This window comes from Poromitra crassiceps, assembly GCF_964638095.1.
Source record: "Poromitra crassiceps genome assembly, chromosome: 4".
In the NCBI taxonomy this organism is placed as follows: Eukaryota; Metazoa; Chordata; class Actinopteri; order Beryciformes; family Melamphaidae; genus Poromitra; species Poromitra crassiceps.
Window position 1 is genome coordinate 45879586 of NC_139626.1, and position 128649 is coordinate 46008234.

General features: G+C 43.6%; 4 protein-coding genes across 4 annotated transcripts; 1 reads left to right on the forward strand and 3 right to left on the reverse strand.

Moving 5' to 3' along the window:
• Nucleotides 1–5095: 5095 nt before the first annotated feature.
• suclg1 (succinate-CoA ligase GDP/ADP-forming subunit alph) lies at nt 5096–41212 on the reverse strand. Its single transcript, XM_083634909.1, has 10 exons — nt 41158–41212; nt 40385–40455; nt 36068–36168; nt 32862–32978; nt 31950–32162; nt 23436–23493; nt 20442–20525; nt 19600–19751; nt 12319–12507; nt 5096–5440 (listed from the first exon to the last, which is right to left on the reverse strand). Exons 2-10 carry the CDS (start codon nt 40416–40418, stop codon nt 5414–5416), a joined length of 975 nt encoding a protein of 324 aa, XP_083491035.1. The 5' UTR covers nt 40419–40455; nt 41158–41212; the 3' UTR covers nt 5096–5413.
• A 496-nt stretch (nt 41213–41708) lies between these two features.
• On the forward strand, nt 41709–51750 carry cisd2 (CDGSH iron sulfur domain 2). Its single transcript, XM_083634710.1, has 3 exons — nt 41709–41823; nt 48141–48355; nt 50159–51750. Exons 1-3 carry the CDS (start codon nt 41721–41723, stop codon nt 50246–50248), a joined length of 408 nt encoding a protein of 135 aa, XP_083490836.1. The 5' UTR covers nt 41709–41720; the 3' UTR covers nt 50249–51750.
• An 878-nt stretch (nt 51751–52628) lies between these two features.
• LOC310775050 (sodium/hydrogen exchanger 9B2) lies at nt 52629–73146 on the reverse strand (the record flags this gene model as incomplete). Its single annotated transcript, XM_083635141.1, has 12 exons — nt 52629–54171; nt 54976–55159; nt 55566–55702; nt 58389–58497; nt 59644–59793; nt 63916–64022; nt 64878–65053; nt 65719–65846; nt 65940–66082; nt 69272–69442; nt 70355–70556; nt 73000–73146. 12 exons carry the CDS (start codon nt 73144–73146, stop codon nt 54110–54112), a joined length of 1716 nt encoding a protein of 571 aa, XP_083491267.1. The 3' UTR covers nt 52629–54109.
• Nucleotides 73147–75352: 2206 nt separating this feature from the next.
• bdh2 (3-hydroxybutyrate dehydrogenase, type 2) lies at nt 75353–87095 on the reverse strand. The gene is made up of 9 exons (XM_083634928.1): nt 87015–87095; nt 84574–84652; nt 84132–84228; nt 80101–80209; nt 79677–79737; nt 78752–78865; nt 77087–77145; nt 76778–76870; nt 75353–76572 (listed from the first exon to the last, which is right to left on the reverse strand). The coding sequence occupies exons 1-9, from the start codon at nt 87084–87086 to the stop codon at nt 76519–76521; spliced, it is 738 nt and encodes a 245-aa protein (XP_083491054.1). The 5' UTR covers nt 87087–87095; the 3' UTR covers nt 75353–76518.
• Between the last annotated feature and the right edge of the window lie 41554 nt (nt 87096–128649).

Consider the following 128649-nt stretch of genomic DNA (forward strand, 5'->3'; position numbering starts at 1 on the left):
ATCTTCCCCTTTCATTTTCCTCCACTTAGTCTCATTTCACATTGTGCACAATAATGAGGTGCTAACTGAACCTATAGGTAGGCCTATACTGTATGTGGAACTTGGGAGGTCCATCGTAATTAGCAGCCAACCAGAATTTGTTCCTTTAATATTGACTTGTGTACACAGGGTCATATCTATGGTGGGCGCTCGTCTGTAGGATATGACTGGTGGTTCGGGGCAGAGCCGTATAGATAGAAGAGTCCCGACATCTCCATTCACTCCAATGGACCAGTTTTCTACTCTCAAGAGTTCCAGGAAGTAAGGTCCTGGATTAAGCAGCACTGTCGAGTTGCAGCAAAATAGACAGTTTGTGTTGGACTCTGAAAGGGTTTCCCCCCCCCTTGAATCAAATTGTACATTATCAGCTTTATTTTAGCAGACAAAAGTAGCGCGAGACCCATTCCTGGCTGTTCATTGGCTAATGAGTCTCGCATTTTGGTCCTCCGCTGATGCCACTTTCTCTCTAGAGGACACTAGTTCGGGGGAAACTGTTGTCGAATTAGGGTCACTTTTTAATATAGTATATATATATATATATATATATATATACAGTATATATATATATATATATACAGTATATATATATATATATATATGCAGCACACCACTGCCTGTCACAGGTCAGGAATATCACTGCCTAAAGCGGAAGTGGGCGTGACTTTGGCTCTCTAGGATACTATATTCAAATTTACGTTGATATATCCTGGTTATTAGTGTGAAATGCCAACATTTTACTCTGCTGATTGGGTTGCTTTATAATGAGGAGATGTAGAGTACCCATCCCATGCAATGTTAACGTCACAGGGTTTTCATTGGGTCCGATGTCCAGAAATAATTTGTTTTACCAGATAAATGTGTTGCACGTTTCAATAAGTTACAAAGATACAAAGAACCGTTGGATCAGATTGTTGAAACACACATTTCAAAAGTCGCTATTTGCAGATATCGCTGCATCTCTCTGGGTCTCTCCATCCTCCAGACTGTCCTGCACTGGGTGTAACATGCTCTGCATTTCAGAGATGGGAAAAGTACACACATTCTTTACTTAAGTAGACGTACCTATAATTGTGTAAAAAAAGACTCTGGTAAAAGTAAAAGTACTGATTCAACTTGTTTACTCAATTCAAGTAAAAAAGTACAGGCTCTGAAATGTAATTAAAGTATAAAAGTAAAAAGTATTTCCACCGGCTGTTTCTGTGCAAAGCTAACTGAAACTCACATCATATTAATAGAACTAGAATTTTTGTGTGCTCAATTCTAGGGTGGGACTCTGGAGACGAACCGAGCGGACACACAGCTCTCCAATTATAGTAGGATTGGCTACATGTGGTGTATGCTGATGGTATTTAATCTCTGGTCCTGGATTTTTTGAAACAGTCACTGAAGAACTAAATCTATGAAATGAAAATAAATAGACAGACAGTCCTTCAAGTCAGTTTTGGTGGAGCATGAAGTCCTTCATCCCTTGTGTTAGTGGTAGGGAGTGGACTTGGTTCACTTCATATAAATGCAGTCCATAAATGCAGTCCATTTGTTTCAGGCGATGTGTGCCCAGTGCTTGGCGAATCTGGATCCGACACACATGGGCCAGATGGGGACATCTCTTGGCTTCCAGAAAGACCCTGAGAGCCTTGGGATCTGCCCACTCCTCCAGCTGTGCCTGTCCCCAGGACATCAGGGTCCAGGAGCAGCTGGACGAAGGCAGTGTCGCACCTGAAGCTTACAGGCAGGTGAAAAGCCACATCATGGGTCAGAACACCCAACGGCATGGAGCAGCAGGCGGAAGCAGTCCAGGTGGTATTTGGCAGCGCTGATGTAGAGAGGAGATAACTTAAGGGTGTACTGTGAACGCTGTCTATGTCAACAGGAACAGCAGCACGGAACCTGATGAGTTCCTGCAGTATCTCCAGCCCTCCATTCAGGGCAGCATAGTAGACCGGGGTGTATGAGCCATGTCCTCTTCCGTTGGGGTCGGCCCGGCATTCAGGAGGATCGAACTGTAGGTCATACCCTGCTCGAGCAGCCATTCCTTCAGGTCGGTCAGAGTACATCACCAACTATGCGTATGTAATGCTGCGTCTCAAATGGAAGGCTTTATGAAGGGACTGAAGACCATAACATTATGACATTGTGATATCATAACATTGACTGATGACATCACAATTGTTCGAGTGACATCACTGATGACAACACAATTGCTGAGTGACATGCCCGTTGACATCTACTGTGACATCAGTGATTTATGACATCACTATGGTAGTCGAAATTAAGTCTGTGAATTCTCTGAATGGTTTTAAAAACCTGAAAGAATTCTTGCTGAGTAAACTAGAGCAATGTGTGATCATGTGAGCCTTTTGTTGAAATGGTTGTGGAAACTTGTGGGGTTTATATCTTTTGTTCTTTTTTATTGTTGATTGTTCTATTTTGTTTATTTGACGTTATGTGTTACCGTATGTCCTGTTTTTATAAGACCAGGGACCATGTTGGAAAGAAGTGTTTGCACTTTTACATGGATTTTGTTCTGCTATATCCATAAATAAAATCAATCAATCGTGATCTGGCCACCAGGCTGAGCCATCTTAGAAGTGTCTAGAGACTATACCATCGAGACTATACTTTGATTACTAATTTATGTGACGAGAGAGACAATGTTACATCGTTTTTGTCTGTCATACATTAAAACTAAAGTAACTAGCCTGTTTTGAAAATTTAAGGAGTAGAAAGTACAGATGTGTTAAAATGTAGGAAGTAAAAGTTGTCCGAAAATACTCAGTAAAGTACAAATCCCTGAAAAGTACAGTAACGAGGTATTTGTACTTAGTTACTTCCATCCGTCGCATTTAGACAGCCTGGTCCGGCTGACAGTCGCACTGGGAGACTCCTGGATGTCCCCGATGCGAATAGCCATGCATTTTTTCTCCTGAAATGCTGTCAAACGAATTCCACACATCCACAACATCCCCAGTCCTTTGTATCTACGTTAAACTCAGATATTCACATTTGTTTGTAACTCGGTTTGGGCCAAAGTCACATTTTAGCTTTTAAACGCCCTGCTTGCGGCTTCTCTCTCCGTCTGATCTCTGTGGTGTGCGAATGAGCTCCCCAGGCCCGCCTCCCTTGCTCTGCTCTCTACAGAGCAACAGAACGGGGAACCCACACTCGCACACACGACCGAAAACGTGATCTCCTGGCGGAGATAATTAAAGCTCTGAATGTTTGCAGACCAATGTTCAGTAAAAACACCATCCAGGCATACTTGTCCTAAAACTACCGTACTCTCAAACCAGTTTGTACATTTTTGTAAATCCATACTAAATAGCCCTAGGTATAGAGTAATCTCTCAAGAAAGACTTTCGAGAAATAAAGACATTTCTTCATCCTAGTCGTCTTTTTGAATACCCATACCCATGTATGATCGATACATTAGGAATTAATCTACCATTGTCTAGGACACTTTACATTTGAGGACGTACACTAAATATTTACGATTTTCTTTAAAGCTGCATTCAGCGATGTTTTTGTGTTCAAATAAGTGTTAAATGGCTCTATATTCTGACAGCAATCACTGAAATAGTGTGTTTGGTCAGTGACTTGAAACCCCCAACCCCCCACTCGTAGAGACTCAGGGATGGCGGCATTGGATTTGGGGTGAAAAAATACATATAGTCCTTACAGGGATCATGATTGGACCTTCCATTTCTTAGAAAATGTCAACTTTTCTCTGATTGGATCAAAATTGGCGCTGACCTTAAACTATCCAATCAGAGAAAAGTTGACATTTTCTAAGAAACGATCCGCGAGTCTCTACGAGTTACGGTTGCGGAGATACGTCCGCCAGCCTGCAGGACTACAGGAGAGATAGAGGACAGTGGGGGGTTGGGGGTTTCAAGTCACTGACCAAACACTATTTCAGTGATTGCTGTCAGAATATAGAGCCATTTAACACTTATTTGAACACAAAAACATCGCTGAATGCAGCTTTAAGGAAGCAAAATCAGTAGTTATTTATCTGTCATGTACAGGTACCTGATGCTGCCAGATGGTTTGCAATATCATGATCTTGTGCGAATCCAGCTGCCTCGCAAAGTTACAGGTCGTAGTTACTATAGATAAAACATGTAACTTTCAGAGACATTGGTATAGAGCAGGGGTTCCCAAACCTTTTCATCTTGGGACCCAAAAGATCAATTTTGTGCCTGAGACCCAAAGAAAAACCTATGGTAATGAGTTGCCATGACGACCATTTGGCGACCCACCCCCCACGGGTCCACGACCCAAATTGGGTCCCGACCCATAGTTTGGGAAACACTGGGTGTCAAAGCCACGCCCTCTTCCGGGTTCGGCATGCGGCTCATGGGATTTCATCCACCATTAATTTTTCCATAGACATTTTGTAAAATGCGTATAAAAATTTGCTCTCATTGGTCAAACCAAGCGATTCAGCTATACTTAATAGACTCAGGAGAGACCATAACATTTCACACACACACAGTGAGTTTTGGTTTGAGTGAAATGTTCTATGGTCTCTCCTGATTTTAAACACAGCTGAGTCTCTTGGTTTAAACAAGGCATTTTACCAAACGTCTATGGAAAAATGAATGGCGGATGAAAACTCTTGAGGCACATGCTGAACCCGGAACCGGAAGAGGGCGTGTCTTTGGCACTCTATGCTCATGGTCCATATTAAATGAATGGGTTAGATTAAACATGGACCGTGCCCGGCCCGGCCCATCCGGCATGTGATACCACCTGTTGTTCCACTTATTACCATCAACGGATAAACTCCTTTCATCATATGCCTCAAAAGACGAAGACAAGGAATCCAGACTTGCCAGACGGGCTCATTAAAGAGACTACCGGTACATCCAGAATGTGTGCATCTCAAACACGCCATGTGAAAGCAGAAGCACAACACAGCAGAGAGAGAAAAATGATTTGAGAAACATTTCTTATTCAGGTGGTGAAAATGAGTGATGGAATAGGTCTTACAGTAGGACTGGAGTGTGATAGAAAGAAACAGATCACCAAGGTTACAGTACCATGGTATCTCTCCTCCGGCTGTTGACAAGAAATACATTGTACGGAGAGAAAACAACAACACAACTTCTACTATTTAAGCTTACATTGTGGAGGACACCATTAACAACATTGTAGGATACCATTAAGACAGTATTATTTATTCTCTGTGTGTAAGGTACACGGTCATAGCAGAAAGAGAAATCACAATATAAACATTGCGTGTGCGTATGGTAGTTGGACTTAATAGGGTTTATCGACACTGTCGGGCAAAGCCATCTCAACAATCAGCCTGTTCTTCTCAATTTGGGTCGGGGGGGGGAGCGGCGGAAGGTCGGATGGCATCTTGCACGATTTACAACATCTTCCTCTTCTCAAACTCCTACGGAGAAGGACAACAGAAAGAGAGGAAGACATGCGTGAAATGCAGTGAGAGAGACATGCACAGAGGAGGAGGATTTACTCGTGGAGAATTTGCACGGCTCGGTTTGATCTTGAGCTGTTGAGGAGAAACAGAGGTAGTAAGTGCTTTAGATTTCCTGATGGCTGTTTTTTTCTTCCTCTTCCTCCTCTTCCTGGAGGCAAATCCTGTCGCATGTGGTATGCGTGTCAGGAAGTTTACGACGTTCGTTCCCGGGCGCTAAATCGGCTTAATTTGCCGTGTGATTGATGAAGAGCGCGCGTCCACAAATCTCTTTTTAATCCACTTTTCAAATTCTGACAAGTACATACGAGCTCCGTGTGCCGCAGACACACCTCCTCCTGGTGGTCGGGAGGGATAATTTGATTTTAAGTTGGGTTATAGTTACTCTGTGTTATCGGTAAAGACCAAGTCCATCTTATGTGGCAACAAATGGCAGAGCATGATGTTGGCCATTAAGCAGGATGTAGCTATTTACATATTCAATTTGCTAAATATCAAACAAACCGCAGGGTGATAGAATATGTCGTTCCCCAAAGAATCCCCATTCTGCAGGGGAAAAAAAAATACTTTATGCAAATGTCATTTATCAGGTCTGCAGAAGGCACACGCATGCATACTTATGCACATGCTAAATGACTTGTGGGTACCTGGAGGCCTACTGCCACCTGGAGGGGAAAAGGCGCTCGTGTTTCTACTCTGCACCACCGCTGTTGAGATATCTGACAGACTTAGGAGGCAACAGCAGTCTCTCTACCCGTGACTTTATGAAGAAGACTGCATGAAAGAGGAGGCTTTTGGGTGGGTGGCTGGACGGGTGGGGATGCGGGTGCAACATGGCTGTCCCCTCGTCCACTGGCAGTCTCTTGACAGATGAGGAGCGGTGGGGTAAAAAGGGGTGGCGCAGGATCCAGTGTCTAGGGGGCAAAGCAGGCATATATCCATCAACTCAGCCCAGATGTGAAACAGAAAGGCAGGGAGAAGATGAGGAGAGGACGACAGAAGGGGGTGATGGGATGAGAGGAGTGACAAGAGAAAGGGGGGGAAGATGCAGGCATATGCTTTGCTGATCTAAGAGAGCAGACAGTAACTCAAGGGTACAAGAGACAAATGCAGGGGAGCTTGTGACAGAGGGGAATCAGACAGCCTAGGTAAATGCAGGGGCGCTTGTGACAGAGGGGAATCAGACAGCCTAGGTAAATGCAGGGGAGCTTGTGACAGAGGGGAATCAGACAGCCTAGGTAAATGCAGGGAGCTTGTGAGAGAGGGGAATCAGAGAGCCTAGGTAAATGCAGGGAGCTTGTGACAGAGGGGAATCAGAGATCCTAGGTAAATGCAGGGGAGTTTGTGACAGAGGGGAATCAGAGATCCTAGGTAAATGCAGGGGAGTTTGTGACAGAGGGGAATCAGACAGCCTAGGTAAATGCAGGGAGCTTGTGACAGAGGGGAATCAGACAGCCTAGGTAAATGCAGGGGAGCTTGTGACAGAGGGGAATCAGAGATCCTAGGTAAATGCAGAGGAGTTTGTGACAGAGGGGAATCAGAGATCCTAGGTAAATGCAGGGGAGTTTGTGACAGAGGGGAATCAGACAGCCTAGGTAAATGCAGGGAGCTTGTGACAGAGGGGAATCAGACAGCCTAGGTAAATGCAGGGGAGCTTGTGACAGAGGGGAATCAGACAGCCTAGGTAAATGCAGGGAGCTTGTGACAGAGGGGAATCAGACAGCCTAGGTAAATGCAGGGGAGCTTGTGACAGAGGGGAATCAGACAGCCTAGGTAAATGCAGGGAGCTTGTGACAGAGGGGAATCAGACAGCCTAGGTAAATGCAGGGGAGCTTGTGACAGAGGGGAATCAGACAGCCTAGGTAAATGCAGGAGAGCTTGTGACAGAGGAGAATCAGACAGCCTAGGTAAATGCAGGGGAGCTTGTGACAGAGGGGAATCAGACAGCCTAGTTAAATGCAGGGGCGCTTGTGACAGAGGGGAATCAGAGAGCCTAGGTAAATGCAGGGGCACTTGTGACAGAGGGGAATCAGACAGCCTAGTTAAATGCAGGAGCACTTGTGACAGAGGGGAAAAAAGAGATGTTTTGTGTGAGACAGAGTCAAGAGCCAAATATAGAAGAGGGCAGGAGAGAAGCTTCAGATGAAGAGGGCAGGAGAGAAGCTTCAGATGAAGAGGGCAGGAGAGAAGCTTCAGATGGAGAGGGCTCCACAACACAAGTCAAGTGGAAGAGAGGGGGAGGAAAATTAATAGACGGTGTGCCACTCAAAAGCGTGGTTGAAAATACTCGTGTGAATTGAAATTTGGGAAAGTAAAAAAAAAAAAAGGACACGGTGAAAGAAAATGAAACCATTTAAAAGCTAGCAATAATGATGAACCTCTACACAGCTGGGGCCAGATCAGAGGTTGCGTCAGATTCCGCATCGTCTTGTCATTTTTTTTTAAATAGAATGAGCCCATTTAATTTTCAAAAACACACACAATTACATGTCATATACAGAGCAGAAGAACCAACTTAGATGATGCATTCATAAGAGAGAAAAGATTACCAGAGGCATCGACTGCGTGGCCACTTTTCATGTCAGCACACGCTAAGCACACAGACTTTGCTTCTATAACGTGAAGCCTCTTGGTGTTTCCTCAATCTCACCTGCACATTTTGCTTCTTCTCTTTTGTTGTGTTCCTGCTGCTGTGTTGTATCGTGCAAATAAACACATCAAAAAGCAGTGCCAGCAGGGGGCACTAAAGCACCGTGTGCGTGGCCACTTTGACTAAGAGGCTAATATGAACGACGCAAATTTACAGAATGATACAATCACAAATATGAACAAACCATTTACGAGAAATTAAATTGAACTCAATTGACCTGCTGTAAGCTAGCCTGAACTCAAACCTCCCTCCTGGTCCGCATGGACTTTAAACCGGGTGCTCTCTGGTCGGTCGGGGGGCACCTGTTCGGGGCGGAAGGGAAGTGGTGGGAATAGCGTGATCCTCCCACGTGCTATACGGCCTGCCGGTGAAGCTCCCTGCTGTCAGGTGAGAAGAAGTGGCTGGCAACTGCGCGTGTGTCAGAGGAAGCATGGTGCTAGTCTTGGCTCTCCCCAGATCGGCAGAGGGTGGAGCAGTGACCGGGGCAGCAGGGGGGAAAAGTAGAATTGGGGAGAAAAATGGGGTAAGGGGTGATATTCGGGGGAAAACAAACAAACAAACAAAAAACGGGTGCTCGCTTGAGCGTAATCAAACGCATCGAGGGAGATTGCTGCAGAGGCGATTGTCAGAAGGTTTTGTGTCTTGGCCTCGGACAGACGGCTTCTCATGGCCGTTTTCATGTTGTTCAGAAGGTTGAACCTGCGCTCTGCTAAGTGATCACAAGTCCACACAACTCTGAAGGGGGGATCTGCTGATCCTGCGTTACTCTATACACAAGTCCATTAAAGTTATAGGACAGGTCATAATTTGTGTTTCTCGTGCTCAGTTTTGTTTCTTTGTTTTATATTGTTTTGAATACTGTATTGTATCATCTTACTTTGTGACTGATGGATTAGTCAGAGCTAGCTACTCTTTGATTGATTGATTGAATACTTTATTGAAACAATGGCACGAGAAATACAGCGTAAGACCAGATTCATTGAAACAAAAGGAATAAAACACAACAAAGCCCGAGGGCTTATTTCCATTGTGGTCTCATGCTCTACAAAGTTCACACAGACATGCTTTGTCATGAAGCTTTATATAAATAAATTAGTATGTGTTAAGTCATAGATAGATCAATATGTTGTCATTTGGTACGTTGTCCTTGCACTAGGAATGCCATTGGAAAGAAGTATTGCATGTTGTATTTGCGTTCAATGTATGGAATTCTTTCCTGTATTTGAATTCAAAAGAAAAAGTAGGAAAAGCTCAAGATTCAAAGATCCCCATCCAAAATTGTAATGTATAGGTCGTCAGAATCAAATATGCACATTTATTTTGTTAATTAGCCTGTATGTATATTATTTGTTACCATATTTTGTTTTCAACCAATTGTAAAATGGCAAAATCTGAAAAGGTAATGTTTACAGGGAGAATGGGGTCAATGTCAGTTAGCTGTACCCTGCATATAGGAGAATGGACAGTGTGTATCTGTACCCTGCATATAGCAGAATGGACAGTGTGTATCTGTAACAACATTACCATGAATGATGTTGCTGTGCACTGATGTGCTGATGTAACTGAGAAGACAACGACATCTCCAGCAGCGTGTTTATCTCCATGATGTACAACTCAGAACCTCCAGCAGTATTACTGCTTGTCATCAGAAATTTCATTTGACTCGCAAAGCCTCAAAATAATGCCCTCTTTTCCTCGATTCAAAATAAATACACAGTTGACGATGCATGAACTTGCTTTTTTTTTGGGGGGGGGGGGGGGGGGGGGGGTCTTATCAAGAATGAGAAATGCTTTGAGAGATAAATCTTGTGTAAAATGAGAAAATAATGGGACATCAACCACTGTTTATGGCCAGTTGGGGAAATTGATAGGCTCTACGCGCAAAGTTCATTTTTCCTGCACACAATTTCCTAATGATTGTAACAAATAACATAGATTGTATACTTGTCATTTATTAACAACTGATAAAATATGTGAATGCACGTTTGCACTACTTCATATTTATGGCATGTTGTGTTGCGCTCTATATGCAGGTTATCATGCTGGCCGCATTATGTTGACTCGCTTCGCTTATGTGTTAGTACTTCGATTAGCGCGGTCAATGAGATTAACAGAGATGTATGAACACAATGGGCTGCAAAATTAAACAAGCAGAGAACACGTTTTTCATCATTACGCACAATGATTATAAATTAAACTTGGGGGGGGGGGGGGGGGGGGATGCACGTGAATCTATATCTGTGTGCAGTTGTGCCAGCGCCGGTAATGAAAGTATAAGATGATGAATGGGCGTAATACATGCTTTCACTTTTTATACATCTTGTTAAAAGTGCTTCCCTAGTGATGAATGGAAAGGAAGAGGCACCAGCTCAGCCACTGTCAACAAACGTTTTATTAATTGCTGCCCTTCTCCGTTGCCATTCTTTATCGCATATTAAAAGTTCAATCTCAACCTTGCTGCTTTCCCGGCAAAAATGAATTCCGCTGCCCAGTAAACCTGCTGGCACTTTCAGCTGCTCCGTGAAGGAGCGCGGCGGCGCTGTGATTCAGTGTGTGGCGCAAAGACATTTTATTCCCACGACCAAAAAAAAAAAAAAGCAGTATGACCAAATGACAAAGCAATATTGCTAGTACAGTATTTTGCATTGTGACATTACCGGTTCACTAGACTTTTCTGTTGGATCTATATTTCTGTCAAAATAACAGGCCACTATAATAAGAAAACTACAATTAGTGAAGATCAAGTAAATCCCTTTTCTGTCATTTTCACCACTAAAGCTTTTTTTTTTTTTTGCAACATGTGGGTCCCAACATTTTTTTTCATTTGAAAGGCAGTTTTTGCTGTTTCGATATTTCATATTACCTGCTGTGTAGCCAGCCAGTGTTGTGTTGCATTTTAATTTGGCAGCGACCATAGAGAGACTGTTTGAGAGAAAATGAGTGAAGCTACAGGCAAGAAGAGGAATGCAGACAGGGACGACGACTGGAGGAGATTGATGGATGAGGGAGGGAGGGAAGAGAATTAACATTGGACAGAGGGGAGACGCCTGATAGATAGGAGGAAACATGAACTGTGCAAAGCCTCTGCTGTGGCTCCGGTTTGAAAAGAGAGGGGCACCTTTGAACAGCACGTTTTGAATTATATTTCACACAGACTGATTATTTAGAGCAGTGGTTTTCAATCATGGTCCTACTACTGCTGCTTTTCTCTCCTCCCAGGGAGTTAATTGCATTGGCCTGGTGACCCAGGTGTAAAATGATCCTGATTAGATGGCTAGAATAAAAAGCTGCAGGGCTCTGGATCCGGAGCAGCAGCACTGTCCCCAGCAGGGCTCTGGATCCGGAGCAGCAGCAGGGCTCAGGATCCGGAGCAGCAGCACTGTCCCCTGGCATTTTCAAAGCCTTGTCGGTATGTAATCGTGGGGTAGCATGGTAAACCATCCACATCACGTGAACTCGCATTGCGTTTCATTCGACGGATCGGTCTCGCCTCCAACCAGCTCCCAGGGATTTCCAGAAATGACAATGTGCATGGGCCAATCAGGGACATGCCTCGTAGTTGACATTGTAACTGGCGAATCAGGGTTGGCAGTATGGCGGCTCCCCGAAGCAACAAGCGGTAACGTTAATAGAGTGAACAGCCATAAGGGCAGTTATTCCAGACATAGACTCTATAACCACAATTAACCAAGAACAAGAGTCTGCACCAGCGGTGTTTCTCGGCGGAAAAGACGTTTTTGGCCTTTTTTCCGATTGGATTGGATTTGGTGACACCGATTGGCTGAAGGCGTCGTCTGTCAAGGCAAGTACTCGAGACTGATACGCAGAGTGAAACAATATGAGGTCACATTATCAGGATGAATTTGACCAGGCTAATAGCGGGGATGCCAAATGCAGATGTGTGACATTTGAATAATGCAGACATCTCTCAAAAATAACTATGATATTCATGATGAATGCAGACATCTCTCAAAAATACCCACGGATATTCTTGCTGAAACAGGATTATAAATACACCGTTAAACGATGCTATAACTCCCCGTAATTAATTTCAAGATCAATCTCGGCTAAATCTATAAACCGTGTGGCCCTGCACATGCTAATGTTTCTTTCATGCATGTTCTGCACCAGAATATTGGCTTTTTGCAGATCACATGATCTCCGTGTTGGGGAGAAAAGGCCTTACCTTGAATATCGTGCTGCCTAGCTGTGCAGGGGACATGCTGACCACGACCCCGGCCGACTGGAGGGCTGCGATCTTCTCTTTGGCTCCGCCCTTTCCGCCGGCGATGATGGCGCCGGCGTGGCCCATCCTACGGCCAGGAGGAGCGGTTAACCCGGCGATGAAGGACACCACAGGCTTGGCCTTAGCACCCTGAGCACAGCGGCGAGGTACAGAGGAAACAGAGTGAAATGAGGTGAGAGGGACAGAACGGGAGAATGAGATCAGAGGAATGTGTGAGAAGAAGAACTAGAGCTTTAATCGATTAGCTATCAACTATTAAATTAATCGCCAACTATTTTGATATTATGGGGATATTGAAATGGGAGATCTCCGTGAGGAAAACGGAGAGAGAAGGTAAACACTGCCCATGTGCTTATATATACAGAGATTATTAATGACACAAAGTGGGTTGATTACCGGTAAAGCCATCCTTTAAGAAAGAAAAAAAAGTAAAAATTCTGATTCCAGCTTCTTAAATGTGAATAGTTTCTGGTTTCTTCAATCCTCAATGACAGTAAACTGAATATCTTTGGGTATTTTATAGACCACACGACGAATCGATTCATCGACAATGAAAATAAGCGTTCGTTGCAGCCCGAGTTGAGAATGTGGGAGCAATGTTGGCAAAGAAACAAAAAGGTATGCAAGGAAGAACTATAGAAAAATAGACAAAACGCAACGTATTTTCTTCCTGCACCTGCCTTCAACACATTCATCAGAAAGAAAGTGTTCCATGTCCTCCCACTGCCAAACGTCCCAGAGAAGAACAGGCTCGTCCGTCAGAGATAACAGATCTGTGTCTATTAAAACAACAAGGGTCAATCAAGTCCTTTAATTGCACGGGTGGGTGTGTGAGCAGAGAGGGGGAGGGGCTCCGCTCGGCTCCTGCCATCTCATATCATCTCCTTTCTGAGCTGGTAATTAGTCATGGAGGCACTGATTAGCTCGGGCGCAGGCCTGTCTGTGCTGCTTGCTGGCTGATGGATAGTTACATTCAACAGTTGAGATCATTTCCAAGGTGAAGAGAGCTAATATTTCATCTTCAGCAATAACATCATCATCATCTGCAGTAAGCCAGCTAGCGTGCGCGCGCGTGTGTGTGCGCGCGCGCGTGGGTGTATGCAATAGCTAATATTTCATACTCAGCAATAACATCATAATTGTAGAGGACACACACACACACACACACACACACACACGGGTCCTCTGGGCCTTTAAGGGAGTCAGCGAGCGCCTCGTCTGGCAGACTGTTATCGGGAGGGTTAAGATGTGGCGTGTTCAACAACCCAAGGAACCGGTAGATTCCCTTCCTACACGAGGGTCGCAGGTTCAGGCCCCCGTGTTACCTCTGGCTAGGTCGGACATCCATGCGGGCACAATTGTTGGCCCCTTTCTGCGGGTGGGAAGCTGAATTAAATGTATGTGTCCTGGTCTCTGTACTAGTGCCTCCTGTGGTCGGTCGGGGCACCTGTTCGGGGGGGGACAGGAACTAGGAGGGGGGGGGGGGGGTAGCGTGATCCTCCCAAGGTTGATGATGTCCTGCCAGTGAAACCCCTTGCTGTCAGGTGAAGAGAAGCGGCTATGTGAGGAAACGTGCTAGTCTACAAATCTCCCCAAAACGGGGGGAGGGGGCGATGGGGGGGGGGGGGGGTTACATGGCGAGAACCTTTAAAAAGGGCCATCTTAGTTCCAAATTCAAACGTTGATGGCGGCAGGAATGAGATGGCACCCCGCTAATATCAATTGCCAATGACTTTGGATAGTTGAAGAAACTACAGCATCAAAATGCTCATGTGCCAGGGCAAACAAGAGCTAGCATCACTGCTAATGAGCCATATGAACACTTGAACAGCGGCACGGGGAAACGAAACGAGGAAAGAAGAAGAGGCATTTCGCTTCAAGGTGTTCTGTAGGAAATGCCACGGTTACATCCAGTGATAGCGCACGCACCAAACGAAGCAGCACCAAAAACCCAGCTCCACCTCATCTTTAGTATTCTTCTCAAGTCATCCACGTTTTGAGTAAATGAAGCACCACTAGTGTGAATCAAGTCTTAAATCTGAAACAGAAGAGGCTTTAATGACTCTATGAATCCCTGCCTCCCTGGATACTAAGTACCGACAGCGCATAAAGAGAGGGGAGTCATATTACCATTCCTTTTCCCTGTCTTTTGTCTTCCACTGTTAGCAGTTCAGATATATTGCTTTCATTATGAGAGCACAGGGTGCTTTCCCCCCCACTTCTCTGTGCGCCGACAGGACTGGAGGAGGCCTAAGCTCTAAAGCGAAACACAGCCTGCACCAGGGTGAGGCTTTATATTTGTACGATTAAGATGCCAAGCTGAGACAATTATAAGCCCCTCTCCACACGACAGGTACATATTAATAAGGCTGGCATGTGTGCATGCACATGGAGCACACACACCGACACGCGCTTCTCCTAACCCAGTTCTCCCCAGACTACGATCTGTGTTGGTTTCCACTGTTTGTTTTCACCGAATTACAAGGGCTTAGCTCAGCTCAATGGAGAGAGCCTGGGCTAAATGTCAAGAGGTGGAAATGGAAAAAAAATCGCAGTAAACCTTCACGGTAGCTTAGGTGCCAAATACTCCAAACCTACTTTAAATGCACGAAGCAAATTGTAATACAGTCTTTCCTTATCAAACTTATTTCTGACTTCAGAAAAGCCACAGAAGACTTCAGTCTCCAGAAAAGACTGAACCTTGAAACACTCCCTCTCCACCCATAAAATCGGACAGCGGAACCTGGTCGGAAAATATGAGGCGACTTATTGAATTTTGCAGAATTCTTAGCAGCATATTTCAATTGCCTGTATCATCTTCGTATCACAGAATGTTGATACTTGTAACCATTTGGCCTCGACAGACAAAATAAGTTGTTGACAAAGATGCGGATAGGAAAGCAGGCAGCTTTTCTAAATGTTTACTGCCTGATAGGAAAGCAGGCAGATTTTCTAAATGTTTACTGCCTGATAGGAAAGCAGGCAGCTTTTCTAAATGTTTACTGCCTGATCTTCCAAACTTCATTAACTGTTTGCAAAGGCCCCCGGAATGTGTCACCCCACATTTAATAATGTTGAATATTTCAAACATTGGGACAAATTGGGCATTTTTCAAATGGCAATATGTCAGGCACCATTTCAAGGTAGTTGCTGGAGTGCCACTGCAATGTTCTATCACTGAGATGTAGGTAGAACCTTTCACGCAATGTTCTATCACTGAGATGTAGGTAGAACCTTTCACGCAATGTTCTATCACTGAGATGTAGGTAGAACCTTTCATGCAATGTTCTATCACTGAGATGTAGGTAGAACCTTTCACGCAATGTTCTATCACTGAGATGTAGGTAGAACCTTTCATGCAATGTTCTATCACTGAGATGTAGGTAGAACCTTTCACGCAATGTTCTATCACTGAGATGTAGGTAGAACCTTTCATGCAATGTTCTATCACTGAGATGTAGGTAGAACCTTTCACGCAATGTTCTATCACTGAGATGTAGGTAGAACCTTTCATGCAATGTTCTATCACTGAGATGTAGGTAGAACCTTTCACGCAATGTTCTATCACTGAGATGTAGGTAGAACCTTTCATGCAATGTTCTATCACTGAGATGTAGGTAGAACCTTTCATGCAATGTTCTAACACTGAGATGTAGGTAGAACCTTTCATGCAATGTTCTATCACTGAGATGTAGGTAGAACCTTTCATGCAATGTTCTATCACTGAGTTGTAGGTAGAACCTTTCATGCGATGTTCTAACACTTAGATGTAGGTAGAACCTTTCATGCAATGTTCTAACACTGAGATGTAGGTAGAACCTTTCATGCAATGTTCTATCACTGAGTTGTAGGTAGAACCTTTCATGCAATGTTCTATCACTGAGTTGTAGGTAGAACCTTTCATGCAATGTTCTAACACTGAGATGTAGGTAGAACCTTTCATGCAATGTTTTATCACTGAGATGTAGGTAGAACCTTTCATGCAATGTTCTAACACTGAGATGTAGGTAGAACCTTTCATGCAATGTTTTATCACTGAGATGTAGGTAGAACCTTTCATGCAATGTTCTAACACTGAGATGTAGGTAGAATCTTTCATGCAATGTTCTATTGCTGATATGTAGGTAGAACCTTTCATGCAATGTTCTATCACTGAGATGTAGGTAGAACCTTTCATGCAATGTTCTATCACTGAGATGTAGGTAGAACCTTTCATGCAATGTTCTATCACTGAGATGTAGATAGAACCTTTCCAAAATGATCAATCAAGCTAATTTATCCCTGTCTGATCATTTGCCCCATTGCTTTGGACCTTGCTAATGGCCACCTGCGGCTGTATCTTTGCCAGCCGCGACAGCAGCTGCTATTGTTTTCACCGTGTGTGTGTGTGTGTGTGTGTGTGTATGTGTGTGATCATGGTAAAATGTGGTCCTGGAAACACCTATACACATATTTCACATTACACCCAAAGCAGCCATTTTGTGTCTAAAATGCAGGAACTATATACTATACTAGTATATACTATACCATATATATATATATATATATATATATATATATATATATATATTAAAGGTCCTGCTGTTGATAGAAATTGTATACAATTTATATCAGCAGCAGGAACTTTAATTTTTATATCGTGTTACTTCCTGCATTTTACATGCTTTGGCTGCATGTGAAATAAGCGTATTGTAACTACCACAGAAGAAGCTTTGAGTACTTTGCCAGGTGTTTATATCGGTCTGTCTGTCTGTGGACAGATTTTGCTAATGTGCTAGCGTCTCTAAACAGTGCAAGATGCAGTCACGAAACAACTTTACATGTGTGTAGTAGCTCCCAATGAAGTTTGAAGATGCGTGTGGTCTGAGCAAGGCGGCCGGAAGTACCCCCCACCGGCCCACATTCTTTTGAAGTCGCGGGCGTCGTGACCACTAGTGTGATCCTATTGCAAGACGGTCTCCAGGTTATTTGACCTTTATTTATTCAAGGAAAGCTGACTGAGCACTGAGCACACTTTGTCTTCGCCAGCAACAGCCTGCTTCACACAGTCACACACGGGACCTGCCCTCACTTACTGTATTGAATCCATTTAAAGAGGACTGCGGTTTTGCACCAAAGTAAAATGATGTGTCTTCACAACACAACACCTTGCTTTTCAGCTTACTTTGTGCTTATTATTGCTTTGTACACAATCAACTTTCAGTGGGAGATGTGCTGCTGGCTCCCACACACTCCGCTGGGCTTTGTCACGCATGTTAGTGTTTCATTTGAATGGTCCCTAGTTGTCAACACTCTGGGTGATTAGGTGGGGCTGTTTGTACTTTATATGTTGAGCGAGAGAAGTTGTTCTCCTGAGACGCCGGGGGAGAGATTTGCATGCATTAGGGCCGCCGAAAGCAAATCAAATCCATTTCTCGGCTCCACAGCTCCTTAAACACACACTCACGCACGCACATGCGCGCACACACACACACACACACACACGCGCGCGCGCACACACGTGCCTCAAAATTAACAGACAGTAGAAGTCATCTCCGAGCAGCAAAATCCCAACTGCAGGCCCACTGAAGTGAAGAACGTCACTTGAAAGTTCTTAGCCACTTCGCTACCCCGCCGCCACGTGTGTGCATCGCCAAAGTGACGGGGGCAAACCGCTCCGCGAAATCTCTGGAACATGCCCTGTGAATCACAATTTCATCCCATCTCTCCGTCTTTCTCAAACAACACACACGCACAACCGGAGCGAAAGCCTAGGGCTTATTATGACAACTAGAAATATCGACCGCTTTTGCGCACTCCTTTCTAGCGTAGCTCGCCCGCTAAGCGCCTCGCACGTTGCGCGTGCTTGCACACGCAGCTCAGCCGCTGCGCGACCTCGCCCGCTCAACTGTTGAGCAATTATGCGGCGCTCTAAGCCGCCTGATTATTCACCTTATGTAGCCACGCCCATTTGACCTGGTTGTGTGGTCGTTCCGACGACTTCCGGCAAAAAAAAAAGAAAAAAAAATGGCTGGCTGCTCCAATATCATCTAACACTGAATTAACTAATAATTTAGCCAATTGTGTGTAACATACCAAATAAAAGCAAACGGCAAAGTGTCTAAGAATGCAACGCCATGTAACTGGCTCGTTAATTCTCGCATTCCAGGGAATTACGTTAACGTCTGCGGGTCTTATAGACCTAAGTGGCTCGAGCTGCGCTCGGAGGACAGAAAACCTTCTGAAGCTTTCTTTGTTGGAGTCCAGGTATGTTTTACAAGAAAGTGCTCGTCATTGTCGACGATAACGTTATCTGACCTGGCTAACAGTGGATACTCCGCTTGCTTGCTGTGTACTGAGCTCAAAGTAGTAGGCTACGTTCTTTGTTTTACACCCTGCGCTGTCCGCTACAAAAACAACTCTCTTCTTCATGACGTTCTTTCATATTTGGCGCCGTGGCCGCCGGAAGTGTTAATAGGACCCGGAAGAATTTGGCCCACTGTAAGGTCTGAACATAAGGTGTCGGTGAATAGTAGTGAGATGAAAGGATACTCAGTTGTTCTACATCGTCGTTGCTGTATTACGATTTGCAGCGTTCACTACAGCTGATGGATTTGAAATGACAAGACTAATAGCTAATTCAGAGTGATACAGTTGTTTTTAATCTGAACAAATGTGTTGGACTCACTGACCTAAATAATATGGACAAAACCCATCTACTATTTTTTGGACGCACGTTTTGCAGCAAAGCGTTGTCTGTCACCATCTTGGGGTCCTTGAGCAGCTCACGTGAGATGGGGGTTTCCCAGAGCTGCAGCTCAGCCTGCTATTGGTCCATGATTGGCAAGCTGCGAGATCACTGGACAGGCGACCTGTCAATCACCCCCTTTTATATCGTCGATTTTACTCCAAAAGGGCGAGATATATAAGAGATTACCAAAGTTGTTATGAAAAGGAGAAATTAGAAATATAGACCAAAACCGTGTTTCGGTCCAGGCTGTAAAGATGCTTAATCACTGTTACAAAGTGGGGCATTTTAACATGGGGGTGAACGGGAACGACGGGACTTCTGAGTCCTGCCACAAGTGGCCATTCGAGGAATTACAGCTTTTAGGGTTACTTCCGCGTCCTCGTGGGAAAACCTCCGAGCTTGCCCACTGGTTGGGCTGCAGCTGTAGCATAGCCTATTATAAGGAGACTGCAGTGAGAATAACGGGGGGTCCTGTGTGTGTCTACCCTTACAGAGTTGTGCTGTCTGAGGTAATCTGCTGCATTCTCCTCCGCGTTGCCGCCGATTTCTCCGATAAGGATGATGCCGTCCGTCTTGGGATCCTGCAGGAACACCTCCAGACAATCGATAAAGTTTGTGCCGTTGAATGGATCACCGCCAATGCCTGGACAAGACAAAGCAAACACTTGCGATGCCTAATTCAAGACTCAAAGGAGAAGTCCTGTAGGTGTTTGATCTTCAGGTGACTCTTTAGCCTGTGAGTAGAATAAGAAGCTTGCACAATGGCTATTTTGGACTGATGATGGGCTTGCTGGATTTCTTTTTGCAATGTCTGCATTATTGCATCTGAGATTAAGATGCGATATTTTTGCGTATATAAAACATTGTTTTACATTACAATATTTCAGTTTGTTTTATTCCATTGCTGTTGAGTGCCAGCTCCTCCTGTGTCTAGTGGTCTGGTCGTCGTAACATCATCGGCAATAAATATTCATGAGAAAAATATAGAAATCCACAGTGTTAAAAGGAATTGAGGTCATGGCAACAAGACTTTTCATTTGGACTTTATCACCTTAAAATGAACAACACTTTCTTTAACAGTGTGTTTGGCCCTAGGCCAGATACATGCCAATCTTCCTTTAGTCTGTACGGGAAAGAATGTAATGTCAGACACCATTTTGAAATCTGCCAGTTTAATGTTGCCTTGCTCATCAGCAGCAACCATCAACCAAAACACCAAAGGACAACTTTTTACAAGTCGTTATGGTCCACACATAACTTTGGTTGATTCCAGCTCCACCAAACAGCACATATATTTTAATTCATATTCATTATGACACAGTATGTAGCTTACCAATGCAGAGTGATTGGCCCAGGCCGACTTGTGTAGTTTGGTGCACAGCTTCATATGTCAGGGTACCCGATCTAGATACAATGCCTAAAAATATAAGCAAGTATAATTTTATTATGTCATATTTGAAAAAACAACAACAAATAAACCAAAGGGACACTTCACCGAAAAACAACACTGATTTATTTTGCCCATAATATCACACATATCCAAAAACTGTCAACAGTTTTGCGGACATTCATTTAGTTTGACAGTTATTGAGAAATAATTGTATTATTATTTATTTCAACTTAACTTAAATCAACTCGCAATGAATGTCTGCAAAACAGTTTACAGCTTTTGGATATGTGTCAGATGATCATGTGCAAAATAAATCTGCATTGTTTTTCCAGTGAAGTTTTCCTTCAACTATTAACCTACTAAAATACTGCTCAAATCAAGTACCAGGGTCCGGTAGCACAAAGCACCTTAAGGTAAGATTTTCCTTCAGAGTCCGAGTTAAGGTGTCCATAAAATAGAATTGGCTGCACAAAACACCCTTAAATCTTGTGCTTATGTTTTCCTTAAAATGTTTAACCTTAAGGAGACGATTTAAGGGTGTTTTGTGCAACCGATTCTATTTTATGGACACCTTAACTCGGACTCTAAGGAAAATCTTAACTTAAGGTGCTTCGTGCAACCGGCCCCAGGCCTATAGGGCGACAGAAGGAAAAGAACTGCTGCTGCGTATCAAAATCATTTATATTCTGGTCTTTGCCTTGGGTTCAGCATGCTAAAGGAGAAGGGATTACTCCACCATACAGCAGCTCTATAGCAGAGGCTGTCTATACAGTGGAAGTGATGTCAGTTGATTTGATCTATAAAACAGACTGCAGAGGTCCATGGACCAAATAAACCAGACTGTCTGCAGAGGTCCATGGACCATATAAAACAGACTGTCTGCAGAGGTCCATGGACCATATAAAACAGACTGTCTGCAGAGGTCCATGGACCATATAAAACAGACTGTCTGCAGAGGTCCATGGACCATATAAAACAGACTGTCTGCAGAGGTCCATGGACCATATAAAACAGACTGTCTGCAGAGGTCCATGGACCATATAAAACAGACTGTCTGCAGAGGTCCATGGACCATATAAAACAGACTGTCTGCAGAGGTCCATGGACCATATAAAAACAGACTGTCTGCAGAGGTCCATGGACCATATAAAACAGACTGTCTGCAGAGGTCCATAGACCAAATAAACCAGATTGTCTGCAGAGGTCCATGTCTATACAGTGGAAGTGATGTCAGTTGATTTAGCTCTAAAACAGACTGTCTGCAGAGGTCCATGTCTATACAGTGAAAGTGATGTCAGTTGATTTTGGCTATAAAACAGACTGTCTGCAGAGGTCCATGTCTATACAGTGAAAGTGATGTCAGTTGATTTAGCTATAAAACAGACTGTCTGCAGAGGTCCATGTATATACAGTAGAAGTGATGTCAGTTGATTTAGCTATAAAACAGACTGTCTGCAGAGGTCCATGTATATACAGTAGAAGTGATGTCAGTTGATTTAGCTATAAAACAGACTGTCTGCAGAGGTCCATGTCTATAGAGTGGAAGTGATGTCAGTTGATTTAGCTATAAAACAGACTGTCTGCAGAGGTCCATGTCTATAGAGTGGAAGTGATGTCAGTTGATTTAGCTATAAAACAGACTGTCTGCAGAGGTCCATGTCTATACAGTGAAAGTGATGTCAGTTGATTTAGCTATAAAACAGACTGTCTGCAGAGGTCCATGTCTATACAGTAGAAGTGATGTCAGTTGATTTAGCTATAAAACAGACTGTCTGCAGAGGTCCATGTCTATAGAGTGGAAGTGATGTCAGTTGATTTAGCTATAAAACAGACTGTCTGCAGAGGTCCATGTCTATAGAGTGGAAGTGATGTCAGTTGATTTAGCTATAAAACAGACTGTCTGCAGAGGTCCATGTCTATACAGTGAAAGTGATGTCAGTTGATTTAGCTATAAAACAGACTGTCTGCAGAGGTCCATGTCTATACAGTAGAAGTGATGTCAGTTGATTTAGCTATAAAACAGACTGTCTGCAGAGGTCCATGTCTATACAGTGGAAGTGATGTCAGTTGATTTTGGCTATAAAACAGACTGTCTGCAGAGGTCCATGTCTATACAGTAGAAGTGATGTCAGTTGATTTAGCTATAAAACAGACCGTCTGCAGAGGTCCATGTCTATACAGTGGAAGTGATGTCAGTTGATTTTGGCTATAAAACAGACTGTCTGCAGAGGTCCATGTCTATACAGTAGAAGTGATGTCAGTTGATTTTGGCTATAAAACAGACTGTCTGCAGAGGTCCATGTCTATACAGTAGAAGTGATGTCAGTTGATTTAGCTATAAAACAGACTGTCTGCAGAGGTCCATGTCTATACAGTAGAAGTGATGTCAGTTGATTTAGCTATAAAACAGACTGTCTGCAGAGGTCCATGTCTATACAGTAGAAGTGATGTCAGTTGATTTTGGCTATAAAACAGACTGTCTGCACTGCAGAGGTCCATGGACGAGCAGCAGCACACAGAGCTAATGGAGCCGTCTGCTGTCTGGGAGAAGGAAAACTGAGAGGAGCCAACAATGGTGAAGGGCTTTACCTATGATAAAAGTGGCTTCATCATGAATAGGCACATGAGAGGAAAGCCTTGCCAGGAAAGCTACTCTTTGAGCGCTAGTGAAGCTTAGCTATGCTTTAATGTCTTTCTCTTCCATCACACACTGAAGTCATTCACAGACTGAGACACTTATCGGAGAACATCGAGCGAGCAATTAACATTCTGTTTGTAGATACAGACATGCCAGCTGTCAGTCTCTACTGACACATACAGATCAATACAGACCTTCTGTGTTGTAGCGGGAAGTAACATTTTAAAGAAAGAATATAATTCTGACTAGGCTATCATTTATAATTTAATACATTTCATGAACAGTTTAGGTAATCATACCAATTCTTCCTTTCTTGTGAATATGGCCTGGCATGATCCCAATCTTGCATTCTCCAGGCTGAAAATAAAACATTTCAAAATGTCGTTGACATGGAGGCATCATCACTCAGACACAAACATACAGTACTAGGGATGCACAATATATCGGCAATTTTATCGGTATCGGCCGAAGTTAGTCTTTTTTTTTTTATATACAGTATTATCGTATCGGTCCGATGAGCAAAATAAGAGCAATGTTAATATTGGTTATCCGTATCGGCCAAATTCTTCATATTGAGAGGAAACAATGCGGAAAATCTATGATTTCACAATAAAGAAAAACATTCACAAATTCACCGTGTTTAATGTTGTTTTCAGTATGTATAAAATGTGATTATCATAGAAACTTGACATCATATCGATCGATAATCGGAATCGGCCAAAATTTTCAGTGCATCTCCTCTCTTTTTTTTCTCCTTTCCCTTTTTTTTAAGCGGTGCAGCTGCTTCTATAAGTGACTATGTGTGTTTGTGGGCGAGATGTGTCTGGCAAGATTTGTGCGATGAGATTTAGCCTAGGCCCCGCCCCCAGCTCTGCAGAGACAGCTGAGGCACAGGCGTAGAGAGAGAGAGAGAGCGAGCGTCTCGAGGACAATAGCTTTTCAAAGCCGCTAATGCACGCACACAAGCATGCACACACACGTACATGCATGCACACACACACGCGCAGTTTAAGAAAGGTCTGGAAATGAATGGCAAATTCATTTCGTCATTGGCGAGACTGTGGCACGCTATGGAGAGAGAGCGGCTCGAAACGCGCACAGGCGCGGGCACGCAGTTCAAGGGAGAGGGGAGAGGGGGGTGGAGGAGAAGGCAGGGTGGGATGTGCTGCAAACCATTACCATTCATTACCAGTTTGATAGCTTTCTTTACTGACTGAAAACATATTTCATTACACAATAGAATACATTTGAATGTAACTGTTTTATATGCCATCAGCTCGTTTTAAATCAATACAAACGCAGTCAATGTATTGTTGTCACAACACAAATTCTAGAACAAAACTTCAAAAATCCAAAATGTGCCATACCTTAAAATCCAGACAGATACCAAAAACAGTTACAGTGCCAGTTTGATATCCATTAACTGTTAGAAATTAGATAGCATATTTTACAACACTAACCGAAAATCAGACCCTTTTTAGTTCTATTTCATCCCTGCTGACCGCCAGAGGCGGTGCTTAAGCACTGAATATTCCCCTTCGCGCATGCGCAGTTCGAGTATTGTATACCAACAATGTCACCTGTGACCCCCTGGATGACCGGACCGAGGTTATATCTTCCGGTGTCATCAGGGATCATTTCCTTTTCAACTTCTCGCGCGCAGAGTGCTTTTGAAAGCATTACGAGATACTTCATATTAAAACGTACATTCCGTTGCTAGTAGTTCCGCGGCCGTTGTTGGTCGGAGCAGCGAACGTTCGCCCTCCAGGAGCTGCGACGGAAATATCTTCCTCGTATGAGAGGAGTTATTTTTTGTTCAGGTGGACGCTGCGGCGTTCTTTCGCCGGTAAGGCAGTGTTTTCCACTTCCCTCTCCGGACAAGGTGAGGTGACTTCATAATTGTTTGCAAAGCTGTATCTTCAACGATACCTACTGCTGCAGACTTGCCGGTGAGTGTTGCGTTGCGCAGCCTCCTCCCGGCATTACAAGTGTGGGGGTTGCGTTAGCGCTTCCCGGTTGTTATTGGTTATCGTTATTGTTATGTAACTTGAATAAACCTCTGTTGGGGAAGGCTGCGTGCGCGCTCCCTCTTCCCAGCATATGGCCTCATTTTGTCATTAACGTTATAGCTTCAGCGCTATGATGAGTGTTTTTTCGTTGTAAGAGTGGTTAAAAAAAAGAAAAAAAAAGAAAAAAGAAATAGCCTCTGCTGGTGTAGGCAGCGTACGCGCTCCCTCCCCCCAGTATATGGTCTCATTCTGTTCACTAACGTTATAGCGTCAGCGCTGTGAGTAGTGTTTTCATTTTGAATGAGTTTAGATGTTGTTTTGTTTGGTATAACCACTGCTAGTGACAGTAATATTAATTAATATATATATTAATTAATTACATTGTGTGTATATATATATATACTGTGTAGGAGTAAGCCTCTGCTGCCTGCTGGTATAGGCAGCGTACGCGCTCCCTCCCCCCAGCATACAGCATCTACAGTAGGGACCAGTTGCGTCCGCGCTCTGGGCTAACTGTGAAGGGTGTGCATTAGACGGTGTGGCGGTGTTACTAACTGGGGCCACCATGATGGATAATGCACATTATTGCACATCCTGTGAGGCTCCTCTGCAGCCAGAGGATGGCCATGATCTCTGCCCCGCGTGCCTTGGTCCTGTGCACCTGAGGGAGGCACTGTCGGACAATCCATGCATGAACTGCAGCTACATGCCTAGGGCAGTTAGGGCTGTCAGACTGGCAGAGCTGGAACACCCAATGGGCGAAGGTGACATCCCCCCATCGGGCCAAGTGTCTCCGCTCCAACGTAGGAGCTCTAAGCGTCTGGCTGAGGCCGCTGCGGGTGGACCCTCCAAGAAAAAGACGAAGTCTGACCGCAGTGGGCTGTCATCAAAGGTGGAGCAGCTGTCCGCTGAGCTGGCCCAGATGAGGTCCATGCTCATGGCTCACCAGCCTGGTGTCCCTTCAGAGCCGGCGCTTGCCCCAGAGGAGGATACACTCTCCCTGGCAGCTTCTGCGACTCACTTTCGTGATTATGGGGAAGACTCATTGGATGGGGTCTCCCGGGCCTCAGGGCCGGGCTCCCATTCCTCCGCTCACAGTTCGCTGGCTGAGACGGAGGACCACCCCATGCGTACGGTCATGCGCAGGGCGCTAGATCACCTACGCATGGACATACCGCAGCAAGCGGAATCGGCTCCCGCAAGCGCCTTCTTCAGGCGCAGGCCAGCCTCCACTGCCTTTGAGGTCCCTCACTCAGTGGACTACATAAGGGAGTTGCAGGCCTGTTGGAGGGACACTGGAGCTTGCTCCCGTCTCTCTGCTGATGGTCGAACCCTGGCAGCCATGCACGACACGGCAAGAGTTGGCCTGGATCATATGCCAGCTATGGAGCCTGCCATCGCATCCCTCATTGTTTCCCCCGATGAGGCTCTGCGAAGGGATGCTAGGTGCCCCCGACCCCAGTGTCGGATGACTGACGACCTTCTCACAAGGGCTTATGGTGCAGGAGCTCGGGCCGGTCGTATAGGCAACTCCCTGTCACACCTCATGCTCGCCCTCTCTGCTTCACTACAGGAGGGCAATGTGAATGCTGACTCCGTGGCCTTCTGTGATGCGTCACTGGAGGCGTTCGGCCTTATGTCCAGGGAAATTGGACGAATGATGTCCATCCTGGTCCAAACTCGTCGCCAAGTCTGGCTTTCACAGTCTAATTTGACTGAGGCGTCGAGGAGGACTCTCCGTAGCCTCCCAGTGGAGCCAGGAGAGATGTTCGGGTCAGCGGCACAGGAAGCACTGGAACGAACCATCCAGGCGGGGCAGACCAGGCAGCAGCTGGCAGGTCTTCGCCGTATGCCTCCGCCCACCAGGCCCAGGGGCCCCTCGGCTGCTCCCCGAGCCCGCTTTCCACCACCAGAGCACATCAGTAGCCGTCGTGAACCTCAGCAGTACACGCAGAGGCGGGGCCGTGACTTTCGGCCCTCCAATCGGCCTCGGGCCCCGGATCCTGTCCGTCCCCCCTTCAGGGCCCCTAGGGGCCGGCGGGGCGGACATTGAAGCCGCGGGGCCGGCTGTCGGATATTTTTTCCATCAGCAGCTCAGGTACTGGGCTGCTCATGCTTCAGACCCGTGGGTGGTTGCCACCTTAACCCACGGGTACAAGCTTCAATTCCGACGCCGGCCCCCAACATCCAGCCGGGTCAAAATTACCATCATAAACGACCCGGTGAAAGCCATAGCCTTAGACCAGGAGTTGGCTGCCCTCCTGGCCAAGGGCGCCATCGAGGCTGTAGACCCTCTGTCGCACCCCAGGGGGTTCTACTCGACATACTTCCTCGTGCCGAAAAAGACTGGCGGGTTTCGTCCAGTCTTGGACCTGAGGGAACTCAACAAGTTCATGAAGGTCATGCCCTTCCATATGTTGACCACGGCAGACGTTCTGCGAACTGTAGCCCGTGGAGAATGGTTCACATCCATAGACCTGAAAGACGCTTATTTTCATGTCCCCATTGCCCATCAACACCGGCAGTTTCTGCGCTTTGCCTATCGAGGCCACCACTGGCAGTTCAGGGTGCTGCCATTCGGGCTCTCTCTCTCCCCACGGGTGTTCACGAGATGTGTGGCAGCGGCGCTTGCACCTCTGCAGTCTCAGGGCATGAAGGTCCTTCCGTACCTAGACGACTGGCTGGTCTGCGCACCATCCCGAGCTCAAGTGGCCCAAGATACAGGGTGCCTCCTGTCCCACGTGTCCCACCTAGGACTCAAGGTAAATATGGAAAAGAGTTGTCTAGAACCATCTCAAACCACAACCTTCATTGGGTTAGCATTAAACACTGTTACTATGACAGCCTGTCCGTCCCCACACCGTGTGGACGACATCCTACGCCTTCTTCCCTTGTTCCAAAGGGGAAGACTGTTGCCCTATGTCACGTTTCTTCGGCTCTTGGGCAAACTGACATCCATTGCAGCTGTTGTTCCGCTGGGATTGCTGTCGCTGCGCCCCCTGCAGAGGTGGCTGAACGGCTTCCACTTGGACGCCAAGCGGCACAGACACAGAAAGGTCAGAGTGGCACAGCAGTGTCTCCTCGCCCTAGCCCCGTGGAGGGACGGGGCCTATATGGCAAGGGGGGTCCCTATGGGCTCCATCCCGTCCCGCAGGGAGACTGTCACCACAGATGCCTGCCCCGCAGGATGGGGTGCAGTGTGGCAGAGCAGGACGGCTCGCGGGCAGTGGTCTGGGGAAGACCGCGCCGGACACATCAATGTGCTGGAGCTACGAGCAGTGCACCTAGCTCTCAAGAACTTCCTGCCATACCTGAGAGGCAGGCACGTCCTCATTCGGTCAGACAACACCTCGACCGTCTATCATATAAACCATCAGGGTGGAACCAAGTCTGCACGGCTGCTGCAAGTGTCAAGGGACCTCCTGACATGGGCGGCCCCCCGCCTGATCAGCCTACGGGCAATATATCTACCGGGAGAGCAGAACCACTTGGCAGACTTCCTCTCCCGTCAAAAGCCTCCATCGGGGGAGTGGTGCCTCAACCCAGAGGTGGTGCATACAGTCTGGAGCCGCTTCGGCAGAGCAGAGGTGGACCTCTTCGCCTCAGAGGTGTCGACTCACTGCCCTCTATGGTTCTCCTTAGCGGAGACAACCAGCCCTCTGGGCCAGGATGCACTGGCTCATCCTTGGCCAGAGGGTCTTCTATATGCCTTCCCACCGCTTCCTCTGATTCAGCTAGTACTTCAGAGAGTTCTTCAGGAGGGGCACAGGATTCTGTTGGTGGCCCCCTTCTGGCCAGGGAGGACATGGTTCCCTTTGCTGCACAGACTCTGTCGCAGCGCTCCATGGCGCCTCCCCGACAGGAGAGATCTCCTGTCCCAACTGGAAGGTCAGATCTGGCATCCCAATCCCCAACGCCTCCAGCTGTGCGTTTGGCTGCTGGAGGGCCCGAACCACTACTCAGCAGCTGTGTAGACCCTGTCAGGCACACTATAATGAATGCAAGGGCGCCATCCACTCGTCTGCAGTACGACAACAGATGGAAGCTGTTTTACAACTGGTGTATGGGTCGGAGCGAGGACCCAGTACATTGTTCGGTGCCTACTGTCCTTGAGTTCCTGCAGTCCCTCCTGGACAAAGGCCGGGCTCCTGCTACTCTGAAGGTGTACGTAGCGGCAATATCGTGTCGACATGCCAGAGTCGACAATGGCACAGTGGGGAGCCACAGTCTGGTGTCCCTCTTCCTGAAGGGGGCTCAGAGGTTGCATCCTCCAAGAGCCCCGAGAATCCCAGCATGGGATCTTCCCCTGGTGCTGGATGCTCTATGCAGGCCTCCCTTTGAGCCCTTGGCACAGGCGGAGCTAAAGTGGGTGTCATGCAAGACTGCATTCCTCCTGGCCATTACCTCAGCAAAGCGGGTCAGTGAGCTGCACGCCCTGTCTGTCAGTGTCTCATGTCTGAGGTGGAACTCAGATGGCTCGGGGGTCACTCTGTGGCCAAACACAGCATTCCTCCCTAAGGTGCTGTCGCACTCACACCTCAACCAGCCAATACGGCTTGCACGATTTGACCCCCCACCAGGAGAGAGGGGGGACAAGCGGGAACTGCTGTGCCCAGTGCGGGCCCTAAGAGCCTATATTACAGCTACCATGTGCATTCGACAGTCAGAACAGCTCTTCCTCTGTTATGGTGGCCCTAACAAAGGTTGCGCTCTCTCCAAACAGCGTCTGTCCCACTGGATTGTGGACGCTATCAGCTATGCCTATGGGGCGAGTAACCGCCTCCTGCCATCCGGCGTGAGGGGCCATTCTACCAGGAGTGTCTCCACATCATGGGCTGCCCTGAGAGGGGTATCCCTGGGGGACATATGTGCTGCTGCCTCATGGGCGTCACCAGACACTTTCTCCAGGTTCTACCGGGTGAATGTTGCCACTCCCCATCCACTGGGCGTGGTCCTGGTGCCAGAAGCCTCTGATTCTACTCATTGAGGTGGGTACTCAGGATTCCTCGTGACTTTGCTGGTATAAGTCATTCAGTGCTTAAGCACCGCCTCTGGCGGTCAGCAGGGATGAAATAGAACGAAAGTTACGTATGTAACTACGGTTCTATGAATCCCGAATGACCGCCAGAGCGCTCTGTCACTCAGAATCCTCGTGTGCTCGCGAGAAGTTTCTGTAGGAAATGATCCCTGATGACACCGGAAGATATAACCTCGGTCCGGTCATCCAGGGGGTCACAGGTGACATTGTTGGTATACAATACTCGAACTGCGCATGCGCGAAGGGGAATATTCAGTGCTTAAGCACCGCCTCTGGCGGTCATTCGGGATTCATAGAACCGTAGTTACATACGTAACTTTCGTTTTGATTATGACTGGGCTTCATTCTCATTTATTCTTCTATGGAGGTAACAACACTATATTAGTCTGCAATTTATCCCTGGATCTGAATGAGAAGTTTCTGCTTTCAGTCCTCCATCCACCACCATCCCTCTCCTCCCCTAAAAAACATCTTCAATTGTCTAATTATTTGATTCCTAAATTTGGTACCTAGTAAAGTCACAAGACTCACACAGTCCCACGCTCAATGTACCGTAAATTCCGGACTATAAGGCGCACCGGTGTATAAGCCGCACCTGCAGAGTTGACTGTTTTTTACATATATAAGCCGCACCGGTCTATAAGCCGCGGGTGTTTTGATGTTTAATTACCATATGTAAGGCTTCGTGCACAGAGGGGATTGTCGGGAAAGAGATGGCTGTTTGGGGAAGCTCCCATTTATTAACATTTCAACAAAACAAAAGTCAGGTCACTAATCCCCAGACAAAATCACACATTGTGAGATGCTTAAAAATCACCATCGGCGGGAGCTTTACTCCAGATGCTGTGCAGCCAAGAACACAAGTGAAATTCGTTCTCTCGTGACCTGTGGTTCTCAACGTGATGGACGATTCACCTTTCTTGTTAACAGTCCTAGTGAGAGGCAGGTCGAACGTCAAAGGCACTTCATCCATATTTATGATCTGCTCCGGTCCGATGGAATATTCCTTGATCTTTCTTTGTGTGAATTCGCTGAAGTTTGTAATTTTCTCCTGGTAGTCGGGAGGGAGTTGCTGACACAGTCGTCCGCGCCCTGACGGACAGTCCCTTTCGTCTCGGGTTTGTGCATGATCCTTTGCTGCTGCTGCTGTTGTTGTTGTTCCTGTCTCGCTACTGTCTCAGACATGGCTTTCAGGCTCAATCGCCGCCATCGTCGTAACACAGCCAGTTCTCCATCTTTTGAAGCATGATGTTAGATTACAACGAGCTAGTTGTGTGGCTTAGCCTTCCAAAATGTTGCTGTTAGTTTTTTAGAATGTAATACATAGAATTGGGAATGTTACATTCAATTTCATTCAGACTGTCTTTCAGGCTCAATCGCTGCCTTTTTCCCCCCGGAGCGAGGGTGTTTTACCGTAGTGGCTGAGAGAGAGTAGTGGCACAGTGCTCCAATCAGGTCGCGAGGCACATTTTTTGCAACATCATCCAATCAGGGTCTCGCTCTCATAATGTCTGTCTTGCTCTCGTTCTGCCTCATACCAACATCCATAGATTTTGGAGGTTCCCGAGTGGCCGTTTGCTGGAAAAATCCATAGATAAGCCGCACCGTTATATAAGCCGCAGGGGCCAAAAAAGGCCAAAAAACGGGAAAAAAGCCGCGGCTTATAGTCCGGAATTTACGGTAGTCAAGCCTGTGTGTGTGTGTGTGTGTGTGTGTGTGTGTGTGTGTGTGTGTGTGTGTGTGTGAGTGTGTGAGTGTGTTCTTACATTGATGACTCCTGGGCAGTTGGGGCCTATGAGGCGGGTGGTGCCCTGGCGCAGCAGCTTGTGTTTGACTCGCACCATGTCCTGCTGGGGGATGCCCTCGGTGATGCACACCACCAGGGGCATCTCTGCGTCAATGGCCTCGATGATGGCTGCCGCCGCAAAGGGAGGCGGCACATAAATGACCGTGGCCTGTGCCCCGGTGCCCTCCCTCGCCTGGAGCAAAGAGTCAAGGCAGGGCACGTGTATTCAAATGGAAATTCTAAAGTTATGAAATAGTGCCACCTAATGTTTCTTTCTAAATAAAATCAGAGTTCTTCGAGGGTTATTACAGGTAGCTACAAATTTATCAGATATATTCAGTCAGTATTCAGTGTATCTATCTATCTATCTATCTATCTATATGTAAGGGATAATGTATATTGAGGCGGTGATTACGGGGGAAATAATGACCGACAGGTGGATTGAGCCCGACGCGCCAGCGGAGGGCTTAATCGTTCACCTGAAGGTCATTATTTCCCAGTAATCACCGCCTCAATATACATTATCCCGCTTAGAACACGGCCTACAACTAAATCATTCAATAATCTGACAAAAATAATTATTCAAATAGATTTTTTAATAGCGTTTTCAATGACAAAGCGGTTTCATTCGTAATTGGCACACAAGACACCACAGCTGCAACTGGTTGGCCTAATTAGTAGTGTCTTGCTGACAAAAAGCTCTTATCAACTGATTAATCCAGGTGTGGCAGAGCAGCGGTCGGTTGTCGAGAAATAATGACCGGTGAATATTGTTGATTGACCAATCAGAATCGAGTATTCAAGAGAGCCGTGTTCTAAATATAAATAACTCCACATGAGTTTCTTCAGGTATCAAAGAACTTCAAAGGAACAATATGGGGGGTGAACGTACCTCCTTGACAGAGTTGAAAACTGGCAGGCCGAGGTGCGTCTTGCCGCCCTTCCCTGGAGAAACACCTCCGACCAACTGGGAGCCATAGTCAAGAGACTGCTGACTGTGGAAGCTCCCCTAGAAACACAGGAGAGAGAGAGAGAGTGTGAGTGTGTGTGCTGGGTATCGCTCAAAATGTTTCGATATCGATACCGGTACCTTGACTTTTGTACCGATTCCTGAACGATACTTTACCCTCTCTCTGTAATAATAATAATAATAATTTCAGTTGAGAAACTAAGTCCAAAATTCCCCATTTCAACATTGTTATTTATTTAGAACATTATTTCGCAATCTCGTGCTCGTACGGTGCATTCAAGGACGTCAGAAAAGGTATCGAAATTTGGCACGTGAATCGATACTCTGTAGCATTGACGTAATCCGGTTGATACCATAAAAGTATTGAAGTTTGATAGCCAGCCCTGGTGTGTAATGGAGTGTGGCGCAGCATCAACCTTGAGATATCATTAAAGACAGTAGAGAGGAAGGAGGAGACATGCTGCCATCCATGAATCATTTGTGCAGAGTGATGTCTGCCAAAGAAGTGAGGCTGCCATAAACTGTGTCCCGTCATTTCTATGCAAATTATGATGCATCAAATTACAAAAGCTCAATGCAAAGGGCAAATATTGAAAAAAAGGTTTTTACACTCGCTAACGTAAGCTTAGTGGATCTCCTTGCGCAATCGTTCAAAAAAAATGGCAAAAAGTGGCTTTCTGGATATTCTCAAAGACATATCTCCCGGAAATGTCTTACAAACTGTTGATCCCACGTAGGCTATAAGGTGCCCGTCATGGTTGGTGTATTTTTTCCAGCCGACATTCAGGCGGCCCGTTTCTTCGCTTCAACCTAGCTGATGGAAACGGACCAAATTCACCCGTTACTTTTTGGGACATTTCAAAAGTTTGCTTAAAATGTGTTTAATGCTTGAGTGGAAATATAGCTCCTGACATGAGAAATACAAAATAATATCGTCAAAATGATAAGGCCTTATTATTTCAAATGTTGTTACTATCATGAGCTGTAACTCTGGAAAGTTGGGCAAAAATGAACTTTCCAGAGCTACTATGAGGAACAGGGTGGATTGTGCAGAGAAAGAACTCTACCAAGCAACATCAACATTGGTAAGTAGCAAATATGGCTAGACATAAAAAAAAATGCAAACTATCCCTTTAATACAAAAATACTGGTGTTGGTAATTTCAGCAGCAACTGTTGTTATTTGCTGTTCATAGTGTTTTGTTCTGTATTTTGGTACAAATTTGACCGTCATGGCCTATTTAAAACCAGAGTGAGCAAGGGAACGTTACGATAACACTAAGGGAATGCAACGTATTTTTGGAGGGTAAAACTGAACAAGTGAAATTGATGGAAAATCTTGGAAAATCTCTTTCAAGGTGTTTGGAAACGGATTTTCACTAAGGTAATGCTACCAGCGAGAGTTAATAATTACACAAGATGTGGAAACAACGTGCATGAAGCACTCAAAGGTCAAAGGTCATTACTACAAGTGCAAATGAACGACCCTAACGTAAGAATGATACCTGGCGCTGTTAAGAGGAATAAGAAAGTATGAATCAGCACCCCTCCCCCCCGCATTATAATATTCTATCATTTCTACGGAGTATTCCTTTGCCCTGCTAACTTTGCTCTTTTTGCCAGACATTATTCTTGCTAATGTTGGGATCATAAATTTGAAAAATGGTTTGCTTATCAAAGCCAGAAAGACAAGTCAATGTGCACTCGATAGCACTCGCTTCATTATTCATCCGTTTCTAATTACCCCGAGTGTTCATTAGAACTATATTTAACGAGCCTTTATTATGTTGATGAGAAGGGAGGAGATGAAAGATGAAATGTGCATAAGGATAGAGGAGGGGTGTAAATCTGTTCACTTTCTAGCTTGCTGAACACAGCTGCCAATACGTTTTATTCTTCCTGAGTGGACGTGCTTTCAAAGACAATCACCTGCAATCTTTCATGCTCTTGAAAAACAATCCGTGTGATTAATAATCATCCGCCGCACAAAGTTTTATAATGGACTAAAACCAAGACTAAAGTCAACAACACATTATGAATATATAGAGATAACTAACATTCCCATCCAAGGACGATTTCCAGCTGCCTGCTGAAACACTCAACTTTTCACTCAAATAAAATAAGCAAGAGTAGGGAAAACCTAGAAGTGTATATAGCTCTATAATAGCTGTATATGCAGTGTAGTCTACTCTTTGCTGAGGACAGTACTGGCTGCTCAGAAAGTCACTAGAAGTGGCCAAATGACGGCACATGAGAATGTGCATATGAGATATGCGGATGCAGATATTATCTTTTATATTATCTATTATTTTTACAACATTTTAAACAACAATTTTACAACTTTTTTTTACTCTGTGTGCGTTTGTGTGTGTGTGTGTGTGTGTGTGTGTGCGCGCACGGGGGGGGGACTGCAAGGAGTTGCAACACTTGGGGGGGGGGGGGGGGGGGGGTGATCAACTGCAAGGTGTTGGCTATATACTAGGTTTTACCTAGTATCGTTTTTACAGTGTAGAGTAGCATGATCAGCGTTAGCGCTGTGTGCATCTCTCGCAGGCTTCTCTCTCTCTTTTGTGTGCGTGACTGTGTGTGTGTGTGTGTGTGTGTGTGTGTAGCAGGCTGCAGGCTATTTTTAGCGGCGGCAATGGCTCGACAACAGCGCCCTGGCCGAAAGCCGACCACGTGTTTCGGCCGTCCAATAGTTGCATTTCATCAGTCAGTCAGTCACAGCCATTCGGGAACGTAGAGCTGGGCCCGCTAGTCGTGGACCAGCTAAAAGCTAAAATGGATTATTTGTGAAAATTAACAACTAAACTAAAAATAACCTGGAAGTACAGTCAAATGGAAACCAAATTTTGAAAGTAAAAACTTGTGGAAATCATTGAATAACGCTGCCTCTTTGGTCCTGTTCGTCACACAGACAGGGCATATACTGTATGAACTGTGCTGAGATGCACAGAGAAGCAACGGTCTGGGGTGTGGGTGCATTGCAAGTAGCGAGGAAATGTGCTGGTGTCACAACAAGAGCACACAATAAGCGGATGTGACTGTGTGAGTGGGGAGAAAGAATAAGACAAAACAAAGAAAACACGGTGTTGATGGTGTGAAACGTCAGAAGTTGTCTATACAAACCTGCTTCCCTGTGAAGCCCTGGCAGATGACCTTGGTGTTCTTGTCGATGTACAGGTTCTTCCTTGAAGCTGTATAGCAGTGCCTGACTCCAGTCTGCTGCACTGAAATGAAAAAAAAACACACACAGTGAGATTCTCTCTGCCTGACATTTCTCCAAATATCAATAAGCCACCAAAGTCACAAACAAAGGATGAAACCTTTCTATCTACTTGTTTACTGAGAAAGGGCAAATGTCTGGGGACACAGACTGCACTGTAAAACTAGAACGACCGCAACGCGGACTTATGCCTCCGCATTAGTTCATTCTGGAGTCCAAATCGCCATTTGAGGCAAATTGGAAGAGATTCCGTCAAGGCGCTCCTCTGATGTTGCGTTACAGAGCTTGGAAATTGGGTGTGTGAGAGGTCACAGTGAGCTTGAACTTTGACCACCAAAATGTAATCAGTTCATCCTTGAGTCCAAGTCGATGTTTGAGACAAGTTTGATTAAATTCCGTCAAGGCATTCCTGAGATATCGCGTTAACAAGCTTGAAAATGGCGTTCGAGAGCTCACCTTGACCTTTGACCTTTGACCACCAAAATGTAATCAGATCATCCTTGGGCCTAAGTGAATGTTTAAGGCGAATCTGATGAAATTTTGTCAAGTTGTTCCTCAGATATGGCGTTAACAAGCTTGAAAATGGCGTTCGAGAGGTCACAGTGACCTTGACCTTTGACCTTGGACCACCAAAATCTAATCAGATCATCCTTGGGCCTAAGTGAATGTTTAAGGCGAATCTGATGAAATTTTGTCAAGTTGTTCCTCAGATATCGCGTTAACAAGCTTGAAAATGGCGTTCGAGAGGTCACAGTGACCTTGACCTTTGACCTTGGACCACCAAAATCTAATCAGATCATCCTTGGGCCTAAGTGAATGTTTAAGGCGAATCTGATGAAATTTTGTCAAGTTGTTCCTCAGATATCGCGTTAACAAGCTTGAAAATGGCGTTCGAGAGGTCAGTGACCTTGACCTTTGACCTTGGACCACCAAAATCTAATCAGATCATCCTTGGGCCTAAGTGAATGTTTAAGGCGAATCTGATGAAATTTTGTCAAGTTGTTCCTCAGATATCGCGTTAACAAGCTTGAAAATGGCGTTCGAGAGGTCACAGTGACCTTGACCTTTGACCTTGGACCACCAAAATCTAATCAGATCATCCTTGGGCCTAAGTGAATGTTTAAGGCGAATCTGATGAAATTCCATCAAGGCGTTCCTCAGATATCGCGTTAACAAGCTTGAAAATGGCGTTCGAGAGGTCACAGTGACCTTGACCTTTGACCTTGGACCACCAAAATCTAATCAGATCATCCTTGGGCCTAAGTGAATGTTTAAGGCGAATCTGATGAAATTCCATCAAGGCGTTCCTCAGATATCGCGTTAACAAGCTTGAAAATGGCGTTCGAGAGGTCACAGTGACCTTGAACTTTGACCTTGGACCACCAAAATCTAATCAGATCATCCTTGGGCCTAAGTGAATGTTTAAGGCGAATCTGATGAAATTCCATCAAGGCGTTCCTCAGATATGGCGTTAACAAACATCCGTACGGACGGACGGACGGCCGGCCGTACGTACGTACGTACGGACGGACAACCCGGATCCATAATGCCTTCGGCCTGGCTTCGCCGGCGGAGGCATAAAAAACACACAGTAAAGGTAGTCAAGGTGTGCAGTTATCCGAAAACAATACATGGTTTTGGAGGTCAAGGGACCTCAACAAAAAGCTGATTATTAGTTTTCAATAATAATAAACTCATAATGTTCCTTTTTATACCACTAGAAATGTTGCACGCTCAATTCCTAGGCTCTCCCGCTGCCCAGCAGCTCGGCCGCTGCGTGGCCTCGCCTGCTCTATTGGTATGCGCAGCAGCGCACAATTGCACAACTTTGCATCACTGATGGCATCACAATTGTTCGACTGACCGTCATTGATGACATCATCGAGTGATTATCACTGATGTCATAGACAACATGATGACATCACAACTGCTCGAGTGACATCACAGATTATGTCAGACATTGTGACATAATCAGTGATGATGTCATAGACATTGTGACATCATCAGTGACATTATAATTAGTAAATTGCCAAAAGTTGAAAATCAGGACTGGGTTAGGGTTACCTTTCCTCAGAGAAAAGTATTCTTTAGACCTTGATCAGTGTTTTGGCAACAGTCCCTCTGCGTACTGAAGAACCATTTTAGCCTCTCTCCGACTTTCTACTGCAACTGCGACAATTATGTGCTTAGCTCTGTGTAGCTAATGTGCGCAATAGAAATAAATAGGATTTTAGATTTTGCCGTTAAAACAGCTGGCTACTGGCTAGTGGCCGCTGGAGCTGGCATGGTGTCAAGTTCAACCACAGTCAGTTGGCACATCAGTAGCATGTAACACTTCTGAGACCAGTGAGTCTAATCAAACCATCTAAAAGTGACTGTAGACGACACTAGTTTAATAGTGAGAAATTACCCGGGTTGTGCAGATTTTTTCACCCCCTCTTCAGGCTTATTTTGGGATGACCGTGGTCTTGCATCTTATGTTAACTGGCATTAATGTGTAGCAAAATGTGTAGTTTATCATTCACTAGAGTGTGTGTGTGGTGTGTATGTGTGTGTGTGTGTGTGTTGTTGTTGTTTTGCTTGTTTTACAGACATATGAACTTGTAGAACAGCATTTGAGTTGGGACAATGTTTAAAGGGAGAACCCAGCAGTAGCCTACTCGTCTCGGTGTCTGAACTTTGGTCTCCAAGACAGTATGTGTAAAGTTCACATGCCTTGTTCAGCTCAATATCCTAAGAAAGTTGCTGACAGTTTTTAAACTCTTCTCTTTTGATACAAACCACTGACGCCAATGGATCGGTCACTGACTGCCCTAGCACCATTTGTTCCCTCGCCCATCGCCAATGGCTCTGGGACTTGGTCACACAAAGTTACCATCCGTGGTGGTCTGAGGTACCAAGTGGGTAAAACGGTTCCTTACCCGTTTCCAACGTCGTATCGCAGATCTGAAGACCTTATATTCCTCTTATAAGGCAGGAGTATGTCCGGAGGGGTTAAAATGATAGTCCTGCGTGAACAACCGCTTAAATGCAGTCTTTTTTGACAGCCTGTGCTAAATTTACACGGCAGAGTGTGTTTGATATTACTATCACGGTGCACCGCTTGCACGGGGCGAGCAAACAACTTTGCAGTCACACGGATAAGGCGGCACAGGGAACAATTCCAGCGCACCTGCGAAGCAAAACATGCCATTAAATACGCAAACTCCCAAGGATCCTGTCGGCAATGGGGGGCGCCTCTCCTCTCCTAAATTTGGCACAGGCTGTCGAAAAAGACTGACTTTTAAACGGTTGTTTCACGCAGGAATATCATTTTAATACCTCCGGACATACTACTGCTTTCTTTAAGAGGAATATAAGGTCTTCAGATCTGCGATACGACGTCGGAAACGGGTAAGGAACCGTTTTACCCGCTTGGTACCTCACACCACAGATGCTAACTTTATGTGACCAAGTGCCAGAGCCATTGGCAATGGGCGGGGGAACAAATGGGGCTAGGACTGCTCTGGCTTGCAAATACCTTGTCAAAACAGCACCATGTAAACCAATGTAGCCAAGCTGTCAAATCTCATCACCAAGCAGCATGCAGCTGCTCCCTATAACGCTAAATGAAGACTCCTGACTAGTTAAACTATATTGTTAATATATTTCTCTATCATATGATTGTTCAATGTGTTATCATTACTACTGTGATTTGCTACTGTTGTGTCAGCTAGAATTAGCCAGACATATTTTCTGTGAAGCCCTCTGGGACATGCTTGTGAATTAGGGCTATACAAATAAACTTGACTTGACTTGACTTAAACATTGCTCAGACAAAACAACTAAAACGTTCGCACGAATAGTACAAAAATAATGGATATAGCTACTGCATAGCTACTACACAAGTCCAAAGGGCATAGGAGGTCAAAGTTCAACATTTGCTCTGGCCTTGGGCTATGCTAAAGTTAGATTACTGTCCAACGTTAATGTGAAGCTAGCTAGCTGGCTAACTTTAGCCGGGTTCCACCAGCAAAGAATGTTGGCAGGACACCTAGCATGCTAACTAGCTAACTGACAGATAGACACAGCAAGGATTGCAGACCATGGAGAGACTTTGTGGCCTATTAGAGAGCTCGTCCATTGTGCACAACCATGCCCATGAATGCGTTTCTGTGGCTGAAACTATACTGCCAGAATAAAAATTACGAATAATTGCAGGAATTTGTTAAAATACTTACAAAGCAGCCTGGCAAACAACCTGCTATGAGACATCTTCGGTCATTCACCAATGACACTGGAGGCTGTGGACCTGATACACAGCTGTTAGCTGACTACAAATATCCCGGTGTTCAAAACAAGTCACACACATGTTAACGTTTCTAAATAAGCTCAGAAAATGAATTTGTTTAATCGACATTGACTGTTATTCGATTTCTCCCCACAAGCTGTAAATGTAGTGCACAATACATTCAATTACACTAAAATTATTTCAGGCGAAATACAAAGACCGACTTGGTTCACAATGGATTCTGGGTAGTGAAGTTCTCTACACAATTATAGTGAAATGAACCATCTCGGGTGAAATTGAAGGTTGTCAACACCAGAGGGCGTATGAACCACATGGATAGAAGTTAAAGGGCATACAATTCAATAATATATTTATTTGCATAATCGTATCCCGACCCCCTTGCTCAAATCCAAAGTTTCACTCAAATGGATATTTAGTAGCTTGTAAATTTCTGATATTTGTTTGCATTTTGAAATCTGTTGCATCCACAATATTGATCTGTGAATATCATTTTTGCTCTTGTTTATCTAAAGATGCAATGTGAGGATTTAGTCCACACATTACTCTGCCCCGTAATTAGTAGTGATGATTATGCTTATGCTTGAAATTGCCAGACCTACATCTGTGTGTGTGTGTGTGTGTGTGTGTGTGTGTGTGTGTGTGTGTGTGTGTGTGTGTGTGTGTGTGTGTGTGTGTGTGTGTGTGTGTGTGTTGCTTGCTTACCTGTCACATGGTCTGACTGCCCGTACATCCCAGACGATATTTCGTTTCAATTTAGCATCTCTTCAATATGTATGGCTTTCCATAGGTCGGCGCAGTATTGAAAACTGTGCCATAATAAGCCTAAACAAGATAACCCACAATAATGCCTTCAAAACAGCTACACTTTCGTAATTATGAGTACGCACAGTCACCAAGTCATCGTGTCCATTTCGTTTTTATTAGTTATTTACCCCAACTTTCGCACATGAAGGAACACATAAAGCAGAAGAAGAAGCCCAACTTCTTTTCATCCATAATTTCCACAGAGTTTCCTAACATATGAACTGAATTCGAGTTGTCCAATCAGATGACACCAACTCCTCTACCGTCGATTGGTTAAATTCTACAGCGTCACACGCAGCAGTTGCGTCTATTCACCAAAACGTTTACGCGTCTTTTCTTTCGTTTCACAGACCGCTTTTACGGACCAGTGACGAGCTGCGCCGTAAAATGAACGCAATGACGTAAACGAACCTCAGGAACTAAACTCAAATAAAAAAAAACTGCCCATAGATCCATTCAAGATGGTGTTAGAAACTATTTCAAGGATCATAAAAGTCCAGCTTCCAGCCTACCTCAAGAAGCTTCCCCTCCCGGAGACCATCGGTGGATTTGCAAGGTTAACAGGTAATGAACTGCTCCTTGTATGTTGCTCTGGTGACAGCCAGCAGTGTGCCCGTGCATTCACTGCTTCGATCAAGCACGCATTCACCTCATAGCACTTCGCCGAGTAGGCTATCTGTTGTTGTTGTTGTTGTTGTTGTTGTTGTTGTTGTTGTTGTTGTTGTTGTTTTCTCGACTCCTACAAAGTCTTTATGCTGCAAGTGAAAAGTGAAGAAAACACTTGCACGCAGATCACTGTGTGTGTAGTGTTTGTGGTTGTTTCACGTTGTACTAACTTAGGTTGCAATGCCCAATTCATGATCTTAAAATGTCATGAACAGAAGAAAGTCCCCACATGAGATTTACCAGCAATGGAGCAATGGGAACCTGTGCGTCATTGCACAAACCAGTCGGTCGGTTAGTCAGCAGTAGTTTGTGCTTTGTTTGTATCTCATACAACCTTCCTTCTGCTCTGTAAGTTAGTATCCACTGGAGGGGGTCAAGCACAATATGTAGCTAGCCCAGTGTTAGGCTATATCATTAGGCTACATCAGGTGATGCATAGGCATGGCAATAAGAGGTAGCCTATGTAAATAACAGACAAAGTAAGTTGTCCAAAGCCTTCAAATAATTTAGACTGCCTCTACATTAAAGATAGATAGATAGAGTACTTTATTCATCCCCGTAGGGAAATTCTGGCGTTACAGCAGCAGTAGCATCAATGACATCAACAACTAATTAAACAATAAAAAGTTACACAAATTCCCGTAGGTAAGGTGCAGAGCAAAAACAGCAGTATCAACATATTGCTAGAAAGAAGCAAGAAACAATACAATACGTAAATATGCAAACTACAATATAGGCTATACAACTTTACTTCCACCGCCGTTACATCTTTCGTTTCCCGGAAACTGTAAGTATATTAAATAATACTATTATTTCTATGACTAAAGCTGTACACGGTTTGATTATTTATATTATAATTGCAATGACTATGCCGTACCCTGTATGGCGTATTGTGTTACATGGTAATATAGCTATGACTATGCATTGTGAGTGTGCAAAGTGCAATGTGTGCATGAGTGTGCACTGTGCATGTGCAGTATGGATTCAACATTCAGGAGGGTCATTATAGGAGGGGGGGGGGGGGGAGGGAGGGGTAGGGAGAGGAGGGCCCTCCTCTCTCGGCATGTCCAGGAGTTATTGTATATTGTTATTGCGGAGGGCACGAAAGACCTCCTGTAACGGTCCTTGCTGCAGGGGAGCTGACGGAGCCTCTGACTGAAACCGCTCCGTTGTCCAGCCAGCAGGTCGTAAAGGGGGTGTGTCCTGTCATCCATGATTTTGAGTATTTTTTGTAGCATCCTTCCCTCCACAACCACCTCCAGGGGCTCCAGAGAGTGGTCCCCAGCACAGAGCCTGCTCTCCTAAAAAGTTTGTTCAGTTTGTTAAGAGTCGCCGGCTCTGATGCAGTTGCCCCAGCAGGTGGCTGCGAAGAGAATTGCACTTGCTACCACAGACTGGTAAAAGATATGCAACATCTTGCTGCATACGTTGAAGGATCTGAGCCTCCTCAGGAAATAGAGTCTACTCTGCCCCTTCTTGTAGACAGCCTCGGTATTGCATCTCCAGTCCAGTTTTTTGTCCAGGTGAACGCCCAGGTATTTGTAGCTGTCCACACTCACCACCTCCTCACCCCCGATGGAAATAGGGTTCGGCTCCGTGCTGGTCCTCCTGAAGTCCACAACCATCTCCCTGGTTTTGGACACGTTAAGGAGGAGGTGGTTTTCTCCGCACCAGTCCACAAAGCGGCCCACCAGTTCCCTGTACTCTGCCTCCTCTCCATCCCTGACACACCCCACAACTACAGAGTCATCTGAATATTTCTGCAGATGACAGGATACTGAGTTGTATTGGATTAACCTCTCTTGGACTACACAATGCACTGTTTAGGCTATAACACCTGCTAAACTGATGCTGCAAAAGATGATTGAAGATCTATATAATTTTTTAAAAGGAGATGAAGCAAAGTAGCCCATGTAAAATACTTTGTCTGAAGAAGAAGGCACTGTGTCGAAACATGAGTATTAATCTGTGCACCTAATCAAGGCTTTGTCAGGTGCAACGTGTGCCCCAGAACAGAGGATCTCAAATGTTTTTCAGCCAAGGACCCCTTACAAGATAGAAAATATACCGGGGACCCCCTCATTCTGATTTGTGATTTTGGGCTAAGCTTAATTGTTTCCACGGTAACGTGCTTGACTTTTAATTTGATAGGTTTGTTATTAGAATGTAATCCATGAACCATTTTAGATTTAAAGCATAAACTATTTTCGTTGAACTATGAAGATTTTGCACGCAAAAAGATATATTTTTTTTTTATTACATTACATTTACATTACGCCATTTAGCAGACGCTTTTGTTTTGTCCAAAGCGACTTACAATATCACAATTTGTCAACAGAAAACCACTATGCAACACAATCAATGACAGCCAAGATATTTTGATAGACTAGCACCATGTAGGAAGTAGTTTGAGAAGGAATTAAGTAACATGTAGCATTTATTTTTATTTTCTTATTATTATTATTATTTTTTTACCTGAAAACTTTTCGCGGACCCCCTGGCAAAGTGCCACGGACCCCTGGGGGTCCACGGACCCCCATTTGAGAACCACTGCCCCAGACAGTACTCCTCTATCTGATGTTGCTTTGATCCTGATCTGTGGTCACCGGCTCTCATCTCCAAAACTGGTTTTAGCATGTCAACTCTCTCTCAAGTATGTAAATATGACTTCTGACAGTTGTGTAACTATTCACGTAGAGCTGCAATGCTTAGTCGAATTAACCACCCAACTATTTTTTTATAGGCCAATCGATTAATCGTTTAGACAATTTTTTTTACAGAAAAAAACTAGAATTCTCTCATTCCAGCTTTTTAAATGAAATGTGAATATTTTCTGGTTTCATTAGTTTTATATGACAGTAAACTGATTATCTTTGGGTTGTGCATTGTTGCATTGTTGTCAGAACAAAAGAACATTTCAGGATGTCATCTTGGGCTTTGGGGGGAAAAGGGATCGTCATTTTTCACCGTTTTGTGACATTTTGTACACCAAATGACTAACCGACGATTAAGTCGAGAAAATAATCAACAGATGAATCAATAGTGGAAATAATTGTTAGTTACAGCCCTAAAGGATAGAGGATAGTGCGAGCAAGTGTCTTAAAGCTGAGGAGAACCACTTCAACTTGACCTTTAGGCGAACACACACCTGTGGAAAGTGTCAGATTTACCCTAAAAATAGCCTAAAAAACTCATGCTGAGCTAGGCCTGCATTGCTGAAATGCTCCTGTGACAAAATGACATGGTGGACGTGGACCCCGTTATGATGAACGCTTCCTCAGTGATGATCCGGCCTGAAGAGAGAGCTTAAAAACGTTAACCCCCAAATAGATACGTAATCGATCAGGCACCCCCATTTGGTATGACTCTGTCTAATGGACCCCCGGAGGACCCCCAACACACGATTTAGCCCAGAGTTCCATAACCACCTCTAAATGTAGATGGGGAGACGACAGGAGAGAGTGAACGCTATGACCAGTAGGCTATCCTTGGGCTCTAGTCATTGAAATCACACAGTTACTCATTTTTGCTGGGGACTCCCCAGGCTGAGCTGACGTTCCAGTATGACTGAGTAGCTGCCAATCCCAGACTCACAACGCTGAAGCATATCTCTCGCTTTAGAAGTGGCCCGGAGTGAAAGCATTCCTTAAAATAGGGCCTCGTCGTCGCTTCAGTGTTGTCTATCATAAATGAGACGAGTGAAATGAAAATGCCCAGCAGCGGTTTTAAAGACTCGCTGTAGCTGGAGAGATAAAAGCTTCATTAAGTTCTCTGTTACCTTTTGAAAGTGAATATAAATCCTTAATGAGATTAGCAGAGGCCTCATTAGGCGTCACAACCCTTTGAATTAAAGTGTTTTAATTGCCATAAGAATATGATCAAGGGTTCAGACAGCCAGTCTAATTCAGAGCTCATGGTAACATTTTATAAGCATGGGTCTCTCTCTTCTCTCCACCAATAATGTAGGATGGGTTTTTTCCCCTAAGCACTTTTCTGGGCACAGTGTGGAGTTCCCCCTGGTTTGCCGGCCTGTTCGTGTCAGATAGGACTTGAACTCACTGACCCACCAGCAGCACTCCGCTGCTTTCATGTCATAATAATAGGCGCGCAGATCAACTGCAATGCTGACTCAGCAGACTGTTATTAATTTGGTTAGCCCACTGACGCCTCGCTGAGTCTGAGAGGGAAGCAGAACCAGGGATGTAGTGGAGATTAAAAGCGCCTAAACTCTGTTTCTTACATATTTACTGTCTTTACAGAATAGAGTTTACCCACCGTTCCAGGCAGACATACAGCAAATGTTTAGCATAAAAACAACATAGTAATCAGTGTAAAACTGATGTATACAGTACGAGGATGTGGCCTTATATATATATATATATATATATATATATATATATATATATATATATATATATATAATTCGATTTTTGTTCATATTGGTGGTTGCCCTTAGGCCAGGGTGATCAGATCACTGACTGGAGGCCGTAGTTAACCCTCCATTAGTCTCTCCCCAGACTCAAATATTACATTGAATCGCTGCACTCCGCATACTACATAAATGAGTCTGTGCCACTTCACAGCCACTGCTGGTTTTCGAAGGCGGGTTGAAATTGAATGAGTGACAGGTCGTAGCACCGATGAGATAGCGGTTCGTAAAATGGGCTCCGCCTCCCGTGTTGTCTGATCGCAAAGTCGTTACTGATTGGGGAGGACTGAAGCCATCCCTGGCATATGACTGGCCAAGCGAACGGTTCCTTCCCATAACCAGCCGGCTGAGGGAAAGTGTCCCAGACCCAGAGAGAGCTCTGCAGCATGCAGTAACGTAGTGTATCAGCGTAAGAACTCTCATGGGTCTGGCGTCGAGACTAACCCTCCATTGGCTACCACTTCAGCACTTTATAGAAGACATCATGTGGAGGGAATCTGTAGCTGTATAGCTTGGGGTGTATCACGCCATGCCACAAACTGCTCTGGCAAACCACAGGGCTGGAGCAGTAAGCAAACACAAACACAGGCTATTTGAGGGTGTTAACAAACGGCAACAATAGATATGTTGCTTATAGGAGTGAACTTTTCAGGAATGTACATGTCGGCCTGCATGAAGTGCAACAAAATCATACAACAATATAGGGCAATATTTTTTCAGCAATACTATACGAGGGATCAGCCGAGCAGCATTTTGGTAAACAAACCGTGTCACTGGGGGAAAACGACAATGGGACCCGATGGAGCCAGCCTTGAGTCTCTCACTCTAGCCCCGGCTATGTTGTTTACATTTTAAAAACGGCGACAGTTCACACAACTTTAACACGGCATGCATATATTATACATCAAACTCTTGAGCTACTTCTGCTCTCACTCAGAATGTCAAAATAGAAGCGATGTGATGTATAGTTTTTGTGATATTAACGTTTGTTTGGCACAACTGCTGCGGGGATCCACATTTCTGGGGGATTGTGATGTCACGCTGATTCGTCCTACAGAATATATACATTTTGTGATTTATCGCTGTATCGACTTTTTTTGCACAGTCGTATGTTCAGTGACACAATAATGAATACTTGTGCACTTTATTTCTTTTTAATTTGTTTCCCCAGTGTGTTCAGTGTGCAACTGTGTAAATTTGCAAATACCGTTCTAATAAATTGGAATGAAAATTTTGAATGAAATAGTTTTGGCTCAATTTGTCCATTGAGCTATCAATATATTGTGATGTACATATTACACTACCTGGGATGTACACAGCAAGTTGTATTTTCTTTTGTTTGTTCAGTTATTTTTTTTACATTTTCAGAAAATTATGACTTGCAATGCATCGGAATACAATTGTATCGTGACCCATGTATCATGATACGTATCGTATCGTGAGGTCCTTACCAATACCCAGTCCTATGCATGATATACTGCACATTTTGACTTGATACTACCATTATAAATTCCAAGAAAAAATTATGCAATAGTTCAAACATGATCATTGTAAATCTCTTCTCCCTGGTAATTATGGGTGTATGTGTTTTTTGTGCGTGTGATTATGGGTGTATGTGTGTGTGTGTGTGTGTGTGTGTGTGTGTGTGTGTGTGTGTGTGTGTGTGTGTGTGTGTGTGTGTGTGTGTGTGTGTGTGTGTGCATGTGTTTATGTGTGTGTGTGTGTGTGTGTGTGTGTGTGTGTGTGTGTGTGTGTGTGTGTGTGTGTGTGTGTGATTGATTCGTAGTGTCAGAGTGGCTCCGGTTGCTGCCTCTCTTGGGCATCCTGGCGTTGCTGGGCTATCTGACCATCCGCCCCTTCCTGCCCAAGAAGAAGAAGCAGAGGGACAGCCTCATCAACCTGAAGATCCAGAAAGAGAACCCCAAAGTGGTTAACGAGATCGACATCGAGGACCTGAACAGCGCTAATGTGTGCTACTGTCGCTGCTGGCGCTCCAAAACCGTGAGTTCAGACGGGTTTTCAGTTCAGCCGGATTTTAGAGTGAGGGAAAGAGATAAGATGATTACGGTACTGCTCGCTGACCTAAATACATGTGGAATGGGATTTGACCTTTTCTATGAAATGTGTTCATCCAAACGGGACACAGCGAGACAGCCTAGCTTTGTTTACTTTTTTATTGACATTGAATGAGGGAACAGAGTTATGATTTTCAGAATACAGTCGACTTTTTAAGCCAATCTACCAGACAATAGGCTACATGCACAACTTTTTTACTTCCTGAAATTACAGCTTCTTTATTTCCTGTCCTACACTATTGGATGAACTGATTAATCAGGTGTGCCTGATCATTGTTGTGACTGCAGCACACCTGACATTAATCAGTTCATCCAATAGTGATGACAGGAAATGAAGAAGCTGTACTAATTTCAGGAAGTAGTGGAGTTGTGCATGTAGCCCATTGCATATTTTACCAGCATTTGGCTGGTGGCTGACGGTAATATTGGACCCTGCTATTGATTAATATGGAATCTATGCGATCTAGTATACTTCAGGATAAGGGAGAGCCTGATGTTTTAGCTGTTCCTGTCTTTACCGATCAGCTAATGGAGTTGTTTCCTGTCTTTACTGATCAGCTAATATGAAGTTGTGTTTCCTGTCTTTACTGATCAGCTAATATGAAGTTGTGTTTCCTGTCTTTACTGATCAGCTAATATGAAGTTGTGTTTCCTGTCTTTACTGATCAGCTAATATGAAGTTGTGTTTGCTGTCTTTACTGATCAGCTAATATGAAGTTGTGTTTCCTGTCTTTACTGATCAGCTAATATGAAGTTGTGTTTCCTGTCTTTACTGATCAGCTAATATGAAGTTGTGTTTCCTGTCTTTACTGATCAGCTAATATGAAGTTGTGTTTCCTGTCTTTACTGATCAGCTAATATGAAGTTGTGTTTCCTGTCTTTACTGATCAGCTAATATGAAGTTGTGTTTCCTGTCTTTACTGATCAGCTAATATGAAGTTGTGTTTCCTGTCTTTACTGATCAGCTAATATGAAGTTGTGTTTCCTGTCTTTACTGATCAGCTAATATGAAGTTGTGTTTCCTGTCTTTACTGATCAGCTAATATGAAGTTGTGTTTCCTGTCTTTGCTGATCAGCTAATATGAAGTTGTGTTTCCTGTCTTTGCTGATCAGCTAATATGAAGTTGTGTTTCCTGTCTTTGCTGATCAGCTAATATGAAGTTGTGTTTCCTGTCTTTGCTGATCAGCTAATATGAAGTTGTGTTTCCTGTCTTTGCTGATCAGCTAATATGAAGTTGTGTTTCCTGTCTTTGCTGATCAGCTAATATGAAGTTGTGTTTCCTGTCTTTGCTGATCAGCTAATATGAAGTTGTGTTTCCTGTCTTTACTGATCCGCTAATATGAAGTTGTGTTTCCTGTCTTTACTGATCAGCTAATATGAAGTTGTGTTTCCTGTCTTTACTGATCAGCTAATATGAAGTTGTGTTTCCTGTCTTTACTGATCAGCTAATATGAAGTTGTGTTTCCTGTCTTTACTGATCAGCTAATATGAAGTTGTGTTTCCTGTCTTTACTGATCAGCTAATATGAAGTTGTGTTTCCTGTCTTTACTGATCAGCTAATGAAGTTGTTTCCTGTCTTTACTGAGCAGCTAATATGAAGTTGTGTTTCCCGTCCTTACTGATCATATGAAGTTGCGTTTCCTGTCTTTACTGATCAGCTAATATGAAGTTGTGTGTGTTTCCTGTCCTTACTGATCAGCTAATATGAACTTGTGTTTCCTGTTTTAGTTTCCTGTATGTGACAAGTCACACATAAAACACAACGAGCTGACTGGAGACAACGTGGGTCCGCTCATACTCAAGAAGAAGATACTATAATCCACCATTAGCCACTGATGGGACTTTCCTCTCACCTCCTCTATCTTTAGTCTTCATTTTCTTATCAGAGTTTGTATTTTGTCTCTAATTTCTAGAAAAGCTTTGGTTCCTGTTCATATGTTGTTGCTTTTTTGTTCCTTAAAATGTAGGCTTGCAGAGTCTTTCTTTGAAGTGGTCCTAATTTGGTCGATCCACTTTTATAAAATCAGATTTCAACACTCATATATATATTTTTAGGTTCTTAAAGTTAGTGTGCAGTGAGTGACCATTGTTTTATTTTTCAATATCCTTTCAGTTCATTGTTCCCATCTCTGTCTGCAGTAGTTAACTAAATGATGAACAGACATTTTCTCTTCTGGCTACATAACTCTTTGTGTTGCTGTAAATTTCATTTTATGAGTGGCTGATACACTGTAAGTCGCAGTCTTTTTGGAATCGATAACCAGTTCCAGACCGTTGGGACCAGTTTGAGGATAAAACTTGAATCATAATTGCAATGACTTTATAGTGATCTGCAGTGATACCATATAACTTTAATAATCTGAACCTGTCAGGAAAGGGGGCCATTTTCACCACTTAGATGTTCGGTTGAATTAATTGTATTAAAAACCAGGTCAGCTGGCAATCAAAATGTGACATATAGCTCATTCACAGTCTGCTTTAGAATTCAAAATACATCGACTTGCAGGTACCAAAAAGGAAATTGCAACCATTGTGCACATTTAATATAATTTATTTTTTGCATCTGCACGTTTCATTCATTATGGCCATTTGGTAAAACAGTTTGTATGTCTGAGTTTTGGATAGTTCCTATGTATTATTTGTTATTATTGTGTATTTCACCAACAGCTAGCCTCATCTAGCCTTCTTGCTGTTGCTTCATATTGTCTCTCTGCGTGCCAAATGTTAACATGCTATCCACACACTTGCAGGATGTGAAATATTCTCTTAAGTTATTGTGTGTATGGGAAACTACTTAACGTTCTTCAATTGTATTTCGTTCATAGCCTTAAAACCACCAGAATTTGTGTTTTACATTGTTTTTGTTCATGTATTCAACTCTATTGCCTTAAACCATTTCAAACTGTACACACTGTGCAGCAGAATCCTCCACTTATTACTAGAGACAGTTTGAACCCCAGTGCCCATGGAGATTTCACATCGTAACTTCTACAGCAAAACATGTCCGAATTATGTCTGTATTCTTTTGGTAGCTTCTGTTCAGAATGGCTGTAGTTCCTACTATAAATCTTTAATAATTCATCAGCAATAGACAAACAGCTCATGTTGTCAGTTACATCTAGCGATGTTATTTTCATCATTATGTACTCGTGAATTTTTGTAAAATAGATAATGGCTTGAATTTGTCCGCCCCCTCCTGATTTACTGTATATGTAACACAACTGAAGTGTCTGAGCAGGTGAATTGCAGCTCCGTGTCGATATGATAGTCGTGACTGAGCAACTCTTTATGTAACCATGGGATAATAGTTCAAATGAATGACTAGATAATCACTTTTTAAATTGGCAATTATTACGGTACTTATTCTTTTCAAAGTAAATCAAAATTGCATTCACAATCGCATTTCTACAGGTGTGCATTATTTTAAAAGACAAGCTGCTACCCAACACAAGCCCAAACCAAAGGAAAAGTGTAAAAGCTTCCTCATTAGGTAAATTGAACAGAATAAGCAAAGGCATGTAACCCAACAGGTATCCAGTGAGTGAGTGTGGTATGTCCCAGTACTCCAGTGAGTACAAAGTGATGTAAAGATGGAAATTTGGAAAGATTAGACCAATGATAGTCTCTCTTTACAGAGAGAGGGTCAGCCAATGTTTTTAGACCATATACATTGACGAATCCCATAACTGATCCGGTAGTAAATCCGACAGTATGCTATACTGCATCCAAGGCCCTTAAAGTAGCGTTGGCTGTATTTCTCTAAATGACATCACCACAATCCAAAACGGAGAGAAAACGTGTGAACAAGCCTCTTGTATGAAAAGAAAAGCAAACTTTGTTTCTGTGCAAGTTTCATTAGCATTTTTTTGTATGGTAACACGAGTTTTACATTTTAGTCATCTATCAATATGCTTTGGTATTTCTAATGATGTATTCTTTCAATATTGGTACCATTTAATAAGGTGCAAATCTGAAGACTGTTGTAATGAATCCTTTTGGCTCTGGACAACAGCGTTATATTTACGGTAGTCTCATCAGCAAACAAATTTGAGACTGACTTATCAGCATAAAGATGGGCATTAGTCTTGAGTCCTAACAATATCATTAATAAATTATAAATAGTGAACAGAACAAGATGAAGGATTGTACCTTGAGGAACCCTTTATTATCTGCAAGAACTGATCGAACATCGCCCACTTTTACACAGTGATGTCAGAGGTAATTATGAAAAACCGGCAGTAGAATCTACTCAAGTATGTGATCATCTGTGCAGCAGGAATCAACTGTGTCAAAAGGTCAACAAAGACAATTATTGTTGAGATAGAGACTTGAATCAAAATCCTAAGGGTGCGTTTGCAAGACACACAGGGTCAAGAAATTAATTGAACATAAAATTGAAACACTAGCAATGATTGATGCCTGGGTGTAACAGCAAATTGGAGAATTGTTCACCATTGGCAGAGGTTTGCACTCAAGAGTGCCTTCTAGTTTTCTAAAGTAAGAAGGAATTTGATGAAAATGGCAGAATAGTAGCTGTGGAGTGGTCAGGTTATGCAGAACATGCAATATGCAGGACATCGTGACATCATTTAAATCCATTGTAAAACATTTATTAACACTTTTTTTTTTATATAAAACTATACTGAATTCTGTAAATATTTATATCATAAATACCTGCTAAAAACATAGAAATACCTTTTTAAACAAACTCCACACTTTAATTCTGTAAGAAAATCAAAGCAAAAACATGATAAAAAAAAGAATAAAAATCTACTTCATATTAAACACATTTCGGAAAAAAGGTTGGATTTACAGTAGCCTATACTGCTTGTAAATGACAATTATTTTCAATGAGTCATCTTGATAGCAAAAAATCATCTTGCTTGCGCCGGATATAGGCTTTTTGAAGTAGGCTACTGTTGATTATTTGGTTCTGCTCCTGAGTCTTGGTAAACGACACAACACCCGCTCCACATCAAGACAACCAACTAATACATATTTACAAAAACAAAACCTCATGTACATACACACAAAACATGATGCCCATATCGGTTTAAAACAGGGCTGAGTGCAGAATGCCTAAAGACGATATCAGTAACCTAGTTTAGAATAATAAATATGGCTACAGTAAATACATTCATTTATGTAACCCACCAAAGGAAACTGCTTATCAGTTAGTGCTACCATTTCACGGTACAAATAAACTGTACACAGAAATGTAGTCGTAACAAAAAAAGAAGGGGGCAAACCGCAGATTCAGTACCGTAAATATGACAGGCAACATCATCCACTCTTAAAAAAGAAAGAAATGTAAACAATGTTTATACTATCATACTACATCTCTGAATAAGCATGAATTTGCGACCTAAAATAAATATATTGCTCACACAGTATTTTGTTCGTATGATAGTGCAGACGCATGGATGTGCGTCATTTGTTTGGAACCTGAGGCCTGGAAAGCACCAAAGGCTATAAATAAAGGGTGAAGCACGTGTTCCTGTAGTAGGATGTCAAACACCGAGAGCTGACGACAGATCAAGAGACAAAGAGGGCCACTTGGTGGCCGAGGGGAGCTCAAATATACAAGGAGTACAAGCACGAGGAGGTCTGTGGCGTCCGTCAGTCTCTGTGTTAATCTCCTTGGTCAGTAACTGAAGGTCATGTGAAGATACTTTGGTGTCACAGCGTACTTTCGTAGGTGACAGGACTGTCACTGTCACCTTCGTCTCCTGCTGCAATGCCTAGAGTTGAAGGAGAGATGGGGGAAGAAAAGGTCAGAACAAAGACTGAATGATTAAATTAATGGGTAAATTTGAGCTATGTGAATGAGTACATCCATCAGGTGCACATTTTGCAAATGAACTGCAGTGAAACTAAAAGAACTACCGGTAGTAGCACTGATGTGATGTGTGGATATACAAGATAGTGAAACAATATGCTGAGTGGCGGCCATAGACATTTAGAAAAATCCTTCCATAAACGAGTTTTAAGGCTGGAACCAAGCCAACCCGTGACCTGCTGAATCATGAATGACAATAAAACATTTCAGTTGGAGCAAAAAAAAAAAATCTCCGTCTTTATTTTTTGTTTTAGCTACAAGTGAAATGATTTATGGTCACTCACGATTCCGTAGGTCACGGGGGGGGGGGGGGGGGCTTGGTTCCAGCCATAAAACTTGTTATACAAGGTTTTCTGAAATGTCTATGGAGAAAATGAATGGGAAACTCACTTCCGGGGCAAGACATGTCACGTGACTGTTACGCTCTATAAGGAACCTACAGCTATGCAAATCCCCACATTAACCCTGCATTATGAAGATAAAGGGACACCATTTTCCTCATAGTCTGCAGAGAGAGCGTAGAATAATAGAGAGCATAGAACAGACACTGCCATTAAAGCTGGAGTACGCAAGTAGGCACTACTTGAACACAGCTGAAAAGCGGGCGGGACAGGAGTTTTGCTGTATTTTTTCGTGTTGAATTGTGGCATGTAGGACTTTTACCTACCTAAGTAAAAAGATGATAAATTGTGTTTGACTGGCTCACCCCAGGCGGTGTTCTTGGGTTTCTGCAGCAGATAAGGACCAGACAGGCCTATGATAAGGGCTCCTACGGGGGCTGTGAGGAGGATGGCCAGTACAGCCACTGTCAGCACATCCATGCCGTACTTCTCCAGATCCTTGTTGCCCTTCGTCCTGGCCATGTCCAAAGCTGTGGAGCCTATAGCTGCCTGAGGGGGGCGACAGGGAAAGACCAGCGTTTCATCTCAATTCCTTCAGCAGTGGAGTGTTAAGTTACCACAGAGAGAAATTCACCATCGCCGCAGGAGAACAGTTTAAATTATAGCTGCTGCGCAAGAGGAAGAAGAAGAAGAAGACGACAAACTCTAAATTACAAGAGGAAAGACTTAAATGTTCATCACACAACATCAACATAGAAAACCCAAGGAAAGACTTCAGTGGATGGTCAATCCAAAGCAGTTCCGGAGAAACAGTTTATTTGTATAGCCCTTATCACAATGGGCTTCACAATGCTCACATCAGGAAAACAACAAATGAAAACGAACCCCCTGCCAACCTCAGACCCTCAGTGAGAACACAGAAAATCTCCAGATGAACCTTTCAGCGTTGACTTACCTGCACAGTGGCTTTGGGCATCCATGCCAGGGCAATGAAGATCTTTTCCCTTAAGTTGAAGCCCGCGCACAACACACAGACAAAAGTGAAGAGAACTCGAACCAGCAGGGCGATGAGCAGAGATGCGATACCCAGACCTGGACAGAACATACAGAACAATGTACAGGAACAATAGAGATGTGACAATATGCTGGTAGTGAGGCCATACAGCTAAGCTCCGGTCCGACAGCACATAGGTGCAACGAGGCAATGCATAGTGTACAGAGGCAGATCGATAAATAATAAAAATGTGGTTACACAGTGAGAAGGTGATCAATAAACAGCTGGGTCTTTAGCCTTTTCTTAAAGACTGAGAGGGACTCTGCAGCTGGAGTTTGGTAAAGTCGTTCCACCACCGAGGAACCACAGCAGAGAACTCTGGCTAGAGACTCAGGGCCTTGTTGTGGACGCAGCACCAGGTGCCGCTCCTTGGCAGAGCGTAGTGGGCGGGACTCGGGAGGGGGCGTAGACCTGAATGAGGGAGTTCAGGTAGGTCAGAGCGTAGTGGGCGTAGACCTGAATGAGGGAGTTCAGGTAGGTCAGAGCGTAGACCCTGAATGAGGGAGTTCAGGTAGGTCAGAGCGTAGTGGGCGGGAGGGGGCGTAGACCCTGAATGAGGGAGTTCAGGTAGGTCAGAGCGTAGTGGGCGTAGACCTGAATGAGGGAGTTCAGGTAGGTCGGAGCGTAGTGGGCGGGAGGGGGCGTAGACCTGAATGAGGGAGTTCAGGTAGGTCGGAGCGTAGTGGGCGGGAGGGGGCGTACACCTGAATGAGAGAGTTCAGGTAGGTCGGAGCGTAGTGGGCGGGAGGGGGCGTAGACCTGAATGAGGGAGTTCAGGTAGGTCGGAGCGTAGTGGGCGTAGACCTGAATGAGGGAGTTCAGGTAGGTCGGAGCGTAGTGGGCGGGAGGGGGCGTACACCTGAATGAGAGAGTTCAGGTAGGTCAGAGCGTAGTGGGCGGGAGGGGGCGTAGACCTGAATGAGGGAGTTCAGGTAGGTCGGAGCGTAGTGGGCGGGAGGGGGCGTAGACCTGAATGAGGGAGTTCAGGTAGGTCGGAGCGTAGTGGGCGGGAGGGGGCGTACACCTGAATGAGAGAGTTCAGGTAGGTCAGAGTGTAGTGGGCGGGAGGGGGCGTAGACCTGAATGAGGGAGGGGGCATAGACCTGAATGGGAGAGTTCAGGTAGGTCAGAGCGTAGTGGGCGGGAGGGGGCATAGACCTGAATGAGGGAGTTCAGGTAGGTCGGAGCCATTTTGGTTGCTGCTTAGTAGGCGAGCATCAAGGCCTTGAACTTGATGCGGGCAACTGTCCTATATAGTTAGAACAGTTGAGTTCCAGTTCAGTTCATTCACAGACATGATATCTCATGTTTCATGCCCAGAATTACTACTACTAATTATATCATATTTATATCGCCAAAAGTACTGAGTGAGAATAAGCTTTAAATGATGAACAGCCATAAGGTGTAAGGTATTTAAAAGAAAAACACATCAGAGGTTTCTTCAATCATCAAGACTTGACTTGGAATTCTTGGAATGCTGTTATTCACACGCAATCATCTCATATTTCCTGTAACGTCTTGCAGTATTATGCAGGATGCAATTACAGGAGAGGACTAGTATGGCAAAGACTTGTTAATGTCAAATGAGCTCCACCACTAAATCCTTCATGGAATTCACTTTAACGCACCTGCCCTCTCTTCTTCCTATACAGAAGTGCAATCAATGCTTTCACTTCATTCACAGACATATGATATCTTCATGTTCAGAAACTCTGTGCACCTCAGCACACTACTGTTCTGAGGGCATGTGAATGATCATGTGTGTGAAATTAGTTTCGATGTTTGATGGAAAAATGTAGTGGACAATTCACTGCTGCATAGCGATTGAGGAGAGAGGGAGTGCAACACCCTGTAGCAAATTGTTCTGGCATAAACTATTGCAATTTCTGGGGAGAAGATTTGAAGACGAACTATAATTTATTTTCCACATCATTTTTGGGACTGATGAATCAAGATATTCTACTATTATGGAAAAATGTGAAGGAAACCAGTGTTGTATTCGAGTCACTCGAGTCCGAGTCGAGTCTCGAGTCCCCAGTGTTCGAGTCTAAATCCAAGTCCGAGTCACCGAAGAAGAGTCTGAGGTGAGTCCAAGTCGGCGTGAATCCGCACGTGCCTGAACTTGCAACTGAATAATTTCACTGTATTAATATAGATATCAATATCTTATGCCAAATTATTAGGGCCTATTACACACACACACACACACACACACACACACACAAAAAACAGTATTTTTCAATAAACAAGTGTGAGTCCTCGTCTCCATGCATGTATGAATGCTCGAGCCCAAGTCCGAGTCATCGGTGCTCAAGTCCAAGTCGAGTCACGAGTCCTGAAAGTCCAGTCCTGGATTTGAGGACTACAACGCTGACGCCAACACTTCTTCATCATCATAAATGCATTGACAGACTAGTAGGGAATTAACATGTGTACCCTGATGGCGCGTAATAAAATAAGGTCAGCAATACCTGGCCTGGGCTATAGATCGCTTATTTGAATGAACTGTTCAGACAAAGTATTTATTCTTGTAGAAGAGGGAGATAACCATCATGAGGCCTATTTTGTGGCTATGCAAATATATTTACATCTACAGTGTACAGTAACATTTGAATCTCTCACAATGGGAACACCCAAAGAAATGTATGATAAGTTGACACCGAAGTGTGTGTGTGTGTGTGTGTGTGTGTGTGTGTGTGTGTGTGTGTGTGTGTGTGGTCTCACCAACTGTGAGTCCCTCCAACTGTGAGATTCTGATCTCTGCTCCTATTAGACCGAAGAGCAGAGGCTGGAACACGTCCCATGCAATCCCCACCACTTCCTCCACACGCTCCTAAAGACATACAGTACACACACACACACACACACACACACACACACACACACACACACACACACACACACACACACACACACACACACACACACACACACACACACTCTGTATCAGTCAAACAGTTTGTCTATGTGTACAACGTGTGTTTCATAGGGATGGGGATCACAGGAAACCACTTTAAAGTCAAACTGAACCCGTAGTGGCGCGTGGGTCAGAGTCCGTTTCAGACTGAAAACACAACTTGTCTGAGATGACAGGTTGAGAGAGGCGGGTCATAGTAGCATGTCGATGATTTTATTTGACAATTCTGGGGACTGGATTGGGCATTTACCAGTCCTGGCGTGTTCCACCCCCAAATGGAGTGGGATTCAGCGTGTTGTGGCGCTCTCCTCGGGAAGAGCCTGGTGACACGAGGTTTAGTGGCTGAGTGGAGCTCAACGAGCCGCAGGCAGCCAGCTGCCGGAGCGGAGAGTGCAGCACGTCGGCCTCGAAACTCCAAGGTGCGACCCCTGACAACCAGGCTCTCAGGCACGTGCCATTATCGCTATTGCGGTAAATACAATATTCCTGGAATGCGTGCTTTAACAAGCCAGTTACATTTGTTTGCATTCTTATGCATTACCGTTTTCTTTATTGTGTATATCAAGATACAATTGGCCAAGTTAGTAGTTAGTTTATGGGATAGGAATTCTGCCAGATGACAGGCACTAGGTGCCATTTTCTCCTTCATTTGGAGGAGAAAATGATCCTGAAATGAAGATTTGATTGACAGCTGCCATGTCGTGATATAATTGGATGAAATGGGGTAGAAATTTGATAGTACTAGGTGATGTCAGCAAACTGTAGATTACTGTTATGAATGAAATCTTGAAAAATGAACTTTTGATGTGAAAAAGTGTGAAAAACTAAAGAAATTCGATTTTTGTGATTTCTTTGGCATACATTATTAAATAGGTGCACTGAATACCCAGGTATTTGAACTAAAAGAAAAGAAAAGTCATTTTTGAGTTCAGCTCGACTTTAAGGAAGAAGGGGGGGGGGGGGGATAGTGTGCTTCCTTTGTGATGACCAAATTAGAATCTGCACACAGTACATGAATTTACCTCTGTATGTTCTACAGATATTACATGCAAATGTTTTTACCTTGTCCGTCCCCCAGCCCAGGCCGGCCAGGAAAGCCAGCACTAAGGTGCAGAGGCCTCCAGAGCCAGGAAAGCCTGCCACCCCACTGCCAAACACAGCAAAGACAGACAGGCCCAGCACCAAGAAAGACCGCTTCACCACAAGGTGTTTCTAGGAGAAAAAGACATAATAATAATAATAATCATAATAATAAAGTATAGAATATCATAGATAGAAAGACACAAACTACATTGTGACACTGACCCCTCTTGTTTTTCGCCTGGTTTTGTTAATTATTATTATTCACTTTCCTGCTACGTTAGCACAAATTCCCGTGAGTGATACATCGCACTCGCAGAGACATCAACTTTGGCCCAATGGCAGATATTGGTAACCATTACTAGGTTCAGAAAGTTCAGAAATCACAAATCCTTTATTGATCCCCGAGGAGAGAATGGGCAGTGTTGCAGTTGCTCATATTCAATAAGGGAAAAATATGAACATAATAGAGGAATTATACGAATATAAATGAGACACAAACCCAATTGGCCTGAAGGTGGTGCTATAATTAAAGGCTTTACATTAAAGGCCATAACTTCCATACCGTAAGTCCGATTTTCACGAAACTTGTGTCCACGTTATACAGGTGACCAATGGCCATACTCTACACAACTTTGTAAGACATGGACAGTTTTTTGGTATTTTGAAAGTTCACATTTTTAACATCTCCTAGACCGCTAGACCAATGAACACCACATTTTTTATGTAGCATCTACAGACCTATCTCATCCAAATTTGTCCAAAGGTTTTTGTCATTTTGAATTGAGATAGAGCGTGGCCTGTTAGCTAAATTGTCATAACTTCATGACTGATTGTCCAATCATCATGGAGCACGTTCAATCAAAGACCATGTATGCCAAGCTGTTGTAAGATTGAACAGTAGTGGATGCCACAAATACCAAAAAACTTGATCTCTTAATAATTTGGCACACCCTCTCCAGCGGCCTTCTGCTTATTTCTGTCATCCTCCTACCAGCCACCAGATGTCCTTGGACTTTCCCTCCTCTTGCACAAACACACCTGTCAGCCATCAGCCCCATTAGTCCTGTTTCTTTGACCCCCAACCGCCCCCTTCACCTCCCCGCTTCAGCCAATCACCTCCGGGACTCATCCCATTAACTCATTCCCCGCCATTGGGGTCTGTAGACGTCAATCCGTCTTTTCACCGCCATGCGATAGATGGCGCTCTTGGCCACCTTATGAAGTGGTACCATACTCGTGTATTCCTCCGCAAGCCAGAGTTTTTTGCCCCACAAAACCAGCGAGCGTTTTCAGCATGGATCACACGCATAAAACACGCCCAGCCTGGATCCTCAAAGCGGAGCAAGGACATGTTTACCCCCGGGCACGGCGCGTTGTGACACGGGCTCGTGACAGACTGACAGTCACTCAGCGCTGGATGATTTCTTTCACTAGAAGCAGGGTAAACACACACCAAACATTTCTCCTGTCACTTAGATTGGTAATCCGCTTTGTGAACCCTCACATAGTGTAAATTTCAGCCGTCAAATATGCCCCCAGACCTCCACACACCGAGTACCAGGAAGCACCAGACCTCCACACACCGACTACCAGGAAGCACCAGACCTCCACACACCGAGTACCAGGAAGCACCGGACCTCCACACATCGAGTACCAGGAAGCACCAGACCTCCACACACCGAGTACCAGGAAGCACCGGACCTCCACACATCGAGTACCAGGAAGCACCAGACCTCCACACATCGAGTACCAGGAAGCACCAGACCTCCACACACCGAGTACCAGGAAGCACCAGACCTCCACACACCGAGTACCAGGAAGCACCAGACCTCCACACATCGAGTACCAGGAAGCACCAGACCTCCACACACCGAGTACCAGGAAGCACCGGACCTCCACACACCGAGTACCAGGAAGCACCGGACCTCCACACACCGAGTACCAGGAAGCACCAGACCTCCACACACCGAGTACCAGGAAGCACCGGACCTCCACACATCGAGTACCAGGAAGCACCAGACCCACGGAGAAGATAAGAGCGTAACCCGCCCCGTTCGCTCTCCGTGCGTGCGGGGTGAATTTCTCACTTGCTTCGCTGCAGAAACAGGCATGTATCTCGGCTTCCCGGTCAGAGACGGGCGTTTTTGGTGAAAACGACCTACAATCAAGTGTCGATAACTAAAGAACGGAAGAAGGCAGAGACAAACTTTTTCCCCCATGAAAGTAGAGGCGTTGGTCAGTCTTTTGGGATATTCTGTGTTTACATAGTCATAGAAGAAAAATATTCTGTGGGTCCCAGAAAATCACTGAAAAAGGTCCGAAACCCTGGCAGAGAATACCAGGTCAGGGCCTTAGATGAAGCCAAAGTGCTCTCTTGATAGGTGGAAAAACACACTTGAGTAATGTCTCTCAGTATCTGGCAAGTTGTTTGTTGGCTGTCCTCAAGATGTTTTACACATAACAGGCTTTGGTCTTTAGATGTTCTTCTAAATATTTAAGCCATCTAATGTAACCGGAGAGTGCTTAGAATCAGTCAGATCATCACTTAAAGGTCCCATTCCGTGCAAAAGCTGTTTTTACTTGTAAATGCATATACTGTTGTCATCCCTCCCTGTAATGAGTGGTCACAACCTCAGAACTGGCAGAGTTGGATTTGTCCCTATCCAGCTTCCCCCTGCAGTCTCCTTCAAGCCACCCCCCTTACACTCTGTTCCTCCAGACGGCTTAATGTGATGTCACTCGGTTCCTTAAGCATACTGCGCGCGGTCTCTCTCACACAAGCTACCTGCACCATTTTGTCTATAGCCACAAAATTAACACTTCTAGCTGGAGCGACGCCAACTGTACGTGATCCAGCAACTGCGGAGGTGCATTCGGTAAGTCTAGGCATTTTGAGATGTCCTCTTTAGCGTAGCAACGGTTAAGTTAGCGATAGCTCGTTGCTAACGTTAGTTGTGGACACAACCTAGCGTGCTGGTCCACAGACGCTAATCTGATTGGCCGCTGGGAGCCTGGGGCGGGCTCTCCCTCAGCGGCCAATGGGAACTGTTAGTTCTGAATATATTATACAAACAGACCATTCTTGGGACGCAATGAGATGAGGAAGTGACAACTCCGTCAGAACAAACGGGGTTGCTATATTTTCGACAAATTAATCCAGAATCATGTTTTATGGACCAGAGACACACGTTTTTAAGAGGTTACAGCTGCACGAATTGGGACCTTTAACAAAGAGCTACACAATGTAAACGCACGGCTATGCAACAACAACAAGCTATCCCTGCACTTAGGAAAATCTGAATGGATTGTCTTTGGACCGAAGTATAAATGAAGGGACCAACCCAGTTCCCCGGTGGAATGTAACGGTACCAAGCTACAGGAAAAGTGTTGTGTCACGAATCTGGGCTGTCAATTGGACCAGTGTATGTCGAGTGAGGCTATGGCCCTCTCTGTCATTGGGAAAATTCACTCAAGGACAAAGTACTTGACAAGAATATCTAAACTCCTCAACAAGAAGACCATGAGACTTTTAGCTACGTCCTTAATTCAATGTCACTATGACTACACCTGTATATCCTGGTGGTACAGTGGTTTAACTAAAAGATCAAAAGACAGGCTTCAAAAAGCTCAAAACAAACTAATGCCTGTTATTCTTAACCTCAGTCCAAGAACCCATATTAGCCCAATGCATTTTAAAGAGTTGAAGTGGCTCCCTGTTGAAAGTCGAGTCCAAAAGTTGAAACTCATCATGGTCTACAAAATATTGCATGACCTTTGTCCAAATTACTTTAATAAGTATTTTCAGTTTATTGGGACGCTCATGGCCGGAACACGAGAGCTAATGTGGCGGACTTGAAACTTCCTAATCTAAAAAGCAAGGTGGGGAGAAGTACATTCATCTACACGGGGGGAGAGGAACGGAAACAAGATCCCGAACGAAATTAAGAACGGAGTTTTAAGAACCTTCTGAAAAAAAATCCTACTCAGTAAGCTAGAGTAGTGGGTGGAGCCTTTTGTCTCATTTGTTTCTGAACTTATATTGCTTGTATTCTCTTGTTTTTCTATATTATTGATGGATCTGTTGTTCATTCTATGTCATGTGTAACTGTATGTCCTGTTTTTAGGACCAGGGACCAGGCTGGAAAATAAGCGTCCGCACTTTTGCTTGTTCATCCCCTGGATTTATTGTCTTTTTATCCATAAGAAATTCAATCAATCAATGTCACGGCAGTGTCACGGGAGCTTGCCTACCTGGTCAACACTCGGGAAGTACTGGACGAGGAAGCCCAGAAGAATCCCAGCAACCATGCCACCTCCCACCTCCAATACACCTCTCAGCAGGTTGTACCAAGTGGAGCCTGGAAGGTTCAGAAGATCCATCAAATGCAGCGTTAAGACACAACAATTAAACCACTTCATGTCCTCATGATGTAAAGACAAGGACAACTAATGAGGGTCTGTTACGGCACTGCATGCTAACTTCATTAAATGTAATTAACAGTGAAGAGCACAAGAGAAGGTCACTGCACTGTAGTTTAGAAGTCAGCATACTGACACCCTCTGCTGAGCGCCTGGCAAACTGCACACAGGAGTTTGTTTTATTACGTGCTTCTCAATGTTGACCTACAGTAGGGTCACGGCCCTGGATGCCACTCCCCCGCTATGGAGATAAGTTGGTATTGTATTCCAGGAATGGAAAATGGAATTCAGCACTTCTCATATGCCTTAACCCCCCCCCGCCCCTCTCTCTCGCTGTCTCCACACACACACACACACACACACACACACACACACACACACACACACGCACTTCCCTCCCTTCCTGGCTCTCTCTCTCTCTTCACACACTTCCCTCCCTCCCTGGCTCTCTCTCTCTCTCTTCACACACTTCCCTCCCTCCCTGGCTCTCTCCCTCTCTCTCTTCCCTCCCTCCCTGGCTCTCTCTCTCTCTTCACACACTTCCCTCCCTCCCTCTCTCTCTCTCTCTCTTCACACACTTCCCTCCCTCCCTGGCTCTCTCCCTCTCTTCACACACTTCCCTCCCTCCCTCTCTCTCTCTCTCTCTTCACACACTTCCCTACCTCCCTCTCCCTCTCTCTCTCTCTTCACACACTTCCCTCCCTCCCTGGCTCTCTCCCTCTCTCTTCACACACTTCCCTCCCTCCCTGGCTCTCTCCCTCTCTCTTCACACACTTCCCTCCCTCCCTGGCTACCTTCGGCGAAGGCCATGCCCAAGCACGTGGTGAAGCCAGTGATGGCGAGGATGTCGTCAAAGCTGCCTGCGGCCATCAGCAGGGTGGGGATGCCCTGCTCCACGCCGTAACCGTCCTTCTGTAGCAGCAGCATGGAGGGAACCACCACTGCTGGAGAGACAGCTCCGAGTACAAAGCTACAAGGGGGCGACAGAGAGTTTATTTATTCATTGACTTATCCCTGGGAAGTGGGGTTAGGGTTAAGGCCTCGCATGCACTTGCAGAGACAGATGGTGGAAGGTTTCCAGCACCATGAGGCACAGATACTGAGCTCAACATTTGATAAGATTGTATCGCAAATGACTCCTTGACACACTATTTTTTCTACATTTCAAAAAAATTAAAAATAATATAATATAATAATAATAATAATAATAATAATAATAATAATAATAACCCCTCTCTCAATAATCACTTATGACCCACTGACGCATTTAAGGTCATGCTTTTTATTAAGGTCCTGGTAATAAACGCTAATCAATACGTCATAAGGCGTAGCGTTAATAAGACTATATAAGTGTTAATAGCACCATAAACATGTTCATTGTTAGATTATAAGACATTTATAAGAAATGTGTTAATTTATAGACTGCTTAAGAACGTTAATAAATAAAAGAGGGGAGCGGGAAAACGTGGGAATTAATAATGGGAAATTAAGATAGCAACGTGTTTCATTCCCATCGTCTGTGGAAACATTGGCTCTAGTTCTTGCTTCCTAACGCTGGATGTGAGGCAGAGCATGTCATGAAATAGAAAATGGGGAGCTGGAGCAGTGAGGGTGAAACAGTAGTGGTGTTTTTACCCAAGGATGAAGCCCCACACCCAGGGCAAGCCCATGAGGAAGTGAGAGACCAGGGCCACGGTGCTAGCCTCTATCAAGCAGGGCCCCATCGCCACACGCAGACACACGGACTTCAGCTTCTTCAGAGCCTGACAACAGAGACACAGACATTATTCAAGACTATACAACAGTGTTGCGGGGGCAGAAGAAACTAAACATCCCCAATGGAGTGAGCGACGTACCGAGGGGTCCAACCCCAGACCGGCTCTGGCCAGAATAACAGCCAGCGCAATGTTCCTCAGGGACGCAGACCACTTGTGGTCAATATACACCGCCTCTGTTATCTTAGGGACGTTCCTCAGCAGGAAGCCCACCAGCAGCATGCCTGCATCACACCACAGAGGGGGAGACAGAGGAAAGGTGAGATGTTATTACAGTACAATCGTGTGTATTCTTTAGAGCTGTCTCTCACGCAGCTACAGAACAAGAATCACTTTCATGACCTGTTGCTTATCGAACTGCAGTTGCTTCAAGCAGACACCAGACTGAGAATACCATCTTGATTGACATTTCAAGAACAACATCTAGTCGTGCGCCAACAAAATCTCTCTACTGGTTTGTTGTTAATCAAAACCTGGAAGGAATTTGTTGAGTGTAATGAAAAACTGGGGCTACATACCAACATAGACTTTGAACAAGTAAACAACTCTTTGGAGGTTTCACTAAACACAGGAAACGGGGATTAAGAGAGAAGCTAACTTGCCATCTTCAAGATTCATCCACACAGTATGGTGTACTTTATCTTTCTCGTGTTTGAGAATGAGGTGTGAACTTCCTCCACTCTTATCTTTTTAGGAGTGTAGTTGGTGGCTTATTATTTTATAATTCATAATGTGGGTAACAGTTACACAAATAGAAGACATTTACACTCCTCTTTTACACAAAGACCCTATCTTTACCCTATATTTTGGTCAAAGCTGTTTTTTAAAATATACCAAATCAACATCTATGATGCAAAATGCACCTAGTGCATCACTTTGAGTAAACAGGTCTTATTTAATGTGGGTATGACTAAAACATGATGACAGACTCTTATAGAGAGGCAAAGTGACCGCCTACTTCCTGCTTCAGCACTGTACCAGAGATTTTCATCCGCCATTTATTTTCCCATAGACATTTCGTAAAATGCGTATAAAAATAGTTTTACTTGTTCAAACCAAACGGTTCAGATATGTTTAGAAACAGGAGAGACCACATAACATTTCACTCGGACCAAAACGAAAAAAGATTGCGGATTTAAAGAAAATCATTTTTCAATGTCGTTTTTTAAGTTTTCTATGGTCTCTCCCGATTCTAAATATAGCTGTACACTTTGGTTTGACGAGGTAAAACTATTTTTATAAGCATTTTACGAAACGTCTACGGGAAAATAAATAGCCGATAAAAATCTCTGGTACAGGGCTGAAGCAGGAAGTAGGCGGTCACTTTGCCTCTCTATCTCTTATCATTTGATATGTGTTGTAATATGTTGGTCTTCTGAGCGATTACTGACCGTAGATTGTGAATAGTGAGATTAGTAATCGGGGATGCAAAGTCACGGAGAGGTGACAGATACCAGGGCAGGGCAGACATAAAACCACTCAGGAATCCTCCTATTTTGGGATGAAAAAGGTGACTTGTCACCTAAAGGTGACTAGTTTGCAATGCATGCCTGAGTAATGAATTGTTTAAATCAAACTCATTTCATGAAACTCACACCAACACCTCATTTGTATGGCTTGCAGCTAGGGTTGCCAAGTCCTTGAAATGGAAATAAGGGACGGTGGTGGTCCGGGGGAAGGGGGTATAATCCTTCACAAGTAGAACAGGTCTTACACCTGCTCAGTAGTGGACTTAAAGATATGGAGGTGTTGCCCTGTATGTTAAGGAGCACATAGAATTAAATGCACTATTGCCCTTTCCAAGTCAGTCCCCTCACAATTTGAATTACTGGTGTTCAAACTTAGACTCTCAGCAAACAAATCCATCACTGTGGCCACTTGCTATCGGCCGCCATCGGCCCCAGCTGCCACTCTTACTGCCCTTAGCGAGCTCCTAGCCCCCTTCATCTCCTCGGAGTTTATCCTACTAGGTGACTTGTCTTGAACTGGAACATGTTCAGCCCCCCAGTTGTAGTGGTAGAACAGTTTAACGAGCTAGGCCTCACCCAAATTATCACTCGGACTACCCGGCCCAACCTCAAAAACCCCTCGGCCGACTCACTAATCGATCTCATTCTCACTATCAATCCATCCACCTACAGATCCGGAGTTTTCAGCCAGCTCAGTGATCACTGTGTCATTGGTTGCATACGCTCTGGTTGCTCTGTCAAACGTCCCCCGGTTATCGTAATCAAGCGATTGCTGAAGAACCTCAACATGGAGTCCTTCCTTGATGATGCAGCAGCGGTGTGCCGGGACAGCATCAAGTCCAGCCCTTTGCTTGATGACGCCTGGTCATACTTTAAGAGCACTTTCAGCTCCATCGTCGACAAGCACGCCCCTGTGAAAAGATTCCGGACCGAAAATCGATACAGCCCGTGGTTCTGCCAGGACTTGGCAGAACTCATCCATGAGAAAAATGCCCTCTGGCGGAAGGCCCGCTCTAAGACAGCGTCCCCTGCTGACCTGCTTGCCTTCAGGCAATGCAGAAACAGAGCCACACAGGCGATCAGGGTGGCCAGAATCTCCCACTACAAGGAGAAATTCTCCACCTGTGGCTCAGACACAAGAAAGTTCTGGAGAACGGTGAAATCAATGGAAAACAAAGTGGCTTCCCCTCACCTTCCAGTCTCCATGACATTCAACGGTGTCATTATCACTGACAAGCCTCGCATGGCCTCACTCTTTAATCAGCACTTTGTCAACGCAACACAGTCCTTTTCCACCCCAGCCTCCTCTGGGCCCCAAGCTGGACCCGAACAAATCCGCTGGCTTTGACGAACTTGATCCCTTGTTACTAAAGGCAGCCGCTCACATCATTACAGCCCCCATCACAACCCTGTTAAGGGTGGCACTGGTTTTAGAATGGGGATTTCACTTGAATGCATAAAATAAGGTATGTGAACGTGAATTTGGGTTCAGCATGATACTCTTCACAAACGTGAATAACTTGTTTGCCTTTTGAAGCGTTTTCTAAAAGAAAATTGCATTTAAAAAACGCATTTACGTTCCAAAAGTCATAAAAGTTATTCACGTTTGTGAAGATTATCATGCTGAACCCAAATTTGCGTTCCCCTAAACTTTTGTTAAACACAGACCTTATTTGATGCATTTAAGTGAAATCGCTGTTCTAAAACCCATTCACTTTTTTGCTGACGAACCCGGAAGTATACTTCCGGACTCATTCCTGCGGTTCTCTATTGGAGAGAAAATTTAGATTGCTGCCATAGTTGAGCATAACGTTAATGTAGTCTGTCTCATTGCTTTGAAGAGAAATACAGTAAGCTAGCCTTTTCCCTTGATAGCATATTAAGCAAAAACAGTTTCAACAAATCTGCACAGTGCGCACACACACAGAGCATCCTCAGTCTTACCGAGGAGTGGGGGGAAGGGTGGAAGTCTGGGCAGGCGTATGAGGGCCACTAGTTTGCCTCCGGTGACTGCACAGATGAAGAGCACAGTGATGCCAAACAGGTTGCCTCCTGGGAGACACTCCTTCTCTGTGATGGACCACACCACTCCAAACAGCACCACCGCCAACAGGACTGGAGGAGACAGGTCAGATTAGTCATTATCATCAGACTTATGTCGCTGCCAAAAAATAATGTGATGACTCTTTCAATATTGAGGGGGGAATCAATGGACTGATGAATGGATTAATAGATAATTGTTTGTGTTTGAATGGAAATTAGCAAGCACTGTACTGTAGTGATTTATGAACAAAGAAATAATTGTCCTGCTTTGTAAAGCACTGAGGTCAACAATGATGGATTGCTTATATGTCCTCATTCACTGCCAAGATTGTTACATTCCACTCCAACAGGTTGGCTAGAACAGAGGTTCCCAAATGTTTTTGAGGAAGGACCCCTTACAAGATACAAAATATACCGGGGACCCCCTCATTCCGATTTGTGATTTTGGGCTAAGCGTAATTGTTTCCACGGTAACGTACTTGACTTTTATATTGATAGGTTTGTTAGATTAGAATGTAATCCATGAACGATTTTAGAATTAAAGCATACAATATTTCCGTTGAACTTGGAAGCTTTTGCAAAAAAAAATAGTTTTTTATTTTATTTTTATTTATTTTTACCTGAAAACTTTTCGCGGACCCCCTGGCAAAGTGCCACGGACCCCTGGGGGTCCCCGGACCCCCATTTGAGAACCACTGGGGTAGAACACTATAACTGAACAGTCTCTTCCCCATTCATTTTCTCCATAGACATCTCCATAGACACAGAATCTAATTTTCGATTTCTCCCGCAATCTGGAGAAAATGAATGGGGAACTCACTTCTGGGGGCAAGAGACGTCACATGACTGTTCAGCTCTATGCTAAGGTGGCAGAGCACTGGGATAAGGCTTATTGAGATCAAACCATCAGGTTTTCAAGTCACACTGAATTTCCTGCTAAGGTTTGATTTGATTTGATGACTCCGCCCACCCCCCGCTGCCTACCTTTGGTGATGAGAGAAGCCCAGAGGCCTCTTGGTGGGCATGGGCAGAACCTGCGGAGCAAAGGGCAGCAGACTATCGGCGGGTCTGTGTTGGTGGCCGCATCCACTGGAGGGTTGCGAGGGAGGAAGTAGGTGGTCTCCTCTGTGACATTTGGACTGGAGCAGCGTCGCACCACCACCTGGATCTGGTTCACATTTAGGTGCTGGAGAAAAGAGATACATTTTGGTCATCGCTACTGTATGTCCTGAACACAGTGAACACAGCAGTCACACCAAAAACTTTATGAAAAACAGTTATGTTATTAGTTCAGAATTAACCACAAAAAGGAGAGTTGAAAGGAAAATACATATGGCTGCACGTTTCTGACAAATTCACCTTGATTTATGTGTGGAACATGGGGGGAATTATATTGAAATATGCAAATGCAGGTGTGCTACATTTTCATTGTTTATAATATACATAACTAGAAATAACCACCTCGCAGGTGTATGCCTCCGTCAACAAGTCAAGTCACAGTTTACATCCATTTGTTTGTTTGTTTGTTTGTTTTGGTGAAAAACTTCCTGGGGGTGTTGTTTTTATGTCTCCGGCTACCGTCTCTTAGCAAATAGCACAGTCAGTGCAGTCATGGCAACCAGAAAAAAGATATGGACTTGCCCAACAACCTGAGAACAGTGTGGCTCCCGGGACAATTGTTTCTGTCTTTGCCCAGATAAAGACATTGACTCAAAGTTTTGAAAGTTTAACTCTGGCTGCTTTTCAAATAACATTCACATTTAGAGTTAGGCCAAAAGAGTTGGGCCTAGTGGTGTGCTTTTCTTGTAGACTAAGAAAAAAACTGAAAGACAAAAACTTATATTTAAAATGTTCCCAAGCAAACTATTGCAAGGCTAGGGCACAGGGAATTACTAAAACATGGCAGAGCAACAGGAGAGTCATTATGAAGGAAAGAGGCCCATGGCGGCAGCCGCAGCATTTTATTATCTTCATATTTCTTATTACCGTTTTTATTATCTTCATATTTCTTATTACCGTTTTTATTATCTTCATATTTCTTATTACCTGCTTAGAAATAATAACCTTGCGAGGCAGCTGGTTTTGAGCAAGATCATGATCACATGACAAATCCATCTTGCCATGCTCCAATCTATATTGGTTTGAATCCGAACCACCAGTGGTTTGCACCAATCAGCATCCTATGAGGCAGCTGCTCAGTGGCCAGCAGATCAGACTGTGGTTTTACTGGTCAGCTTCCAGGTGTGAATGTGTGTGTGTGAATGTGAACAGGGCGCTCCTGAAAAAGATTGCTCTCAGTGAGACTCCCCCTGTGTAAAAAAAAAAAAAAGGTTATAAAAAAAAAAAAAAAAAAAAAAAATAGCCCGCTGTGATGCCAGCAGGAGTGAGCCAGTGATAGACAGATGGTTCAACCAATCACCTGCCAGGTATTTTGTGAAAGTGCCTGCCCTTTGAAACGATAATATATGATTATATGATTCAGATTATATGAATAAAACAAAGGGCAGTATCATTTGTGTAGATGTATCTTTTGTACTAATTACTACAAAAAGCGAAATCTGTAGCTAATTTTGCTTAACTCATTCTCTGCCAAAGACATACTCGGACGTACTTTTTACAATGGCGTTCTGTGCCAAAGACGTACTCGGAGGTACTTTCATGTTTTGCTTGTTTACATTAGATCAGACCCTTTCCCAGCCTGTGACATTGTTTCAAGTCAAACTGATAAAAGGAACCCGCTAAATCACGTTTAGTATTTATAGTATAGTCACCCATTTAGCTCATTGAGTGCCAATGACAGCCTGAAAAAGCCCCGTGATCAAAGAGAAGCCGCTCATGCTGCAGCCCAGAGCCATGTAGATTGTTCTGGCTGCAACTGACGGTGCCTGCGAACAGTCAATCCGCGCACACAACTGAGCCCTTCTGCCTCTGTCTGTCTGTCAGCATAGTTTCTCCACACGATTAGCCGCTAGAAAAGCAGCAGCCGACACTGAAAAGCCAAACCTTTCCCTGCAGTCCGCGTGTGGCTTTTCCATGTTGCGCTGCCTGGGAGGCGGCGCACAAAAAGCACTCCGAAAATAGACGCTGGGTGCGTGAGGCTGTGTGTTACTAGTGTGGGGAGGAGTTTTCAGCTGAGGGGGGGAGAGGGGGGTGGGGCACGCAGGGCAGGACACAACTACACCACATCACTACATCAGAAAATATTAGCTAGAGTCAGTGAATGTGCTTGAAATGCTTCATTTCACAAAAGGCTGAATATCTCAGCTTATAATTTGAAATGCCTGAAAACGCTGAAAAAAACCTATCTTCTCCGGCTCATAACTAAAGAACGGAAAATGGTATCAATAAACTTTTTTTTGCTGATGATACAATAGAGTCTCCTTGTTCTTTTTGAGTGTTCGGTGTTTACATAGTAATATCACACAATATTCTGTGGGCCTCGAGAAATCACTGAAAACGCTCTGAAACTCTGGCACTGGGAGCGTCATTCTCCAAAAGTGCCTGGCACTCAATGAGTTAAGCACACTTTTCAATCTCATTGTCAAAGCTCAAGAAAATTGAACAAAACTAAGTTAAGTAGAATAGATCACAGAAGAGACTCTTGTGTTAGTAAAATACTGTAATGTTACCTCCACATGGTTCACTGAAGGCACAGCACTTCTGTCTAGAAATGGGCTGGGAACCGGACTGGGAGCTGGACTACGTGCTGGACTCCGTGCTGGACTGGGTCCTGGACTTGGCTCGGGCGTAGTGGGTTTGGGCAGGGCGTCCTCCATGGCATTTAGCTACAGTATCTCTGCTCCCCTCGCTTCTCTAACACAGTGAATCCAGCTGAGGGGTGGAGTTGTCCATTGATGGGCTGTTCCTTCAGTTCTGCTTCTGTATCCTCAGGTCTGACCACAAGCTCCCATTCATATGGCACCTTTTTATCAGTAGAAAAACAAAGTAGTGTTGACATAATGGAGAACAGTACTGTTGGCAAAGGTGTGGAAGTTGGCATTAGGCAAATAGGCAAACATAGGATGAAATGACATGTTTCGCATCATACAGAGGCATACATTGCAAAGGTAAACATATATAGACATAGATTTAGGCTAAGGGTATAGTGTATATAAATGCCCTTGTTCAGTGACACACGCTGAAACGTGCTCAGTGGGTTTTACAAATGCAGCACTGGTCTGTCTGACTGGAGAGTTCTGCACAATAAATGTGCAGCCCGCCCACCCACCCTCCCTCCCCCGTGGGTGGGGGGTAAGATGACCCACTCTGACCTTGTGAACCAACACCTTTTTCTTTTTGCTCATTTGTGTTTATTGGGAGCATTTTTGACATACTGCAGATATTACACATTTTTCTTCAAAACATACAATAAGATCTATCTCCTCGCCAAGTCGCTCCCATCATCCGACACTTTAGTCTCTCAAGTCTATCAAAATAGAAGTAATATCTGAAGAAATTATCATCCAGAACCAGAGAAAATAATGGTAGAAAATGAATACAATATATACTTGGCTGTGTTTTAAAAATTTAAAGTGAGGGAGCAAACTTTGAAACAGAGAGAGAGAGGGGGAGAGAGGAAGAGAGGGGGGGAGAGATCTCTTGGGACCAAAAGAGAAATTTGGGATGAGAAATATAGGGTCATTTTGAATGAGTCTCACTCTCAATTCAGTGAGAGTTGGCAGCTATTGTAGGTATTATGATCCGTGCTCAGATATGAAGACCTCTGTGGCTCAAGTTTAGCATGCACGATGCTACTGTGTCATTCACCCCCAAAATGTAAACAAATTGTACTTGCTTGCTGCTTAACGTTAGCTCACTGCCCATTCCCAACGTCAATGTATTTAGTCTGGTTCTTCTAACCTATTGACTTAAGTTGAACTCGAAACCAATGTTTCGCCAGTAGCGTTAGCTTAACGCTGGTAGCAACAGGTGTTGGTTGACGTTAATCCAATTGTGCAGACCACACTAATCAATGCTTAACGTACAGCTTCACCCATATGGCATGCCACAACTAGGGTAATAGCGTAGCTGAACCCATTATGTTCCTGATGATAGCTAAACCACATCGTCGGTTGCCCGTTAGCCGGTTGGTTCAATTACACGTTTAAGGCAGTGTGCATGGCCAGCGAGACTAGGCAGTGTAACGTATAGCAGCAGAGACTAATGAAACGAGCTTGGCAAAAGATACACATGGCAGAATGTAGCAGATGCAAATCCACGCCTCATAAGGTCCATTATCGGACACTGACAGACTGTCAAGTCGCAACTGCCTGATCTTCCCTACCCGTACAGGAAATACATGATTCTCCTTTCATCCGCAACCAGTTGTTAATCCATTGCATTTACGCATGAAGCCAGCAAAAGAGAAGTAACGCTATAGTTAGCGGTACAGTTCAAATGCGACCGTCTAATCCCAATACAACGCTACGTTGTAATCTTCGTTTTAAGTCGCCAAACAGACCATTTGACTCTGTACTCCGAAATGTGTGTATAATCGTAAAACGTGGCATTTGTATCGGTAAAGCGGTTTGTTTACACCATGAGGAGGACTCGCTCATGGGACAAGAGAGGCACAGCCCGCTCTACTGTAGCTTGTCTCGCAACAGCTGTCAATAATGTCGCTCCCTTATGAAAGAAGAGGAGAGTGCGCCTGAGCCGCATTTCACCTTAGATTCCTACAAGTTATAGGGAAAAGTCACTCACCTCATCCCGCAAACACTGTCCTCACTCACGCACTCTCTGGCAGCGTGGCTGGCGGGTCCTGGAGGAAGGGGATTAGTGACGTCCAAGCTCTGTGTGTGTGTGTGTGTGTGTGTGTGTGTGTGTGTGTGTGTGTGTGTGTGTGTGTGTGTGTGTGTGTGTGTGTGTGTGTGTGTGTGTGTGTGTGTGTGTGTGTGTGTGTACGGATGTTTGTGTGGTGGGAGATGGGGTTGTGGAAATGGCACATCCATCACTTCAGAGTATGTATTGTAAACGTTTTAATCGAGGTTACAACAGAAATGTTGTACGAATCACTCCATTGCCATTTACACACATTGCTTTGAAAAACAGCGCACAATTAGACTAGTTATTGCGATACTGACACATTTTACAGAATCCATTGAAGTTTGAGGGAAACAATTGAAAATGCCACCCACAAAATGTATTCTTGTATAGCAGAGGTGGACAATTATTTTTCTTGGGGGCCCACATGATAAACCCAGATTGTTGCCGGGGGCCACATTTTTTTTTATCACAAGATTAAATCATAGAAAACATACTGTGCACTTATTCTCTAGCATTCATTATATTGAAAATCACTCCAAACAACCAATTTAGGTCATAGGTGGTTTCATCTTCATAAGTAAAATGGTGTGGTTTGTCTTGGACCTCCCGGGCCAGGCAGAACCAGCATGAGGGTCGGGTCTGGCCCCCGGGGCGCATAATGCCCACGTCTGTTGTATAGCCTATATACAATACAGTAGGTGAACATTATAGACCTTATTCGCTAACCCCGGACAGCGCCATATTGTTGACATACAGTACCGTCCTGCAGCTGACAACTATAGTAACGGCCTTATTGTCGTTTCTGTTCCATTACAAAATAGCGATAGTGATGACAGCAATACAAACCCCAGAGTTGTTGTTTGTATGCTGCCGTTAATGCCTGTAATAATAAACAAAAGAAAAAACGAGGTGAACAGACTTTGCTGTGAGGAGCTGTCAGAAAGTTTCACCTGTCTCTCTCCCAACTATCCACACCCCTCTCCTGTGCTGCTGTATCCTCCGTCTCGCTCCCTTCACGTCTGTGGACGGTAGAGATAGAAACAAACCACGGGGACTTTATTGCTGTCATTACTACAGCCATGCCTAACGCAGGTCACCATCACAACACAACAGGAACGATACAGGTAACGCTAACGGCGGCTAGCTTCCTATAAACGCTGCTCTCACATAGGTTGTCACTTAAAGCTGCAGCGCTATGTCAACAATATGGCGGCGGTGGGCGTGCCCGTACGTGAGTGACATCAATCGAATAATGTCTATATACAAAATCAAAAAAGGATCACTTCAAAATGATTTTGTTCAATATTTTGTATGTGTGGATTGATATGAATAAAGAGCATTTTGCTGCCCTTTGGTGTCAGGATAAGCTGACCACAGGATCCTCAGAGCCTCCAGCCTCCATCGATGATGTGCTCGGTCCCAGTCACATAGGCCGACTATGGAGGAGTCGAGAAACATATCAGATCCCTCTGGCACAACTCTTTCACTATTTGTGCCCACTCAAGAACACCTTTGATTTGCATGCAATTTCACAATAGGAAAAGTTCACACTGGGTCTGCCTGAGCCCTAAATCTAATGTCAACATACCATAGCCTACAAACACATGCAAGACATTGCTCCGCCATCTCTGCAGCACTTACCTCATCTGAAGCCAGGTAGACACACAGGTGAGCCACCTCCTCCGCTGTGCACATTCTGCCGGTTTTCTGCCTCGCCATGAAGTCTTTATACGCCTGTAGAGAAGAGTTAGTTATAGATGAAACGATCACTCTCTCAATACCCAGGATGAGGTTATCTTTTTGTGTAAAAACCAAGACATATGAAACTGTTAAAAGACTTGATCATTACAAAGTATGGTAGCTCAGCTCAGGCAAAGTAAGGATAGGTCAAACAAACAAACAAACAAACAAACAAACAAAGAAACAAGCCAGTGCCAGAGCTTACAGTACCTGTTCTGGGTCGGGCTGGGCCTCGATCCTCCCCCTCAGTGATGGAGTATCAACAGTCCCTGAGGAAACATACAGTACACACACAGTAAGACAGCATCCCTGGCAGTTTGTCCGGAAGGCTAGGAGGGAGTACCTTTGACTGAATAGATTTTGATTACCCAAAAAGGTATAGACCAGGTTTTCATTCAGGTCTGCTGCACAACCGTAACTTGTTCATGAAATGTAAACCTGATGAGTGAAAAGTGGTTGTTGTTGAGACTGACTGTTAAGAGAATAATCAAGGCCGGTACATCTTATGTAAAACACAATGGGCCCTATCTTTCCGACAGGCGCTATCCCCCAATAGCGCTTGCGCACCTGTTTGTGCGTGCCTTAAGGCAGGGAAGATAGCAGTCCGCCTTGCGCCGTCCGCCAGGTGTTATGCCGAGTTTTGCACCCCAGTGCCGGCAGCATCCCCACCTCACGAGAGCATATTGTAATGATTTATACAGAAATGTAACTGTTTAAAAGTGATATAATTGTCTGGTAGACGTGACCTCCCTGATTTTAGTTAGAAGTTAAAACAGCGCTGAAATATGTTGGGGATGCAATTCTTGGCCGGGATGCGGGAACGTTCACGGCACGAGTCGCAGACGTAATTTAGAGCCGTGCCAAAATTATCTGTGCCCCAAAATGCCTGCGCAAATGGGATTTGGGCGGTCTTAACTACCAGAATTATTCACAGGCGTGGCCAGGCAAGGCTGGGCATTACGTCAATCAAAACCAATCAGATTCCCGTCTCGCAATGGCTGTTTGCGCGAGGCATGCAATATGCTGTAATTCTCTCCATGCGTAATAGTGTACTCACTCGTGCGAGGACAGAGAGAGCTTATTGACAGATCGTCTGTGGTGCCAACGACCCTCCGGATTATGAAGGTAAATAGCCTATGTCCATTGTCCAACAAGTTTTCTCAATTCATTTCCCTCTTTGCGATGTGATAAAAGTTTCTCAGTGAGTTATAGTTGATTGCCTCACTGAATTATTGCTCACTGAATTGCTAACACCCAATTTTAGCAGCATAATTTGATGTCTTTTGGCGTGGCAAGGGTTGTGCGTAATGACATATACAAAAGGAATTCCACTTTCCACTGCGCTGCGCTGCACGGAGATTACGGCTGCGCTCCCAGCGCAGCGAGGTATTTGCACGTAAGAGGTCCTTTTCAAAGCTCTTAGCGCAAAGTAAATGCGCACTGCTGACGATAGGGTAATGCCATCTATCCCACATTTTAGCGCCGAAACGCCTGCTTTGGCATGCGCTTGTGTCCGCCCCCAATTTGCATTGCGCATGGCGTTGAACGAGCGCAAACGCTAAATTAGCGCTTTTGGGAAGATAGGGCCCAATATCCTCAAGCAGGATTTGCCCTCGTCATTTTGCTAAAGATTGCGTTGTTTGCCCTCAAAGATGCCTATTATGTAATGTATTAAATTGCTACTCTGTGACTTTGAGCAGTATCTATTATGTAATGTATTAAATTGCTACTCTGTGATTTTGAGCAGTATCTGAGTATTATGTACCGGTAATGTATTAAATTGCTACTCTGTGACTTTGAGCAGTATCTGAGGAGGATTACAAGGGGACAGTCACTGTTTTAGGTGCGGGGTGTTTCCAAGCACAGATAACTTACCGGGACAAACGCAGTTACAGCGAATGCCTTGCTCAATGAAATCAGCAGCTATAGACTTGGTGAGGCCAATAACTGCAGCCTTGGAGGTACTGTAGACACACCGGTTCACAACACCTGTGGCAGGCAAGCACATTATGTCCACACACACGCACGTACATTATCTGAGATAAGAGGATTACAATGCACATTGCCATAGCTACTTCTACTACTTTGCACCTTGATAGTACACACTAGGCAGCTATCTCATTATTTTAGTAATCGAGTATTATACTGATTAGTCCATCAATTAATTGAATAATCGGATAAGACATCTAATGCTTTATTATTATTATTATCATTATCATCTACACAGCTGTGTGTGACTAGGCTTGTACATATTGATGCTACGGTGTTATAATTTATGTTTGTATGCAGTTGTATGTAATATTGTACTGTAATAGCTGAACAGTATTGCCTACATCTTCATAATATAAACTGATCAACTGAACGAATATTGATTAAGCAGACTGACTTGAAATGAAAGAGAAATAAATATGCTATCACTAAAAAAGAGAAATGTTAGTCTCCGGAGGTACACCATTTTTTTTAATAAAATGGGACAACGGATAACAATATACTGTAGCAGGCAGCCTAAGATGACATCCTCAAATGTCTTCTTTTGTCCTGAGCAACAGTCCACAACCCAGAGATCATCAGTTTACTGTCATAGAAGACTAAAGAAACCAGAAAATGGAACGAGATAATTTTACTTAATTGCTTTCTGAAAAATGAGTCTAAACGATTCATCGATCATGAAAAATAGTTGCAGATAAGTTTTCTGTCGATCGAATAATCGATTAATTGTTGCAGCTCTAGTACACACCATTTATTATACACATATCTACAGTAGTACTCTTATCTTCACGTTGATGGAGAGATCATTTACCTTTTATACTTGATGCAACAGACGCCATGTTAATAATGTTGCCTGATTTCCTTTCCAACATCTAGAAATGGGGGGGCGGGGTGGGGCGGGGGGGGGGGGGGGTAGAGACACTTTTCAGATGGGAAACTGAAGATGAAGATGATATAACAATCTTAATTTAGATTTTTACTACAACAAAGAATTGACATAATCTGCTACAATCACAGCTAAAGTTCCTCTTTGAGACAGTTTGGTCAGTTTGTAGCTAAAGCTGGATTAGTGGCAGGGCAGTTAGCGCCCATCATGTCACAGGCTCAGAGTAATACAGCTAATCCCAGGGGGCAAGGGAACGGAGCAAAATAAAAGCATATGTCACGGCACCTATTTCCTTCTCTTAACGACAGGATCAACAAAGTAAACATATGGTAAAGAGGGCAAAGGTCACCTTGGGCAGGAAAGCCTTGCTCATGAGGTACATGCTGCGGACGTTCACGTTCATGGTGAAGTCCCAGTCCGCCTCTTCACAGTCCAAGATGGAGCCGTGGTGCACAAACCTGAGAGCGCACGCACAGTGATGGATGGCATTCAGTAGATGAAACAAACTTGGAAAGTGGGCGAAACAACATTGCAACCGCCAATAAGATAATATTGTATCTAATTATTTGAGCTTGGGGATCGACTGGGGCTGGGCAATGCACCGAAAATGTATCGAAACCTCTAAGCGACTTAATCTTGCTCATGTCGATCGATTCAATGAATTAATGTCAATGTGGTTAATACTTTCCTGAATGCGTGCCTTCATAAACGGTCCCCTTGAAAATATGTCATGTTCAGTCATGTGCCTCTGCTCCGTCCAACTAACGTTAGTCTGCGTTCAGGTGTTCACTCAAAGCCAAGCTGTCGTCGGCATGGAGGATGACACGAGCCAAAACACCGAGCCAACAGTGGAGTACAGTACATTAATCGTAATCGGGGTAAAAGTTTGAAATAATCGTGATATTGATTTGGAGTCATATCGGCCAGCCCTAGGATTGTCCTTAAGGGCAAATTGCCTCACCTGTACATCACCATCCAAACATAAAATAACTCATCAGATCTCTATACAGTAAATGAATGACCTAAAAAAAATCAATGCTGTTCAAATTAAATAAGTTGTGACCCCCCCCCCCCCCCCCCCGACATGTTGAGGGCATCAGTATAGAGACCTGTGTTAAGGTGATTGGTGGCAAAAGGTCAAGTGGAGGTTAAGTCTTGAGGTGTAGAGATTTTGGAAAACGGCGTTAAGCGGGGGATGGGCAGACATGACCTTAATATGGAGACGAGACACTGTGTGTTGTTGGCTGTATGAATAGGAGGCTGCTTATATGCATGCTTTAGCTTTAGGAGGTCATCGTTTTGTTTTTGTTCATCTGCCCTTGGAAAGCCTCATTTGCAATTTCACAATATTCTGTATACTGCAGTATGTAGGGGGTTATATTCTGTATACTGCTGTATGTAGGGGGTTATATTCTGTATACTGCTGTATGTAGGGGGTTATATTCTGTATACTGCAGTATGTAGGGGGTTATATTCTGTATACTGCTGTATGTAGGGGGTTATATTCTGTATACTGCTGTATGTAGGGGGTTATATTCTGTATACTGCTGTATGTAGGGGGTTATATTCTGTATACTGCTGTATGTAGGGGGTTATATTCTGTATACTGCAGTATGTAGGGGGTTATATTCTGTATACTGCTGTATGTAGGGGGTTATATTCTGTATACTGCTGTATGTAGGGGGTTATATTCTGTATACTGCTGTATGTAGGGGGTTATATTCTGTATACTGCAGTATGTAGGGGGTTATATTCTGTATACTGCTGTATGTAGGGGGTTATATTCTGTATACTGCTGTATGTAGGGGGTTATATTCTGTATACTGCTGTATGTAGGGGGTTATATTCTGTATACTGCAGTATGTAGGGGGTTATATTCTGTATACTGCAGTATGTAGGGGGTTATATTCTGTATACTGCAGTATGTAGGGGGTTATATTCTGTATACTGCTGTATGTAGGGGGTTATATTCTGTATACTGCTGTATGTAGGGGGTTATATTCTGTATACTGCTGTATGTAGGGGGTTATATTCTGTATACTGCTGTATGTAGGGGGTTATATTCTGTATACTGCAGTATGTAGGGGGTTATATTCTGTATACTGCAGTATGTAGGGGGTTATATTCTGTATACTGCAGTATGTAGGGGGTTATATTCTGTATACTGCAGTATGTAGGGGGTTATATTATGTATACTGCAGTATGTAGGGGGTTATATTCTGTATACTGCAGTATGTAGGGGGTTATATTCTGTATACTGCTGTATGTAGGGGGTTATATTCTGTATACTGCAGTATGTAGGGGGTTATATTCTGTATACTGCTGTATGTAGGGGGTTATATTCTGTATACTGCAGTATGTAGGGGGTTATATTCTGTATACTGCAGTTTGTAGGGGGTTATATTCTGTATACTGCAGTATGTAGGGGGTTATATTCTGTATACTGCAGTATGTAGGGGGTTATATTCTGTATACTGCTGTATGTAGGGGGTTATATTCTGTATACTGCAGTTTGTAGGGGGTTATATTCTGTATACTGCAGTATGTAGGGGGTTATATTCTGTATACTGCAGTATGTAGGGGGTTATATTCTGTATACTGCAGCAGGGGGTTATATTCTGTATACTGCAGTATGTAGGGGGTTATATTCTGTATACTGCAGTATGTAGGGGGTTATATTCTGTATACTGCAGTATGTAGGGGGTTATATTCTGTATACTGCAGTATGTAAGGGGTTATATTCTGTATACTGCAGCAGGGGGTTATATTCTGTATACTGCAGTATGTAGGGGGTTATATTCTGTATACTGCAGCAGGGTGTTATATTCTGTATACTGCAGTATGTAGGGGGTTATATTCTGTATGTAGGGGGTTATATTCTGTATACTGCAGTATGTAGGGGGTTATATTCTGTATGTAGGGGGTTATATTCTGTATACTGCAGTATGTAGGGGGTTATATTCTGTATACTGAAGCAGGGGGTTATATTCTGTATACTGCAGTATGTAGGGGGTTATATTCTGTATACTGCAGCAGGGTGTTATATTCTGTATACTGCTGTATGTAGGGGGTTATATTCTGTATACTGCAGTATGTAGGGGGTTATATTCTGTATACTGCAGTATGTAGGGGGTTATATTCTGTATACTGAAGCAGGGGGTTATATTCTGTATACTGCAGTATGTAGGGGGTTATATTCTGTATACTGCAGTATGTAAGGGGTTATATTCTGTATACTGAAGCAGGGGGTTATATTCTGTATACTGCAGTATGTAGGGGGTTATATTCTGTATACTGCAGTATGTAGGGGGTTATATTCTGTATACTGCAGTATGTAGGGGGTTATATGCTGTATACTGAAGCAGGGGGTTATATTCTGTATACTGCAGTATGTAGGGGGTTATATTCTGTATACTGCAGTATGTAAGGGGTTATATTCTGTATACTGCAGTATGTAGGGGGTTATATTCTGTATACTGCAGTATGTAGGGGGTTATATTCTGTATACTGCTGTATGTAGGGGGTTATATTCTGTATACTGCAGTATGTAGGGGGTTATATTCTGTATACTGCAGTATGTAGGGCGTTATATTCTGTATACTGCAGTATGTAGGGGGTTATATTCTGTATACTGCTGTATGTAGGGGGTTATATTCTGTATACTGCAGTATGTAGGGGGTTATATTCTGTATACTGCAGTATGTAGGGGGTTATATTCTGTATACTGCAGTATGTAGGGGGTTATATTCTGTATACTGCAGTATGTAGGGGGTTATATTCTGTATACTGCAGTACAGTATGTAGGGGTTATATTATATATACTGCAGTATGTAGGGGTTTAGGGGTTTATTTTCCACATTTACCCCATCACTCACCATCCAATAATTAAGGATTTACAAACCTTTTAATTGTTGTGATATTTAAAATTTGGGATATTCCTGGTTCTCTGTGGAACCAGAAATCGTTCGGCATCACTCCAAAGGACCATTTTCAGTTCCAATTCATACTCTACCTTTCACCCGTTTGTCTGCCCGTCCGTTTGTCCGCAGGACAGCTCAAAAAGATATGAACGGATTTGCAGGAAACGTTGTAGAAAAGTAGGTCATGGGCCAAGATAGAGAACTGATTAACTTTCCACGCCCACTGGTCAAAAGGGGGTGTGGCAATGGGCGTGGTGAGTCACAAACGGATTCGTAACACCACAAAACTTTGTAGAAAGGTTGGTCATGGGCCAAGGAAGAAGTGCCACAAGTTGTTGGAGGTATCACTCTACTGAGTGCCCTCTAGTTTTCTGTGTGTAGTTGGTCCACACATTGTTCTTCTGGGAAATCACTATCTCACAATACAGAAAATGGGGCGGGGGGGGGGGGGGGGACGTACCCAGCAACATTGAACAGCACATCTACATGGTCATGTTCCTTAGCCAGAGCTTCCACTTGGTCCTTCTTAGTCACATCCACCACCTTGGTCTTGATCCCTGTAAATGGAAAAATAAAATAAAAAAATTAACAAGCAAATAAAATAAAAATAAAAATAATACAGCAGAAATGAACATTTTACTAACTATTTCCTGAACGCACGCGCGCACACGCCAGGAAAATCCATTTGAAAACTCGAATCTACAATTTCAATATTGATCATGATAATGAAATTAGGAAATGCAATCATATTTTTTCATTAAATATGATGTTAAAAGCTATTAAGGAATGGCTTGGCTGTAAAGGAACCTGAGAAAAAGGAGAAAAATCAACGGTCCATCCTGGCTGCATCACTGTGCTCGTCCAGCAGATGGCAGCTGCAGACCAATAGACATGAAGTGTACCTGGAATGCTGTCCAGCTCCTTCAGCTTCTCTCCATTGATATCTGTTGCGGTGACTTGAGCTCCCTCTTTAGCAAAAGCCTGTGGTTGAAAAAATTACAACAATAATAATATGAATGGTTCCACACAAAGTCTACACACAACGGTCAGAAATACCCTAATATTCACTCACAGAACAAAAAAGAAAAACAACAATGAATGATAATGTGATTCAAACAAATTAACTTTACGCTCTAAAATACATTGAGGCTATCTCGTTACAGTCGTCTCAATCTGGGAACCCAGAGTCCCCAGACAGAGTCCCCAGTCTAGTCTACCCACCGACCGTCACTTCCTTTTCCGTGTCCGTGCTCCACTGTTTACAGTCTGAATAGCAATTTGCGCCGCGACTTTGGCGATACTACTAGTCACAGCAACTACACCTCCAGTCATTTTCCGCCGTTGTTGTGGGACGAGTTGACGTCTTCTATGCAGAGTGTTTTTGCGTTAACGTTATTAGAAACGGACGAGGAAAAGGAAGTGACGGTGGCACGAGAGGCGCTTTGCACAGGAAGCTGGGGAAAAAGGTAGGGCTGTCCCAGAATCGATTTTTCAAATCAAAATAGACTCTGGGTTCCCAGATTGCAGTCGTCTTGGTATAGAAACCACCAGAGCCTACTGAGAATTACTGGCAGACTGGTGAGGAGGGTTACCTCATATCAAACTAGAAATATCGGTCTGAAAGTTGATTCACTCCACTCCACTCCAGGAAATAACCAAGGTCACAATGTTAACATCAAATCCCTTTACAAAGCTCGGCTCCAGGCAATAACCAAGGTCACAATGTTAACATCCTTACAAAGCAATAACCAAGGTCACAATGTTAACATCAGATCCCTTTACAAAGCATGTTACATACATAGCCCATAGACATAGATTGTCAATTTCTCACCCATATCCCTCTCCACTCTCATCTAAGTCTGTATCGCCTCTTTCAGTCAGGGGACCGCTGATAGAGTGACAGCGTCATTAAGCACAGAATAGACCATTTCAACAGAGCTCCCTTTCCAAGTGTAAATGGAAACTACTCAGTATAGACTCTCCTGCGAAATGGCTCTGAGCCTATTGAGATCTGAGGGCAGGAACAGATATACGCGTTCAATTCCCCCACCCTACACACAGCGTACACTCTTCTAAAACAACACAGGCGCTCTCACACACTTACAGTATTTCAAGGAAATGAAACCGATGATGACCCAATCTTGACAAGAGTGTTTCGTAAGATCTGTAAAGCCACTTCTTAACATGCAGTGGAATCCGTATCATAACCCGCTCCTAGCCGGTTGGCATGTTAAACAACAATTAGCCGGCCTACGCGCACTCCCGCGAGTCCGTATCATATTCATCTCGGTCCCCGGTGTAACATCCGCATAATAGGAAAAGCGGTTGCTATTGAACACTGGCAGCTCATAATCCCGATCATGTCTGAGTGGGCGGGTGGTGGCACTTCACGTTCACTAGTTTATTAATTAATGAATCGTTCGGGCAATCGCTTATATCAACGAATTAAACGAGCAAACTCACGGTTTCCTCAAGTGCTGCAAACGGCTTTGAATTGTTTGGTAGAGCTAGGGATCCCAACGCGCTTCGGCTATGCAGGCAGGCAGGTCCGTGCATCACACCGAGGAGAGGAGAGAGCTTACTGCTGCGCTGCTGATCCATGTCAGAAAGAGTGAGACATAGGCCTAGCCTAACTTTTGTGGGGAGAAATACATTGAAAACTAGTCAGATATGACTTGAATGCCACTTGTAAAATAAATCACCCACAGTGCTTGACGACGGTCCGACCACTATTTTGACTGGGCGGCTTTATGTAACAAGCGCTCATTTTTGGCATACTGCCACCCCTCGCGGTCGGAATGGTCGGAATGGACCCTCAAGTTAAAACGGCATGTTTTTGAATAGAATTTGGTTAAAGATTCGCTAAAGCTGTTTTCGACGACTCACACGACAACTATTTGCATTGTAGGGAATAACGTGCATGCTCCCGCACCCCCTCCCCCCGCCCACTGGCAGAGAGAATACTGACCTTTTCCAGCTGTTTCTAAACAAAGACCCCTCATGTTTAAAAAGGTAAAACCGGAAAATATCCTGCTAGCCGCTAGCCAGACATGATCCAGACTTCATGTTTAAAAGCCACTTAAGTGTTTTCTCTATCTCCTCTCGCAAGAATATCAGCAGAGGATTCTGCACCGCCTGAAATGTCAACCTTCAAATTCTCACGCCGTTTTCAGCTTGTTCTTATCATATTGCATGTTAACGTGGGATAAACTGGGACTTTAAATATGCAAGTGTATATGCAAAATCAACAGTGTGTACACACCACAGGCCACTAAATGAAGCATTTCTTCTGGGAGTTGGTAAGAAATATAACAGTGTGAAGTACTTATTAAAGCCATATTACTATTGCTGCAGCTCGTCCAATCCCCTGCGCGCCTGCTGACAACACAATCACTTTCCCATCCAGGCGACCCATGGTGCACCTTTCAACTGTGAGCAAACAAGACAAAAAAAAAAGAATCATTTAACAATAACACCAACAATAATAACACAAAGACTGGTTACACTTTGATTATAGGCTACACAATTCCTTTCTCGGGGCTAACCCCCAACTAATCTAGGTTAAGTGTGCAACATGTATGAGATATTTACAAATGTTAAATAATAATTATAATGGGATAACGATTATTTCAGATGCAACTCTGCAGTACAGTGTCAATGTTAGCCTTTTTGCAAACCATACCGTATGTTATTTCAAATAATAATCTGCAAATTGTTCATGTAAATAAATGTCTGTGTTGCTGCTCTCTATCACCGATTGATAAAAAAATCTAATCAAATAAAAAACAGTAGTGATTCTGTGAAGTTATGCCCAGCTCATTCAACTTTTTACATTGCTTTTCATTTCTGTTCTGAAAACCGGATGTCAGGTCTTTTCTGGTGCACAACCGCTGTTTATTAAACAGAATCGTTGGGTTGTGAAGTGTGTGCAGCCAACGGACAAAGAAAAGAGTGCTAAGTAAGTACAAAAACCCAAACTTCACTAAGAGAAAATCTAACAAGACATCACAGAACTTTGACAGCTAAGGGATCACTGGGAAATGCTGTGTGATTAGTAGGCTACTAATCATATCACAATCTCTATTAAGATGAGAAGGTATATATCGTACTGTGTAAGTGCTGGGGTTATTCCGCTCTATAATTTGTGAAATAGTTTTACAACATTGCATTTTTGCGTCCATGCATAATGCAATATTGTAAAACGGAGGCTATGTACTATGTACTCTGAGATTTTTATTTATTTATTTATTTATTTTAGGCTTGGGTATTTATTACCGTGTTCATTTATCTGAGAGTGTGTCTTTATCATTGCTTTTGCACTTACTACATTTCTGCTGCTGCACCTGAGCCTGGAGAAACAACATTCAGTGTCAATGTGTACAGTCTTGGATGTATGTCGATTTTTACAGCTGAGATGACAATAAAGATGAACTTGAACCTTCAATCTCCATCAATATTATGTGCAGCCTATAACACAGGTTATATTAGTGCAAGTAGGCTACCTGATCGTGTGAATCATTTGGCTCAAAACATAATGCATCATAGGATGAGCTGCTATTCTAGGTATAGGCCTGCCCTGCACGCGTGTGATAACTTTATTAGAGTTGCAATGTCATCGCTACTGTACACCTCACCTCCAAGTGGCCCTAAGAAAAATGAATTTTATTTATCAAATGTAATAGCATGAAACTACTAGTACTTGGTCTTTTTTCCAATCTCCAATCTAACAAGTATCATTAGGCCTATATAGCCACAGGGACTGTTAGTTTTGCTGTGTGTTTTGGAGCTCACTACTTATCCCGCTGGCCGGGCGCTTCTCGCTCATACTGAGCATTAGCGCCCGGCGAACGTCAACAACGCATTTCCCATCAAACCGCTCTCACGTCTAGGTATAAAAAGGAACCCTTACCTGAGCAAAAAACGTGAAGTGAACGCTATCCGATGGCCAACACCCTCTTCTTTTAAATACATATAGGTGCCTCTTCCAAATTGATGGATAAAATCCACTTTTCTGTCTTTGAAAAACCGAAAATGTAGGTGCAATACCATTCCGGAAGTGTGGGGGGCATTAGTGAGTATACAGTGAGTCGTTGTTCCGGGTTGCTCCAGATTAATGATTTTCGGTTTTTCAAAGACAGAAAAGTGGATTTCATGCAACAATTTGGAAGAGGCAACTATATGTATTTAAAAGAAGAGGATGTTGGCCATCGGATAGCGTCTTCGCTTCACGTTTCTGGCACAGGTAAGGGTTCCTTTTTATACCTAGCCGTGAGAGCGGTACGATTGTTTGATATTGTTTGATGGGAAATGCGTTGACGTTCGCCAGCGCTAATGCTCAGTATGAGCGAGAAGCGCACGGCTAGCGGGATCACTACCAGCTCCAACACAGGTTTGTCTGTACGTGACGGCATTTCAAACCATAACCACACATACTATTTATCTGGGTATGATTTCGAAGTGTTTACAGCTCGTTTTGTAAAAGGCAGAGGCTGCAGGGTGTCTTGTCGTTTCCATGTCTGATCGTGTGCAATGACATTGACACACGACACTCTTTAGTCTAAATAACGTTTATGAAAACATTATTCATATTTCATAGGCGGCAAATAAACTTATCAACTCGGAAAGTTTCAACTTAAGGTTCTTGCACACAGAGTCCGAATTGTTCGCTGCGTTTTTTTAATCCGTCATCCGAAAAAAACACGTCACGCACAGATACCTTGCCCACTGAGTCCGATGCGTTAATTATCCAATATTCGTTGCGAAGATTCGCAACGAAAAGAAAACTACCGCGATCCTATTGATCCACAACTGGCAGTGTGTCTGTGTGGCTCTCTGTCTCTCTCCTCCCCCCCCCCCTTCCCCATACACACACACACACACACACACACACACACACACACACACACACACACACACACACACACACACACACACCGCGTCCCGCATTCCAAGCTGGTCTGCAATCACCCGGCACATTCTGTCTTTTAATTCCGAATCTCTGTATTCCTGCTTTGCCATAAAATGCTTTGTGCTGGGAGACGAACTGAATTAACTTCTCAGATGCCATTTTTCATTGTGAATAGCAACACTACGGCAGCTCTGGGTGGTCAAACACCTGTCAAAACGATTTCATGGATGCGGAAAAACGCAGAAAATCGAACCTCGTCCGAAAACTTAAATGACGGACGTAATTGTCGGACTCGGTGTGTCAATGATGATTGACACAAATGAGGTCGTATTTTTATTTTTTTCGTGCGTCAATTTCGGACGAAAAAACGGACTCTATGTGCAAGGACCTTTACCCTCAGTCACGTTGCGTTGTTAAAGCGCCTGAGTGCAGTAAAGTGCAGAGACGAGGTTCACACACGTGTCCCTCTTCTCAAACTTCTATTGGCTCCCAACCAGGAAGTGAGCAAAGAGTATCAATGCGAAGCGAAATTTCACTCCTACCCACTTCCTTCTTCGTTTAATTACCATAAACAGGCTGACACAGACAGACTTTTCAGCTGGGGCTCAACGCTTGTGAGACCTACTAAAATGACAAAAACACATCTTGACTATTTTTTATTTTTTTTACAGTTTGGTTTTGCAGGTACTCCTGTTTGGTGCATAGACTATTATTATGATGTGTGCTGTCAGTGATATTTACAAAGGTTATTACATTACATTACATTAGGCTACATTAAATCACATTAAATTGCATTAAATTAATGGCTATTAATTCCCTGTATCCCCCTGGCTATTTTATAGGGGTGACTAATAAAATTATAGCATTTTTACCTGCATGCTTGTTTGAGATGATTTCCCGCCCTATGGTCTGCCGTTGTAGGGTGTAGCCTACATCAGCTGGTGTGAACTGTTTCAATAACCTATATAGTGAAAGTTGCAATCCATAGAAAGACTTTGAAATTGACCCCGTGATAGTTGTCTGTATAACGTTAGGCTTGCTTGTAAAACCTGATGCTCAGGTCCATGGTGCAATCGGCCAAACGTCTGTGGTTTGAGCAGTGCACTGTTTCCAAAACAGTTTTGTGGCTACAGCATGCTAGAGGTGTTCAAAGGTAGTAAAATGTATTACACATTGTCAGGTTTTAACTAAACTTGGATTAGACCCAGGAATTTGTACTCGCAGTAGCTGTGAGCTTGATTTCAATTGCTTTTGGTGATTCATTTGAATGTTGGTGAAACATTTATATATAAAAAAATCATTCTCAATACAAACCAACAAATCTAAATATATTTTCATTCACCCACTACTGTTGTTACAAGTAGCTATAGGTCCAACCTCTGTTGATGGTATGGTTAGCCAGTGGGAGTGCATTATGCTACATTGTCGCTACTGTACCATGGCATGGTACAATCATTTTTAGCTCTACAGCAAAAGCATTTCTGTGCAATTGTGCAGCAGAAAGATGAGAATCTGAATAATTCCTAACTGTTTCCATGGAATGCAACAGGTTTAGGTCTATACAGTATGGTAGGTCTATATTATGTAAATAGGCTACAGTGTTGTGCACAGACACAAATTATTATAAAAAAAAAAAAGTCTTGGTCAATATAAGCTTAATATGGTTTTGGCCGATCGTTGCACTTTTTGAGATGAACCCCCACTCATTCATTGATAAAGACAAACAGGGAACACAATCTTCAAATAAGTGATTGCTATTTGCCAAAAATGCTGTTTTATAAGCACATTCATAGTTGAACTGGATGACCTGATGAGATGAATAACAATAGGTCTGTTTGATGGTCAAAGTAGTTTATTCCACAATTTCCCTATCATCAAAATATTGCTTCCATGTTAAATGCACACATGTCTGGCTTGGCCTGCACAGCAGGTATTTCTGATGGTGCTACAAGAGACAGTAGATGAACCAGACTCTGCAGCAGGTCAACATCAGGCCATCGTCATTAACGTCTGACACCGATGAGTGAGCCTGTTACTCTCCAGGGATACTGTTTAATCGAAAGCAAACTGACACGTGAAGATTGGTTGGCCAATTACACCGGGGTTGCTTGGGTTATCGGTCACTTCTTGTTGTGGTACACTACAGAGTAGCCTATGAATATCATCTCAGGGGGAGATCATCTGTTCTGATGTCATGTGTGCGTGACTGAGTGTGTGTGTGTGTGTGTGTGTGTGTGTGTGTGTGTGTGTGTGTGTGTGTGTGTGTGTGTGTTGTCCGTCTGAGTCCGTTTTGGCCATGGTTATGCATAGCCTGGCGGCTGGCGGAGATCGGCACTTTACTGAGTGCACTTTTCTACTTACAGTTTGTGATTGGTGCTGACCAAAAAAATGATAAGACACAGGATTCATTTGGTAGCCTTGCCCTTGACATACTTTCGGCTTTTAAGAATCATGCGTTATAGTGCTCTCAACTAAAAGTGACTCCAAGCAAGCCTTTAATGACTTATTGATCGAGTCGGAAGAGAAAATGAAAGCACTTTCCCCCTTAAGGCCACATATCCATTTCATTCAAAACAATCTGTCAAGACCTTTTACAATGCTTATTTTGGTCCAGCCAAATGAACAAATACATTCAGCACTATTTGTAGAGGGCAGGATTTAAAGGGTGTTCAATCAGAAAACCTATCCTGAGATATTGATATACAGTATTGTATTAACATTTATGGTTAACATGCTTCTGGACATCTGTTTCTAGCCTACCTTGATGAGGTTAGGGGCGACGGGTGACTCCTGGCTGGTTTCTCGTGGCCCTCTTGCATGGGATCCCATGTATAATATCTCTTACAAGCACATAAACGCCTTATGTGGCTATTAGCACCACAGTGTAATTCGAATATTTATTGTTGGGGGTTTTTCCTTTTGTTTTTATTTTATTTTCCTGTGTCTGAGCCTGTTCTGTTTGTATTTGTAAAAAAAACTATGAAAAAATAAAATAAAATAAAAACAGTGTATGAGTGCAATTATTGATAAAGGGAGGTGGGTACTCTAAAAAGTAAAGGCCAGCGATGTCTATCCTGAAGCAGCTGATGTTAAGAGTGTTGTTGTTGCTTTAAATAGGAGTGAGCAACGTTTTGTCAGCAACGATCTCTTTCATTTGGTTCCTTCAGTCTGAGGGGCTTTCCAGCAATATCAAATATCGGCACCCGATACCGATATTGGATCGGATCGGCCCGATCCCTAAAATACAGTGTATTAAGTATAACACAACCCACGATTAGAACACTGGACCGCATTTGGTAAAAATACACAAATGAAAAGTGTGAGATACCCATGAATTATAGCTTTTATGTACAAAATGACAGCAACATAACTCTACACTATACTAACCGACGCCCCAATATGACACATCTGCACGTAATGTAATGTTCTGCCCCGGCTCTCAAACATCAGGTGAGAGATGAACTCGAGACGCATCTATTTGGAGACCAAATATCCCCAAATGTGGTCTCGACTTGCTTTAGTGAAAGAATTCAGATTCTCGAAACTTGATGAGCATCCCCAGTTTAACTTGGTTAAAAAACATATAGGGCTGTAATTCAAGATAAGTGCCTTTTTTCATCAAGTTTTTAGCCATAGTGGCACCTTTTTGTTTATTTCATGTTTTTAACATGCTGCATGAAGGCATTGTGTATCACTGCACCACTTTTTGTGACATACATTTGAGTGGTATAATAAAAAACAATCTGAAAGTTGGGTCGTGACTTAATGACTATAAGGAAAAAGGTATACTGAGGCTAGAGACCAGTTGAGAACCACTGACTTAGCGAGACAAAGAAATAAATGGAAAAATATGTGTACAATTATTTAAATATACGAGATAATATGCAATAGATGAAAAATATATATCAGCGTATAAACAAACAAAAGCAATGCCATTAAGCTGCCAGGCACAGTGCAGCCAGACTGAGAACGTAGCATAAAGGCAGAATGTAATGTAAATAAGCAGTCTAATAAATGAGGAACAACTTTCATTCAGGCATAACTGATGTGGGCCATGTTTCTCTTTAAAAACATTGCCTCCAGTTTAATATGATTGCCTCTCTCATCCAAGTACATTCAATCCTTGAAGCAACATCCCACTTTTAGTTTCCACATGTTTGGTCCTTGCTGCCATGAATATAAACTAATCATGAGATTGGATGCAGCTGGACAGTTCGTAGCAACGAGAACATAATGCTATGTTCTCGTCTATCAATAGATGATATGGTGAAATTATCTTCTAAAAATATGATCAAACTGAGATGTGTTCTATGATCTGTTTTTGAATCGGTTCATGAACAATGTTAAATGTCAGCTTTCAGGCTATGTTTGTGGCCTCATTCAAATGAATGGGAAGAAAAACATCAAGTTATGGCCACGGGAGTTGTCGAAATAGTAATAAAGCATTTAATTAATAATTTTACAATTAAAAAAGAAATTACAAACACAACAGTTGTCATTCACTTTGCCCCAGAGTAGACGCACATAGGTAATAGTCTTATAAAAGTGCACGCTAAAATGTACTGAAAAGCATCTCTGCAGGCTTATGAATATGCTGAGATTATCACAAGTCAGTGGCTAAAATATGATCTCTGGAGGGGAGTGTCTGACTAATTAGAGACTAGAGACACGATGAAAGAAAATACATTTCATCACTTATTTCTTCCATTTCACAGTGCCCAGTGACATTTTTCCATATAGCATAAAAGGTTCATGAAAATGGAATTAGCATAGTAGGCATAAAAGCTTTATAAAATGTCAATCAATATTATTGATTAATAATATAATAATAATACTGTCTACAAGTAAATTAAGACCAAACAAACAGATTTAATAAGAGAACATCCATTGATTCAGACATTGTTATATAACTTAATGGAAACAAAATAATACCCCAATTTGTGATGGTTTTTGAGTTGCCAAATAGGCTGTCATAAGTCCTTCGGTGAATGATATTGCAACCAGTTAGCCCAAATACACACCTGTGTTAAAACCGGCAAGCTATAGTATATAACAATGGACAACCATGGGCCAATTTCTCTCTCTCTATCTATCTCTCTCTCTCTCTCTCTCTCTCTCTCTCTCTCTCCCTCCCCCCCCTCTCTCTCTCTCTCTGTCTGTTTCTCTGTCTCTCCCTGGTCAGACACAATTGGCCGTGTCTGCGGGTGGGAATGCCGGTGGGTGTATGAGCCCTGGTCGCTCCATTAGCGCCTCTTCTAGACAGTCAGGGCCCCTGTTCGGAGCACTACCTCCTGCCGGTGAATCCCCTCGCTGTCAGGTGATAACGTCGTGACTGTCGGGGCTTTCGGGTCTCATTGAAGAGGCAGTTGGGAAGAAAGTGTCCCTGTGTGGAGTAGAGGTCCCCTACTGTACGCTTGAGCAGATATTTGCAGATGTCCTTCGTATTATGGGCAGTGCTACAGTATCAGTACTGATGTCACCAGATGTCCCCAATACGATTATAGAGTCAAACTAAAATAAGACATCACATGATGATGTTCAACTTTCCTGGAAAAAAGCTAATTGTGTCTGGTTGAGTCTTTTTGATGCCATTAAAATCACGCTGACACAGTCATCCTTTCTCTATTTCCTGTTCTTTTTCTTTGATCCGGTAGACTGACTATTTTCAATTTCTGGCTATTTTCGACTGCTGTTGCCATGTCAAGTTGTCCTAGGAGATGGATGGCAATAACAACATGAATAACAAGCTGAATTTCAGTGTTTATACTGTGTGGAGTGGAGTGTCTGGGCAGTGAGGTCGAGGTAGAAGCACTCGCCTACCCCCGCTGAGACCCGGGTTCAATTCCCGGTAGCAGTACTTCCGGCTTGGTCAGACGTTCCTAGACACAACTGGCCGTGTCTGCGGGTGGGAAGCCGGTGGGGTATATTATGTGTCCTGGTCCTGGTAGTTCAGCAGTAGATTCCCATGCGTACCAAACACGAGGGACGCAGGTTCGAGCCCCCATGTTACTTCCGGCTTGGTCGGGCGTCCATACAGGCACAATTGGCTGTTCGGGGGGGGGGGGGGGGGGGGAATAGCGTGATCTTCGTACGTGCTACGACCTGCCGGAGAAACTCCTCGCTGTCAGGTGAAAAGAAGCGGCTGCACATGTATCGGAGCAAGCGTGCTAATCTACGGCTCTCAGATCGGCAGAGGGGGTGGAGCAACGACCGGGACAGCAGGAGAGAATTGGCCAAGAACAAGTACAGTAGAATTGGGGAGAAAATGGGAAAATAAAATAAAAATAATTGATAAATGTTATAGAATTTAAGTCATTACATATTACATAATATATATTACATATATTACATATATTTATAAAGCTATAAATTACATACACATAATTAATGGTATGAGTTATTAAATAAATGCACGTCATATGTGGCAGACCCAATAGGCAGACCATAATCTACAGACAGACAGCATATCTGTCGTGGCATCGAGAAGGCCAATGCATTCTGCCACACACACACACACACACACACACACACACACACACACACACACACACACACACACACACACACACACACACACACACAGACAGACAGACATGGTGCCATCTTATACAAATAGTTATTAGTTATTAGCACACATAGGTTAAAACCAACTTTCACCCTCTGCCTACAGGCTGACCTTGCTTGGCTCCATGAAGCCTCTGCTACAAGACAAAACATGTGTGCTCAGTCCCAACTCCCCCCTCCCCTCCTTCTCTCTCCTCTCTGCTGTATAAGAATCTATGAAAACTGTCACATCTTTACTGCATCTAAAATCGGTACTCTATACATCATGTACAAGGAGATGATCGCAGTCCTTCTACTGTATAATGAAGTTTATAGGAGTATTTCTTTAAGTCAACTTCCCGACTTCTGGCTTCAATTCCATATTTGGTTTATATTGGCTGAAAATGTTATTTGCGGATGAGGAGTGAGACATTAATTTACATAACAATAAAAGAAAAACATGACATGACAAAAAACGTTATACCGCTGAAGCGTGCCCTTGGTTCTGAGAAGCTACTGTGACCTCAGAGACGCAGAGGGGCGTGGCTATTGCTGCTCAGGTCAGGTCCCTTAAAAATAGAAGTCTGATGGGGCAGGAGAATTAAACTGAACAAGAACAAGACGTGCCGGCACCACGCAGGAGGAGGCTATTGTTGACGCTGCCACGTCTTGTTCTGTGAAGTACAAAAATGGCTTCCAGCGTAATCCAAGGGTTTTACAGCAACAATGACAACTTCCTCTCAACAGCCGAACTTGCTGATTTCCATTTTAGCAGAAGGCTGTCAGAGCCAGTGATGCACAATTCAATTAAGCTCATAGCTACTTGTTATGGAGAGTGAGGCAATACTGAGGTTTATTTTGGCTGATTTCTTTCGTCAAGTGTGAATAATCTTGCAGCAGTATGTATGACATTCAGAAAAGCTCATTTGAAATGCATTAGTTTATTGCAGATGAGATGACTAAAAGATATTTCTATTGGGCAAAAATGATTGAGTGCAGCTGTCGAAGAAATAATTTGAGATTAGAACATTATAAGCCACCACACAGTTCCCTAGTCTCAGAGAGATATGAAACAGGCTTCCTTGAGCTGTATGGGGATCGACAGTGTTTGGCTAAGGTTCTGCACCTGTATCGAATTTGACCCACAGGTCAAGAATGCTTCTAAACGGGCGTCTGGGTAGTGTAGCGGTAGATTCTCTGCATACCAACAAGAGTTTTGTAGGTTCGCGCCCCCGTGTTACCGCCGGCTTGGTCAGGCGTCCATACAGGCACGATTGGCTGAGGGTATGTGTCCTGGTCGCTGCACTAGCGCCTCATCTGGTCGGTCAGGGCGCCTGTTCGGGGCAGAAGGGAACTGATGGGAATAGCGACGTGCTATGTCCTGACGGTGAAGCTCCCCGCTGTCAGGTGAAAAGAAGCAGCTGGCAACTGCTCATGTGTCGGAGGAAGCATAGTGCTAGTCTACGGCTCTCCCCAGATCGGCAGAGGGGGTGCGGCGACCGGGGCAGCAGGGGGAAATTGGCCAAGTACATTTGGGCGGGAAATGGGGGGGAAATCAGAAAAAATAACAACAATAAAAAAAAAAAAAAAAAATGCTTCAAAACCTCACTTTCAGCCCATGCCAGTCAGGTGAATACAGAGGTCTAGTCTGGAGCTATTGAAACTAACTCTTCATCAGTTATCCATTTGACTTTGACACACTTAATGGGCATTAAGTGATCTATGGACAGAGAGTTTAAAGGTGTCTAAATTCCACTGGGAGCTTTTCTTCCAAAACAGAGAGCTGCAGCTTTGGACGCCAGAAATCTCAGCACCGTGAAGTAACCTTTAAAGTTGAAATGATTCATACTGATCATAAACACTGTCAACCCCCTGCATAGTGGGGGGGGGGGGGGGGGGGGTGGATATAGGAGTAATATTGTGCAATGGGCCTGAAATAAAGGCGGGGCCTTTGGCAGGGTTAACTTGGTTTGGGTCAGCAGATATGGAGATGATTCCAGTTGAAGAATCAGGTCAGGAGACAGGATTCACAGTTGTGAGATTTATACTTCAAAGGTCACACAGGCAGATGGAGGTCTTGACTTCTGCTGTTACTGAGCTACTGTACCTCTGAGGAAAGCAGGGCTGCTCTTAAAATCTGACTAGCAGACCATGTGACTTTAACAACCAACCATCTGCATTCTGCAACCAACAGATCGTGTGTGCCCAAACAACCAATGAGCATGCAACATCCAAAATTGGACAACATTCATCTAGAAGGTGCTAGAACATCACCAGCAACAACCATCTAGAGGGCGCTAGAAACTCTAAACAGAGTGAACACAGGCAACACCTTATCTCGAAGGCGCTAGAAACTCCTAAACAGAATGAATGCATATAAAATTACACAGGCTTTCTCACAGGCCAGTAAAATACACATGTATTGCTCCATTCATGTATTTCTTATGAACTCAGCCGAGCAGCATTTTGGTAAACAAACGCGAGGCTTAAATGTCTGACTCTAGCCGGCTAACTCTGTTTACATTTTAAAAACTGCGACAGTCCACACAACTTTAACATGACATGCATATATTATACATCAACTCTTGAGCTAATTCTGCTCTCACTCAAAATGTCAAAATATAAGTGATGTGATGTATAGTTTTTGAGATATTAACGTTTGTTTGGCACAACTCATGCTATTAACTGCCGCGGGGTTCCGCATTTCTGGGTGGCAAGTGACGTCACGCTGATTTGTCCTATGATTTCCAGATTAAAACTGGGAGACGTTCCAAATACTTAAAGGTCCCATTCCGTGCAAAAGCTGTTTTTACTTGTAAATGCATATATACTGCTGTCATCCCTCCCTGTAATGAGTGGTCACAAGCTCAGAACTGCCACAGTTGGATTTGTCCCTATCCAGCTTCCCCCTGCAGTCTCCTTCAAGCCACGCCCCCTAACGCTCTGTTCCCCAGACGGGGTATTGGGACGTCACGATGGTCCTCAAGCATACTGCGTGCGTCTCTCTCACACAAGCTACCTGCACCATTTTGTCTATAGCCACAAAATTAACACTTCTAGCTGGAGCGACGCCAACTGTACGTGATCCAGCAACTGCGGAGGTGCATTCGGTAAGTCTAGGCATTTTGAGATGTCCTCTTTAGCGTAGCGTTGCTAACGTTAGTTGTGGACACAACCTAGCGTGCTGGTCCACAGACGCTAATCTGATTGGCCGCTGGGAGCCTGGGGCGGGCACTCCCTCAGCGGCCAACGGGAACTGTTAGTTCTGAATATATTATAGAAACAGACCATTCTTGGGATGCAACGATATGAGGAAGGGACAACTCCGTCACAACAAACGGGGTTGCTATATTTTCGACAAATTAATCCAGAATCATGTTTTATGGACCAGAGACACACGTTTTTAAGAGGTTACAGCTGCACGAATTAGGACCTTTAACATTGAATATACAGTATGGAAACTACCTAACTTACCTAACTGACTTGTATTTTTTCAAGAACTAATAATATTGTATTTCACAGGGGGCAGAACAATGCACTGAGTATTGTCCAATGCCTTATTGATTTTATTTATTTATTTATTTATTTATTTATTTATTTATTTATTTATTTATTTATTTATTTATTTATTTATTTATTTGCCATTTGAACTTAGGCCTAGAATGCAAAAGTGTAAAGTAGAATCCTTTCTTCTAACAGTTCCATTTTTAACAAACTTACCGCTGACAAATAGTCTGAAGTCGCACCTCTGCAGGCATGAGTGCAAACCTCCTCTACATTACCCCTCACCTTGTCCGTTTCATTACCTTATGTACCGTATTCATGTAATAAATATACAAATGTCAATTAGATGGTAACGTGCATGAGAAATAAAGAAAAATAAAAAAATCTGTTATAATGATCATCCGCTTAATATTTATACATAATTTTGGAATAAATGTCCACACTCATCTTATTTTGGGCCTTTTTAACTTCACACCATTACTTTGGTCAAGTTCACTCATACAAAAATGTCACTCTTCCCGGTTCCCTTGACCTCAGCTCTTAAAAGGTTTTGGAGAGAATAAGGTCATAGCGTCCTACAGAGAGAGGTGAAGTTGGCTGTATATGAGCGTCCTGCAGAGAGAGGTGAAGTTGGCTGTATATAGGAGCATCCTGCAGAGAGAGGTGAAGTTGGCTGTATATAGGAGCGTCCTGCAGAGAGAGGTGAAGTTGGTTGTATATAGGAGCGTCCTGCAGAGAGAGGTGAAGTTGGCTGTATATAGGAGCATCCTGCAGAGAGAGGTGAAGTTGGCTGTATATAGGAGCGTCCTGCAGAGAGAGGTGAAGTTGGTTGTATATAGGAGCGTCCTGCAGAGAGTGGTGAAGTTGGCTGTATATAGGAGCGTCCTGCAGAGAGAGGTGAAGTTGGCTGTATATAGGAGCGTCCTGCAGAGAGAGGTGAAGTTGGCTGTATATAGGAGCGTCCTGCAGAGAGAGGTGAAGTTGGCTGTATATAGGAGCGTCCTGCAGAGAGAGGTGAAGTTGGTTGTATATAGGAGCGTCCTGCAGAGAGAGGTGAAGTTGGCTGTATATGAGCGTCCTGCAGAGAGAGGTGAAGTTGGCTGTATATAGGAGCATCCTGCAGAGAGAGGTGAAGTTGGCTGTATATAGGAGCATCCTGCAGAGAGAGGTGAAGTTGGCTGTATATAGGAGCGTCCTACAGAGAGAGGTGAAGTTGGTTGTATATAGGAGCGTCCTGCAGAGAGATGTGAAGTTGGCTGTATATGAGCGTCCTGCAGAGAGATGTGAAGTTGGCTGTATATAGGAGCGTCCTGCAGAGAGATGTGAAGTTGGCTCTATATAGGAGCGTCCTGCAGAGAGAGGTGAAGTTGTCTGTATATAGGAGCGTCCTGCAGAGAGAGGTGAAGTTGGCTGTATATAGGAGCGTCCTACAGAGAGTGGTGAAGTTGGCTGTATATAGGAGCATCCTGCAGAGAGAGGTGAAGTTGGCTGTATATAGGAGCGTCCTGCAGAGAGAGGTGAAGTTGGCTGTATATAGGAGCGTCCTGCAGAGAGAGGTGAAGTTGGCTGTATATAGGAGCATCATGCAGAGAGAGGTGAAGTTGGCTGTATATAGGAGCATCCTGCAGAGAGAGGTGAAGTTGGCTGTATATAGGAGCGTCCTGCAGAGAGAGGTGAAGTTGGCTGTATATAGGAGCGTCCTGCAGAGAGAGGTGAAGTTGGCTGTAGATTAGCAGGAAAATCCCATCAACAAAATCCAATCTCCCAGGGTTGAATTCTGCCAGTGGATTAGCATGACTGACCAAACTGCATGAAGATTGACTGTATTTTGTCCTGTTAGCTACTATAGAACTGGCACCCAAATGTCACACAACTGCACGAGGCTTGTATACGACTGATGTCTGGTCAGCTGGAACATGACATTTATTGATCGTAATTCTAGCAGCAAAGATGTCACCTGCCCAGAAAACTGAAACCTGAAAACAAAAGTCTGCCCGCTGTAACGATCTGTTGTTATTGTACAGCAGCCTTCATTTCTCTGTCACAGTATTTCCATCACGCTTCGCTCTGTCCAACATGTCGTACTCATATGGGAGGGGATTAGGGCGGCCTAAAGGCCAGACCAGCAGGCTTGTGTCCAGATGTGATTTGAATCCGATGGCAGTTGGAGAACGTGAATAGTAGGGGTGGGAATCACCAGATGCCCACGATACGATACTGAAACGATACTTGAGTCACGATACGATAGTATTGCGATACTGCGATATTTTCGATATTGCGATATATCGATATTGCGATATATTGAATATTGCGATATTTCGATATATTGCGATTTCTTACTTTTTCAACTGCAAATGATGTCCCCAAAGGAATACTTTGTCAACATCTGGTTTATATAAGAACAATTTTTCAGTCTGTACATCTGACTTCAACCATTTTATTGCAGCAACATTGTCAAGTAGACAGACCAACAACTTTCATAAAGTCATGTCATAGTTGCATGCACCTGACAAACTGAACTGTTTGTTACAGTCTACTTACAGTCCACCTTAACTGGATGTGTGTGTGGACTACTGTACTTATGTAGTTTTTGCAACTTCACTTCACTTACACAAAACATTTTGTGCAGCCCATTCAGTAACTGGGGAATTTGTAAATGACTGTTATGACAAAACTGTTACTGTTAAAACAAAATGAAAATATGCTACCGTTTGTTTACTGCTGGCCTTGGAACTAAAGTTTATAGTAGCCCGGTGGCCTGGCATGGCCTGCAAAAAAAAAAAAAAAAAAAAAAAAAAAAAAAAAATTCAAATATCGATACGATATCGTCAGGCAAAATATCGCGATACTGTGGTGTATCGATTTTTTCCCCCACCCCTAGTGAATAGTATGCCTCCATCCCTCAACAACTAACACTGAGGGTAAGGTTGGGCAATATCAATGTTGTGATATGAGACTAGATATCTTCTTAGATTTTGGATATCGTAATATCGGGATATGGCATAGCCTATGTGTTGTCTTTTCCTGGTTTTAAAGGCTGCATTAAAGTGATGTCATTTAACATACCAGACTGTTATACGGTGTTCTATTATTTGCCATTTGGTCAAAAATAATGTGATATTTGATTTTGTCCATATCGCCCAGCCCAACACACACACACACACACACACACACACACACACACACACACACACACACACACACACACACACACACACACACACACACACACACACATATATATATATATATATATTACCTTTATGTATACAGGGGGAGTCTCACTGAGAGCAATGCTCTCTTTTTCAGGAGTGCCCTATTCACATTCACACAGACATTCACACCTGGAAGCTGACCAGTCCAACCACAGTCTGATCTGCTGGCCACTGAGCAGCTCCACTGTAGCGGTTGGGGTTAAGGGCCTTGCTCAAGGGCACCTCAATGGTGGTAATGCGGGAGGGGCAAGCGCTGCCTTTTCACTTTCCCCACCCAGATTTATCCTGCCGGTCCTGCTGGGGACTGAACCGACGACCTTCCGGTCACAAGCTTGCTTCTCTAACCCTACACTGCCCTCACATGTGGCTTTGACTTACAACTGTAGCACGCTACAACTGAACATTTAGCCCACTTCGTACAAAATACTGATATATAATATCGTGTATCGTATCATGTGTGGTCCATATTACCCAGCCCTAACTGAGGTGCCCTTGAGCAGGGCACTTATCCACTAAACTGTTTAGTGGAGGAGAAGGCTGTGGCTGTATACTGGATAGAGGGGTGCATGCTCAGTCAACCCTCCCTGGATAAATAAAGGGTTTAATGAAAATATAACAGTGAAGATTCTCGTCTTGATGGTACCCACAAACCCACAACGTATTACTGAACACTTCAGTTCTTTGTCTTTCTCCAAGGGCTTTGGGAAAAAGGCCCAGTAGCAGTCCAAGCAGCTCGAGAGGGCTCCAGCTGGGGAGGGGAGGGGAGGGGAGGGGAGGGGAGGGGAGGGGAGCGATGCTCGCTAAGTTGTATTATCCCTTAACACTTAAGACGACACTCAGTTGTATATAACTCTTTCCTCAGCTGACTATGCCCCCATAGAATCATTGTGCCAGTGCATTGATCAAATAAATAACTGGATGTGCCAGAATGTCCTACAGCTAAACAAAGACAAAACAGAGGTGATCGTCTTTGGCCCCAAAGAACAAAGGCTTAAAATCACTGTGCGCCTTGAGTCTCGTCCCTGAAGCCTAAGGATCAAGTCAAAAATCTTGGCGTTATTATTGATTCCGATCTCAACTTTAACTCCCACATTAAGTCAATCAGAAAATCAGCTTTTTATCATCTTAAAAATATAGCAAGAATTAGGGGATACATGTCCAGACAGGATCTAGAAAAACTAATTCACGCCTTCATTTATAGTAGGTTAGACTACTGCAATAGCCTTTTTTCTGGTCTCTCCAAAAAAGAACGTAGGCAACTTCAACTCATTCAGGATGCTGCTGCTAGAGTTCTAACGAAGACTAAGAAAGCTGATCATATCACTCCAGTTCTTAAGTCCTTACACTGGTTGCCAGTGTGTCATAGAATAGATTTTAAAATACTGTTATTAGTCTATAAATCACTTAATGGCCTAGGCCCAAAATACATAGCTGAATTGCTCCCACGCTACGAACCGTCTAGAACTCTTAGGTCAACAGGGTCCAGCTTATTAACTGTCCCTAGGATCAAATCAAATCATGGGAAGGCTGCATTTACCCACTATGCTTCTGCTAGCTGGAACAAATTGCCTGAAGACCTCAGATCTGCCCCAACCTTACTTACTTTTAAAAATAGACTAAAGACTTTTATGTTTACCGTCACTTTTAACTGCTGACAGCTACTATGCAAACCCAATGAGTCCTCTATAAGTTTTTAGCTCTTTTTGCAACTGCTGCACCTGTTGCTTAATGCACTTTTTATACTCTTTTTTAAAGTTTTGTTGTGATGCTTTTAAATGTCCATTTTATTCTCTTCTTTTCTTTTCTTTCCCTGTCAACCAATTTATGTGAAGCACTTTGAATTGCCTCTGTGTATGAAATGTGCTATACAAATAAACTTGACTTGACTTGATTTGACTTAACAATAACAATGGTCTCTGAATCCGTGAAGTGCTACACATTTGGATTTGGAAGTGAATAGCATCTTCGGTGTTGAAGGATGTTTGCGCCCTCACAAATAAACCACTCGAATCTGGAAACTTCCGACGCATTCCCTGAATGGGATCTGCTCCAAGCGACGCTAACCGGATTTCACATCACTTATCTCTTCTGTCCCCGAGTGACCATATGCATAGATCAATGTGCTCTTGTCTCAGAGACATGTCTAATCATTCCTCATACTCATCGTCATCACTTAGAATATATCATATATTTATTGTCCAATAATCATCATATACTATGCTTTCAGAACAGCAGAAACTAAGGAAGAAGACATATAACTACCATGCCACGACGCCCCCGACTTCAAACAAATCTAGGCCAGGGGTGTAAAGTGAGGGGGGCCCGCCCTCTTCCTCGGATCACGCCTATTTTCATTTTGACGTCAACTACACATTTGTAAAGTTGTGTATTCGTGGCAGGCATCTTGTACGGTTGTGACGCTATTCTTTTAAAATCTCTCCACAGACAGACAGACAGACATACAGACAGACAGTCAGACAGACAGTCAGACAGAGACAGACAGTCAGACAGTCAGACAGACAGACAGACAGACAGAGACAGACAGACAGACGACATACAGACAGACAGTCAGACAGACAGACAGACAGTCAGACAGACAGACAGACAGACAGACAGTCAGAGAGACAGACATACAGACAGTCGGAGAGACATGACAGACAGACAGACAGTCAGAGAGACAGACAGACAGACAGTCAGAGAGACAGACAGACAGTCAGAGAGACAGACATAAACACCTGTCAAAGTAGTAGGCTATTGAAAAGGGCTTCTGTGGTAGGTGACACACAAAAGCCACTTCTTAACATGCAGTGGAATCCGTATTATAACCTGCCCCTAGCCGGTTGGCCTGCATGTTAAACAACAATTAGCCGGCCTACGCGCACTCCCGCGAGTCCGTATCATATTCATCTCGGTCGCCGGTGTAGGATCCGGATTAGCGCAAAAGCGCCTGCTGTTTAACTCTGGCAGGTCATGATCCAGATCATCTCGCTGTTATGTGTGAGTGGGCGCGTGGTAGGGCTGCACGATATGAGGAAAAGCTGTGATGTGCGATAACACTGTTCAATATTGCGATGACGATATGACCTGCGATAAATAAAAAATGCTATAAAAAAAAAATTAATGGGTAGGGGTGCTCCGATCCGGCTAAGCCACGATCCGATCCGATTCCGATTCCTGGGGTCACGATCCGATTCCAGAATCGATTCTCAATTCCAACGATTCTCGATTCCACAATCTAGAATCGATTCTCAATTATGTAGTTTTATATTGCAATAACACACAAAGGTAAATCTAAGACAAAAAATGACAAATGTATTAATGCTGAACTTCAAATTCAACTTCTGAAGTATTACAGTGAGGGCCTAAATTCATTTTGCAATACGAGTGTGTTAATTTAAGCATACGTATCAGTAAGTGGCACGGGATTCTCAAAGCCTGTGTTGAGGGTCATACGAACAAAAATGCACTCTTGAAGCTAAAAAAAAATCCAAAACCAACAAGTTAATTATTTACATTTTTACTTCAATGTAGAACAGTCATTTCTTACACATGAGATTACTTTTAGCCTTTTAGTCATAACGATTATTGAAAGATATTCCATATTCCAGACTGAAATGTTATAACAGAAGTGGAGTATTGGCCAGAATGACATGAACATTTGGACACTTATTCAGCCGGTATCTTGCATGTTGCGTTCATGTGCACTGTAAAAAAAAAAAAAAAAATTGCGATAACACGTGACTTTTGCGATGTGTTCATCGCGCATTTTCATATCGCGATGACGATGAAAATACGATAAATCGTGCAGCCCTAGCGCGTGGTGACACTTTACAAACCATTAATGTCCCATCATTATTTTCATGAATGGACGTAGAGTTAGTTACGTGGCTGGATTATTTGGAAGAGAGCCAATATAGGTGAGTGAACAACTAAAAGTTGAATCCCCCATCTGCCAGTTTAAAAATGCAACAAGAGAGATGATAGCCTACTATAGTTGCGCGATCTTGACCTCAGTCAGATCGTCAATCGCCACCCTTTGACATCGCCAATAGGCTACATGATGTCATCGCGCAAACACATGGCTATATATTATATGGATGTTAACGTCCATATTAATTAGCTTCAGCTGTGCTCTTGCTGTAGGCTACTTTGCTAACTTAGCATCGATGCTAGCGGGACTTACCCAACTATCGTCATTATTGCCTGCTTTTACTGCTGCTTGCTGGTAATAATCCCATCATTCCCATGTCAGAAAAAGTCTCCAGATTTGCTGACTGACAGACAGCCTATGGACCCTCTGTTAAAACGGCATGTTTATGAATGGAGTTTGGTTAAAGATTCGCTAAAGCTGTTTCCTATCACATTTCTTGTTATCGATACATGCTACCGCAAAACGGTCTGTCTCTCCCTTTGACATGAAGAATACAGCATCCCTCAACGCAAAGAGGGGGGGGGGGGCAGACAATTTGAGAAACAAGTACATGAAGAAAAGCATTTTTTCATTGAATTGGGCTCATTGCCATTCACTTGGCTTCTTGGCCTTGCCATCTGTTGTAGAATAGAATTAATCAACAAATTATCTTTCGCTTAAATTTTCTCTACATCACCATGTCTTCTCTTTTCAGCTAGAGGGAACAAATCGCTAACAAGATGAAAAGCCAAACAGGCCTTGATCATGCTTGAGCCAAGCAGAGTATGACAGAAGGCTTGAGTGCTTGAAGATTCACTGTAATTGAAAAGGATTTTGAACCATAAAAGAGGATCCATGGTCAAGTCAAGTCAAGTCAAATTTATTTATGGGGCACATTTCATACAGAAAGCAACACAATGTGCTTCACAAGGCAATACATGTATAATAAAATAAAATAAAATAAAATAAAATAAAATAAAATAAAATAAAATACAAATATATATGTACATAACAGCATACAAACACGCATGCACACACACACATGGATGACAGAAATGGTCGGTGTCTTTAAAATGTAATCAGCCTACTCAATTATGCATCAAACTGAAGGGTCTGGGTAGTGCAGCAGTAGATTCCCTACAGTAGTAGAGGGTCGCAGGTTCAAGCCCCCCTGTAACCTCCGGCTTGGTCGGGCATCCAAACAGGCACAATTGGCCGTGTCGGCTGCGGGTGGGAAGCCGGATTAGCGGTATGTTTCCTGGTCGCTGCACTAGTGCCTCCTCTGGTCGGTCAGGGCGCCTGTTTGGGGGAAGGGGAACTAAGGGGAATAGCATGATCCTCCCAAGCACTGCATCCTGCCGATGAAACGCCTCGCTGTCAGGTGATACGAAGTGGCTGGCGACTGCACATGTATCAGAGGGGGCATGTGGAATGTAGTCTACAACTCTCTCCAGATTGGCAGAGGAGGTGGAGTGACGAGTGGGGCAACAGGGGGAATTGGCCAATACAAAGTACAATTGGGAAGAAAATGGGAGGAGAAAGATCTGGGGGGGGGGGGGGGGGGGGGTGCTTCTCCATATCCTGAGGGAAAAAGAAGAAGAAGACCAGGTGTCACACCAACCGTGACACTTACGCCCTACTTCCGGCACACACACACACACACACACACACACACACACACACACACACACACACACACACACACACACACACACACACACACACACACACACACACACACACACACACACACACACACACACACACACACACAGTCACACACACACACACACACACACACACACGACCGACCCCTAATTAACAGTGTCCAGTCATCCCTACCTTTGCACACACAGTAGGGTTCCTCTTGGAGAGGCCCGGTGATGTAAACATCTCAGGTCAAACCACAGGGGAAGAAAGCACAACTCCAGACACACACACGCACACACACACATGCACGTACACGTACACGTGCGTGCGTGCACACACACACACACACACACACACACACATGCACGTACACGTGCGTGCACACACACACACTTCAGTGTCATCTAACACACACACACACACACACGCACACACACACGGCTGTGAGAAGGAAACTTATTTTTATTTTTCAATTTTTAGAACAGACAAAAGCAAAGCAAAGTCTCACACACACACACACGCGCGCGTGCACGCACACACGCACACGCACGCGCACACACACACACACACACACACACAAACATACCAACATTACGTTACTATTTGATGCTACTAGCTGCATAAGGTGCTTACAAGAGATGCTGTACATGAAATCCCATGCAAGGAGTCCATGAGAAATTAGCTGGGCGAGTTACTCGTTTCTATAACCTCGTCAAAGTAGGCCAGGAGCGGGTCCCAAATAGTTGGGAACTTCATAAGTGAGTTTGAGTCTCTCCATATGCACAACCGAAACCATGTCCGCCAGCCACAGATGAAAAGAAGGTGGAGAGTGGGACTTCCACTCCTTCAGAATGACTCTCTTGGCGACAATCGTCCCCTGCGTCAGGGACTGTTGCACAGCTGTAGGGAGGAGCAGAGAAGATTCAGCACAGCTGAAGATGGCAAGTTCCGCCTCCGGCTGAAGAGTTATTTTATAGGCCTTGGAGTAGCCTACCAGTCAAATATTTTGGGCCAAAATCCGGATAGTGAAGAACAAAACCAAAAAGCATGTGACACCCTCTGACCCTTGACACCTATCACACAGTGGTGAGGCAGAAGGGTAGAAGATCCTGTGCAACCTAGACTTGGAATAGTGAAGTCGATGAGTGACTTTAAATTGGATCAGCTGGTGTTTGCTGTTGATTGAGCAGAGTTGGACCACAGACAGACTCCTGTCCCATATAATTTCAGACAGTTCAACACCAAGTTCCCCCTGCCATGCCTCTCCAATCCTCTCAGTGGAGGCCCTGATACAGCCATCCAACAGATACACAAATCTATAAAGAATATGTCTGGAGTGAGGGGGGCTCAACAAAACGTAAAAAAAAAAAGCATGTTCGTTTGGGAGAACTTCAAAATCACGAATCTTGGATCAAACATAATGTGTAACTTGAAGGTATCTGAGCCAGTGCGTGTTGGGCAACTCAAATTTCCCCCTCAAAAGTTCAAAGGATGCAAAATTACCGTATAAGTCTCTGATGGAAACCAGCCCCTTCTCACTCCAGGCATGGTAGCTTCTGTCTGACCATGGGGCTAGAAAAGAATGATTAAAGCAAATTGGTGTGTGGACAGAAACATCTGGTATATTCAAAACTCTCCTGACCTGGTTCAGGATTCTGAGGAAAGTAGTATTGATTCACAGTGCTGGAGATAATCAAGATCAATTTCTTTGAAATATCAAAATGCCATGGAAATGATTCAAACAAATCTTGTCTGTGAGGACGAGCTCTTCACCCTGTCCTTCAGCTTGCTCGGATTTGTCCTGGCTCGAGGCTTGAGGTACGATGTGATGTGACAGCAGTCGACCTCTGCCACCACAGTAAGGTCATCGTCCAAGTTTGAACAGCATCATGGTTTTGATTTAACCTTTATTTAAGCAGGTAATCCCATTGAGGTTATAGCTCTTTTTCGTTATAGATCAGATTTTTACTAGACGCGACAGCATGTGGCTAGTATTGTTTTCACCGTGTGTGTGTGTGTGTGTGTATGTGTGTGTGTGTGTGTGTGTGTGTGTGTGTGTGTGTGCGCGCGCACGCGCGCGCGTGTGAGGGAGACAGAGAGAGGCCCCTTTCATCAAAACCTGAAGTTAAACATAGTCTGTTTTCAACACTTTTTTGTAGAAACTTCTGTGTCTGCACTCCAAAACAAACCAGGAGCCAACATATAGAAAACCTATCTTCTTTCAAGCTCCTGTGGTAGCTTGATATCAGACTGAAGAACTGTCAACTTGTTACACTCAACAACTTTTCCTTCTTCAAGATTGAAACACAGATTAGAAGGTCTGGGCCCAGGCAACTCCGGTGGTGGAATAATAGCCACCAGTGGTGTAGTGGAGGGTAGACGCAGGTAGACACCGTCTACCTACTTATCTTTCAGACAGGTTTGCGTCTACTTACTTCTAAATCTCCCCTGACGCGCTTCCATTCAAGTCTTTTCTCTTTTCTGCCTAAAGTCTCTGCCGGGCAGCCGGGCAGATTGAGATTCCCACCAGGGAACGTTGCATTACGACCGCAAAGCGGACACCGGAGCCTGTTAGTGAACGCCTGTGTCCACCAGACGCGTCCCCGAAGCGGCTCTCCGCTCTGCTCCACTAGACAAATCGAGTATGTTTGCTTGCTCTCTTTGAGTTGCGTCAAGCAGCAGAGAGCAGATCGAGCTGGGCAGGAATTCATGAGGGGGAAGGAGGGAGGAGGGGGAGGGGGGGGGGGGGTGGAAGCAATGTAGCCTGCTTTCTATAGACCAAATCACCGTGACGTCACCATGTAAACAACATTACTTCCGCGTACCACTTCGGGAAGGCGGCAGGTTTAAATTTGCATGTCAAATAAATGCTGTCAAACCCTCTCGTTGTTTTCGGCCGACTACTTTCAATTTAAATGTTCAAACGGTTGGTAAACATGCTTGTCCGACGTATCGAGCCTTTCTTCTGTGTTTGTTTTATGTAGTGTTGTTAGCTAATAACGTTTGTTTACAACTGTCAAACTCGCTGTTTTTTTGCAGACTCGTTACAGAGCTAACGTTACAGACAGAGCTACTGACGCCACGTTAATTTAATTTAGCTTCAAGTCTACTCTGGTCTGGTCTGGTCCAACAGGTAAATTAGCTAGTCTGGTCTCCACTAACGTTAGTGAAAGTGTTGTTATGAATGATATTAAACAACAACACAACACGAACGAACCATTTTTGTCTTCTTTGTCTGTTTTTGTCTTCAACACGTCAGTTTGTGCCGTTCACCGCCATTATGATGTGTGGACCCCAGGGGTAACCGGAAGTAAATGTAAACATCCCCGCTGATTTGGTCTATAATAATGCATCCCTCAATCACTTAAATGCTTCCATTATTTTGGCAGCTACTTGAGTTCAAATTAACTTAGTGAGTTGGTTTGAAATTTGTGGCACGGTGGCTCGCTGTCGCCTCACAGTCAGAAGGTCCTGAGTTTGATTCTCGCCTGGGACATTGTGGGCGCTGTGGTTGTGTTCCCCCCCATATCTTCAGTGCCTACTTCCCAGGTGGGGTATCTCGTCGTAAGGGCCTTTCTCTCTGTGTGGAGTTTGCATGTTCTCCCCGTGCTCCCCCAGGGGGTTCCTCCGTATATAACCCCCCCACTAAAAACATGCAGAAGATCAGATCGTCATCGTCATCCGACCAGTGACGACAACATCCCAAGTTGGTCCCCGGGCGCTGTACGAGAAAGCGACCACTGCTCCTGGCCTGCCCCCCCCGGAGGAAAGGACATGCCTGGATGGGTTAAATGCAGAGGACACTTTTCACCGGCCACCGTCAGCATGAGTGTGTTGTGGCCGCATGCATGTATTGTGGTGTTCGTGTGACAATAAAAGACGGGCTTGTCCGTTACGAGAGAGAGTAAATTCAGTAGCTAATGTTCAGGTTATGGTGTGTATATATATATATATATATATATATATACTATATATATATATATATATATATATAGCGGCCGGGGGGGGGGGCATAGGTTACAGTCTACCCCCTTCTCCAGGGACCACTACACTACACTGCAAAAAGTCCCCCCAGTACACTGAATAATGGGCTTCATCTCCAAAGCTTGAAGCTGGGTGCATCTATGTGTTTATAGTCTGCAGGCCAAGTCAGAGCTCATCACAGGTTTCTGCTGCTCCAAAAGTAGGAGCTCTTCAACAATAATTGCCCTCAAAAGAATTTGTATCCTCCTCCGCTGCTGCTGCTGCTGCTGCTGCATCTCTTTGATGAGCCTTGAGCACTTGAACGGTTGCTCAGTTCTGCTCATTAAAATGCATAGGATGGAATTTGTGCGTTCATAATTTAGTCAGTTTAGTTAATCATCAATGCATTTCTGGGAACTGCAGGTGCAACACTACTGAAGTAAAAAACAATTATCAGACATTGTTGCAAAGCATTGTTTTCACTTTGGTGTGCTGTGGAAACCATAGCAACAAGAGAGGCACTTGAGACTGTAGTTGACAGTATCTGAGGACATCTTCACTCTCAGTCTTTCTGATCAATCCTTTGCAGTTAGTGCAGCAGGTCTCCATCAGTGTGAAGCGGAGCACTTCACTGTGAGCAAAGCCTGCTGGATAGCTGATTGCACACTCCTGTACTGGCTATTCAATGTGTATTGAAGGACTGTGTATGCTTCGACAGTATTGCTCTTGTAGCCCTTATTTGGCTACTGCAATTGGCACACATTAAAAGAAGAGTGTTATACTGGCATTTCTATGAAATCGGATATTTGCTGCTCCTCCAAACCCAAGGAAGCTTTTACCTTGTGCACGGCTTTCATTAAACCAGAGTGCATCAGGAAAATGGAAACATATAACTCAAGAACACATAAGCACACCTCCGCATCTCGTCCTCCTGTGCATGCAGCTGAGGCACATATACCCATACACATGCAAACCAGCACACTTCATTTTGCATTTGTGTATCAACTGTATTGGCATCCTACATAGTAGTACCAGAGACATTTAATATAGATAGAGACACCCCAACTGTCAGTCACTTCCTGTATCTGTGCCGCGGAGGTTTCGCCACCACCACACTCCCTTAGGAGGTCAGCCAATCAAGTTTCATACCATTGACAGACAGCCAATCACAAGCTGATAACCACACCCATTTAGAGACCGGAGTCTCCTAAATGGGTTCATTAACTTTATCATGTGCAGCATTCAGCATTTATCTTGTTTTATTTTTTCAACCAAAAACCTGTTTCTTTCATTACCTCACAGGAATGAAAGTCAACGGGCCCCTATCTGACACCTGGCGCTAGTTTTCAGATTTCAAATGTCAGATTTCAGAATTTATTTACTTTAGACCACATTGTGGTATGGAGTACAAACAAAACAGAACAAAACATCATATGGTAAACAACCAGAATAGATCTTTGATATACATATCATTTAAAAAGAGGTAGGACATTGCTCAGAAAGGCACCCAACTTACATATTAACCCTGTTTTCGCTGTTTGCAGTAACAAAATAAGCTTAAACATAGACGGGTGATTTACAAAATATGTAGGCAGGCCAGGTACTTATTTCTGTTCTCTACAAGGCTTACATGACACTCAAACAAAACATGGAACTCATCTCCCAAACAGCTGTCATTCATTACATAGAGTACAAAACCTTTGGTTCCTCTCCACACCTTTATATCTTCCTATAACTTTGGGGGTTCAATTATTAGAGACCCAAAGATTACAAATAGCCTGGCTCTACCTCCTGTTTTCACAAAGTCAATAACTTTCAAACTTAAATTCTTGTTTAAATTCACAGTAGAAGTCGCATGATGACATACTCTGAAGTTCAAAATGCCAAAAACGGATGTTTTAACCTCTGAGGCAGTTGTCATGTTCGCGACCCAGTGTTGATGAAATAGCAAATGTACTTCTGTGCGCTCATCCGTGCGCTCATCCGTGCGCTCATCTGTGCGTTCACGGTCGTGTTGGTCTTACAATAAAGTGGTCAGGAGGACCGGTGCATTGTTGGTGCATTGCTCTTGAGGCAGCAGCTTAAAGCTCCTTGACCAATGGGAGGGGCACGGTGGTGCAGTGGTAAGCGCTGTCCCACCTGGGACGCTGTGAGCGCCAAAGGCGTGCGTGCCCGTCCGCATGTCCTCGAGTGCCCAACGCCTGGGTGGGGTCATCAAAAGGGCCTTTCTGTGTGGAGTTTGCATGTTCTCCCCATGCCCCCTGGGGGTTTCCTTCATATAGGAACCCCACACCAAAACATACAATATCCTGGTCGCTGATGTGGTGCCTCCTCTGGTCATTAGGGGCGCCTGTTCGGAGGGAGGGGAACTCGTTGGAATAGCGTGATCCTCCCACGTGCTATGTCCTACCGGTGAAGCTTCCCCTGTCAGCTGAAAAGAAGCGGCTGGCTACTGCCCATGTCTCGGAGGAAGCATGGAGCCAGTCTCGGCTCTCCCCAGATCATCAGAGGGTGGAGCAGCAACAAGGATAAATAAATAAAAATTAGCACTAATGGGGGATAAAAATGGGATAAAAAATCAGGGGGGGGGGGGGGGGGTGAAAGAAAAAAAAAAGCTCCTTGACCAACAAAAGAATATGGTCAAAAGTCGGACAGTATTTTCATGCTAAGTCCAAAGAGACACCCAGCGCGCATCAGCCAAGCTTGGAACAGAAGAGGAGTCCTGGTGCTCCACAGTGAGGAACATAATAGAAAAAGGTTTTACCTGGGCATGTACCCAAAGTAAGAAGACTGGAGCACTCTTAGTCTGCACATTCTTTTTATTTAGGGGCTGACCCGATGTTTCGACAGGTGAACTGTCTTCCTCAGAGTCAAAGTATCAGTTCTTCAAACAGGCTTTGTGGAAGCACAATATCTTTCCCCTGTTCGTCTGTATATGACAGACTCTCTATTATTTTCATGCTATTTCATTAAAAGATACAGATGTAAGGTACGTCTCTCTCTTTCTCTCTCTCTCCCTCACACACACACACACACACACACACACTAGAAAAGGCCTTTTCGTCATTCTAAAAAGCGAGCATTGTGTAGTAAGCTATCGATTCCCCCCACATGTTCTCCCTGCAACACACCTGAAAATGACACAGTATGAGGGGCGGCAGGGTGTTGGTAGACAGGTGGTGTGAAGTCTCTCTTCTCCTCCTTTCTTCCACTGACCAACAGTGCAATCCAAACTCCATGTCCAGGAATGTCACACATACACGTATGATTGCATGCCTTTAGAACAGCATTGTGTGACGATGAGACACAGCTCACATGAGTCAGGAGAGATTCTGTCTGTGGATAAACGCAAAGATTAATTGGGCAATATTGTGCTTCTGTATTCTCATTGGGAGATTGTGCTTAAAGCACATCCCCAAAGGATTGAATGGGCACAGCTCATTATGCTGTATATATTTCATGTTTAGCAGATGTTATCCGTACTGCTTATTTCCTACATAACACTTATATTAGGCAGGCTGCAGGAAACGTGAGCTGAGCCAAGCGTAAAAACACATTGCGAGGATTCCATGCAGTAAATTAATTCACGATGATTGAAAGAGCCTGTCATGTTTTTTTATGCCTGCTAGTTCGTTATTAATTTATAATTTAATTGCTCCGTTTTTTTTTTTTGCAGTTTTGTTGCTCGAGCACATTTGGCAATGTGCCTGTAATATTCAAGTAAAGATGAAAGATTCAACTTTATTTGTCACAAACACCATCGTGGCATGCACACATGTGCACGGAGGCCAGTGCGCACGCACACACACACACACACACACATACACACACGCTTTGGAGGCACCGTGAAATTTGTCCTCTGCGTTTGACCCATCCTGGCTCGTCCTCGTCTATGGTCAGGCTAGGGGCGGTGGGCAGCTGCAGTGAAGCGTCCGGGGACCAACTTCTTCCAACTGCCGCTGGTCAGATGACGATCTTCTGCATGTTTTTAGTGGCGGCTTATATATGGAGGAAACCCCAGGGGAGCACGGCGAGAACATGCAAACTCCACACAGAAAGGCCCTTGACAGGATAGCCCACCTGGGCAGTGGAAGACATGGAGGACACGTAACACCCTCAGCGCCCAGAGCATCCCATGCGGGAATCGAACCCATGACCTTCTAGCTGTGAGGCAACAGCGCTGCCACTGCGCCACCGTGCCAAATGGCTATGCCTCCACATATGGCATTTTAGAAATTCATACACAGATGCTGATTTTGTTGTGTCTGTTTTTTTTTACCCTAACTTTAAGATGATGTTTTTCTCATTACTGATGCAGGCTGTTGGTCTTTAACCTGACGCTGCCAAATGGACGGTTTAGCTCCACATTACGTTTCACTAAACCAGTCGATCTGGGAATGCAGTAACCAGACCTGCTGACGGAGGCGGGCACTTTTTCCAAGCTACTTGGCAGGTGATTGGATGACCCATCTGTCTATCACCACTGATGCGTGTTAACTTCAACCAATCAGATCGCCATGCCTCTGACGTCACGTTTGCGACCGGAGGAAGGTGCCTGATCCCCGTGGTATTCATTGATTGAGTCCTCACCGTCCTCATCATCGTAAAGTTGCCTTCGAAGCATGACATTAGATTATAACGAACTAGTTGTGTGGCTTAGCCTTTCCAAATGTTGAGGGTCGTTTTTTAGAATTGAATACATAGAATTGGGAACGTTACATTCAATTTCATTCAGACTGCCTGTCACTTCCGCGGCGGCAGCCATGTTGACGAGTGAAAAGAACTACAAAGACCATGTACCCACTACTTGCCCAGACGAGCCTAAGCCCGTCTAAGGCTGCCGCTGATTCGTCGAGCCGGCATGGTCCGGCCAATCATCTTAACTGCCTGTGCATGACAAGATGGATTACGTCGAGAGAGTCTCTATTGATCTCGCGAGGTTATCCATCTTGCAAGCAAGGTTAGTTGGTTGCTTGGCTGCTGAAACCTGTAGTCCAGACATAAGTTGAGTGATTCGCCATAAGGGACTTAATTATGTGGTATAATAATATAACAGGATCCACGATCGAGAAATCTATTTGAGGATTGTGTTTTATATTTGCAGATCACGAGTTGATCGTTTGTGGATTTTGAATTTATTTGTGGATCGTGTTTGTGTTTACAAATTGTACTATATATTTGTGACTCATAATCTGTGCATTTACAATAATTGACATCAATTTCACCCCATACTTAATACAACCCCTGTCCGCCTTCTGCCTTACTTTGCACCAAGATTGTGCATCCTGTAACTAGCAAAAGTGGACTTTGGACACCACCACAACGCACTTGCCATGCGCTCTTCCATTATTAGGGCCCAAAGTCTCTCTCTCTCTCTCTCTCTCTCTCTCTCTCTCTCTCTCTCTCTCTCTCTCTCTCTCTCTCTCTCTCCCTCTCTCTCTCTCTCTCACTCACTCACACACACACACACACACACACACACACACACACACACACACACACATCATTGAAATTAATCAAGTCAGATCAAGCAACACTGAATTCAATTGAAGTAATCCGTTATTGTGAGTCAATCTTAATGGCATTGGTCAAACAAGTAGGCGTACGGAGCTCACCTGTAAACTTTAAAGGTACCGTAAATTCCGGACTATAAGCCGCACCGGTGTATAAGCCGCACCTGCAAAGTTGACTGTTTTTTACATATATAAGCCGCACCGGACTATAAGCCGCGGGTGTTTTAATGTTTTTTTTTTTTTTTTTTTTTATTGTGTTTTAATGTTTAATTACCATATGTAAGGGTTCATGCACAGAGGGGATTGTCGGGAAAGAGATGGCTGTTTGAGGAAGCTCCCATTTATTAACATTTCAACAAAACAACATAACACAACACCACCTGTGTTGTTTTTTACAGTGCACACAGTGTCCGCAGTGTGGTGAAAAGAGGGCAAGAGAGGAAATTAAAACAGAAGTGGATTTATAGTTAGAAAGAGTGCTAAAAAAGAGAGATTTATTTATTTATTTATTTATTTTTTTTGGAAAAAATCCATAGATAAGCCGCACCGTTATATAAGCCGCAGGGGCCAAAAAAGGCCAAAAAACGGGAAAAAAGGTGCGGCTTATAGTCCGGAATTTACGGTAGATATAACTGCAATACTGAGCTAGCACAGCTAGATGGCAGTGTGGTGCACGTGGTCACTGATTGCGCAATGTTACTACCTCCCTGCCTTTTAGGCCTACTGGCATGTAGGGCAGCAGCAAAGGATCTCCACTCCTGTCTGCTTTGGGCGAACGTTTGGATGGTGCCCGATGCTTCAGGGTCTTCACTTCGCTCTCCAATGGTCGACGGATTGGACAATGTGTTGGTGAGTTACACCTGGACCCCGGATCCATCTGATCTGAGAACTCATCAAAAAACATGACAAAGTACATGGCTATGCTGACTGCATCCAACACTATGCAGTCAAGAACCTTGCAGCTGTAATCCAGTCCAGCTTCCAAGTCCCAGGGCTGCTCGCCTGAAGAGCTTGCACTCCTATTTACGGTATACACGTTGACAAAAATAACGAAAATACAAAAATACAAATTGTCTGTATGCCAGAAAATCTTTTGGAGTAAAACCATTATGTACATATTTTGACGAACAGATCAAAACTTCACTGGTCCACAGAGACAGAGAGAAAGAGAGAGAGAGAGAGAGAGCGAGAGAGAGAGAGAGAGAGAGAGAGAGAGAGCGAGAGAGAGAGAGAGAGAGAGAGAGAGAGAGAACATGAGTGAACATGAACATGTGTGCCTGGAACAAAAAGGCAATCAAATTCTTCGCAGCAATGCTGTATATACAATATAATGACAATTATTTAAAGAATGATTGAAATTTAAAGAAAACGTGCAAGAATATATGGAGATAGCACAAGTTGACAGATTTGAACCCACAACCTTGGATGACAGTGCACCGTTAGAGAGAGAGATAGACTTTGGGCCCTAATGTAGAATAGCGTATGGCACAAGTGCGTTCTTGTGGTGTTCAAAGTCCACTTTTGCTAGTTACAGGACACGAGCCACCATGCTGCCAAGAAGTAACAAAGTAGTTTAAGCACACTAGTCATAAAGTGTGTACTGTGGTAGCAACAGTGCCATGGAAGTCGACAGGTTTATGCTGCTGTGCACACGCAGCACTGTGGTGGGTAAGAAGAGGCTGCCAACCTGACAAGTGCACTGACACAGAGCAGCAGGCCTGTATCTACAGTAGCAGACACGCGCTGGCGTTGCTGCTTTGTACCATTTGCCTTATTTAGTGGTGCAGATCCACGCTTCATTGTAGAGTAAAACTGCTCTTCATTCTTAGAACCCTGCAAAAAAGGTTTGATTTTTTTCCAACCTTGGGTGGTTGGATTCACTATTTAATGATATTATTTCTTCTTCTTCTTCTTCTTCTTCTTCTTCTTCTTCTTCTTCTTCTTCTTCTTCTTCGTCTTCGTCTTCCTATTTCCTGTTTTTTTAACCATCCATACCACTGGGCCAATCCCTGAAATTTGCCCCAATGACAGATATGACAGATATTCAAGCCCCTTTGGGGGCAATAGGCTTGAACCCCTGGTGTTATATTTATTATTATTATTACTACAAGTCATTCCAACAATAGAAAGACAAAATGAGAAGAAAGCCACAGGGAGGACTGTGGAGATTAGTCTGGTTCATTACTTCCACAGTTAAACTATCCACATTAACATCTGAAGCTTTGCCTCAGCCTTCAGCTACGCACAAAAAACGCAAACATCATTGACTCTAGTCACTCTGCACTAGTAGTAAACAAACATCATTGACTCTAGTCACTCTGCACTAATAGTAAACAAACATCATTGACTCTAGTCACTCTGCACTAATAGTAAACAAACATCATTGACTCTAGTCACTCTGCACTAATGGTAAACAAACATCATTGACTCTAGTCACTCTGCACTAATAGTAAACAAACATCATTGACTCTAGTCACTCTGCACTAATGGTAAACAAACATCATTGACTCTAGTCACTCTGCACTAATGGTAAACATCATTGACTCTAGTCACTCTGCACTAATGGTAAACATCATTGACTCTAGTCACTCTGCACTAATAGTAAACATCATTGACTCTAGTCACTCTGCACTAATGGTAAACATCATTGACTCTAGTCACTCTGCACTAATGGTAAACATAATTGACTCTAGTCACTCTGCACTAGTAGTAAACAAACATCATTGACTCTAGTCACTCTGCACTAATAGTAAACAAACATCATTGACTCTAGTCACTCTGCACTAATAGTAAACAAACATCATTGACTCTAGTCACTCTGCACTAATGGTAAACAAACATCATTGACTCTAGTCACTCTGCACTAATAGTAAACAAACATCATTGACTCTAGTCACTCTGCACTAATGGTAAACAAACATCATTGACTCTAGTCACTCTGCACTAATGGTAAACATCATTGACTCTAGTCACTCTGCACTAATGGTAAACATCATTGACTCTAGTCACTCTGCACTAATAGTAAACATCATTGACTCTAGTCACTCTGCACTAATGGTAAACATCATTGACTCTAGTCACTCTGCACTAATGGTAAACATCATTGACTCTAGTCACTCTGCACTAATGGTAAACATCATTGACTCTAGTCACTCTGCACTAATGGTAAACATCATTGACTCTAGTCACTCTGCACTAATGGTAAACATCATTGACTCTAGTCACTCTGCACTAATGGTAAACATCATTGACTCTAGTCACTCTGCACTAATGGTAAACATAATTGACTCTAGTCACTCTGCACTAATAGTAAACATCATTGACTCTAGTCACTCTGCACTAATGGTAAACACACATCATTGACTCTAGTCACTCTGCACTAATAGTAAACATCATTGACTCTAGATACTCTGCACTAATGGTAAACACACATCATTGACTCTAGTCACTCTGCACTAATGGTAAACATCATTGACTCTAGTCACTCTGCACTAATGGTAAACATAATTGACTCTAGTCACTCTGCACTAATAGTAAACATCATTGACTCTAGATACTCTGCACTAATGGTAAACACACATCATTGACTCTAGTCACTCTGCACTAATGGTAAACATCATTGACTCTAGTCACTCTGCACTAATGGTAAACATAATTGACTCTAGTCACTCTGCACTAATAGTAAACATCATTGACTCTAGTCACTCTGCACTAATGGTAAACATCATTGACTCTAGTCACTCTGCACTAATGGTAAACATCATTGACTCTAGTCACTCTGCACTAATAGTAAACAAACATCATTGACTCTAGTCACTCTGCACTAATAGTAAACAAACATCATTGACTCTAGTCACTCTGCACTAATGGTAAACAAACATCATTGACTCTAGTCACTCTGCACTAATAGTAAACAAACATCATTGACTCTAGTCACTCTGCACTAATGGTAAACAAACATCATTGACTCTACTCACTCTGCACTAATGGTAAACATCATTGACTCTAGTCACTCTGCACTAATGGTAAACATCATTGACTCTAGTCACTCTGCACTAATGGTAAACATCATTGACTCTAGTCACTCTGCACTAATGGTAAACATCATTGACTCTAGTCACTCTGCACTAATGGTAAACATCATTGACTCTAGTCACTCTGCACTAATGGTAAACATCATTGACTCTAGTCACTCTGCACTAATGGTAAACATAATTGAATCTAGTCACTCTGCACTAATGGTAAACATAATTGACTCTAGTCACTCTGCACTAATGGTAAACACACATCATTGACTCTAGTCACTCTGCACTAATAGTAAACATCATTGACTCTAGATACTCTGCACTAATAGTAAACATCATTGACTCTAGATACTCTGCACTAATGGTAAACACACATCATTGACTCTAGTCACTCTGCACTAATGGTAAACATCATTGACTCTAGTCACTCTGCACTAATGGTAAACATCATTGAATCTAGTCACTCTGCACTAATGGTAAACATAATTGACTCTAGTCACTCTGCACTAATGGTAAACACACATCATTGACTCTAGTCACTCTGCACTAATAGTAAACATCATTGACTCTAGATACTCTGCACTAATAGTAAACATCATTGACTCTAGATACTCTGCACTAATGGTAAACACACATCATTGACTCTAGTCACTCTGCACTAATGGTAAACATCATTGACTCTAGTCACTCTGCACTAATGGTAAACATAATTGACTCTAGTCACTCTGCACTAATAGTAAACATCATTGACTCTAGATACTCTGCACTAATGGTAAACACACATCATTGACTCTAGTCACTCTGCACTAATGGTAAACATCATTGACTCTAGTCACTCTGCACTAATGGTAAACATAATTGACTCTAGTCACTCTGCACTAATAGTAAACATCATTGACTCTAGTCACTCTGCACTAATGGTAAACATAATTGACTCTAGTCACTCTGCACTAATAGTAAACATCATTGACTCTAGTCACTCTGCACTAATGGTAAACACACATCATTGACTCTAGTCACTCTGCACTAATAGTAAACATCATTGACTCTAGATACTCTGCACTAATGGTAAACACACATCATTGACTCTAGTCACTCTGCACTAATGGTAAACATCATTGACTCTAGTCACTCTGCACTAATGGTAAACATAATTGACTCTAGTCACTCTGCACTAATAGTAAACATCATTGACTCTAGATACTCTGCACTAATGGTAAACACACATCATTGACTCTAGTCACTCTGCACTAATGGTAAACATCATTGACTCTAGTCACTCTGCACTAATGGTAAACATAATTGACTCTAGTCACTCTGCACTAATAGTAAACATCATTGACTCTAGTCACTCTGCACTAATGGTAAACATCATTGACTCTAGTCACTCTGCACTAATGGTAAACATCATTGACTCTAGTCACTCTGCACTAATAGTAAACAAACATCATTGACTCTAGTCACTCTGCACTAATAGTAAACAAACATCATTGACTCTAGTCACTCTGCACTAATGGTAAACAAACATCATTGACTCTAGTCACTCTGCACTAATAGTAAACAAACATCATTGACTCTAGTCACTCTGCACTAATGGTAAACAAACATCATTGACTCTACTCACTCTGCACTAATGGTAAACATCATTGACTCTAGTCACTCTGCACTAATGGTAAACATCATTGACTCTAGTCACTCTGCACTAATGGTAAACATCATTGACTCTAGTCACTCTGCACTAATGGTAAACATCATTGACTCTAGTCACTCTGCACTAATGGTAAACATCATTGACTCTAGTCACTCTGCACTAATGGTAAACATCATTGACTCTAGTCACTCTGCACTAATGGTAAACATAATTGAATCTAGTCACTCTGCACTAATGGTAAACATAATTGACTCTAGTCACTCTGCACTAATGGTAAACACACATCATTGACTCTAGTCACTCTGCACTAATAGTAAACATCATTGACTCTAGATACTCTGCACTAATAGTAAACATCATTGACTCTAGATACTCTGCACTAATGGTAAACACACATCATTGACTCTAGTCACTCTGCACTAATGGTAAACATCATTGACTCTAGTCACTCTGCACTAATGGTAAACATCATTGAATCTAGTCACTCTGCACTAATGGTAAACATAATTGACTCTAGTCACTCTGCACTAATGGTAAACACACATCATTGACTCTAGTCACTCTGCACTAATAGTAAACATCATTGACTCTAGATACTCTGCACTAATAGTAAACATCATTGACTCTAGATACTCTGCACTAATGGTAAACACACATCATTGACTCTAGTCACTCTGCACTAATGGTAAACATCATTGACTCTAGTCACTCTGCACTAATGGTAAACATAATTGACTCTAGTCACTCTGCACTAATAGTAAACATCATTGACTCTAGATACTCTGCACTAATGGTAAACACACATCATTGACTCTAGTCACTCTGCACTAATGGTAAACATCATTGACTCTAGTCACTCTGCACTAATGGTAAACATAATTGACTCTAGTCACTCTGCACTAATAGTAAACATCATTGACTCTAGTCACTCTGCACTAATGGTAAACACACATCATTGACTCTAGTCACTCTGCACTAATGGTAAACATCATTGACTCTAGTCACTCTGCACTAATAGTAAACATCATTGACTCTAGTCACTCTGCACTAATAGTAAACATCATTGACTCTAGTCACTCTGCACTAATGGTAAACATCATTGACTCTAGTCACTCTGCACTAATGGTAAACATCATTGACTCTAGTCACTCTGCACTAATGGTAAACGGTGAATGATGTACGAGATGTGAGGATGCCACATCACTCTTCTCACAATATCCTGGTAAATCAAGGTATTGTTTCTATATTTAATGTATTAACGGTCATTCAATATTTTTGATATATTTAAATACAACATAAAATACGTGACAAGTGCAGTGTCACGTCACCGCCAATAAAAGTGATTCTGATTGTGATGAGTCGCAGACATGGGCTGCATACCTTACTGTATGTAGTGGTGCTTATTACCGCAGGAATGAGTCCGGAAGACCTGGATGTTAGCACTTCCGTTTCCTACGTGTAAAAGTCAATAGATTTTTGTATGGGGATTTTGGTTAAATGCTTGAAATAAGGTCTGTGGTTAAAAAGAGTTTATGAAACAGTGAACTTTGTGTTCAGCAAGATAATCTTCACAAACAAGGACCAGTTTTATGACTTTCTAAGCATAAATGTGTTTTCTTTTTAAACGTGATTTTCAGAAAACACTTCAAAACTCATAAAAGCGGTCCTCATTTGTGAAGATGATCTTGCTGAACACAACACTTGCTGTTTCATAAACTTTTGTTATCCACAGGCGTTTACAGTGTATCATGCATTTGACTGAAATTCCCATGCAAAACTCCCATTGACTTTTACACATAGGAACCAGGACGTGCAGGGACTTTTACAAAAATGCATCATCTCTGCAGAGTCTGCAGTACTCTTGTGTCTATACAGTCATATTATATGAGCTCAGGTTATGTAATATAATAGAATAACTTCTAAGTCCTTCATTTATTAACATCAGTTCTAATTTTCTAATTATTTATAATTCAATTCTAATTTCCCAAGAAGATGGGCTGTGTGCCCATCTTCTTGGGAAATTAGAATTCCAGGCAGCAAGCAGAGTCTGAAAAAGCTTGGCCTGAATGTTCCCTCTATCCATGATTCTACACAAAACAAGTTGAATGTCAGGATAGCAGTGGTTTATTTTAAAAACCTATAAGGACTACGACATTGTAAAACTGCATACTTTTCCAAGAATGTCTCTCTTTTCGACTGTATTTCTATCACGCTCACAGCATCTTCATCAGAGTCTTCATCAGACTCTGATGAAGACACTGTGAGCATTGAAACATTAGTCTTTGCATCTTTATTAAAATAATCTTTCCAGACTTCCGGAAGATGGCGGAGAGAGTAGCTGCGTAATTAACCACCTCTCTCAAGTCGGAAGAAATAAACCCACATAATAAGAATAATTCGACGGATTAATGGAGGAAATGAGTGTGGGAACTCTTACAAGAAGTCAGAAAGGCAAAAACGAACAAAGCAAAAGTGAAAATCAACAAGTATTGGACGTAAACCCCGAACGTGACCACGAGGGAGAAGAAACGGAGAAAATGGAACACGCAGAAGTGCTGCGAGCTGGGCTTGCTACAATTAGCAACGATATAAGAGAGCTCAAACAGGAACTACGAAACGAACTAACCACATTCAAAGACGAACTGAAGAAAGAAATCAAAGAAGAAATCGCCAATTTTAGGCAAGAAATAGACCGGAAACTCACGGAAAACAGCAACGACATACAGGCTCAAAAGACGAACATGGAGGAAGCACAGGTGCGCGTATCTGACTTGGAGGATTGGCAAGTAGAGGCAAACATGACATTGTTGGAGGTAGCAGAGCGGGCACGCCAGATGCAAGACAAGGTAACCGATCTTGAAGGGAGGTCCCGGAGGAATAATATCAGAATATTTGGCGTGCCTGAAGACACGGAGGGGAACTCAGCTAGCAAATACATGGAGCAGCTCTTCACTACCGAGCTCGACCTGCCAGAGGGGATTCAACTTCAGATACAACGAGCTCACCGAGCGCTCAATCAAAAACCGGGACCAGGTGCTACTCCCAGATCAATCGTCATTAACTTTCTCCAGTTCGAGGTAAAAGAAATGGTTCTGAAGAAAGCGTGGCAGAAGAAGATATGTGTGGGGGAGAAGCAAATCTACTTTGACCATGATTATGCTACTGAAATTGTCCAGAGGCGGAAGGCATATATGGGCATCAAAAAAGTGCTGAAAGAGAACGGGATACGTTTCCAGACCCCATTTGACAGGATGCGGATCCATTGGAACAACGGAGTGAAGACATACGGAGACGCCAAGGAGGCTACACGAGACTTGAAGGCGAGAGGCTACACGGTGAATGTTCCAGGTGGAGGCAACGCACACGGGCAACGGGAGGAGAACGGAGGAGGAGCGCAGGAGCAGCGAAAGCAGTCCAAGGAACGGAGCCAGGAAGTGATGCGGCGGGTGAAAGAGAAGCTGCAAGTATACCAGTCGAAATAGACTAATGCTTTGCTAACTACAGCGGATCGGGAAAAGCACAGGTATGGTGAAAATCAAAGTCAATGATGAAGAGACAGAGAAGGGCTGAAGATAATAAATAAGGAGCTAGACTATTCAACCATCTTAAATGCCCATACCTACAAACCGGACTAGACACTAGAGTGTCAACAGCATGGGTAAATAGATCCGCAGTGGGAATATTTGATTTTTGTTATTGTTTTTTCAGGCTTCTTTACATAATATTACATTCAGAACCGACTGATAGAGGTTTAGTTACATAGGTTGAGTTTAAGTTGGACATTACTAGATACTGGGGACTCACACTAGTAGGTAATAGTCCTAGGTCTAGAGAGGGGCCCTCTGAGAGATGAGGATTTCCCCCACACACGCCAACGGTGAATTGGGGAGGTTACCCCACATTTTGAAGTCCTATGTGTTATGTGTTTATGTTGAGTTTGTCAATATCTATGGTTGTGTAGTTCTAAACTGTTTGGGAGCATATATTCAGAGAGTGAGAAAACGTAAGGATGACTAACAATATCAAGATAATGTCGCTGAATGTGAATGGTCTAAGCACTCCAGTGAAAAGAGAAAGGGTTATGACTAAGTTAAAAAAGGAGAAGGCACAAATTATATTCCTCCAGGAGACCCATTTATCCCAATTAGAACATGGAAAGTTAAAAAGATACGGATACAGGAATTCATATTTCAGCTCATACAAAGGGGGACGCAGAAGAGGGGTTGCAACATTAATATCTAATACAACACAATTTGATTATGAAAAGGAATTCAAAGACAAAGATGGCAGATTTATTATAGTAAAAGGAAGATTAGAAAATGAACCAATAACACTGGTAAATGTATATGCGCCCCCAGAGAGTGATAGATGTTTCTTTAAATCTCTCTTTGATGTCATTGCTGCAGAAACAGAAGGAACCTTGGTTTGTGGCGGGGATTTCAATGTTGTTATGAACCACATAAATGACACAACAAGTCGCAAAAAAACAAAAATGCAACTAACAAAGTTTGTAAATATGTCATTGGAAGAGATGGGGATGATAGATATTTGGAGAACCCTTCATCCTTTGGAAAGAGATTTTACACATTACTCAGCTGCTCATAAAGTTCATTCAAGGATAGATTATTTTTTTATTAATAAAGGTGATAGACACAGAGTGGAGGAATGTAGAATTGGAGGAGCAGATGTGTCTGACCATAACCCACTCTATTTGAAATTAAGCCTAAACAACAGGAAACGACATACAGTATGGAGACTCAACATGGGAATATTAAATAATGAAACAAGGAAGGAGATGATAAAGACAGAAATAAAAAGATACATAGAAGAAAATAACAATGGAGCAGTGGACCCAACGATAATGTGGGATGCCATGAAGGCGGTCATTAGGGGAAAATTATTGGCTGTAACTGCTAGTCTAAAAAAGGCTAAAGCAGCGACATATGAAAGCGATACTGGAAAATTAAGAGAATTGGAAAGGGAATATCAGGGTACAAAAGATGAAGAGGTATATCAACAAATTAAGACCTTGAAAGTCAAGATAAATGACATACTGATAGAGGAAATTGAAAGAAGAAACATGTTTATGAAACAGA

Excerpts from the sequence above, each read along its gene's own strand:
- cisd2 (XM_083634710.1), top strand. The coding sequence starts at position 41,721 with ATGGTGTTAGAAACTATTTCAAGGATCATAAAAGTCCAGCTTCCAGCC. Across the intron at positions 41,824-48,140 it reads TGGATTTGCAAGGTTAACAG|TGTCAGAGTGGCTCCGGTTG; the intron begins GTAATGAACTGC and ends ATTGATTCGTAG. Across the intron at positions 48,356-50,158 it reads GCTGCTGGCGCTCCAAAACC|TTTCCTGTATGTGACAAGTC; the intron begins GTGAGTTCAGAC and ends TTCCTGTTTTAG.
- bdh2 (XM_083634928.1), bottom strand. The coding sequence starts at position 87,086 with ATGGGTCGCCTGGATGGGAAAGTGATTGTGTTGTCAGCAGGCGCGCAG. Across the intron at positions 84,229-84,573 it reads GGAGCTGGACAGCATTCCAG|GGATCAAGACCAAGGTGGTG; the intron begins GTACACTTCATG and ends TTCCATTTACAG. Across the intron at positions 80,210-84,131 it reads GTGCTGTTCAATGTTGCTGG|GTTTGTGCACCACGGCTCCA; the intron begins GTACGTCCCCCC and ends GTGCGCTCTCAG.
- suclg1 (XM_083634909.1), bottom strand. The coding sequence starts at position 40,418 with ATGTCTCATAGCAGGTTGTTTGCCAGGCTGCTTT. Across the intron at positions 36,169-40,384 it reads GTTGTTTGCCAGGCTGCTTT|TGCAGCAGACTGGAGTCAGG; the intron begins GTAAGTATTTTA and ends TTTTCATTTCAG. Across the intron at positions 19,752-20,441 it reads GGGCCAATCACTCTGCATTG|GCATTGGCGGTGATCCATTC; the intron begins GTAAGCTACATA and ends TGTCTTGTCCAG.